Source organism: Haliotis cracherodii, unplaced genomic scaffold (assembly GCF_022045235.1).
Source record: "Haliotis cracherodii isolate W230 unplaced genomic scaffold, xgHalCrac1.p SCAF_13, whole genome shotgun sequence".
NCBI lineage: Eukaryota > Metazoa > Mollusca > Gastropoda > Lepetellida > Haliotidae > Haliotis > Haliotis cracherodii.
Window position 1 is genome coordinate 20,932,029 of NW_027266268.1, and position 113,653 is coordinate 21,045,681.

Sequence of the window (113,653 nt, forward strand, 5' to 3'; positions counted from 1 at the left end):
CTACATCCATCTTCCCTAGGCAAGGGAGTTAACTGACTATAAAAGTCCAGTTTCCACCCATGCCGAACTAGGCTGGTATTTTGGAGTAACATTTTGGCTGGACTAACGAGTCTATGCATAGTCCAATCAAAATCTCGCAGTGAAATCGAAATCTGACTGAGCGCCGCCATTTGGTTACGAGAGGTGGGATCTGATTGGTCCAAAGGAGATGATTAAAAGGGACATAACTGATAATAGCCACTGGTGGCGCTACAATCACGAAAATCGAGCCCAGAAATTCCAGCCTAGTTCGGCAAGGGTGGAAACTTGACTTTTACAGTCAGTTACTCCCTTGCCCGTGAAGATGATATCTGAAAGAGCTACCCTATATACATGATATAAACACAGTACACATCCACTGCATCAGTGCATCTGGATAAGTTGTTTGACAGTTCATGTTTAAGTTTGGATCAGTATTATCAAAAAATGTCTTTGGTTCAGATTTGAAACTGCTCTCGGACTGAATCTGACCAACTCTCTAAAGGAGTGAGTGAGTGAGTGAGTTGGGTTTAACGCCGCTTTTAACAGTATTGCAGTTATGTCACGGTGTGTCAGCGTGGGAGGAAAGCCCAAATGTGATGCAGGTCTCAGACGTGCACTTGGCACTTGATCAAAGTCAAGTTGTATCCCTGCATGATGCGGGTGATATCACATAGCCCTGGTATTTTCCAACACTGCTTACCATTGAGCGTATGTGCTGAATGACTGTGTCCGTGTGTCCACCCTCTCCGCCTCATCCATTTCTATGATCAGCTCACACATGCCGGTGTCGTCACTCGTGATGAAGGAGTTTCGAATGTGTGAGATGAGGAAATCAACATCATCCATCATTGCCATGGTGATCTGCAAAATCAGATTTCATGATTGTCACAATATGAAAGACGCCAACTCAATCAATTGGATTTTAATTTTATTTTTTAAGCTGCAAAGTCAACATATAAGTTATTTTAACATGTCGATTTCAATAATTGAATACAAAGGTACTTTTTTTAAAATAAGTGCATTTATTAATCAAATTAGCATTATGTTCATCTCTTTGGATGCACATGGGAGCAATCTCATCAAAACTGATACCTCAGTATCTTAATATCTGAGGACATCTGAGTGAGTGAGTTGGGTTTAACCTGCTTTTAACAGTATTCGACCCGTTAAGATTCCGGGGTAGAACAGATCTTCAGCAACCCATGCTTGTCATAAAAGGCGCCTAACAGGATCGGATGGTCAGGATCGCTGACTTGGTTGATGCATGTCATCAATCCCAATTACATGGATCGCTGCTCATGATATTAATCACTGGAATGTCTGGTCCACACTCGATTATTTACAGACCGCCGTCATATCGCTGAGTGCGGTGTTAAACAACAAACCAACCAATTTAACAGTATTCCAGGTATTGCGGCGTGTCAGCTTCGTGTGGGAGGAAAGCCTGAAGTAATGCCCGATGTAAGTTGGAAATAAATAGTAATTTTATAGATATTTCAGATATATCTACCCCTTTCTGCCGGTAGCCGACACCACAAGTATCCCCGCGTTTCATACCATCAGTTACTGGTTACCGCACCCACTAGAAAACTCATACAAAACATCCAGGACAAACATTCAAGGGTCCAGGTAGTACAAATCAGCTACTAGTCTAACACACTCCTTCTGTTTAGCAGCTGAACAGAGACGTAGATACAGCTTTCTAAACTGTAAACACCCGATCCGTCAGTCGGACACTCGGACAGCTGATGTGATGGAAATTAACTGGTTCATAAATAACGGTACTATTAAATCAGTTTAGCTCCAGCTTTAAGCTGATTAAAGGATAGCAGTTAACAAATCGTCAACTTGAATTGTGAAACTGAACTTACGCAAACCTGTATTTGATTAAACAAGCAAATTTAATGTCGTTCACTTCCAGCCGTCCTCCTCGCCGCCATCTTGAAATAGTCCGCTTCCGGGTCACAGATCTATAAATAGCACTACACGTGGGGTTTATTTACAGTCGGGTGCAACAGTGGAGATGATTTCTGAATGGTTGAGAAAGTGACAATTTCTTGCAGAGCAATTGAACAGTCTGGCATGTGGGTGTTTGCAAACATTATTAGAAATTTCGGTCTTAGACGTTGATCACCTTGGTGAGACCCACGAACAAGGGTATGATGCTGTCAAACTTATAGAAGTTGGATATGTGTGAGATTGCCGTTTCACAAAAATTAAACCTCTTTGCGCTACGACCTCCTATGGCATCGCATTAAAGGCCGTTTCACAACGCCCTCTTAGTTTACATGACGTCGTAAAATCACCCTAAATCTACGACAGCAGTAGTATAGGTAATGATGGTTCTGGACCACTTCCACTGGAGCTTGATTCATATACCTATACCACCACTACAGGAGGAATTTTTTATGCCAAAATGACTATGCGATTCAACGATAGTCATGAGATTAAGTTAAAGACCACCACCTGGAGTCTATGATATAAATTTTTATAGGTAATGGGGGTTCTGGACCACTTCCACTGGAGCAGGATTCATATACCTATACTGCTACTACAGGTAGCATTTTTTATGTGTAAATGACTATGCGATTCAACGATAGTCATGATTTGTATTAAACGAAACATCAATATTAATTAATAATGAATAAAATTTACTATAGCCCACGAGGATATTGGAAAGGTGTAGGAGCAATAAAAAAATTAGCCACCGCGGCTAAGGTATCTAAAGATGTGGCCAAGGATTGGTTAAAGAAACAAGCGTTGTGGCAAATATATTTACCGGCACCGCGTTATATACCGAGGAAGAAGTTTGATATTTCTACGACGAATGAAGTTCATCAGGCTGACCTCTTGTTTCTTCCCCACGATAAGGTAAAACGCAAAACGTATAAATACGCTTTAACAGTAGTGGATGTGGCTAGTCGATACAAAGAGGCTGAGCCATTAACCTCGAAAGATTCAACAGAAGTAGCTAATGCACTGAGCCGCATATATAAACGCGGACTGCTAAAATGGCCTAAGCTATTTCAAGTAGATCCCGGTCGCGAGTTTATGGGATCGGTAACTAAACTGTTAACAAAGCACGACGTCAAAATCGTCCGTGGTGAAAGAGAGGCCCACCGCAGTCAAGCCATTGTTGAAAGATTTAACAGGACTCTAGCGGAACGTTTGTTTGGCTATCAGTATGGGATCGAAATGAAATCCGAGCGATTGAGATCAACCGAATGGGTGACACGATTACCAGCCGTTGTATCAGCGCTGAATAATGAAGTAACAAGATTAATAGGGAAGAAACCATCCGATGCGATTAAAATGAAATCCGTGACTTCCGAATCTTCAGCACCGAGGAGAGGCAAAGAACAAAAACTTCCGGATAGAGTAAGGGTAAGATATTTATACCAGGCAGGTGAACTCGAAGGAGGCCTACGTCGCGCAACCGATCCCATATGGTCCCTTAAGACGTATAACATTAGTCGATTGGTTACGAAAGAAGGAGAGCCTATTCTTTATTATCTTCAAGATGGACCGGGTAGGGCATTTGTACGAGAAGAGTTGTTCATAGTTCCCGACGGTACGGTATTACCACCATAACCATAAGCATAGGTAGTTACACCATCATTATCAATCCATCTCTTTGTATCCAAGGGGGATAATGATGTCTTGTTCATTCTTAATCCATATATCCTATGATCATAACTTCTTAAAGAGTTCATCTCGTGTTTGAACGTTCTACCATTGAATAATGATTCTTTATACTGTTCGTGTTTGATATGCTTTTTTACAACATACTTCTTAACACCCTTAGCTTTTCTTATCTCTCCATTATCGGACTTTTTTATAGAATATATCTTAGGTCTTAATCCTACATACTCCGCTATAGGAGTCCCAGCACATTCATCCTTCATCTTACCTAATACCTTTTTATTTACTACGCTGTGCAGTGGATTATCTTTAGGGTAATCGCTCGTGTCGTACATATCTATTTTTTCTGCCATATCTTTATACACATCCTCGGTTTTTATTTCCATCAACAAAGAATCTGTGTCGGTATATAACACCTCGCATCTATCGCCGTATTGCTTCTTAAGTTCGTTGTAATAAAAGTCATACATTAAGTGTTTTGACAAGTCGAGAATACTCATACCGACGTACACCGGTCTGTTAAATTTTATATTACTCTTCTGCATATGCAACGCGGCTAAGTCGTTATCAAATATCTTGCTTCTGTTAAAAGCCGGACTGGCTATAAGTTTCCTGAGTCTTTCTTCCTCATTAGATCTGACTAATTTAACATCAACACGCTTCCTTAGATTCTCCATAGTTTTACCGAATACCGAGTTATTCATGAGCTTATACAGATTCTTTTCGAAATCGCTGGTGGCTATCTTTCTTAAATCTGTGTTCAGCCTTATATAGGGCTCCATCCAAGGGCTTTGATCAAACTTTAGAATTCTGTGTATTTTCTTAAGTTTCATACCTAACGATAGATACAACTGGAGATTTCTGTAGTGAACTATATATTTTGTCTTATCCATCAAATTTGGTACGAGTTTTTCTACGTTAGCTAACCTACTATTACCCATCAAGGAGCGTTGATATTCTGACATCCAATCTTTATTAACCATTAATCTTTCGGGAGCTAGCGGGTAACTGTTATGATCTTTATGTAACGAACTTGGATATTCTAGGTCAACTTCTAGTATGTACCCTTTATTCTCATCATTATTATTGATATCATTCACATTGACCCATTCAAAACCACCCGTGGGTAAAGGTTGACTCATAGCCCATCCGTACAAATTGTTAGCGTCGAGATATAATATATGCGTGTCGGGTTTACTCGGATCGTATCCTTCCACTAATTTATTATTAGCCTTGGAATACCTTTTCGCTGCCATCGATATACCACCTCTTAATCCTTTCTCAATAAACAAGTGCATATCGTAATCTGTGAGTAGTTTTAGTTCTACGCCAGTCTTCTTCAACAATGCATCCCACGATAGTCCGGGACTGGAATAGTACCATGCCGGGTCCAAGCCGTATTGTTTTAAACACGTCTTTCTAAATATCTCGAATATATCAGCTAGTAACAGTACATCGGTTTTTAAGTACAGATCGTGATAATCGCCTAAATTCTTACAACCTAATTTATCCCAGACCGTCAGAGCGTGTTCATAATCGGCATCTGTTATTCTAGATTCCGTTAAGTTACTATAGAATGATTCGAGGGGTGGTAATTCAGTTTCTTCGAATCTAGACCAATCATCCATATATTCGTAAGGATATACACCTTTTCTCAGCAACAAATGACGAGTTATCTTATCGGTATATTGATTTGTTATGGCGAAGTCATCGGGATTGTTCGCTTTAGCTAAATTGTCCAGGGAAGATAACAGAAACTGTACGGAGTCTATGAATCTAAGCCCATTACTTTGCTTTATTCTAGATTTCCCATCCTTGTCCCTATAATGTATAGGTTTAGTCAACGAGAACGATATGTATTTTTCCATGTTGTTAGGAATGCATGTTAAACCGCCGTCGGTCTTTGAGATAGCTTGCATAATGAGATGTGAATCGTATCCTCTAAGGTTATGAAATACAACGGGGATGGGTATTGTTTGAGCATTCATTTTTAGTTTCAAGTTACACTCGTTATGAGCGGCTCCCCGATAATTACCCGTGACGTGACAATGATCTCTTACGGAATCCCCATCCAGAGGTTTATTACAAACGTGACAACTCGTTGACTTCTTGTGGGCCCTCCAATCATCTATCGTCATACGCATGGGTTTCTTACACGATAATTCTTCCCTGATTATTCTCTCTTCATTTTGTAGATAGTCTAGGAACTTTCCCGCTGCATCGGGACCTCTGTAAATCACGGGAGTGTTTGTTTTCCCATCATACCTTACAACTATATATCCAAACCCACAAGGAATATGTTCTTGAGTTTTGTACGTAAAACTACTCTCTTGATTATTGCGTTCGGTATTTTCTATGGGTTTGATAAGCGCTTCGAAGTCGGCGTAAATTACGTACGGTACTGGCATTTGATTACAATAATGTTCAAATTTTAATATATTTTTCCCCTCTTTAGGCATATCGATCCTGATAGCGGTCTGTCCAACACCTCTACAGTCTTCTTTATGCGCTTCTAATAGATCTTGTCTGCTGTACCCATGCAGGCATCTTTCGCAGAAATATTTCTTTCTAGCATGTTTTGTTTGATCGTATAATAGCCTGTTTAAACTCTTTATCCACGTATAATGATATTTTTTCCATCTTTTTCGATCAGAAATGAATTGATTCTGGGAATATGTTCCGGAGCGGAGCTTATCCTGTGTACAACAATTCCTTTAGAATGTCCGAAAACATTTATAGCTAAATTATTTTGCTTTTCCACCTTATCAATTTGTGATATTGGTGTAGGTTCGTCTATACCATCGAAGTTGAGTCCATCGTTTTGGGGATAGCTAGAAGGTCTATCCGGATGCTTGTCTACGGGGAACAATGCAGATCTTATCATCATTCTTAAACAGTCATCGGATTTATTTTTTACGTTAATTATGGCTTTTTTCTTCTTATAATACGGGGGTAAATCTATATAAGATCCACCTTTGAAGGGCATATAATTCGCTATATCTAAATATAAACTATCGATTCTATCCACACCCCAACCCGAACCTCTATTAGTCCAGCGTTCTAAAGTTTCCTGTATCCTCTGAATTGATGTATCTAATGATGCGTTTATAGTATCGGATTCGGTTATAACTTCTTGATTGCTTCGGAAATATGGTTCGGTATATTCGGTACTATCGTCTGCGTTACTTTTACTCAATGTCATTTTAATCGTCAGCTGGTATTTTATACTTTGTAAATCATCTAATTCCTCGTTAATTTTACTCGATATGATGGGCTTAATATCGTTAACATCCATGTTGGAATTAATATCCATCTTCCAACCTCTTAGATATTTACCAACGCCGGCGGATGTGGGTACAAATATTAATTCTTGTTGTTGTTGATTATCATTATCATCATCCTCGTCTTGTTGATTATTATCTAGTAAAGCAATCAATTCAGCTCTTCTCATTCGAGAATAACCTCTCAGCCCACTGTTTCTCGCTCGAACTCTGAGTTCTCTAACAGTCTGGGGTGGTTCCAAACCGAGTAAGGTAATCAATTCAGCTTTTCTCATTCGAGAATATCCACGTAGACCACGTTGCTTTGCCATAGCTTTTAACTCTCTGACAAAAACCATTGTGGTTGAATGGTATATGCAAAATGATTCATTTGTCTAATTGGTTGTTTTCATATATCTAAATACGTATCCTCCCCAACCTATTCCTCTCATTGATGTAATCTCTCTTCCTAGCATAAATAATCTGATTCCTGACCCTATCAGCACCATGTTTCTTACATAAACAATAATGACCTTTAACCCCTATCCCGCATTCAGAACACTTATAGTTTATGTGTCCACGCTTGATGTAATAATTGTGTTAACCGCAGTAAACATCAACACAGCGGCGGTTACATAGAGTCGTCTTCCCCATGAGTGTAAACTTGCAGTTATTCATGGTATATACATCTATCATATCATTTGTCTAAATGCAAATCACATCTACACTAGTGAATAGCTGAAAATCAATACAGCGGATAACCCAATAATAACAAATGCGACCTCTCGGTCTTTCTGAGCCTCTGACGGTGTATAAAACTGACTCATTGTTGGTCTAGGTATTGGGTCGAGTTTTTTCCCATAAACGAGGTAGTATTCGTGCATGGCGGATTCGACATCCTTAAACGTTTGAATTGAATGTCCTTCCTTAATCAGTTTTTCATGAATAAAGTCTAATCTCTTCATTCTCTGCTGCGTATATTGTAACTGGGCTGCTTGGTATTGTTCTAAAGCTTCGTTATGTCGTTTACGCTCCTCTTCAACTTCTTTAGCGTTTGATTCCCTCATACTGGAAAATAAATAATTACTCCCCGAAAAAGCTAGAGCATTAACAACAGCTCCACCGACCATCATCGCAATTGATGCCATATGAATATAAATATTCAAATGTTTAATTACTTCATTATGTCTTCCGGGATAAGTCCTTGTTTGATGAGCATATCCTTCGTTGCCATAGCTAATCCTATATCCAGAACCATCATACCTATATCAAATCCATTAAAATCTAGCTTGGGAGGTGTGGCTTTAGTAATCATTTTAGCCATACGGGCATAGCCAATGGCCAAGCCGGTGACCACCGCTGAATGATACGTCGCGTTTACCAACATTTTACCGTCTGTAACTGGAGTAGTCATGCTTATTATAGCATTATATGAGGACTAACCTCTAATTGAACTTGTTGTTGCGGCGGGGGTGACGTTTTCTCTTCTCCGGTCTTATAAAAGAACCATACAGCCGCTATACCAGCAACTCCTACTAGTGCCCATGTTTTAATCGGATTTGAATTATTTATTAATTTTGCTTTGCGCGCCAGCCCTCCCTTTCTTCCTGCAGCTATTTTTTTGGGGTTCTTAGTAACTCTAGCTTGTTTTTGTGTTTGTGGTGCATTCACATTCTCATTCACTGGTGGTTCCTCATTCACTTGTGGTGCATCCTCATTCACTTGTGGTTCCGTTTCCGCAATCTGTTGTGGTTGCGCAATCTGTTGTGGTGTCACCTGTTGTGTCTCCATTATTATTAAGTGGGCACGTATGTTTAAATTGACAATACCTAGCCGTTATTAAAGCTGTGGTGAACGGAGCTAAGAACATTCCGAATCTATGATAAAACTCACAGCTCACTGAGCTTATAGCGTGTTCGATGAATGGGTCTTTCTCTAGAGATTCGCATAAATACATGCGATGTTCTGCCGGGATGGGGAGAAACGTACTAGCTACGACTGTGTATAGTTGTAATATAGACGACCCTATAGTTTTAGTCATGGTAGCTCCCAGTCTAGACTCGTAATGCGCGTACAGTTTTTTAATCTCTTCGTCGGTCATGTTATCAATTTTTTCGATGGTATAATTTTCTCCCAAATATTGGGAACATTTTCCACCGGCTACCAAAGCCGCGAGTCTTTCTCTATGTTTATCTAAAGATTTATCTACATCAGATTCTTTGAGCATTTGTTCGATGAGTTCGTCGCATTCCATAATGTAATACCTAAGGAGATATTTAAGTCTAACATAATATAATATGACATATCCAATACATCCCGTAATAATGAACTGTTGCGAAAGAATGAGGATTTCGAACCACATTTTATGTAATATTAACCGCTAATGTTCAATTTGCTATATTTTGCTACATTTTGCTATAATTTTGCTATATTTTTGCTACATTTTGCTAAGCAATTGCATAAGCAGCTGGTTGATCGGTTTTTAATACGAGTTTACAGTGCTTCGTTGCAGCTAACACTTTTCTGACTTTGTCACGTTCATTCTTGGTATAAATGACGTCATTTTCGCGTAAACATTCCTCGAATGAATCTCGATCTTTGCAATGAAACAGCGCTACCCATTTGGTCTGCTCTCTGAGATCTTTCAGGACAGAGTTGTATTTTTGAGTAAGTACCCAAACGCTATGTTGAGTATGCCGTCCGGAGAATGCTAAATACGAAAGCATATCTTTCTTTTTTGTTAATTCTTTACTCGCGCTGCAGTCGTCTATTACGAAAAGGTTTGATTCTCCTTTGTATTTTTCGTGACATACTCGGAGACAGTCTTGTAAACGATCGCCCGGATCGACTCTGTGTATTCCGTCGTCATTCATTACCCAATCTCTCGATAAGTATGTTTTATTAACGCTTATAGTCGGGCACAGAATAATAATATGATCGAAAACGTCCCGATAATGACTTTCTAAAATATCTAGAATAAAGGCTGTTTTTCCGCAGCCCGTTTGCCCGCATATGATAGCGCAGTGCGGATCTTTAGGTAAAAGATTATCAATAGATTGCTTGCACGAATCTCCCATTTTGTATATTAAGTTGCGCATCCATAATCACGTACAAATATATGTTTAATTTACCAGCTGATTCGAAGAGCTTCGTTATCTGTATGGTGACACCCTCGCTAGCATTTTCTATTCTCCTCCCACTGCCGTGTAATTGGTCATCGTCCGTTGTTCGCATGTCGAGCCATAGCGCGTACTTCGAGGTGAGGTATTCACCCATCGATACACTCCCGAGAGACAGATCTTTCACGACCGCGTTAACTTCCGGAGAGCGTTTTATAGAAGGAAGTTTTTTAATCTCATCCCACTGGTGATACGATAGCATTCCTTGGCTATATAGTTGATTAGGAACGCCCTCGATAGTCAATTCTACTTTTGTAATCTTGGGATTGTAGAACTTCTCGGTATTTCTTTTAAACGCATCGGAGGGGTCCTCGAACAACATTAAAATACCCTTCAACGACCTCGTGGGGACGTTTAGATTGATATTCCACATCGTATCTTTTTTGTCCCTCGTGATCTTTCGGTGTCGCAGCACGCGATCGTACAAAATGGCTAAACTTCCCGAATACTGGTTACGAATTTGTCTTGCTAATTCGGGATCCGTTATCATATCGTACTCGAGCGAGATATTGTCAATGGAATAGCTAGCTTCTTCGGCAGATCTGATTACTCTACCGTAGTCGTTAAAAGTGAGTTCGTATTCTAACCTATCGCCTAGGGATGCTTGATAAAAGGGCATGTGGGAATCTAGTAATTCAAAGTCTAGGGGAATATAGAATCTGTTACCTAATGCGTCGGCAACGGCCTTATCTTTTTCGTTGGTACCATCACCATTAGAAGCATCTACGCGCAGTCTCAATGTGTTCTTATTACAAATACCTTGGTACTGTAAGTTTTCCCGCTCTTTATCCGTTCTCCAGAGATCCATGTAACAATAGTATACATCGCTATCGTCGATACTCAAAACCTCATTACCGCTAATTTTAATGGCGATTTTCTTAACAATAGCACGACCTAAGTTCTGAACCGGCTCCCTGTTAACGTCGGTAGAATTCAAAACAATCGTAAATGCTAGTCGGACAGTTCCCGGAACTAACACATCGTGTGCGCCGAGATTAGGAAAGCGAACCAGAAGCGTTTGATTCTGATCGATGGTACTAGGGTTATTAGTTATAGTAACAGACTGACGAATTGCTTTGACCCCTAATGGATCTCGAAGTCTGCGTTGTGGGTTTAACTTGCGTCCGTATTGCGAAGACATTGTTATATTGAAAACATGTACCCTATGTTTAATATAAAAATGACTAATTTTGAACATAATGACTTTGATCTAGATAACATAACTGATACTAGTACCATCGAAGAGGGTACTGATGAAACCAGCTTTATGATCCCAACTGTAAATGATGAACTTTTACAATCAGCCGTTGATGATTATTACGATGCATTAAAAGAAGATAAAAATTATGTTATCCCAATAGGTCGGGACTATTCAAAGTTTATGCTAGATAGTAAAGGAACATTGCGAGTGCGTGACTCTCCGCATATTGAGCTTATGCATTATAGTACTCGTAAGCCCCTAGCCTTGTCTACTATAGCCGGCAGACATAGCCGCGAGTTTGTTCGCGATAAATTAGGTTTTGTAGAATATGGACGACTTCCCGCGAAGACTACTAAGGCTCTTCAGACTATGAGGAAAGAACTCGTTAATACAGATGATTTGGAAGCAGCCTCGATGGTGGCCTCGAACGGACTCGGAGAAATCTTAGATACCTACTACGATAATTCAACATTACAGGTACCACATTCGGAGTTCAGTATTAGGGAATTACGAGGTCTTGACAAGGCAATGCAAACTATGCGGGGAGAACTCATCAATAATATAGCCAAGCTATCCGAAATCGACAAACATATAGCTCAAGAGAAAACAAAACTCGAACAGGCGGGCGATGAATTCAGTAGACGTCGCGTTGCTGAAAGATTGCGTAACCTAGAAGAGGAAAGATTGGCCCGCCTCGAAGCAGCTTCCAGTAATAGAAAGGCACTTCGTTCGCAAATCAGTCGTATTCGAGAAACTATCGATCAAGTCCTCAACGATGATACTACACTGACCGATAAAATTAAAACATTGTTCAGAGAACAGGGAATAACAATTGCCAGTATTTTAACCGCGTTGGGATTTATCATATCGACTTTGACTCTCTCGTTAACAGGTGGTAGTGCAGGTGGAGGCGGATCACCGCCTAACGATAAAAACGGTATAAGAGAGTGGATAAAAAAGCATTTAAAAGCATTAGGTTCAGCACTGGGAAAGCTAGCTGAGAAAGCCGCGGCCGCACTTCCCGGTATAATAGGGAGTGTTGTTTTCTGGCTATTGAATTTATTAGCTAAGACCACCACTTGGCTTAGTCAAAACTTGTGGGGGTTGATCGTAGCAATTGCAGGGCTGTTGTACGTATTCGCTAAAGACTATTTAACCACCAAATCATGAGTAAGCCAACCGAGACTCCACCCACTACCAGCGCTGTTTTTTCATCGATATGTTGTTGATTTTTAGCCGTAATATGCGGTGACACTTGTGCATCAGTAGATGTTTGTGCATTAAAAGATGTTTGCGGTTTGACTATTCCCTTTTCGCCCGTGATCGTTTGCGTTATTAATTCGACATTCATATCTGAATTTATACCTGGTTTTTGTTGATCGGTAGCGATAACAATTTTATTATTATAGCCTATCACTTGACCGATCTTAAGTTCCATATTACTCGGAGACATGTATAGTCCCGGCGCATAAACAAAGTCCACTTTGGATTGAGCGTACTGTAATGCATCTTGAAAACGCTTTATACACGATGGTATGTCAACTGGTGAATTAATGGCGTCCTCCACGTTTGAGACAAACTGTTTTTGCGCATCGAGCGCTGTCCCAGAACCGATAATGGACGTTCGTGTTTGCGATTGCGCTCCGAGAATTGCCCATACATAAGTTCTTATCGATTCATTAACTCTTACAAATCCTGGATTAGTAAAATTATTTTCCGTTTTATCATTAAGAAATTCATTCCAAGCGTTTGCGGTATCGTTCATTTGTATAAATTTTGTAACAATGTAAATTAAACCACTCTTAAAACTCATAATATCCCCTCTCCAATCATTACTATAAAGTTCCCAGCCATGATACCAATGACCGACTTTATACCGATAATCATACATTCTTGAGTAAAGTTTGCTGGCCTGCCGCAACTTATAAAAATTAAGACCAGGTTTATGAAGTTCTCTATATACATAATCGCTTTCTTCTTTGACGGATTTATTTTCCTCTGTGTAAGGAACACCTAGACCATGGTTTGCTCCTTTAATACGCCAATCTTTACTCGTAGAAACATTAAATTCCTGACAAATACGCTCATACGCGGACCTATCATAATTATTATTTGTGGAATTCCACGCTCGATCCTGCGGTAATGGAGCACTAATTTCTTTAAGTATACGTCTAATCTGATAGTACACATGAAATGACATAACAGACTTATTCAGTTCAAATCCTGGAGCGTAAAGAGATACGCCACATCCCGTTGTGGCACACCATATGGCAAAGTTTAACTGATTCTGCCAAAATTGCATCGGATTGTGAAACCAATCGTGCACCATTTTATCGCTAATTGCCGTGACTCTGTATTTTTCAAAGATATCGGGGAATTTAACTAAAAATTCAGCACCAGAGGCAGTTACTATAATCGATTGATTAGTAATGTAAGTTGATTTCATATTTAAGTTATGATATAGTATCATTGTATATTTAATATGTATGTTACACTCCCGGGAATAACAAATGGTCAGTCTATTGAACTGCTTCATACAATTGATAACTCGGATGGACAACTCGAAGTAGCTCTATGCGATGTAACATATTACCCGCGGTGGACCAATATAAATGCTACGAGAGGAAATAATAAGATAAGGTTAATTGAAAACAAAAATGTTGTTAGAGGCAACACTATTATACCTGATGGGTATTACAGCTTAAGCTCACTCAATGATGAAATTTTTAAGCCTAATTCCATTAGGCTCACACAAAATGAGGCGAATGGGATAATGAATATATACACTGAAGAAATAGGTATGATTATTGGTGAGAACTTAGGAATTACACTTGGATTTGGAGGGTCAGAAACATTACCACAAAACGCAAAAATTACTATATATGCATTACCCGATTTAGTCCCCTATAAAGAGTTGTGCATCCATCTTGATCAAATATGCACGACGGATAATATTCAACTAGAAAGTCCTTCAACTCTGCTCAGATCTGTTCCAGTGAAAAATGAAAAATACAATAGCGGTAGAACGGAATCTTTCTCGTCATTACAATATAAAAAATTAAAGCGGGGTATTATTTCAGACCTCAAAATTTCTGTATTAGATGTAAAACACCAACCTGTGCATGTAGGATACTTAAGTGTAACACTCCATATTATAAATAATGGCTGATTCCATATTTAAGTTATGATATAGTATCATTGTATATTTGATATGTATGTTACACTCCTGGGAATAACAAATGGCCAGTCTATTGAACTGCTTCATACAATCGATAACTCGGATGGACAACTCGAAGTAGCTCTATGCGATGTAACGTATTACCCGCGGTGGACCAATATAAGTGCTGCGAGAGGAAATAATGAGATAATATTAACACATGAAAGAGATAGAATTATTACTATACCTGATGGGTATTACAGCGTATGCTCACTCAATGATGAATTTTTTAAGCCTTATGGAGCTAGTCTAACACAAAATGAGGCGACTGGGAGACTGAAATTATCCCCTGGAGGAATGGGTGTAATTCCTTACAGGAACTTAAGAATTACAATTGGATTTGCAACCAATTATACTATAATAGTCGATTCATCAAATGAGGGAAATACATTACCCGATTTAGCTCCCTATAAAGAGCTGTGCATCCATCTTGATCAAATCAGCACGACGGATAATATTCAACAAGAAAGTCCTTCAACTCTACTCAGAAGTGTTCCAGTGAAAAATGAAAAATACAATAGCGGTAGAACGGAATCTTTCTCATCATTACAATATAAAAAATTAAAGCGGGGTATTATTTCAGACCTTAAAATTTCTGTATTAGATGTAAAACACCAACCTGTACATATAGGATACTTAAGTGTAACACTCCATATTAAAAATAATGGTTGATGCATCAGGCCCTGGAACGATAAGACAATGTAATACAATTGCGCTTTCCGATCTAGGAGACACGGAAGGATTCGGTAAACCCGGTACCAATGGTAAGTTATACGCTTTACACTTACACGATAATGTATACAAGCGGAAAGAAGTCACATTCGCGGGTAATCTAGAAGATTTAAGCGATGTCGACGTTAGTAGACTCCTTAAAACCACTCCGTACAATATTATTTACAACAGTGAGAATAAATGGACTATGGTTGAAGCAAACATCAAGTGGCTACTGAATATCGTCATTACCCCACCTTATGCGATGATGGGTAAGGGACATAATTTAACTAAGATAATAAATAGTGGCATCGTACTCGCGGCCTATATCCCGTCAAAACGAAAAAGTGTGTTAGTAACTCCCCTGCCAGAAAAACCAGGTCATATGTTATATAGTCGTCCGGCAATCCAAAATGTTAGTTTAAATTTGGTTACAGAATTCGATAATATTAAAGTTAACTTGAGTACAATACCTAATATTTCTACGCTTATTATTGAAGTCTTGTTCGGAGATGCACCTGTAGATGCCTTCGAAATATTACCAGGTCTATCGATTAAATGGCTCAAGAAACACGAGCGTCAACGTTGCAGTATTATTCATGTCGGTGCATCACCCGTTACATCCCTCGAGGGGGTTCAAATTATTAAAAGTGGTAGTATTTCTCTTTCTAAGATATTCTTGCCGTATAATATACATTTGATAAGGTTGATGTATACTCTCAAAACATTTAAGCAAGACCAATTAAAGACTATTATATATTCGTAATATACACTATGAGTTTATATCCAGCGCTCGATGAAATGAAGGAAACTGTTGATGGATTTCGATTACATCAAATAAGCGACATAAAACATCGAATAGAAAAGGATAGGGAGTTGAGACTTGGATTGTATAAAAAGTATCGCAGAGCCGTGAATGCTCTGGACGGAGTTGACACCGCTCTTGTAGTAGCTGGCATGGGACTCGGTGTAGCCGGTGTCGGTTTACTATCAACTATAATCGCCGCGCCTATCGTGCTCGGCATGGAAATAACCGCCGGAGTCTCGGGACTGGCAGGAATAGCCATAAAATTTATTTCTCGTAGGTTGCAAAAGAAAGCATTAAAACACGATAGTATTCGGATACTCGCAGAAGCAAAGTTGAACAGCATCGAGGATCATATTTCGACAGCAATGGCCGATTGTAAGATATCCGAGGATGAGTTTCGTTTAGTGCTGTCGGAACTCTCAAAATACAACGAAATGAAGCAGGAGATTCGATCAAAATCTCGTAAGACCAATGGTATTAGCGAAGACGATAAAAAAAAGTTCATAGAACAGGGGAGGCAACAAGCGCGTCAATTATTCCGTGCCAAAACCAAAGAACTGGTTGGAGATTAAAAATAAATTGCTTACTATCGTGTGATTACATTTAGACAAATGCTTACATAAATATATAATAATGGAAAAAACTATTAAATGGAGAGAATTACCACAAGGGTTTTATTATATCAGTGATGTCAAACCAACCAAATACGGTAATCAATTGTTTCTTATCAATTTACAAAAAGAGTGTAGTTATATAGTCTGGTCTCCTAGTAAAATGAACGAAGAACTTAATAAAAATGTTGAATATCACTTTATCGATAAAAATAATGAAGAATATTTTTATTACCATTTAGACTCATCTAAAGCAATGATTGGGCCCAGGTATTGGTGAGCTGGAGTCATGACTATCGTTGAATCGCATAGTCATTTTGACATAAAAAAATTCCACCTGTAGTAGCAGTATAGGTATATGAATCCTGCTCCAGTGGAAGTGGTCCAGAACCCCCATTACCTATAAAAATTTATATCATAGACTCCAGGTGGTGGTCTTTAACTTAATCTCATGACTATCGTTGAATCGCATAGTCATTTTGGCATAAAAAAATCCTCCTGTAGTGGTGGTATAGGTATATGAATCAAGCTCCAGTGGAAGTGGTCCAGAACCATCATTACCTATACTACTACAGCCCAAGGGCTCTCCTAAAGTAGTTACGGCCTCCCAAATTCAAACCATCATTATAAACAGAAATTGTATCAGGGGAGAACGTGTTTTCAGGGACAGAAGTCGGGCATTAGATGTTTTAGATGATATTGATTAGATTTCGCGATATCGATTCCTGAGACATGTCATCATTGAACTGGTGAATCGAGTTGATGAACAGCTGGCTCGACCGACTCAGTGTTCACGTTCACTATCTAGAGAGGTCAAAGTGTTGTGTACCTTGTGATACTTGGCTAAAGGGAGATCCCTTTGCAGCGACATGGGCGGCATTCACGGAGTTAGCAAGTTAAGCTAAGAAGCTTTGTGAACCGGCACCCAGATTATTGTCTGATAATAGATTATGAACATTTTCAGGAGACTGGGTAGATGTATTACCATCCTGTAATATCCGTAATTGAAAGGCAGTGATTTTAAACTACCTAGTGTATTATATTATGACAGGCCAACAGATGTCCGCTCTTGTAATGTGATTAGTTGCAGGTAAGCGCAATCACGTGCTCTTATGTAACATGCGACAGTCTGAATAAACAGCCGGTCAAGTGGCAGGCTCGTCTCCCTACTCCCGCGTTTGTCGTTCCTCCCTGAGAACCCAACACATCCGACCCCAGTCAACTGCCGCATCCTCACGGGCTTGTAACGCAGATATTAGCATAGATATGTACTGTCCTTAACGGGGTCATATAGCACTATATAAATGGATAGTACTATGACCCCGTTAGTGACCGTATATATCAAACTGCTAATATTTGCGTAACCAGCCTCTGTCAAGTCGCTACAAGGTAATGCTATATACAGTATTTCAGTTACATCACGCTGTGTCAGCTCTGTGAGAGAGAAAACGCCCCTATGTGACGTAGGTCGTGGAGCAACAACCACGTGTATGTGTCTTGGAATCAGCCGATCCTGGCAGTGCTAAGGGACTGTACTCTCTATGTACAGGGTACTGTCAAAATTGCCTCCTCTAAATAATGTACGATTGAAGGACAGATGCATCCAAAATTTACTTGCGTTAATCTATTTTAGCGTCTCCAAAGGAGTGTCTTGTTTTTCAATAGACTTGCTCTATTAGATACCCTGAACCAAATAACAACCGACTATAAAAACAACAACACCGATAACGCATTTATATCACCATGGCAATCAAAGATGTTTTGTTTTTATATGTGAAAACCCATGTCGGGATTTTGGGTTAGAATAAGTCCCCAAACACCTATGATGACCGTGGATCGTTGCTCACAATATCGATCACTGGGTTGTCTGGTTCAGGCCAGTTATTTCCGGTTATTTACAGGCCGCGGTCGTACAGCTGGAATATTGCTTGAGTGCGGCGTTAAACAACAAAACACGAAAACGTTACCGGTAAGGTGAGTGAGTGAGTTAATGAGTGAATGTTGATTTATGCGTCAGTCAGCAGCATTAAAGCGACACCTGCGCATGTTAGTAATCGATCCCAAATAGACAAGCAGTGGATCTTATATAGAATTTAACAGATTTCAATCTACCTATGCTGGTCATCATACCTGACGGCGTGGGTCGTTATATGCAATATGAATCACTGGATTGTCTGGTCCAGACTCGATTATACAGACCATCGTCAAATAGCTGGGATGTTGTTGAATGCGGTCTTAAACAATAATTCTACCATGGTTTTCGAAAATATACTATTCTGACTGTCCCATCAGAGGTTTCAAATTTCAATAACTAACTCACATGCTGTAATATATGTGAATAAAATGTAATGTTGTCAAAACCAACAAGTACAACAATGCAAACAGATAGTTTGTTTACAAGCTATTATCGGTATTTCCCTTATTCAGATCGGTAACCTAATCAAGACTGGACCAATGCCGCTTCACTCAGTGTCTTCGCGAATGATTTTGTTAAGGCAGAATGAAGAAAAAAAGTAATGTGTTTTCAATTTAGAGAAAAGTTACCTTTGCTTAACCGAGCTCAAATTAATAGTCTACCGGGTATACTATTTATAAACATACCATTAGAACTCAAAAGTCTTTGTGCAAGCTTCGTTATCGTTTTGAAAACAGAAAAGAGTTGCACCCTTTCTAATAACTATCGGGCGGTCGGGTAGCCTAGTGGTTAAAGCGTTCGCTCGTCACGCAGAAGACCCGGGTTCGATTCCCGACATGGGTACAATGTGTGAAGCCCATTTCTGGTGTCCCCCGCCTTGATATTGCTGGAATATTGCTAAAAGCGGCGTAAAACCATACTCACTAACTCTAATAACTGTCTCTCGGTATTTCGACAATAATGTAAGGTATTTATACTTTGGGGAGTATTGGATAGATTTTAGATTTAGTAAGTCAACAAATAGTCAGGAAGAGTAATCATAATTCGTTTCCTTAGTTCCATGTTGTGTCTCTTGATGGTCTGACGTTTTAGTACGACATTACTGATGATAGAAATGCCCATCTCTGAATAGGTTTTAAAACAATATATTATCATTATATATATGTTATCCTATTCAGAGTTATTTTCACAAAACGTACGGATAATAGCAACCTCACTCTGTCGGCCAAAACATTGAGCGTAAAAGGCAAAATAGTGGTGAACATTATAAGAAGGGATCACTGAAAATCAGTGATGACACCAGGTGTTCGCGAAAAGAAACACCATGCATATGTCTCGCACTACCAGTAGCTACGACCACTTACACAGTTTGCATAAAAAAGTAAGTGTTTGTTTGTTGTATGACGTAAGACTGATTTCAGACACAGTAAAGAACAATGTTTCTTTCTTAAACCTGTAGAAACATCAACTGAAGATTCTGAAAGTCGATCGTTATCATGCTTTCACGCGTTTGCCGTTATTGAATGTCACCAATTTTCATGTTTGTTTGTTGTTTAACGCCGCACACCCGCATAGAACAAAGGTTTGTGTTGGAATATCAGGCTCGGTGACTTGCGTGTCTCGTAATCTTTATTTGTTTGTTTGTTGTTTAACGCCGCACTCAGCAATATTCCAGCTATATGAAGGCGAACTGTAAGTAATTGAGTCAGGACCAGACAATCCTGTGATTGACACCATGAGCACCCATCCACACGATTGGGATACGATGACATGCATTAAACAAGTCAGTGAGCCTGACCACCCGATCCCGTTAGTCGCCTCTTACGACACGCATAGTCGCCTTCTACGGCAAGCCAGGGTTGCTGAAGACCCATTCTACCCCGGATCTTCACGGGTCACAACAGTATTAAATCAGTGACATTGGCCAGCACAATAATACAACACAAGCCGTGGCCACTCTATCATTGTCTATTATCAGAAACAGTATTCCGAAACTGTCCGACCGTCACAGCTGAAGAGCTTATCAGGGTAGCATTCTGGCGGCAGAAACTACTGATGATAACATTGTCTATAATGAAAAATTAACGTTAAGCTGAATTTTGACTGTTCTTCAATGTGTATCGAAAAGGAGCTATGGCAAGGTATGGTGAGCTGTTCTAGCTATAATTATTTCTATTTCATGTGTTTACAATGCTATCATTTATCATATTACAATGAAGCAGGAGATGGTGCGCTTGAAATGTTACCTCAAGTGACCACTGTTCCCCACTGCGCCAGTCAGCAACATTTTTAAACTACATCTGCGTATGATAGTAATCGATCCAACACAGATTAGCAGTGGATCTTTTATAGACATTAATAGATCATGAAAACAAACGTGTAAATGTGTATTTAATCGTTATTTCCGAGAAATCCCAGTCTGTTCACAGCTCTCCTGTAAACTATCACACGATTTCCCAGTGCTGATGTATCATTGTGATCTGTGTGTACCATGTCTGATTATATCAAAGTCAGTTGTATCACATGTTTGTTCTTCCCGTAGATAACCAAAATATTTATTCAATGCTTACCATGCCAAACATTCCCGTCCACACTTCATCCTCAGTGTTTGTAAATGTTTGTAAACATAACCATAGCGACGCCACGGTAAGATGTATCCTCATTTTAGTTAGTGAGTGAGTGAGTTGGGTTTAACGCCGCTTTTAACATTATTACAGTTATACCACGGCAGGTCAGCTTAATGAGGGAGGAAAGCCCGAAGTGAGGCAGGTCTCTGACGTTTACCACTTCGGTGAAACCCACGAGCACGGGTATGGTGCTGACAAACCTAGAAACATAATTAGGGCGAACCGGGATTCGAACCCACAATCATAGGTTCTGGCGTGCCCAAGTGACGCAACTCTGCACAGCGAATCGCGGCATTTTAGTTAGACAGTAAGCATGTATACACATATGGTAAGCCACGTGAACAGTGGACAAAGTCACGAACAATGTCAAAAACAATTTTATTCAATAAAGGTATTAGAGGTAATGTGAATTTTAGTCGGCCCTAACTGGTGTTCAGGGAAACTTGAATAATCTGTACATGGAGTAGAGGGTAGACAGGCTAAGATTGGATAAAGAGCTGATTGTAAATTCATTGGATAAACATCCATCCATCCATCCACCCACCCACCAACCCATCCATCCATCCATCCATCCACCCAACCATCCATCCATCCATCCGCCTCTAAACCCATCCATTTTAATGCTTTCTCTATAAGGCTAATAAGTTCAGAGAGTTTGGAGGTCAACTTGGCACGTTCTAAAAGCAAGGTGCTGTCGGCAGTGACGTCAGCAGGTAACCGTACAGTGTCACATGACATCACTGAACTGACACACCTGACACCTATTTTATGGCACACTTCATCAACAATATGTGAGTTACATCAATGCTCCAAACTGATTTTGATCTAAGTTTAAACAGGCTTTAGATAGCGAGTTAAAGATTGAAGCTACGAAACGCAATTGCAGGGGAAAGATGAAAAACGTGTATGCAATGGTATTTTAACAGACCTGCAAGATTTGAGAAATATAACAGACCGCTCGGTTCCAGGCAGAATTAGGGGATCGAACAATACGCTATCTATCTATCTATCTATCCATCCATCCATCCATCCATCCATCCATCCATCCATCCATCTATCTATCTATCTATCGTCTCATAATGATCGATTGTCCAAATGCACATCCTGTTTAATAGTATGTAACTTTAAGGATTAAAATGTATCATTTCTTTGTTGTCTGCAAACAGTTGGATTACATTATTTGACACTCAACTAACGCTATGCCTTTTTCATATTTCGAACTGTGCGGGAAGATTCAGAGAGACAAATCCTATCTACAAGACTGTGATAAGAGGGATGACTTCAACTTTCTAATAGACAACTTTGCCTTGATGCCAATAGGCGAGACAAAACCCTTTCCATAGTAATAAGAAATGTTTGCTCGATTGTTCTCCATAAGTTCAGAAACTTAGAAGCTAGCTAAAGCCTGGAGCTGCTGGAGTATTGTTTGTAAAAGTGACCGTGAATAAAAGGGATTCTTAAACACACGTCTATGATATAGTCCAATTGGTCTTTTGGAATCGTGTAATGAACTCTTCTCGTGATCATGGAAAGGGTTTTGTCGTTTTCATTTATTTCTTCACACACACGACTCCACTCCCACACACTCCACTTTGACCACAGTGACACAGTCAATACAACAGGGCCCATATACCGTCAAGCCAGCAGATGGACCGTGTCATATAAATACACTCGTATATATTCTTTGTCAGACATCTGGGTTAGAGTTTGTCATCAGCATCATATTCTGGTGGTAAGAGGCAAATTAGTATATCTGGTGGTCAGATTCGGTGCCAAGGTTTACTGGTTTACTGCTTGTCGCCGACGGCGTGGAACATTGCCCACAACACAAGATTACAGGCTGCCGTCATAACAAACAAACAAGTTTCCTGCAACACACAGTTCTTCCATCCCCCACAGAAGGTGAGTTGATATCCTAGTGGCAGAGTCGAACTCACTCAGGTGTGTTTGCTCCAACGTTACAGGCATATATCCCACGATGTTGAACAATACAGATGCATGTGACCTTCATAATAACCTTCACGTGTATCCCCATGAAGACAACAATCTGACGACATCGTCTTGCTGGAACCTCCGTGCCACCTGTACAGGAGTCTGGCCGTGGATGTTTGTACTGGACACGTCCACTGATGACTCTACGAGAAGCTGGCGAACTATGTCTACTCTACCCCATGAGCAGGAAAGATGTAGGATGTTGTTACCATCATTATCCACTACTGACAGGTTACACCCTTTACTCACCAGAAGATCGAAAACCTTCTGATGACCTTTAGCTGCTGCCTTCATGACAGCAGTTCTCCCATACTGACCTCTGCTCTCTATGTCAGCTATGTCATGTGAGATGAGATAGTCAACAATCTGTACATTGTCACTGAGACATGCAGAATGTAGGATGTTGTCACCATCATCATCCACTACTGACAGGTTACACCCTTTACTCACCAGAAGATCAAAAGCCTTCTTCTTACCTTCAGCTGCTGCCACCATGACAGCAGTTCTCCCATACTGACCTCTGCTCTCTATGTCAGCTATGTCATGTGAGATGAGATAGTCAACAATCTGTACATTGTCACTGAGACATGCAACATGTAGGATGTTGTCACCATCATCATCCACTACTGACAGGATACACCCTTTACTCACCAGAAGATCCAAAACCTTCTGATGACCATTAGCTGCTGCCACCATGACAGCAGTTCTCCCATACTGACCTCTGCTCTCTATGTCAGCTATGTCATGTGAGATGAGATAGTCAACAATCTGTACATTGTCACTGAGACATGCAGCATGTAGGATGTTGTCACCATTATCATCCACTACTGACAGGTTACACCCTTTACTCACCAGCAGATCAAAAGCCTTCTTACCTAGGGCTGCTGCCACCATGACAGCAGTTCTCCCATACTGACCTCTGCTCTCTATGTTAGCTATGTCATGTGAGATGAGATAGTCAACAATCTGTACATTGTCACTGATACATGCAACATGTAGGATGTTGTTACCAACGTCATCTACTACTGACAGGTTACACCCTTTACTCACCAGAAGATCCAAAACCTTCTGATGACCATTAGCTGCTGCCGCCATGACAGCAGTTCTCCCATACTGACCTCTGATCTCTATGTTAGCTATGTCATGTGAGATGAGATAGTCAACAATCTGTACATTGTCACTGATACATGCAACATGTAGGATGTTGTTACCAACGTCATCTACTACTGACAGGTTACACCCTTTACTCACCAGAAGATCAAATGCTTTCTTCTGGCCTTTAGTTGCTGCCACCATGACAGCAGTTCTCCCATACTGACCTCTGCTCTCTATGTTAGCTATGTCATGTGAGATGAGATAGTCAACAATCTGTACATTGTCACTGATACATGCAGCATGTAGGATGTTGTTACCAACGTCATCTACTACTGACAGGTTACACCCTTTACTCACCAGAAGATCGAAAACCTTCTTCCTACCTTTAGTTGCTGCCTTCATGACCGCAGTTCTCCCATACTGACCCCTGCTCTCTATGTCAGCTATGTGATGTGAGATGAGATAGACAACAATCTGTACATTGTCACTGAGACATGCAACATGTAGGATGTTGTTACCCTCATTATCCACTACTGACAGGTTACACCCTTTACTCACCAGCAGATCAAATGCTTTCTTCTGGCCTTTAGTTGCTGCCACCATGACAGCAGTTCTCCCATACTGACCTCTGCTCTCTATGTTAGCTATGTCATGTGAGATGAGATAGTCAACAATCTGTACATTGTCACTGATACATGCAACATGTAGGATGTTGTTACCAACGTCATCTACTACTGACAGGTTACACCCTTTACTCACCAGTAGATCAAACACACCTTTGTTTCCTACACTTGCCGCTTTCATCACAGCCGTTCTACCATACATTCCCTTACTCTCCAGACTGACTACACGACGTGAGACCAGATATTGGATGATGTCAGTATTGCCCCCAAAACAAGCGACGTGAAGAATGTTGTTGCCATTGTCTAGTACAGCAGATAAATCACATCCCTCTTTCACCAACACATCAAATATGTTTCTATAACCTCTAACTGCTGCAGTCAACACAGGTGTCCAGCCACCCTCGCTTCTGGTATTAATGTCCACAGACCCCGTAGCAATGATGTTCTTCACTATGTCCAGCTTCCCTTCTCGACAGGCTTTACTCAGCATGTTGTTCCGGTCCACGTAGATCAGCTTCATGTTTCCCTCCTCCACCTCCCACTTGGAAATCAAGTGCGGCGGCTGGCCTGGAAATAGTAACGGCGTGGCTACTTAGAGGATTCATTTAGTGTACCTGTTCCTTTAACTCAAAGTAGTTATTTTCTACGTGTGCACTAATAACATATTCAAGGCATACATGTGTCCCATGTAATGGGACTGAGTTGTAAGGCACCACAATGTACTGTGCAGAGTTGGTGTCCCTTTGTCTCGTGCAAGGTTACGATGATCGGGTTTCAAAACCCAGATTCGACCTGACTTGAATTATCACCACAATGCCCACGCTTTGTTCTTACAGAAACATGTAAACACGTACGACCTGCTCTGACATGGAGCTGAGGTGTCATTCTTTTACTGAAATACTGTAGAAAGTCACTCGCTCACATACCGTTACAGTCAGATGTACTCAGCTTTGTATTGTCATGATTGCTGTTATGGACGTTTTATGTTTTGTAACGGATCAGCTGAACGCTAAAAGATAGCTACCTCGTTCCTCTTGCCAATGTTTTCCCTCTGCACTGGATGTGTCTTCGGAAACTGACTCCTGGATACCAGAATCTGGAGGAAAAATGATGAATCTACAAACTGTCTCGTACTCACTGACGCTCTCGTAATTCATTCTATATCTGCGACCACTAAATACAAATGGAAAGAAGTAATTGACCTGACAATTGCCAGTGGATATGGTTCAACGCCGTTTATTTCCAAGCAATATCACTGCTGGGTTGTAACAGTAATGTGCTTCACACATTGTACCCATGTGTGCAGTAGAACCGGTCATCCGGCGTGAGAAACAACCCCACCCCCGGGCCTCACAGTAAACAAAATAAACGTAACGTGTGTGCTAAATGCAGATGAGTTAAATCATCTAAATAAGTCAACGTGAACTGTTAGAATCTGATGTGATCAATTTCAGGTCATCCTTGAAGTATTAATGATGAATCCATGTACATGCTGATATACCTACATCAATAATTGGGATTGGTGATATCTTTCATCATGGTAATAATTGTGAATTTGCGTTCTACCATGAATTTGGAAATTACTCGATTCTGATTGGTCAATCAGAGGTTATTAAATCACAATAACCCCCCTCTGATAGAAACAGCTGGTTTGACTGCCGCATCACCGAGGAAGCTAATATTCATAGTCATTGTCGGTAAGCATATTTAAATAAGTATACAGGTCACAAAATGCGGCTAAACCAGTTGCGGCTACTACACTATTCAAAGGATGTGTGGCAGTACAGAAAACATGAGAGAAATCGTCAAAGAGAATGTATTTTAACTTTGGAGACAACAGAGAGCTTGAAATGTGGCGTTTCTCTATATTCGACCGTGACGTCATACCTTTTGCGTCACAATGAGCTATATGACGTCATAATGGTGACGCGCGGTGTAGAAAGAAAGCTTTGCAAAGCATGCTTCGTTTTATTTAGGCGTGCCCACCTCATGTTAGCTGATCAAGTTGCCGTGCTTATAAGCTTACAATGCATATCATATGTTCGAAAGACGTATTACCGTGTGAACAAACTGCTTGAGCACACAGAACGCCATATTTTGTTTACAGGTTGGTGTCGGTGATTCCGTAATTCAGATCGACAACCCACTCAAAACACTGGACTCAGCCCATGCGACTTCACTCAATATATTTGCTAACAGTTTTATTTAGTCATGGTAGAATTGAGATTAACATACTTATTTTCAATGTAGAGTTAGGTTACCTGCAAATTTAACTGCGCTAAATTAAAGTTTCCGTTCCAAATTCAATTTAGCGCGGTTAAATCTACAGGTAACCAACCTCTACTTTGAAAATGAATCTCCTAGTTCATCCACAGCATTGTAAGCAAATTGTAACAGCAACTCTGACTAAACAATAATAATTTGTAAGATGAAAAGACATGTGCAAGCTACCTGCAATAAAGTCAGTGACCTTTTTTATCATTTTATCAGTCCTTTACATCCTTTACAGCTTGCATTGCATGACACCAATTATGCCTTATGACTTAATCTCAGCACATTTTATCGCTCAACAAAATATGTTCTAATAATTACACAATGTTCAAGGAATAATGCTGCAGTGTAACTTAGCGGGACAGCCAACAATATTTGAATAGCAAAGATGGCAATTAAACTTTGTTAGGTGGCTGTTTTTGTGAAAATTGAAACTGTTCACTGTTTTCTTGAATGTTTGCAAGTTGCAGATAAGTTAAGAAGCTGAATAATAGCAAAATCAGAAGATGCAGAAAGAGGAGTTTAGCATTTATATGTACATTTCATTTTAACGTGATTGTCATGGCAACCAGAGCTGCCAGAGTGTTAAAGTTAAGGCGATGACATATCATAGACTTATCTATCAGAACTGGTATAATGATAAATGCAAGTTGAACCTTGATCTCAATTTTGGTGGCAAATCTTATCAGGATCGTCATACAAAAAGTAGTAATAGATTCACTCTGTATGTTTGAGTCGTGGATTCAAATGCTCTTTTCAACGTTACTGCTGTGGCCTTCACCTTTAACAATAAGCCCCGTGGGATTTCAGTTCAGGGGGGTTAGAGGTTAAAAGTCAATTTAGAAATTATGCACGAGGTAACATTAATTGTTCTATTTGAATACAACGTCATCTACCACTTATATTAGCAACAATCCTGGAGAATATTTGAGTCTTCATATTCTTTCTGAATAAGTACTAGTTTGATAATGAATTGATTCTATGCCTATATTACTTTTTAAACACAGAGTCGTAATAAATCAACACCCGTCTTGCCAAAGGCTCGGCAAATAGTGACTTGAAAAATGTTTGCCAGTTCACAAAAGTCACTCTTGCTGATTATTTTTAATATAGCTGTATATACCATTATGGTATCTCTAATTTCACATTATGAAAGACATATGCAGGCAGTACACATAATAGAAGCCACTTACAGTGCCCGTCAATATCAGACAATGAAACTGACAATGAAGGAGATGTCGATCTCATCCACAGGGACATCCGAGCTTCTGAAAAGAAAAATCCGTATAAAGAGGTGAGTGAGTTGGGTTTAATGCAGCTTTTAACAGTATTCCAGTTATATCAAAACGGGTCAGCGTAATGTGGGAGAAAAGCCCGAATTGATGCATGTCTCAGACGTTTACCACTTTGCTGAAATCCAAGAGCACAGGCATTGTGCTGAAAAACCTAGAAACATAATCGTGGCGAGTTGGGATTCGAACTCACAATCAAAGGTTTCTAGCGTGCCCAAGGGACGCAACTCTGCACAGCGAATCACGGCGCCTTAGGCAACTAGGCCACCCGTGCATCCCCGTATAAAGGATCACTGTAGTCATCTAAAATGTCTTCATCAGTAAAGCTAGCGAACCATTTCGCAAGCATCTTAACAGCAAACAGACGACGTAAACGCACCCAGAGTTTTCGGACTTGCATTATAATCTGTTGTGCTCGTTTAAGTTCACTGAACTGCATTTGATAGGCGTTTATACGATGTGGCTGAAATATTACCGATGTGACTATAAATCGTAACTCACTAACTCATGTTCGTGATAATATACCAGTAATCAAATCACTGTAGGCGCGTTGGTAAGCGCTTCAGAATTTCCAAGTGGGGTATATGGAATTTGTTATGTTGTCGGTCATATAAGTTCATAGGGAACGATAGTCCATTCAGAAACCATTCAGAAACGGGTATCTTAATGCAGGTATGATAACTTGTTATATCAACCTGCAAGTTGTGCATTTTCCATTTTTTCAAGCTTTTTATTGGTCAAGGCCAGTTCTTGTTCCAGTGTGACTATTCTTTGGTTCAGACTCTCCACATGTTGATCATGCTGAAACACAAGAAGCTTCTGTTATGCGTGTGTATATATCTGATATACCTTTGTATACCTAGTCCGTAAACAGGTAAATAGGTTCATACAGGTCGCTAATTGTGTTGAACAAACACACCGGACGCAACATTTGATAACAAAGAAATAGACATGTAGGGGGTGCATGTTTATGAACTGTTTCCATCAATAAAAGCATGAGCTTCACACGCTGAACCCATTTAGGGAACGTCTGAACTTGAAAAGTTTGACTACTGAGAAGCGCTTTTCTTATTTGTGCTGAATTTTTTCTACTGAGTGGAAGATTACCTGTCGTTTGTTGACACATGCTTGGAATGATTCCAGAGGTGTTTCTTTAAAGGAAAGGAAGTCAGTGAAGTTATATAAAGAATAAAAATATTTAGATATTTTTAGTCGATTACAAATAAATGTTGTTGGTCAGAGGAACACACGCATGAACGCGCGCGCGCGCGCTCGCTCACACCCACACACCCACACCCACACCCACACCCACACCCACACACACACGTACGTTGCTGCACTGGCCTGCACATTCAAATGTGTGTTATAAATGTTTAAACTATTTTTATAGACAGTGACAAGATTAAGTTATGAAGATACAACACATTCTCTAACCAATTTAATATACCCCTAATTCGGCAACATGCATATATGTGCTCACTCGTTATTGATTTGCTTTGAATTATATTCAGTGATAAACTATAGATTCATGATACTCTGATTCTCGAGGTAGACTGATGATTTATGCAGCAGCAAATGTCAGTTACATCTAAATCAAAAACCATTAAATTTTGCCAATGAATTATTCACAAAGATTGTGTCTCACCCATCTTGTATATCATAGCTTAAAATAGTTGCCGTTCATACGTATCCTCTGTCTTATACCTTTATCAAGTAAGTCCTCTGCTGTCTGTTTGAGTGCTTTAATTTGAACATCGCACTCGAGTAGTTCTACACCAGAGTTTATGTGCTGGAGAAACTGTACAATGACATCTGTGACATCCTTCTTGTGTCTCATCATCTCCTCCGCTTCTTCCCAGGTGTCATGCTGGAACACAAATATCAAGCTTCCGGGGCGGGCACCTTGAAACCGACCGTTGAAGCGAGCCACAACGGAGGCGTGTAATGTATACAGTGCTGAACAGAGAGAAGACGTAAAATGAAGTGCATAGTTCACTGGCTTGGTTATGAAGCTCCAAGTTGATTCATAGGCTGGTTTGTCTTTATGTGTTGTGGCAGTTTCCCTAGCTTGAATGTCCTGTAGTTTCCCTGACCCATCCATGTTAATTATAACTGGAAAAAAGAAATGTAGTCAGCATAGATATTACGTGCATATTTGATATTTCCCACGACAGAAAACGAGATTTATTGATTATGATACACAAAATAAAATTAGCACAAACTCACTGCACACTTTCTTGTTATTTTATTCCTTAAATTTGTTTTAGGACATTGTTTACATAGTTTTCGTGACATGTTAAGACAATATGGTACTCACAGCTGATGGGACCAGGTTGATTCCTTTGGGACATACCCTCGCCGGACGCGCCATAAAGATGAACGGTAATATTGTACGTGTTTCCTGAAATACGTACAAAAGAATTGATTGCAACTATATCTGATTCGGTATATACTTAGCTTATTTGTTGTGCTTGACGTCGTAGTCGTCAATATTCAAGCTACATTACGAGGGGGCATGGGTGGCCCAGTCGTCTAAGGCGCCGCGATTCGGTGTGCAGAGTTGCGTCCCTAGGGCATGCCAGAAACCTATGATTGTGGGTTCGAATCCCGGTTCGCCCCAATTATGTTTCTAGGTTTGTCAGCACCATACCCGTGCTCGTGGGTTTCACCGAAGTTGTAAACGTCTGAGACCTGCATCACTTCAGGCTTTCCTCCCACATTAAGCAGACACGCCGTGATATGACTGGAATACTGTTAAAAAGCGGCGTTAAACCCAACTCACTCACTCCCTCACTACATAACGACAGCCATGAAACGATTTACACAACGATGAAATGCAATCGGGTAAGCTACTGAGCCTGACGTGTGAATCCATTAAGTTTAGGAGAAGACACAAAAGGATGGCCAGATGGATGGACTTCCTGACCACATGCCTTACCATAGGCTGCCTTTGAGGTAAAACGAATTGTAATTCTCTAAGAAGAAATATAACACCTTAGTTCAATAGAATTCATAGAAAGTCAGAGAAAGTCTCGAATCCTCTAATCTTAATTGCCTTCTCCCAAGGCTAAAATCACGGCACAGTGTATATCCCTATAGTACATCAACCCTTACAAAGAAGGGTGCATTTCCAAAGCGATTAAGATGTGTGTGGTTTTATAGGGATAGACATACGCCGTAGCAAGCAGGCAAGCAAGTATTACCTTGGGTAATATGCTGTCCATGTACCACCCCAGATGCAACTGATTGGCCAGTCGTCCCTTGGCCGTCTGTTCCTTTCACGCTAATACGGGCTGAAAAATATGAAACAATAACATATTTTATTGGGACCGTTAAACACAAAATAGTCGTGAACATACGAGTATTCATTGTTAAAGATGATTAAAGCTACGAATGACAAATGACAACTGTATTGAGATGCCATTTTCGAGCCTCAGCAACCTAATCCCTGCACGACCGGGGAATATATCATGTGACCCTTATATTTCTTTATTCAAAGTTCATAAAGTCCATTCCGTTACTTCAAAAACACAATAAACTTCTGATTCTCGTTTTGCAATGTCAGTATGCTATACGCACTCATGCAACCTTTCTATTCATACAAGATCTAAGCTTGGAGGATGACCGCCCGGACACACAGGGAGATAGTATTCCGGCTGACCTCCGACTGTGACGTTTCCTAGACTTGCGGCAGGCTTTAGACCGTCGTAGGAAAACCTTCAGGGCCCTAACAGGGCATAATGAAAGCTCCTCAACGTCGTCGGCACCCACAATCGACGAAAGGGGAGGGATGGCGAAGGATCTTTCAGGCTGTCCTGCGAGTTGATTCTTTGCGATGAAGTCCTAGCACAGCCCAAGATGAACGGCGCGGTCAAGGAGCCGCTGCGCAGACGTTAGATTTCAGCGTCGACCATCGGGGGAAGGGGTACAGGGAGGACGATGAGGGACTCCGGATCCTGCTGCCGAATGAAAGGAGCGAGAAACCGTAGAATTGGATGGAGTTGGAGGCGACCCCTTGCAGTCAGGTCTTGAGCCGATGTGAGGAGGCCAAGGAGAAGCTGCCATTGGCGAAGAGTTCGAGCCTGCTGGAGGTCAGGGAAGAGGTGAGTGAGGGTTTTCAAAACCTGTCCCTGGGGACTTGAAGAAGGTCTTGATCCGTGAGAAACAGGCCCGAGATGAACTGCAGACGGAACGATGGGGTCAGTTCCGACTTCGTCTGGTTGACGATCCATCCCATCTGATTGAAGAGCCGCAGGGTAAAATCTCTGTGGCGCAGCAGCAACTTCGAGTCCCAGTTGTTGAGGAGACAGTCGTCGATGTATGGATTGAAGTTGATGTTCCTCAGGTGTAGGAAGGCGGCGACAGGCTTGGTAATCCGTGTGAAAAGCCACGGGGCCGTGAAAATTCCAAATGGTAGGACCGCCCACTGGTAATGGTACCGTTGAAAATGATCCTGAGGAAGCGCCGGTCGTTGGGGTGGATAGGCACATGAAGATAGGCGTCCTGGATGTCGAGGCTGATCAGGGAATCGCCTGCTGAGATTCTCGTCCTGAGCAGGACGTTCCAGGTAGCGCCGGTTGAAAGTGGAGAGATTGTGTATCATACACCAGTTTGTGGTTCCCTTCATGGGAACCAGAAACACTGGGGAGTAAAAACCTGGGTTCCGAGCCGGGTCGTGCACGACCTCTATGGCCTCCTTCCGAAGCAGGGAGTCGATGCTGTCGTGAAGGAGCCGAATTTGGTGTGCCGCATAAGCGCCTGTTGTCGGAGTGGACGTCAGGGGAGGATGTACTGCCAATGGGCCAATGACGGAAGACGTTTGTGACGAACGGGTCCTCCAGTATAGACCAGTTTCTCTTAAACCGGCCTAGTCTCCCTCGGTGACCGGAACGGCTGTGGGTGGGAGGTCCCAGTCGTTGAGGTCCCGTCGGTCAACGCTTGGAGGTGGAATCGGCACCCTTGCCGGGGCGACGATCCCGTCGGAGCTGGTAGGTGCCACGGGATTTGCCACGACCACGCCCTTTCTGGCCACGAAAGAGCGGGGCATGTTTGGAGACGTCCTTGAGAGAGTAGCGGCGAAGTTTGTAGTTGCCTTTGGAGGACTTGGCCGCTGATGGGTGCGTGACATGCTCCAAGGCTCTGAGGGCCGTTTCATCTCTTGCGAAGCTGGAGACCCGGGCGTGTGTAGCGGAAATGGCACCATTAAAAAGGGTAGGACCCGACCAAGGTTGTCATAGTAAGGAACGCTTGAATTCGGAATCCCAGTCCGTAGAAGTCAAGTAACCCATTCGTCGTGTAGCGGTGATCTCCACAAGAGCGGCTCACAAGAGCGGCAAATGGTCGACCTGGCGAAGTTCGAAGTTCATAACAGTGCGTAGGTGGTCGATCCTGTTTGGATTGGACTCCGAGAGATCATGCTCAATGACTCAATGGCATAGGAGGTGAGTGTAGACAGTGGTTTAATTGAACGCCGCAGTTCAGATTCCACGAAAGCGAGTCGGGAGTCTACCGTTCGTACGGTGGCGGACTGGGATGACCTGGTCATTCGATGTAAGTCCTCGTCCAGGATGTGCGCACCGTCAGCCACATCGAAGGAGTGGACAGGGAAATCATCACGCCGGACACGAGGAGCCTTCAACGACGGCGTGAGGGACAACCTTGCGAAGTCCTCATCCAACGTCGTAACAAGATCTGTCAGTATTGGGTCGGGTGGTAGCGAAATCGGGTTAGACCAAATCGTAGATTTTTTTTCGACATCGGGGCCCGGGGAGGGAGCGACGGAAGTCAAACGGTCCGTAGCCAATCAGCAACCTGTGATAGGCCCAAGTGAGTATCAATCTCGGGAGATGGAGGGTCATAATCGAGTCGAAATTATACTTCTGATGAGGCCGAACGAGATGAACGACGTCGAAGTCTATGTATAGGTGAACGACTTCGAGAACGACGACGGGATCCAGAGGACTTGTCAAGAGGCAGTCGGAGGCAACGAGGTGTACGACGATAGAAACCGATGAGCACCCGAAGTAGAGGGGGACGCAGGAATCGGAGTGTCTATAGTCGGGGCCATCAGTGGCGCAGCGTCGCAGGAGGCACTGTCTGCGCCGCTGAGGCGGGAGTAGGTTGCGCAAACAAGGACTGCATCCAAGCTTGCATCCCAGATGGATCCATAAACGATGACAGGAGGGCATGTCCATAAGTAGGAGGCGCCTGAGTAGTCCAGGTTGTCGACGTAGATGGCAGAGATGACGGTGAACCCGTTACGGGCGATGCCGAAGACGATGAGATCGAAGCAGGTGACGGTAAGGGTGGTGTAGGAGACCGTGAACGGTCGTATGTCGTGCCGTGGGAGGCAGACACTACGTTAGATGGCATGTTGGGGTGTTGACGCACACGTTGAGTGAAGCGTTTCCGAGACACTCGTAGGTAGGCGGTGAAGGAGACTGGCGACAGGGGACTACAGTATCTGCACTGCTCTGTGGGGGTACATGGGGTTGTACAGTCCAGGCAGCAGGGGTGGGGGTCCCGTCCAGATTTATTCCCGCGGCAGTTAGAGCAGTGAGGTATTCTGGAATTTAAGCAAAAGCATAACGATGCGCAAACACCCAACGTGACGCATAATGTAACTCAACATAACTTATTTTCTGTTACAAAGTTTATAAGAGCAAACAATTACGCGTAAAGCACGCCAAATACAAACATTTTAATTTAATGTAAACTCCCACCAAAGAGCGAATTCAAAACGCAAAACATGAAAATACATGGACACGTGGTGAATCGCAAAAGGGCGGGAAAACCAAAATGGCGGGAAACAACAATACGGTCGTAAATACAGCGACGAGAGCCACAAAACGAGCGAGAAACGTTACCAATGGACAATAGAATGACGCCAAAGGTAACAAACCATATACAATAAACAACACAGCAGACTTTTGTCGTAGTTAACAACACAAAGTAAGGGTCATAAAAAGCTTTTAATATTTCCACGAGGGATACAGATCCCGTTCCGTGTGGCTGACAAAGCAGTTATGTGTTTAGACGTGACGTCATGACTTCCGGGTCACGTGCCGACTGTGTGGGAGCGGGCGCAGCTTCCTGTACAGATGGAGACAAGGAAACAAAGGAAACGCATGCATAACTATCTGCCATAAAAAGGAATTAGTTACGTTCAGGGGAGCCATGAGCTGTTGTCGGGTCATCTTGGGGCAAGTTAGCCTCGTCCGTTACTGTTTGAGTAGTAGTTGCTGTTGATGGGGCTGAGGCTGAGGCTGTCACTGTTGATTGTGTGGTTGACCCCTTTGCCTCTGTTGATGTTGTTGATCCTGTTGCTGCTGTTGACCCTGATGTTGTTGCTTCATCTTTACGTTGCATTTTGAACGGTTTATCTCAGAAACCATTCCTGCAAAGATCAGAGCAAAAATAACATTTACGATAGAACAGGACCATACCTTTGCGATATAGGTATTAAGGACTAACAAAGACGTATGAACTGAGCCTACAAACGGTATGACAATGTAGCCTAACAAATAATGCATTGTTTCATCGTGAGGAAAACCAGGGTTCGATTCCCACTAGGTACAATATGTGAAACCCATGTACGTGTTCCACACCATAGATTTGCTTGAATTTTGCTACAAGAAGCAAGATAATTCATATACTATTATTCCAAATGCGACTTGTTCAATACTTCATCGGCAACCTCAGTCTTATTTCCATCCAATCGGGTTTTTTTGGTTGGCAAGGAATCTATCAAACGTTCATTTCACCAGTTTCACAGGTCTATTCTATACCTGTTTGTGGTCAATGAAGCGTGATTACATTGCCATGATACTGAAACATTACAATCAAGGGTTAATTGGGTAAAGCTGACAGTTTACAACCTTGGATCAGTAAGGTTAAGGTAAATCATGGTTAAGAACTTTAGAATGTCTACACATACAAAAACACAGGGCAAGCCCTCATTCATTATGCCCACGAGTCACCACAACTTGCTGGAGGTGTCATCGCCTGTCTGCCTGACAATCTCCATGATCTCGTCCTTAATATAAGTTTCACGGTAGTTTGAATGTAAGCGTACCCCGCCGCCATGTTATATGCCCCGGTAAAATACTTCCTGGTTGATGAATACAAACTGAGTGAGCACGGAGTACCCGACGATATTATGCCTACCTGTATTATGCAGGTTTCTAAAGTTTCTACATTTTGTACAATGGACAATCTACTTTGTTTGCAAACTGAAATGACTGAAATCCAATTTTCAGCGGATTTGTGAAATTCGTCAGATTAAATTTCAACCAGGATACGAATAGGAAGGTCATGGAGCTGGTTTCGACAGGTCCATCCGGCCGCCATATTGATTGTAAATACCACCCACTAGGTCAAAGATCGTGGTATGTGACGCTGTCAGTCGGTGGCGGAGCGGACATATCTAACAACTGCAGGAGGATAGAGTAGGACCAGTCGCCTTTACCTTACAGTTGTTTTATAACAACTGCATGTATTAGTCTTTTAAATTGTTGTTGTTGCTTTGTTGTTTAACGCCGCACTAAGCAATATCCCAACTATATGACGGCGGTCTGTAAATAGTCTAGACAAGACAATCCAGTGATTGACATCATGAGCAATTGGGATACAATGACATATTCTTTAAAAGCACAATCAAACACATAACATCACAACATTACTTTTGCTAAAATAACAAGACATATGAAGGCAACACATTTGTAGCTCACCTGAGCGAAAGTAGTGTCATAATCTGCTTGTCCGCCTACCATAGCTTTCCTGAAAACTTCATCCTCCTAACTAGCACAGGGCCAAGAAACTTGACCTTATTGTGCCAATGATGAGACTTGGCTTTGTTAAAGAGGTTCAGATCCTATTTTGAATATGGCCACTACGGCAGCCATATTGGAAACAGAACGCTACTTATGACCATTATTCTATTTTATTTGTTCTTACTTTTTTGAAATTGGGAATCTCTTTACTTGGTAATTGGAATCGATGTTCACGATATTTGACCTTATTTTGACCATTTTGAGTATGCTTAACAGAATACGTTCCCCCTTCTGCTAACGTCTTTTCCCCTCAACTTGCGAAGTTGAGGAAGCTGAACTATGACATGTAAGCTTCTTCTGATGATAGCATCATATTCAAATTTATAAAATATGATGTTATTGTTTTTAGTTTAGGTTATGCATGAACGCTATTTAAATTTCAATGCTGACAGCAACGTTTGTGAAGTGTCTGCCTTTGTTGATATTTTAGATGTGTTGGCTACAAATTCAGGCTAGCAATGGATTCGCTGGACCAATCTTTTCATCATTCATCAACATTAACAATCGAGTGTTTACAATCACTACAATATTTAAAGTTCCCTGTAACGTTTACTGTATTTCCTTTTGTTGTATGTTTGGATCGACGAGCGGATGGCGATAGTGTTATCATAGTCGTGATAGATAATCGATGTGCCTGATGCCTTTGCTCTCCCATGTGAAGGCAGTCATAACTTTCTTGGTTGATCTGGTTGCTCTTACCTTCTTGGCTTTGGGAGACCCGGTTCATGGAATTTGGCTTGTCCTCGGCATCGTGGTGAGTGAGTGAGTTTGGTTTTACGCCGCTTTCAGCAATATCCAAGCAATATCACGGCGGGGGACACCAGAAGTTGGCTTCATATATTGTACCCATGTCGGGAATCGAACCGGGGTCACTGGCGTGACGAGCTAACGCTTAAACCACATGGTTACCCTCTCGTAGTGATGGATTCAGGTCGCACCACCTGTCACAAGTCCAAGGACATAAGATGTGACCTCAGAATCGAAGTCAATTATCAGCAAGTCACCTTACTGAAGAACGCCACCTTGTGACTAAGTCACCACAACACAACAGAATGCTCTACTTGCTGGGGTGTTATTGCCTGCCTGCCTGACAAGTTCCGCCTAGATATAAGTTTCACGGTAGTGGTTTCAATGTAAGCGCACCCCGCCGCCATGTTATATGCCCCGATAAAATACTTCCTGGTTGATGAATACAAACTGAGTGAGCACGAAGACCCTGTCAGCGTGTATTATGCAGGTTTCTAAAATTGGGTCGTTTTGTACAATGGACAATTCACTTTGTTTGCAAACAGTGGAAAGTCTCTTTCTGTTTAAGTTTTTTGTGTGAAATTCATGAGATTAAAATTCAATTTCAACCAGAATACGAATAGGAAGGTCAGTCCACCATTTTCTACTGATCAAACGGGTGCCATGGTTACACTGATATGACACTGAACGTTACAACCTCTGCTCATAACATAATTAATTCGGGAGGTTGTCAGGATGAAATGGGTAACATGAAGGAGACATACTGCAAACGTCGATTTGTAAGGGTGATAGTGTGACTCATGTGCATCATCGCCATACAAAATGTTGAACACAATTAATCTGAATCTCTGCCACCAGAGTGTTACCATAATATATACAGAAGTTACCACTACACAATGTAATAGTTACAAGAGTTGCATACCTCACCCTCTCAAGATCAGCTTCATGGAGCTGGTTTCGACAGGTCCATCCGGCCGCCATATTGATTGTAAATACCACCCACTAGGTCAAAGATCGTGGTATGTGACGCTGTCAGTCGGTGGCGGAGCGGACATATCTAACAACTGCAGGAGGATAGAGTAGGACCAGTCGCCTTTACCTTACAGTTGTTTTATAACAACTGCATGTATTAGTCTTTTAAATTGTTGTTGTTGCTTTGTTGTTTAACGCCGCACTAAGCAATATCCCAACTATATGACGGCGGTCTGTAAATAGTCTAGACAAGACAATCCAGTGATTGACATCATGAGCAATTGGGATACAATGACATATTCTTTAAAAGCACAATCAAACACATAACATCACAACATTACTTTTGCTAAAATAACAAGACATATGAAGGCAACACATTAGTAGCTCACCTGAGCGAAAGTAGTGTCATAATCTGCTTGTCCGCCTACCATAGCTTTCCTGAAAACTCCACCCACCTAACCAGCACAGGGCCAAGAAACTGACCTTCACATGCTTATTGTGCCAATGATGAGACTTGGCTTTGTTAAAGAGGTTCAGATCCTATTTTGAATATGGCCACTACGGCAGCCATATTGGAAACAGAACGCTACTTATGACCATTATTCTATTTTATTTGTTCTTACTTTTTTGAAATTGGGAATCTCTTTACTTGGTAATTGGAATCGATGTTCACGATATTTGACCTTATTTTGACCATTTTGAGTATGCTTAACAGAATACGTTCCCCCTTCTGCAAACGTCTTTTCCCCTCAACTTGCGAAGTTGAGGAAGCTGAACTATGACATGTAAGCTTCTTCTGATGATAGCATCATATTCAAATTTATAAAATATGATGTTATTGTTTTTAGTTTAGGTTATGCATGAACGCTATTTAAATTTCAATGCTGACAGCAACGTTTGTGAAGTGTCTGCCTTTGTTGATATTTTAGATGTGTTGGCTACAAATTCTGGCTAGCGATTGAATGGATTCGCTGGCACAATCTTTTCATCATTCATCAGCATTAACAATCGAGTGTTTACAATCACTACAATATTTAAAGTTCCCTGTAACGTTTACTGTATTTCCTTTGTTGTATGCTTGGATCGACGAGCGGATGGCGATACATAAGCCTGTCATTCATATTACAGAATGATTACCATGAGCTTTAGTTACTTTTGAAGATAGTCTCCTTGCAGTTGAATATACTAGCTCCATCTCTTCTTCAAGTTGGCATACTATTCGCCATTCATAGTCGTGATAGATAATCGATGTGCCTGATGCCTTTGCTCTCCCATGTGAAGGCGGTCATAACTTTCTTGGTTGATCTGGTTGCTCTTACCTTCTTGGCTTTGGGAGACCCGGTTCATGGAATTTGGTTTGCTCTCGGGATTGTAGTGAGTGAGTGAGTGAGTGAGTGAGTGGGTGGCTGCGTGGGTGGGTGAGTGAGTGAGTGAGTGAGTGAGCAAGCATGGTTTTACGCCGCTTTCAGCAATATTCCAGCAATATCACGGCTTATGCTCTAACCACAAGGCTACCCTATTGTAGTGAAGGCTACACTCTCGTAGTGTGGATTCAGGTCGCACCACCTGTCTCAAGTCCAAGGGCATAAGATGTGACCTCAGATATATGCCACACTAAGCTAACAACAACACTCTAGACAAGCCAGTCTAAAAGAATGCTGCTATCCCCTCGAAGATGTAGAGAAGCGAGGATCGTTTCACTACAACTTTATGATGGTGCTAAATTTTATTCATTACATGTTAATCACACTACTTGTTTTAAGACGCCATGTACCGTTTTAGCGATTATGATATTGCATCAAAAAGACAAGATGATATTGTTGAAATTTGCATAATTGCACACAATGCACAGTTAATGTGCCTTTGTGTCAGTAGAGAACTAAGGTGGTTGTAATGCTATTTTAATAGCACATGTGGCAGTATAGGAACGACCCAAAAAATGAGACATTTACAAATATCACAAGACATGAAAACATGGGCATTTGGAGTAGAACACTGAGATTGAGATAATCTGAGTACATGCACAGACACAGACACACGCACACACGCACATCCACACATCCACACATCCACACACACACACACACACACACACATCCATCCACACACACACACACACACACACACACACACACACACACACACACACACACACACACACACACACACACACACACACACACACACACACATTTCTTCAAATGACACCATCCGTGCATATGTTTGGATATATAGTGGCTGTCTGCCAAGTTCACCGTTTTTCATATATGATTGAGTGCTGTTTTGCAAAGGAAGGGGTTTGCGTAAAAATCCAAATGAACCTTCTCAATACATTTTCAAACTTTGCAAATCCCCATATTTCACATCATCCAGTAAAATCGGCACAACCATTGACACGTTTTTCTAAAACAATTGGCCCCTGTTGCCTGGTCTACTTGCTATGTTGAATTTATTTAATCTATGAAAAAAGATACCAAGATACTTATATTTATCAACTGTTTCACAATCTACTTGCAAAGATTCTTCTCTGTCATAAAACAAAATGAATGATATTTGGTGCTAAGAATACCACCAAATATAATTAATTTCGCATTAGACGCCTTTACACCCAACCTGATATGTCTTTGCGAGTGATATGGTGTCGTCTGCGTAGAGTAACAATATTAGTACACTATATACATCTGTTAAAATATTCATTGATTTTGCACTTAATTCTGTTCCTTTACAATGTGGAAATGAAAATAGTTCCATATCATTCAAAAATAGGAAAAAGGTTTATTCCCCTTGTCTTAGTTCTGTATTACAAAGGAAAACATCTGAGTACATATTTGCGCTCTTAACAAACGATTTTATACCTTGAAACATATTATACATGAAGGGAAAGAAATTTCTATTTACCCCAAACTTTAATAATTTACTACACAATCCTAATCTACATATGGGGGCGGTCGGGTAGCCTAGTGGTTAAAGTGTTTGCTCGTCACGCCGAAGACCCGGGTTCGATTCCCGACATGGGTACAATGTGTGAAGCCCATTTCTGGTGTCCCCCGCCGTGATATTGCTGAAATAGTGCTAAAAGCGGCGTAAAACCATACTCACTCACTCACTCACTAATCTACATATGGGGCGGTCGGGTAGCCTAGTGGTTAAAGCGTTCGCTCGTCGCATAAAAGACCCTGGTTCGAATCCCGACATGGGTAGAATGTGTGAAGCCCATTTAGGGTGTCCCCCCGCCGTGATTTTGCTGGAATATTGCTAAAAGCGGCGTAAAACCATACTCACTCTCGAATCTATATATATCATCAAATTCTTTCTTAAAATCTATAAATTTACAAAACCGCTTTGTCATTCATATAACATATTTTTGCAGCACAGAAACCTTTTCTTAAACCAGCTTGGGCTTTCGCTTAAACAGTACTCTTTCCACAATATTCGGACAACCGCAACCTTTAAGAGAAGTGAACAATTTGTAGCACAACTCATCTGGATTATCCCCCCTTAGCCAACCCATAACCACATAATTACGTGATGTGTGTGCAGTGAATTACAGAAAATTACTTGTGGATGTTGTGCAAATATATGCCAGGATCTCAACCCAGAGACGATATAGATTTGACGACAGATTAACAACTGAAATGCAAACCGGACAAAATGTGATGTCCAGAAGTCCAGGCTTGTGGAAGGATGTGAGTCCAGGCTTGTGGAAGAATGTGAGTCAAGGCTCGTGGAAGGATGTGAGTCCAGGCTCGTGGAAGGATGTGAGTCCAGACTCGTGGAAGGATGTGAGTCCAGGCTCGTGGAAGGATGTGAGTCCAGGCTTGTGGAAGGATGTGAGTCCAGGCTCGTGGAAGGATGTGAGTCCAGACTCGTGGAAGGATGTGAGTCAAGGCTCGTGGAAGGATGTGAGTCCAGACTTGTGGAAGGATGTGAGTCCAGGCTCGTGGAAGGATGTGAGTCCAGGCTTGTGGAAGGATGTGAGTCAGGGCTCGTGGAAGGATGTGAGTCCAGGCTTGTGGGAGGATGTGAGTCCAGGCTCGTGGAAGGACATGAGTCCAGACTTGTGGAAGGGTGTGAGTCCAGGCTCGTGGAAGGATGTGAGTCCAGGCTTCTGAAAGGATGTGAGTCCAGGAGCTTGTGGAAGGATGTGACTCCAGGCTCTTGGAAGGATGTGAGTCCAGACTTGTGGAAGGGTGTGAGGCCAGGCTCGTGGAAGGGTATGAGTCCAGGCTTGTGGGAGGATGTGAGTCCAGGAGCTCGTGGAAGGATGTGAGTCCAGGCTCGTGGAAGGATGTCAAGTATAGAATGGTGACGATGTATATGTGGAATGACGTTGTGGATCAAAGACTAACATCGATGTGCTTTTGCAATGTAGAGTTGTATGGCTTTATATGCAAATTGAAATTTACCCTCCCTGTTACCCCGTTACAGAACTGCATATGTAAACACTGCAATTTAAACATTGTTAAAGACGAATGTCATTTAAAATCTCTTCTGTAAAAATTCTCTTCGAGACACTGTTTCTATCAATGGAACTATTGATAAATTATGTTATGTAATGGTAAATGACAATCTCTGCCGCAACTCTGTACAAACGCAGAAGTCATTCTTCCAAAGTGCTACTGTCCCTTCTATTACTATATAATATATTCCTTCGTGTATCTCAATTATTACTCATGCTCTAGTTCAATCATTTTGTGTGTAATATTCTACACAAGTATATACATTACATTAATAGTAATACTGTTTATGTACATTTGAGTCTCGTAAGCCTCACGAGGCTGGACTTTGCTTGATTCACCAATTATCGTTTATACATTGTAAGTGCAACACATTAATAGGATACTTTTCTTCTTCAAATCCCTCTCAATCTGTCACAGATTGGACAGGTATCACTATGTCATAGGTATGTGGTACAGCTGTTGAGAACAAAGGACGTGGCTGAGTCGAACCGAATTGTTCTCGAAGCTACACCTTTTTATTCAGGTAACGACTGTTACGAGTTCTCTATTTATCTAGACACAAAACCAAATACTCGAGCTCCACGAATAGAAAAAACAAAAAATCAAGCAGACAACACTTGTGATTGACATTCGAAGTCAAACCACGAGACAAGCGTCCTTATACATGCTGCTCGAGCATAACTGTTGACCTCAATGACAAACACGCATCCACATCAATGTTGCATGCCTCATCTCTAAACTCCATCTCTGTCATCACTTTGTTGTCACCCTTGTCTAGTTGCTGTTTTTGTTAATCTCTGTATGTGTAATTTTTAGCTATACAACCATGTTTTACTCAGGTGTTTATCACTTGCTTCATAAAGGTAACCGAATCGTCGCATTGAAATAAAAAAGGGTTCAAATCCGTCTTTATTGTTACTGTAGCTTCTGAAATGCATCTTAAATATTTTGACAAACACCCACTGAAGATGAGCAAGTACCTTGTTCACCTGATGATGAGCAAGTACAAAGTTCACCGTAAGATGAGCAAGTACCTTGTTCACCCGAAGATGAGCAAGTACCTTGTTCACCTGAAGATGAGCAAGTACAAAGTTCACCTGATGATGAGCAAGTACAAAGTTCATTTGAAAATGAAGCCAGTTCTAAGTTCATCTGAAAATGAAGCCAGTTCTAAGTTCACCTGAAGATGAATTCAGTACTAAGATGACCTGAAAATGAGCAAGTACACGGTTCACCTTAAGATGAGTAAGTACTAATCAACTTCACCTGAAGATGAGTAAGTACTAATCAACTTCACCTGAAGATAAATAAGTACTTATCAACTTCACCTGCAGATGAGTAAGTACTAATCAACTTCACCTGAAGATGAATAAGTACTAATCAACTTCACCTGAAGATGAATAAGTACTAATCATCTTCACCTGAAGATGAGTAAGTACTAATCAACTTCACCTGAAGATGAGTAAGTACTAATCAACTTCACCTGAAGATGAGTAAGTACTAATCAACTTCACCTGAAGATAAATAAGTACTAATCAACTTCACCTGAAGATGAGTAAGCACTAATCAACTTCACCTGAAGATGAGTAAGTACTAATCAACTTCACCTGAAGATGAGTAAGTACTAATCAACTTCACCTGAAGATGAGTAAGTACATATCAACTTCACCTGAAGATGAGTAAGTACTAATAAACTTCACCTACAGATGAGTAAGTACTAATCAACTTCACCTGAAGATGAGTAAGTACTAATCAACTTCACCTGAAGATGAGTAAGTACTTATCAACTTCACCTGAAGATGAGTAAGTACTAATCAACTTCACCTGCAGATGAGTAAGTACTTATCAACTTCACCTGCAGATGAGTAAGTACTGAACCTACCAAGCAGCATTGTTCCACTGTAAGTTTCAAGTTGGTTAAAATGTTCGCTCGTCACGAAGACCAAGGTTCGATTATCCTACATGAATACATACAATGTGTTAAGCCCCTTTCTCACGTCATCCTTTGTGAATTTGAATAATATGACGACGGTCTGTACATAATCGAATCTGCACCAGATAATCCAGTGATTGACATCATGAGATCGATCTACGCAATTGGTATACGGTGATATGCATCAAGCAAATCTATTGGAAAAAAACACACTTTTAATAACATGTTAAAGAGTCTTACAAAGTCCATATTTACACCAAAAAACATATGTGATTTTATAGTTATTTAAAAAGCAACGAACAACTGCCCTGATCTCACTACAAGAGCGAGTGCATATTGAAATCGTAGCTGTGACGTCATAGTGCAGAGACATCCGCCATTTTGTTTCGTTTACAGTGCATTAATCTCCATGGCGATGAAGTGATTTTCCGTTATTCTCGGCGTATTGAAGACGCACAATTGGGTATTGTGTGGGCATGGGATGTACTGGTTCATCAAACAAAAGTACGAGTGTCTTTTCTTGACATTTCCAAACCAAAAGGACGATTAAGCGAGGAGGAAAGTTTGGATAAAGCGACGTCAGCAAGAAGGAAAATGAAAACCGACTGGACATGCCTTTTTGTGATTCTTGAAGTTTGAGGCATCTGTCTATGATCAATTTAGCATTCATTGTTACATAATATATACTGCATCTACCCGAGGCAAGTGAATTAACTGACAATAAAAGTCCAGTTTCCACCCTTGCCGAACTGGTATTATGGAGATACATTTTGGCTGGGCTAACGAGTCTATGCATCAAAATCGCGCACCGAAATCGAAATCCGGTTTGTAAAATGTCGTGCAGATTTCTGTCGATTGTAGGATTTGCAAAGCATGTGCACCGCCAACTCGTTGTCAACAGATATTTTCCAAGTCTTTTCATGTTTTTAATGAAGGTGCTCACGTGATTTGATGCATTTCGCTATGTTAGACCCGTTTTATCACAATATAGATCTTGATTATTAATTAGATCGTTTTGACTGGGCGCCACCATTTTGTTTGAAACAAATGCAAGTGATACGAGAGGTGGAATCTGATTGGTCCATAGGAGAGCCTTAGAAGGAACATAACTCGTAATAACCACTGGTGGCCCTACGGTCGAGCCCAGGAATTCCAGCCCTTGCCTCGGGAAGATGTATATACTGAGCAAAATTAAAAACTTCACATTTAAAAAAATAATCCCACATATAATGTACAACGGACAAATGTGTCAGAGAAGGTAATTTTTAATCATTTATGTCCAAAGTAGGATTTTAATTAACGGTGGTAACCATAATTTGTTCCAAGCACCTACGGTATTCGGTAATCAACAGTTTAAATCATAAGTCCCAAGCACGAGAATCTCACGGCACACAAGTTTAGTAGCGTGTATTGCCACCATGTGCGTTGACAAATGCCACACAACGCCTCCGCATGGACCTTGTGATGCTTGTGAACACATAATTGGGAAGACGACGCCATTGTTGCTGCAAAATGGTGCCAAGATCTTGCAAATTCTGTGGTTGGTTCTGGAGAGATGCCAAGAGCATCCCAGACGTGTTCGATGGGATTGAGGTCGGGAGACCTTGACGGCCAGGCCATGACGTTGACTCCATCATTCTGAAGGAAATTCCTTGTCAAAATTGCTGTGTGGTGTCTGGCATTGTCGTGTTGGAAGATCAAACCGGGTCCATGTGCTGCCATAAAAGGCAGAAGTTCTGGTGCCAGTACCTGGTCGTGGTAAGCAGCAGCGTTGAGGTTGCCACGGATGACAAGAAGCCTGGAACGTGCATTGCCACAGAAAGCGACCCACACCATGACACTTGACACCATGACACCTCGAAATCTGTCAACTTCCTGTACACAACACTGGGCGTAACGTTCATGACGGCGCCTCCACACCCTCGCCCTACCATCAGCAAATCGAAGATTCAGTCGGGATTCATCACTGAGGACGACTTGATTCCAATTCCTCTGAGTCCATCGTAAGTGTCTCTGTGCCCACAATTGACGTTGACGTCTGTGTTATTGAGTCAGAATCGGCCCGCAGTATGGCCGTCCTGCTTGAAGGTGAGCAGTTCTCAGACGGTTTCGAACAGGTTGCGCACTCAGTCTACCCCTAAACAGTTCATTTCTGGTTGATGTAGCCGTCAAAAATCGGTTACGGAGGTGACGTAAGACAATCTGACGATTTTCTGCTTGTAACGTCACACGTGGTCGACCTGGCCGAGGGCGATCAGCGGTGGTACCCGTTTGCTGTAGACACGTCTGTAAATCATAAACAGTCCGTCGGCGACAACCCATCGTCCTTGCGACTTCAGCTACGGACGTCCCGTCTGCAACATGCTGATGACACGTTCACGTTGCACATTTGAAAGGCGTGACATGAAAATGGCCGTAAAGACTTTTGTTTTCTTGTGTTTTTCTTTTTTTGTTAATGGCTGCTATAAAGTATGGCTGAAAACACGTGCGGTATTATGGCCACGTGACCAGTTGCACGTGAAAAACCACTTTTGCCACTATAGTGCTGTGCACATGATTTTGATCGATTCACCTGCACAAAAACGGGTGTTATCTGAAGACAAAACGTGGCCATTGCTGTTTAAATACACAATATGGGCCCACAACGATAACTGGTCAAAATGTTAAAATTTTAGGATTGTAAAGTCTTTAATTTGGTTCAGTATATAACTCATGACTAACCAAACTCGTACAACAATTACAAGGGACCATGCACATTGATCAGAAAACATGCAAAGGTTTTATATTGGCATAATTCTGGTGTACATAAACGGGGTACGAGTAAATTTTAACGTTTTTTTGTCCTAGATATTTCCTTTAGAATTCTTTCTTTCAAGATACATGTTTCAATATGCTTCATGAATGATTTATTTCCGTATTTATAGTTTACTGTAAATTCCCTTTAAGTGGTAAGCTCATCGCTATATGGCGAGGCGCTCTAATCATATTTCAACTCAAACGTAAGTTGTAACTTATGTTAGAAAATCATAAACCGCTGGTTAAGACCCGTACTTACGATTTAGTACCCTTAACGGTGTTAAAACGTGATCAATATGTACTCTGTGTGTTGTCGCTATGAAAGAAGATACACGCATTCACTGCAGTTTAGTCTGGCGCATGCTGTTTTTTAGCCACTTTGTTAAAGAGAAACATTGAATGAATTTACCTGCTCGGGTTGCCTGCACAATGGTGACGGTGTATCTGGATGTACCGTCAACGTTAGGTGCGTGGGCATAGCAAGGCCCCAGAAGACGTGTCATTGCAGCCCTCCGACCACACACCTAACTAGCACAAAGATGGCAGGATTTAAGATTCTGCTGATGTTTATCGGATTTGTCCAGTTGTTTGTTTCGAACGAGGGTATGAAGCACATTTACAGAAATGTCGATGTTGAAGGTATCGTTTTTAACACTCGCTTTCAGTTCTATCCCAATAGTTTGAGATATTCTGTCTGTTTGATTGTTTGATGTTTAACGCCGCACGTCACTAAAGCAATATTGCAGCCACATGACGGTGGCTTGAAAGTTATCGAGTCTCGACCAGTCAATCCAGAGATTGACATTATTAGCAACGTCCCATGTTATATTTGGTTGGTTCTTCATTTTCAATTCTAAATTTTGTGAATTCAAACAAAAGGGGAATTGTACCCATGATACGATACAAGGTACCGGTGAGAATTTGCCCAGCTTGTTTATTTGTAAAGGTCATTGACAATAATAATTGATGGAGATGTTTGTATTAGTCGGGACAGAAGTGTGGATTCAGAACATAAATTAAGGTTCGATCCCAACTATTAGCTGAACATTTACACTTGCAGTGGTGTTGTCATAATATAACCATCCTATGTAGGTCACCCTTTATGAATACATTAACCGCGACAAATAATTGAGATCACTAGAGCGTGTGGTGTATACATTACCATATGCTGTAAAAAACACATTGATCTATATGTTTTTGTAAAATTTCGAATAAACAATAGCAATAACGACAACAATAAAAGAGGAAAAAAAAAAAAACCATTTGCGTTTGCGTTGAATATTGCCTGATATGTTCTTTAAGGATTAGTTTTGTAGATTAGACTACTCTCTAGATACTGAGACCAATTACTCGTTAACCTAACAATGCGTACGAGGATTCATTCATTCATTCATTCATTCATTCAGTCATTCATTCGACCAGTGAAGATCCGGGTTAGAATAGCTCACCCATGCTTGTCGTAAGAGGCGACTAACGGGATCGGGTTGTCAGGCTCGCTGACTTGGTTGATGCATGTCATCGTATCTCAATGGCGTTGATCGATGCTCATGATGTCAATCACTGTATTTTCTGTTCCAGACTCGCTTATTTACAGACCGCCGTCATATAGCTAGAATATTCTTGAGTGCGGCGTTTAACAACAAATAAACAAACAAACCATTCATTCATTCATTCATTTACTACACCTGTATGCCTGATGCAGTGGTTTAGAGTCAGGTTCAACACCCACATCATTATCCCTATTCAATGTTTCATGTTTCACGTTAAATAGATTTTGCCGAGTATTAAAGGAATATCATAACATCCAAGAATTCCTTCTAAACAGTTGACAAATCTGTTAATCTTTTGTCACAGTACATCCCTATACTATTATCATACACTGTGTTACCATTAACTTTCGGTCATGATTCGACATGTTTTGTTCAAATATTACACATTTGTGAAACTAATTTATATAACTCCTCATGCGTACATAGCAAGACAACAGAACCTTTAGATAATTATGCGCTGGGGATTGGTAAAAATAATATACTATATTATTGAAACTATAAAAAAGACTTCAGTAAGCTCTCTAGGAATAGTGATACCGTCACACTGAATGTTGACGGGGAAGGGAGTGGATTGTCACACCTTTGTCGGGTCTTTTGTTTTATCTTTTTATTTATTTAGTGCTCAATGTTACCATTATGTTACTATGTTTCGGTTTATATATACTACAGACATACAACTAAACTAGTCACAACACTTTCACCATCATCTATAGTTAATGTTACAAGTCGGACATTAAGTAGATTTTGCTGTGTCATGATGGAATAGTATGATATATTTGACCCAACAGTCGAGAAATCAGTATACACGCAGAAGGGATATGTAGCCTGGTACAACACTTATAACATCGTCTTATATTTAATGTTACAAGACCTACAGTAAATAAATGTTGCTGTGTTATGATGGAATAGCATAATATGATTTACCCAATTACTCGATTAAGGCGACAAATCCATTTTTTTGTCAGTGTACACGCAGTAAGGTATAGAGCCTGGTACAGCACTATTCACATCATACGTATTTAATGTAACAATTCTTACTGTAAATCTTACTGATTTTGCAGTGTTATGATTAAATTTCATATATGTATTAGACCCACTTAACAGTGGAAAGTTCTGACATGATTAAAATGATATAACACATTTCCTTTTACTTGTAACATTTGGGCCTGATTTGACCTATGACGCGTGTTAAAAAAATAACATGTGTGGGAAAACACCAAATATGACACATAGTGCATACATAGCATCACTACCATCCCCTCTATTTCAGCAAACCACATTGATTTATCGTTTCATATTAGGTTATTGTCTATTCACACACACACACACACACACACACACACACACACACACACACACACACACACACACACACACACACACACATAACAAGACAAAAAAAACCTGCAAACTGTAGGGACCTAACCGACAAGAATATGAGAAAATAGATAATAAATATTTGGCGAACACGGAAGGCAACACTGATATGCCTGCATGACATCCATATTTCTAGCAATGAAGAAACCACTATAAGGAACGAATTGGGATTAAAGAGTATAATTAAAACCACCCCAACGCTAGTCCAACGCTAGATTGGTAGCGATATTATTCTACAATAGTGTTGAAGTGGATATACCTAAATATAAGAAGGATAAAAACTTTATTATTGTCGACATAACTATTGATGGAGCAAGATTGACCTTAGGTAATATATATGGTCCAAATACTGACAACATTACATTTTACAACTTGAGAAAATAGATAACTTGAAAATGAATATATGGTACTATGTTAGGACTGGAATATGGAATCAAACCAAGCTAAGGTTCTTGGAGACCTAAATACATATTAGCAACCCTAAGTTCTGACAACAATTGTTGATGATAAAAATGCAAAAATGGAAAATTTTAATGTAGCTGATGCATGGTGGCAGTAACCAAAGCCAGCACCCACGACTGGTTTCTGGTCTTCATCATTCATCTAACGTTTCAACTGATGCAGAAATTCTTCCCGAATGTACATCAGACCATTTCTTCATCACACTTGCTGCTATTTTCGCTATGATTTTATGAATAATATCATCCTACACAAGTCTACATTTCAAGTATTAAAAGAGTAAACTTCACGAAGATGCATTTTAGAGAATTTTTAGGGATACTACCCAAGAAGAGAATTATGTGGCCATATCATATTGCCGTTCGAGAGAAAATGACAAGGACAACTTCTACGAATTTAACAAAATACAATATATCAAATATGAATTACCTCATATCATACATTCTTTACAATTCAACGTGCTTTTGAAATGTGATTACATAGTATATAACTGATGCATACTGTATACACTTACTAAGTTAAAAAAAAAATGTTTTACAATAAGGACAACCGATGGCTTGCAGCTGTTTGGCTGAAACTCTTCCTTACAGGACGAAGTGATATTGCCTGGTACTTCTGACTTTGGCGCAGGACAACATACACTCAAGTGATCATCATTTTTTTCGAATTGTAGGACTCACGAGTCAGATTAAATTCCTCCATCCCCGGACTACATCGTCAGGCAGCCTTCCAGACGTTATCATAGCGGAGGTGAGAACAGACAGTAACACCACCAGGTTGGTCCTGAGGAAGAACGTAGATGTAGACGAGAACGCCCCCGTGTACGTTCCACGTCGTGCTGAAGATGGGAAGGTTAGGGTTGTCAAGGACGTCGTGCTAGATATTCAAGTGAGTATCTAGATTTGATCGTATATCATACTAAGGATTCAGGGCATTTCAATATTTCATGTAAACCATTAATACAATCTCATTAAAATCAGATCCTAGTTCTCGCTACCGCTAAACAAAAATCTGAAGACATCCAATTAGGGGTCACGACAGAACGACCTTTCATCCGACCAATCAGTGCGTCGCTTACCAGATTATGAACGTGACTGTCGGAATGTGATTTCTAATCATGCAATCTCAAAAACTTTAACATGGGGTATTCCGAACGATAGTTACGGGTTTAGCGACTGAATCCTTACATTCTAGACCATCTATTAGTCATTGTAGAATGTTTTTTGTTCTGGTTTCAAATTTGAAATCGAGAATTTGTCAAAATGTGTTTCGAAGCGTAGTCGCGAATTTGAAATTTGTGCCGTAAAGCACGAGAAAGCTGGTTTCTGATTGGTCATTCCATTGGTCGGTCAAAGTTCGCGCAAGGTCGGTCTGACGTGACCCGTAATGGGGTGTCCTCAGATCTTTGTTTAGCGGTAGCGAGAACTAATGTCTGATTTTAATGAGATTGACCATAAATATGGCGAAACATTAATTGTTGTATTTAATTTATAAAAAAACTCATTATTATGTTGCTCTAACAAAACCCAATTAATTGACGAATACAGCTTACATGTACATATTTTGAGAAACATTAGAAATATATTAAAAGTCTACATAAACCAGTCAATTTCGTACAGAAATCTTTTTTTGCTTTCATGGTGAGTAAAATAGCTTTTCGTCATCATATGAATATTAAATCACGTTGTAAGACGGGGAACGAATTTTAGTTTCGCGGCAAATAACCAAAACTGAATATAACACTCTCCGCGGGATCTTTTTACGAAACTGTATTTCGTTAATTATACTAAAATGTTATTCTACCATCTACCAATACTCAATTCTGAGGTTTCAAATCACAATAACTATCTCTTACTTATACAGCTGATTCGACCAGCGCATCACAATGGAAGTTAATATTTATAGGAAGATTCTTCTCCTCATACAGTATCGTCATGCTTTATGAATTAATCACATGTACAACTGTAGGTTATAAAAATGCAGAGTTGCAGTACTTTAGTACAAAACATTTGGGGTAGAAATAGAGAAAGCTAATATATTTCAGAATGGAGGGGACCCGTGAAGATTCCGGGATAGAATAGGTCTTCAGCAACCCATACTTGCCGTAAAAGGTGATTATGCTTGTCGTAAAAGGCGACTAACGGGACTAATGTTTTAAGGCTATTCTTTCTTATTTATTTTCAGATATTATGTCTAAAACCTGAGGTAAATTTCAGGTATTATATTTATTATACAGACATATGACGGTTTTATAGTTTTAAAGTGCTAGCCTCTTGATATATCATGCCACAGTTTAACATGGATACGAATTCTACAAATGGGCTATTCTGTTATAACAATGATCCATATAATGTCATATCGGCAATACATGTACATGTATGTAAGCCATAAAGCGTAGCGAACCAGTTATACAATACCAAACACACAGTAAAATATAGGGGTAGATAACATAGATTGAAGAAATCAGATGGTTGAAAGAAAATCTTCTCTGGACAAGTCAATGAGCTACATGAACAATGCTCAAAATACATATTTGTAGGTGTTAAGTGAATATGGGATTGTTTTCAGGATTCGGCCGAATATCAGGACGTTTCCAACAAGGCCTCTGTGGAAATATCACAATGGTTGAATGACAGAAACGAACCTCGTTATAAGATGGTGAGTATGCAACGTTTGCAAACAATTGGAGAGGGTCTACCGCTATGAGCAAATCTTTTGTCCACTGGCTATATATTTTACCCGTTTTCGCTCCCTGTCTTCTAACCCGTGACTATTCGGATGGAAGAGATCACAAATAAAACACACATGTCCAAACGTCCCGTTGGGATTCAGGATAACATTATAGGTCCCCATCTTGTCGTGAGAAGCGACTAAATAGGTCTGGTGGTCAGGCTCAGTGACAAAGTCGCCTGCATCAAAATGACGTGGATAGATGCTCATGTTGTCAGTCACCAGATTACCTGGTTATTATTTACTGACCGCCGTCATATATTTGGAATAACCTCAATGAGCCTGATACGACCAACAAACAACATGGCGTAGGTGCCAACTAATGAATCGGGTGAATCGGCCACCGTGTCCGAATGTTTGCTCATTCTGCCAACCACATGTATGCCTAGTCCAGACTCGATTATTCAGAGGCCGTCGTGGTATGGCTAAAATATGAGGATGACGTAAAACAACATTCACATCCTAGCAGAGGGTCCCAGCTGGAAGTTTGTTTGTTTGTTGTTTTACTCCGCACTCAGCAATATTCCAGCTATATAATAGTGTCTGGACCAGGTGATCCAGTGATTGGCACCATGAGATATATGCATGCCATTTCATATGCGGGTAATATCAATTCTTCTTCTTATACTAAACAAGATGGTAATTGCATCTAACGTTGTAGTGATTATCTGCAGGATGGATTAGTCACATTATCAGATGAGAAACTGTACTCCGTCCAGTTGGTTTCACGGTCTGGTCGGAATGTTGGAAAATTTCAACCCGGAGACATATACCAACTGAGGCTGGCACAAGTATCGCCTGAACTGGAAGCGATGGGAATGACAGGTAATATACTATCATCCAACTAATGAGATATTCACAGTTTCTCTCTGTAATAGTTTCGTCTTATCTCTCTCCCGTCAGCTCAGTAATACTCTCTTAGATAGACATTATGAGTACATCGTCACTTCCTGTCTATTCTGATTATGAACATATCATCACTTCCGGTATATTGACTTTATAACGTATCGTCACTTCCTCTTAATTGTCATTATGAACATATCGTCACTTCCTTTTTTTGTCATTATGAACATATCGTCACTGCCGCTATTTTGTCATTATGAACATATCGTCACTTCCCCTATGTTGACATCAATAAGATATCGTATCTTCTCCTATATTGACATGGAGACATTTTCACTTTCGCTGTACTGTTATTATGAACATTTCTTCACGTACGCTTTATTGACATTATGAACATGTCGTCATTTCCGCTATTTTGTCATTAAGAACATATCGTCACTTCCGCTCTTTTGTCATTATGAACATATCGTCACTTCTCCTATGTTGACATCATGAAGATATCGTCACTTCTGCTATATTGGCAATACAGATAATTGTCATTTCCGCTATATTTACATCATAAGCTTCTTCACTTTGCATATATTTATAGATAAGAACATATCGTCACTTCCGCTATATTGACATCATAATCATGTTGTCTCACCCGATTTCTCGAGTTTTCGGTCATTTCATGTGAAATCCGCTATCTCGAATTAACGCTAATCATTAGAAAATAAATGCGAAAAGAAACTTTCCATATTCACTCGAAATCTTGCTGCCTGTCACACCCGCTCTTATTATGACCTTGACACTATCGCAATCTCGAAGTCTTGTGTATTTTCTACATTCCTGCCAATTCATGATATGTAAGTTTCCTTTTTCTTTCCTTCAACGCCGATGTCGAGAAGGTACTACGTTTTATTGAGAGTTGTGTTCCTTTATAAAAGCGACAAAACCCTTTCCATATTCATAATCATTCTCTACCAACTGTATCATTTGTATGATTCCGACGTTATCATGAACATGTGTTTATGAATCACAATAAAAAAGTGATAATACTAGGTGTTCGTGAAAAGGTGAGCGTATCCAGTCCCACCGGTGGCACCCGTCACAAACACATGCAATGGCAGGTCATGTTGAAAAACAAACATAAAAAAGTTTCAACAGCTTCACTGAGGCCTAGAATGTTGTAACTTTGATCAAACAACTTTTGAGCACGTGTCGTAAAACGCTCTTTGATATTTTAGTAGAAAGAGCATTGTATCTCAAAAGTTGTGAAATATAGAGCCTGAAGCTGCAGGAATATTGCTCGACATAAGGGAAAGTTTATTTATTTGAAAGTTGAAGTCATTCCTCTTGTCACACAGTCTTGTGGGGAGTGTTTTGTCACTCTGGATCTGTATGTAAAAAAAACGACTCCGAGGTCTTGACTAAGAATGTAAGCCTGTGGCAGAGGGATATTGGAGAAGGCCGAAGTGTTTCCTTAAGTTTTTTTTATGTGGAATAATTTTGGTTTGGTTTGTGGCTTTACACCGCACTCAGTAATATTCCAGCTATATGACGGCGGTCTTTAAATAATCGAGTCTAGACCAGACAATCCAGTGATTGACATCATGAACATCGATCCTAGCAATTGGGATCGATGACATGCAACAACCAAGTCAGCGAGCCTGACCACCCGATCCCGTTAGTCGACTTTTACGACAAGCATAGTGTACAAAGTTACAAAATAACTGAAACGCCAAGCAATCCTTTGAGATTGTGAGAACCCACATTGCATTAATTCCCCCTGTCTCAAATACGTTCTGTGAAAATATAGAAAGTCCTTCCTTGATTGTATTAACTCTCGAACTTACTTTCGTTTCAGATGAAGACTTTGAGCCTGCCGACTATGACGTTCCATTTCAGAATAAAACGTCCAGACGCACCAAACGCCAGATTAAGCCTATTTACATTGATGTCGTAACTTTGATAGATCATTCTATTTACCAGAGGCAAGTATAATTGACATTGAAAGAAAGCTGTGGCAATCTGGTAATTGAGCCAATGAATAATCAACACCGTAGTGATACCATTGTTATTGTTATTTTTCACTGCGAACCTTCAAAATAGAGAGGAGCTTTTATAATTGATGAACCGCTTATAACTTCTTTATAACAATACACCGCCTCCGTGGTCTTGTGGTAGAGCGTCCGCCCGGAGAGCGGAAGGTCCGGGGTTCGATCCCCGGCCGCGTCATACCAAAAGATGTTAAAATATGGTACTTGTTGTTACCCTGACTGGCGCTCGGCATTAAGGGGTTAAAGCAAGGACTGGTCGACTCAGATTCAGTATACTGTGTCTGAGTGGGGTATTCATGATAAACTGCGGCATGGTATCTCAGTGAGCTAGCACTAGTTATATAAGCGCAATAATCTTGGACGCGACGTTAAACCCAATTTCACCTTCACCTCTATAACAATACAATCACAGCAGTTGTTCGCAAGATCGTGTTGCAGCTGTAAGCCATTCTCGACTGCGAAATCATTATCATTATGCTATCATCCTGGTGATGGGTCCCGTGAAGAACCGGGGTAGAATAGGTCTTCAGCAACCCATGCTTGCCGTAAAAGGCGACTATGCTTGTCGTAAGGTGAAGGCGACTAACGGGATCTGGTGGTCAGGCTCGCTGACTTGGTTGATGCATGTCATCGATCCCAATGGCGTGGATCGATGCTCATGTTGTCAATCACTGGATTGTCAGGTCCAGACTCGATTACTTTCAGCTGCACATATAGCTGGAATATTGCTGAGTGCGGCGTAAAACAACAAACACGCATCCTGGTGATGAACGGTAAACTGTTGACTCAAAACGTCTTTCACACACAATGAAGAAATTACTATCCAGAAATACATGTCATCTTCCTAAATGTCTCTCAGTGCCAATGAGAACCTGCTACCATTCTGCGTGGTTATCGGTGAATATTGTGTCACCGCCAACCTCATTTTGATCGTGTTGGATCTCAAAAATCTTTTCACTTTTAAAGAATATACCAATTTTTTTCAGATGGCTTCAACAAGCGTCTTTGATGAGAGACTTGGACACCAAGCAGAACATACGACGTCATTTTGCTCATCTTGTTAATGGCGTAAGGTTCTACGCACTATGTATTAACCCTAATCTTTCGAGGAAAGTACATACAGCAGTATGCAGTATAACTTTCTGGTTCGAGAAATTATCTCCACCAACCCCCTCTCTCTCTCCTGCACAATATCTTCCTCCTCAACCCACCATCTTTCTCTCTTTCTCCCCCCCCCCTCCGTCTCTCTCTTTTAATATTCATACATATATTAATAATAAGATTCCAATATGTCGATTATTGAAAAACGTAAGATTAACACCCAAGTAAATAGTAAAATATCAGTTTATTAATTTGGTGGTGCCTTTTGACGGAGTGTCTTTTAATGGTTGTTTCGTTATTATAACGAGGCCTTAAACATATTTGTATGTGTAATGTATATTAACTAGGTATTTTTATTCATGTACTGCATTAATTTATTTGACTTATTTGAGGTCTAAGTCTCATGTAAGTCATCAAATGTCATTTTGCCAGATAAATCTGCGATTCAAAACAGCATCTACGAGATACAACATTAGATTGGTCGGATACTTCATTCAGGTAATATCACACATCGTTCTTTCCATCAACAGGAAACCTATCATAACATAATTATTAAATATATACCGTTTTTTAATATTTTGTGAGGGGCGGTCGGGTAGGCTAGTGGTTAAAGCGTTCGTTCGTCACGCCGAAGACCCGGGTTCGATTCCCGACATGGGTACAATGTGTGAAGCCCATTTCTGGTGTCCCCCGCCGTGATATTAGTGGAATATTGCTAAAAGCGGCGTAAAACCATACTCACTCACTAATATTTGTGTTCATCAAAGTAACATTTATGCGATGTAAACCTGGCACTTACTACTCTTTAATGACAAATTATAATGTTCTTATTCAATCCCTTTAATAAATTTGTCCAAATTCCATGCCAGGACAAAGAGGACGGTGAATGGTTCACGCGGGTCCTGAAGAAAGAGTCCAGATTGAACAGAAACAACGACTTAATTAATGGATACCGTCTACTAGACAGTGTGAGGAACTGGACAAACTCGGATTCCGGATTTCCGCAAAATGACTATATCATAGCATATACAGGGTAAGTATTCCAGAGCCGCAGTAACTGTCTGCCGCTCAGGTTATACCGTACGAACAATGACTCATAGTATTTTTGCTCCAGATATTGTTTGTTTGTTTGTTGTTTAACGTACTCTGCAATATTCCAGCTATATGACGTCAGTCTGTAAATAATCGAGTCTAGACCAGACAATCCAGTGATTGACATCATGAACATCGATCCACGCAATTGGCGAGCCTGACTACACGATCCCGTTAGTCGCCTTTTACGACCATCATAGTCGCCTTTTACGGCAAGCATTAGTTGCTGAAAATCTATTTTATCCCGGATTTTCACGGGTCGCTCTACATACTGAGTTGGATCAACGTGTTGAATGTTCTTCTATTTTACTCGCAGGCATGATATATACAGTCCAAGAACTGGAAGAAAGCTGCTTGGTGAGACTGTTCTCCTTCATCAATAACTAGGACATTCTCAATTATCATACACTCAATACACGTGGTTCTAAGCAAATATCTGACATGAGAAAGTAACTTGATTATATAACTGCTGATTATGTAGCAAATGTTATATTTGGGATAACCCTTTCTTTTTTTTGTTGACATTTTTTATTCCTTTCGAAGAGTTGTACATCAGGTTCAGAGGTTACACAGTAGGTTTAGTCAATTGTAGTGACAATACGTTACATAGATGTATATTTCTTGTGATATAAATATAGCATGCATAATTGAAACACACCCACGCACACGCACACACACACACACACACACACACACACACACACACATGATATGCCTCAAGAAGAGCGTGAAAAGTTGTATCGATAGCCTGATATAACTAAAACAATTATGGTAGTATTGCTATTTGAGGCATAGCTGATCTATAGCCTTATTGTACAAGGCATAATTATTATATTAATTTGTGTAGGATTTTCCCCCATTTTCGTTCAAATTGTAATAGGCCATTGCTTTTGGTGGCAATGAATTTTTCAATCATCGCTGTCTCTTTTAGTATTTTCCTAAAATTATCAAAAATTGGTTTCTCACCCTTAATACTTGATATATATATATATATCTTTTACTGGATATTATAATATGATTGAGTAAAAGTTTATTTTTGTCGAATCCAGAAATAACTGAGTATTTGGTAAGTGAGATCCTAGTATTTGTGTCAAGGTTTAAAAAGGTTTCCAGTTTGCTCCAAAAGTGTTTAACATATTCACATTCCCAATATACATGTATAAGGTTTTCGCCATTTAAGTCACAAAAGGAGCAAATATCATTATCAACTAGTTTCATTCTTAATAATTCCTTTTTGGTGTAAATTATTCCGTGGATAAACTTAAACTGAAAGTCAATCAATTTAGTATCTTTAGTACATTTTCTGAAATTTGAATAACCCTTTCTTAGTAAAGTACAGATTCTCGTACTTTTGGGGGGGGGGCCTGAGTCCCGTCCGGGGTTCAAACCCACACTGGCCAGAGTGAGGCACCTAAACGCCAGCACACAGAGTCATCTTCACTACTGATGATGATTTAACATTTTGTTTATCACGTTTTTGTCAAAGCGATGTATATGTAGAATGTGCTTCTATATAGGATCATAATGTGAATGACTTCGTTGAACTTGTTGCAGGGTATGCTAAAGATATTGGAAGCATTTGCAAAAACTTTAGTGCAAGCAGTTCACTTGTGGAATACAGCGGCCGTATGATTGACGATATGCTGCTATCCGTGCATGAAGTTGCACATAGGTATGCATGTACTTGATAGTGTCTCAGATCTTTCTCTTAAATTAATGCTGAAGTGATAAGCTGGTCACACGTCTGACCCCTGTACAAGTACTGAGGCTGGTTGCCATAGAAACAGTCTGCTGCAATACCAATAAAGTAGCATGACAGATTAATGATTTAAAATGTAAATAACACTGTATGGTTTTTGGTTTGGTTTGGTTTGTTGTTTAACGCCGCACTAGCAATATTCCAGCTATATGACGACGGTCTGTAAAATAGTCGAGTCTGGACCAGAAAATCCAGTGATTGACATCATGAGCATCGATCCACGCAATTGGGATCGATCACATGCATCAACCAAGTCAGCGAGCCTGACCACCCGATCCCGTTAGTCCTTTTTTACGACAAGCAAAGTCGCCTTTTACGGCAAGCATGGGTTGCTGAAGACCTATTCTACCCCGGAATCTTCATGGGTCGATTGATGTTATGAACAACGCCCCATACTGTCTGGGTACGATGACACGCAATCATTCAAGTCACCGAGCCTGATCATCTTATTGCTGGGGCCCAGAAGCCTCACAGGGAAACCATGCAAGGTTGCATCTGTCCCTATGTTACAACATTCATTGCCTTGGTGAAGCGGCTGTCGGGTAGCCTTGTGGTTAAAGCGTTCGCACTTCACGCCGAAGACCCGGGTTCGATTCCCGACATGGGTACAATGTGTGAAGCCCATTTCTGGTGTCCCCCGCCGGGATATTGCTGGAATGTTGCTATATGTGGCGTTAAACCATACACAATCACTCACTAGTAAAGTTTTCAAAAGGTGTTCATGCAGAGGGCATTCCAAATTTGACGCATCAGTGACAAAAATGCCTAAAGATGCAAGTCCCTATTTTGACCTACCATGTGTTCCATTGCATGTGTTTGTGACGGGTGCTACCCGTGGGGCAAGATACGTCCACCTTTTCGCGTACAACTGGTATCATCAGTATTTGATAGTAATTCATAAACACACGCTCAAGATATAGTCGGATTGAGTACAATGAGCTCTGCTTTTGGTAGAAACTGCTTATGAATATGGAAAGACTTTTGTCGATTTTACCCCCTTCATATTGTATCTCAAGTTACATAAAACTCGTTAAACGGACAGTCTGTACTTGCCTGTTCCTGTTGCGATGTGTTCATTCAAATGATTCTATGTTTGTTTCAGTTTTGGAGCACGGCACGACGCGGACAAGAACTTGTGTTCTCGTTCCAGGCACAACATCATGTCTCCTTCATATAGCAAAAGCCATTCCCTCGTCACTAACAACGAGTATCGCTTTTCTTCGTGTTCGGTAAGGTACTTCCAGGAACATGTCGACGGCATTCTTGAAGAAGGGTAAGATTATGTTTCTTTTGGTTTTTTTTCATGTTGTTTAACGCCGCACTCCGCAATATTCCAGCGGTCTGTAAATAATCGAGACAAACCAGTGATTGACATCATGAGCATCGATCCTCACAATTGGGATACGATGACATGCATCAACCAAGTCTATGTACTGTAGCACAATTTGAGTTACATATAGAATTCTTGCAAAGATCATGTCGGCGAGTTCGGGTTATCATGATATCATACACTGGTTTGTCTGGTCAAGATTCAGTATTTATTTGGCGACAAATATCTTAACACACAGTTATCAATGACAGACACAGCCACCTTCCTAATCATATAGAGGGTAGAAATGTGTGTTTCTGATCAATATACTTAGGTTTCAATAAACACTGTTTCATTGTGTCTGCTGGAAAAATCTTTCTGCATTTGTTTCTTTGTTTGTTTGTGTTGTTCAGTTTATTTAGTTGTGTATCAATTCCAGGGCCCACTTGCACAAAGCGATCTTAGCGCTACGACTCTTGTAAGCCTATGTTAAAGCATAGGAGTTACGATCATCTTAGCGCTAAGATCGCTTTGTGCAACTAGGCCCTGGAGTGCTAAATCTAAAAAGTGTCTCCTAGAGAAACTACAGCCGTCGTCAGTCCCAGACATAAGCGGCGAGATGCCAGGGCAGCTTTATGATCCAGACATTCAGTGTAAAATGGCCCTCGGAACTGCGTCATACTTTCTCAGTGTAAGCATCATAAAAAACTTACGTCATACTTTAAAAGTGTGAGTACACTCTGTCTCAGCAAGACATGGGAAAAGCAAGGAAAGGTGATATGTTTCGATTTGATATAACGTGAATATAGTATAATGCGCATGAACATTATAGATTTCTACAAGCGCAAATCATTCTAGGTTTAAGACGGCTGTAACAACTTTTTTATGTTTGAATCACGAGAAATGCTTTGGTGCTGAAACCAGATTTAATCAGGGTGTATCTGAGATTCGAACCAACAACACGGCTGCTTTATACGTATACTTTATAAGTCATGGAGACCCGTGTACATCGAATGGGTTTCCTTACAAATTATTCATACGGTGGTCCTAACCAAGCATCTGAGAAGGGTTTTGAGTTTTGTTGCGGGGGTGGCCGGTGCTGATAAAAGAGTCACAACGTAGTAAAATAAACCAATTTCCCCCAATATATCTCCACCATAAAATACTCTCGAGGTTTTTTACCAAAGTGATTAACGTCTAAGGTCTGCAGCACCAAGCTGAAACGCCGTGGTATAACTGTAATACTGTTCAAAGTGACGTTAAACTCACTCACTCACCCACTCACTCCCTGTTCTAGGGTGAAACTTACTTACCACGAATCTGCAAGAGAATGTACTGTTTTGACCGGCAGTCGTCCTTCAGCCGGAAACCGATGAATGCTGCTGAAGGGACATCCTGTGGCGACAGACAAGTAATTATAATACACAGATGAGATAAGAGGTCCCGTTGTATTTGTTAGAATACAGGGTAGGTTCCCAGTAAGGGTGGTCGTAAGAGGCGAATACAAGGATCGGGTTCAGGCGGCTCAGTGAGTTGACTGCGTGTCACCATCTCGACGGCGTGGGACGTTGCCTATGATATCAACCACGTGTGTATCTGCACCACACTCTATCAGCTGTTACACACCGTCGTCATGTAACTGGATTGTTGCTGAGTGCGACGTTTGACAAAAATCTAAACAGATACTGTGGCATTTTACTTTGAAAGAATTGTTTACTTCACAAAACATATAACGGCACCCTGTAGACGTGCATCTGTACCGCCAAATGATCAATCTTGGCTGATACCGTTACAATGTACTGTGAAGCGCAGTTACCTTTTTTCCGCTATTTTTTTAATGCAATTAATATGGATTACAAGATTTGATTGTAATTGTTCCTTCTTATTGTGACCAAAGTGCTATTAAATGTTTAGAAAGAATGTTCAGAAGATTGCCATTATATTTTACAGAGTGAACTTATTGAAAATGCTCTGAAATACCGGCATGTATATAAAATATCTAATTTTGGCAAGGAAATATCACTATACAGACAGCTTTATCAATGATGGTCAAACTTAAGCCATGACTTTGGTAACAAATATCAGGAAAGTACTAGTTCCTTACTGGTGTAAATATGTCAGTCTTGTGTATGTGTTTTCAGTGGTGTGTGGCAGGGACCTGTACACGATCCGGAAGTGCTCCCTCAGGAAACCGTAAGAATGTCACTCTATTAGTGTTTCTTCATTTTAGCAAATGGTTAAAACGTGCGCATTTACATATTTCCCTTTATCTCTAACTTGCAGCGATATTCCATTCATGACGTCATACAGTGTTAGGCCCGTGAAGGTCCGGGGTAGAATAGGTCTTCAGCAACCCATGCTTGTCGTAAAAGGCGACTATGCTTGTCGTACAAGGCGACTAACGGGATCGGGTGGTCAGGCTCGCTGACTTGGTTGATGCATGTCATCGATCCCAATTGCGTGGATCCATGGTCATGTTGTCAATCACTGGATTGTCAGGTCCAGACTCGATTATTTACAGACCGCCGTCATATAGCTGGAATATTGCTGAGTGCGGCGTTAAACAACAAACCAAACCAAACCAAAAACCATACAGTGTTATTTACATTTTAAAAAATTAATCTGTCGTCCTACTTTATTGGTATTGCAGCAGACTGTTTCTATGGCAACCAGCCTCAGTACTTGTACAGGGGTCAGACGTGTGACCAGCTTATCACTTCAGCTGATAGCACTTCGTGCACCAGGAGCCTAATTCGGAAATATTGTTGTGCTACCTGTCTGAAATACTACAGAAACGGGACAGGTGAAATTCAATTTAAGTAATGCTAAACCTCCAAAATGGTTCTTATGTAGTAGAGGAAACACACAGACCCATAGAATGTACATACGTCAGCGTTAATTAGAGTGAGTGAATGAGTGTGATTTTCCAGCAATATCACGGTGGGGGACACCAGAAATGGGCTTCACACATTTTACTCATGTCGGGAATCGAACCCGGGTCTTAACCACTAGGCTACCCGATCGCCCCAGCGTTAATTAGATCTGAAAGGACGAAGCGCTATAAACATGTTTTGTTTTACGAAAAAGACCAAATGTATGGATGAACAATAACACTTGTAAACCATATCATATATTTATACCAGATACGTCAGGAAGGATCTCAGCCCGAGTAAACGCACTTGCAAAATGGATAGGATATGATATTCGCAGTTAATGCACGGCAGCGCAATATGCTACATGGTGACATATAAATTAAAAAAAACATTTTTTGTGAATGAATAATTATATTTAAAAAACATTTTTTAATGTTGTCTGCAGAGTCAACATCAGTAGTTCCATCTGCAGCTTCGCCAACGCCAGTGACCAGCGGTCAATCACAAACACCAACCGCACTTTCTGAACCCTCAACCTTGAACGCTACTGCAAGGACACCAAATACATCTGCGACTCCTCTAACGACTTCATCAACGTCAGGTAATGTTTCTATTAATTGTATGCAATCAAAACCATTGGTGCCTAAAATATGCTGTTTCCGGTAAGATATGCAATACACACACATGTATATATGTTTATGTTCATATATATAATAACAATGAACATCAACATATACATATACAAGTCCTGTTGAAATGGGACCCTTTACCCATAAGGGTAAATTTTTAGAATACAGTTGGTGAGCGAGACGGATTTGTACCACTGCAAGTTCGTTTCATATGTAAATGAAAAGCCAAACTTATAACGACAGTATACTGTTATCATTTAGTTAAATACACCTGCATCATGGGTATCAATCGGGGCCAAGATGAAAGAATAGAAGTTTAATTTGTCCTCCAGTTCTTCCCCCAAAAAATATAGATATAAGTACGGAGTTTGGCTCCTCGTTTCACAGAAGAACTGAGTGTTTTATAGCAATTACCAAAAATGTATTCGCTGTTACCGTGCTTGTGCTTTCAATAACAGTCTATTGCTGTATTCGTTCAGGTGGCCCAAACAAGATGGCGGTCGTTGGGGGCGTTATAAGTGCGTTGGTCGTCACATGTGTGCTCGGGGTGGCTATTGTCTTCATCGTGTAAGTAATTTGTGTAATAATAGTTACCTTATGCTGTGTCTTTGGAAAGACATATACTGAAACTCTGTAATTAGGGGGCACGGGTGGCCCAGTCGTCTAAGGCGCCGCGAGTTTCGTCCCTTGGGCACGCCAGAAACCTATGATTGTTGGTTCGAATCCCGGTTCGCCTCAATTATGTTTCTAGGTTTGTCAGCACCATACCCGTGCTCGTGGGGTTCATTGAAGTGGTAAACGTCTGAGACCTGCATCACTTCGGGCTTTCCTCCCACATTAAGCTGACACGCCGCGATATAACTGGAACAATGTTAAAAGCGGGGTTAAACCCAACTCACTCACTCTGTTATAACCTAAAGGTAACCATTTATTATGTATTTCTGTAATGACAAACTCGGCTTCTCTGTACTGATCTAGGGGCGATCGGGTAGCCTAGTGGTTAAAGCGTTCGCTCGTCACGCCGAAGACCCGGGTTCGATTCCCGACATGGGTACAATGTGTGAAGCCCATTTCTGGTGTCCCCCGCCGTGATATTGCTTGAATATTGCTAAAAGCGGCGTAAAACCATACTCACTCACTCACTCACTCACTCACTGTATTGATCTATTGTGTGTCTCTGTACTCACTATACTTTTTATCTGCAATGACCTACATGTATGATGCACCTCTGTAATGAGCCATACCGCATCTCTGCAATCGCCTTCATGAACATTGTTCTCTGTAATGACCTATACAAAATGTCTGTAATTTGCTATGCCTCTGCCACCGCCTCCGTGGTCTAGTGGTAGAGCGTCCGGCCGGCGAGCGGAAGGTCGTGGGTTCGATTCCCGGCTGCATCATACCAAAAGACGTTAAAAGATGGTACTTGTTATTACCCTCTCTGGCGATCGGCGTTTAGGGGGCTAAAGCAAGGGCTGGTCGGCTCGGAGTCAGATTACTGTGTCTGAGTGGAATATTCCTGCTAATATGATGCATGGTATCTCAGTGTGCTAGCACTATAAACCGACATTCGGCATAAATCAGTCCGGACGAGTAAAAACAGACACACACACGTGAATGCACGTCGTTATATAAGTGCAATAATCTTGGACGCGACGTTAAACCCCATTTCACCTCACCTCACCAGCTGTACTTCTTTTCTATTATGACCTAGACAGAGGCTCAATCATCACCATAATACTAATCGCTAAATACTGAATTATCTTAAAAATGTTCAATATGTCAGTATATTTAAGAAATGATTTTCACATTGTGGTGGTTAACTCGAATATGAATCTATGAACCGTGCAAGTTAAACTCGTGTACACTCCGGAGCTTGCGATGGCGTGTAAACAAGATATTAACTCGCAAGGTTGAAAGCGTTCATTCTCCAGTAAACCACCACAATGTGAAATAATTCATTTCTTATACATTCGTAGTTTGAAGTTTAAGGGATGCCAATTGTACTGTGACGCACATTTGAGACAATATACGTTACTGGTTACATTGGAATACAGTGACCCACTGGCAGATAAAATCTTCGAGTCATTTACCTTTGTCAAAAATGAAATTGGATGATATTCCAGAACAGGGAATTTCCAACAGAATTGAAAACCTTGAGGAGTTTTGTTTTGTGCGTCATGTATTTTAAATTGTATTCGACTTCAAAATGAGGGGAGAAGAGGAGGGACATATTTGTCCCTGTGGCATCCAGGGGCTATGCAAATATGTAAATGACTGTTTAATGAAACCTTGAGTTAAGATTGGTTGGTTGGTTGTTTAACGCCGCACTCAGCAATATGACGGCGGTCTGTAAATAATCGAGTCTGGACCAGACAATCCAGTGACTAATATCATGAGCATCGAACCACGCAATTGGGATCGATGACATGCATCAACCAAGTCAGCGGGCCTGACCACCCGATCCCGTTAGTCGCCTTTTACGGCAAGTATGGGTTGCTGAAGACCTATTCTACCCCGGAATCTTCACGGGTCCTTGAGTGAAGTAGAAATGTTAATTTCTTGTCCGACATTACGGAGCCTCAAGATCATGGGAGGCAGGGGAAAGGATAGAGAATTGATCCACTCGGCGTTCCTTAACGCTGAAAAGTGAAGTTTATACTTCGTAAACGTCACTTTTTGAAGTTTGATGAAAAATGAACTTGTGATGTGATCAGCAAATAAACCAATCAAATCATCAAAAATCCCTTAAATTTCAAAATTTATTTCAGTTAATTTAATAACTTACATCAGTTATGACAAGCACTATCCCACTGTAAACATCTTCTTTCGCTAAATGAATAACTACTTCGTTATAACATTCTTGTGCCGTAACAGCCGAAGACGTACGTTGGGAAAGTCATCAACTCAAGTGACGTCTTCATCCAACAACGGTTTGACTTTCCATAACCATGGCGGGTTCCCCACTGAAGCCGTCAGCAACTTCAACATATCCTCCATGAGTGTTCGCTTCAACTCCGACACTGACAGAATAGTAGATAATTACATATGAGACGTTTTGACACGAAATATATCAGTTGTTTGTCGTACAATAAAACACTGCAGTTTTTACTTACGATAAACAACTCCCACTCGTCGTTTATTTCTTAATAAAAAAATCCGATGTTTGCACATGTGCTTCTTGACGATTATCGATGCTGATTGAAGCCATATGACGTCATCGAGCTTCATTGTTGAGAAAATACGATAAGACGTCATCCATTGTTCATGACGTCACAAACAATATTAAACCTATCAAACAATTGGTTGCCTTCAGACGTTTTTCTTCTTTTTCTGTTTAAATGTCAATGAGTAGTATAGAGAATAATCCGCTCAAAATATGGAATAACGGATTATAGGATACTCCTCGTAATATGGTTTTGTTTGTTGCTGACAATGGCTCCTAACGAGTAGAACATCGTAAACCCGTGCAGTAAAACGTCACTGCTTATCATAGGGCAATAGTTCCCAGGAAAGGATCTTCTTTTCTTCTTTGAGTAAGATTATCAGTAGTAGATTAGTGGTTGGTTGGTTGTTTTACGCCGCGCTCAGCAATATTCCAGCTATATGACGGCGGTCTGTAAATAATCGAGTCTGGACCAGACAATCCAGTGATTGACCTCACGAGCATTGCTCCACGCAGTTGGGATCGGTGACATGCTTCAACCAAGTCAGCGAGCCTGACCACCCGATCACGTTTGTCGCCTCTTGCGACAAGCATAGTCGCATCTTCACGGCGCAGTAGTCGAGAAACATTGCCGGTGCTCTGCCAGTAGCACCCGCCTCTCACCCAATTCCAACTTAAAAGAAAACATCATGTAAAGGACAAAACATGAGTCAGCAGCGCGCACTATGTTCATTCCTTGTGTCTAGAATGATTTAACCAGTCCTCTGATGGCGAAATCTCGATCGAAAAGCTTGGTTGTAAGCAAAATGTGTGTTCCTGTGAAATATAAATAAAAGTGCCTGAACAATTTAGAAATGTAGACTCAATGCGGAGGAGCTGATAAAACATTACCCAACATGAAGGGGAAATTCTCGATTTGGAAAATGGAATTTTTCTTTTGTTTTGTTGAATGCAACCAAGTTAGTAATATGTCTAAGGAACAAAATGTCCATCAGTGCGAAAGCCTATTGAGGTCAAAATTGAAATGTGAAAAAGGACACGAAAAGAAATTCGTTATAACGGAAAAAAACCTCGTTATTACGGACAAATGATTCGTTATTACGAACGAATATTAAGAACGAATCCTTTTTCCGTTATAACGAATGTATTTTGTTCGTTCAACATTTGTTTTGTTAGATGCAACCAAGTTAGTGATATGTCTTGGGGACAAAGTGTCCACCACCAGACAAATGGACTTGGTTCATGTGTATTGTTTGTGAAATAATCCCTCTTGTCGTACTGTCCACAGATCAAGATAAGACACTGAATATTATTTCTCTGTTTTTCTTTGCTTTCCAGACGGCAAATAAGTCGATATTGTGCATGTGATAAAGCGAATTAAAGTAATGTACCCACGTAATAATCAGGGAATTTTAAATTATTCATGCTTCTCAGAGTGAGTGAGTGAGTGAGTGAGTGAGTTGGGTTTAACGCAGGTTTTAACAATATTGCAGTTATTTTACGGCGTGTCAGTTTGATGTGGGAGGCAAGCACGAAGTGATGCTGGCTTTTGATGTTTACCCCTTTGGTGAAACCCACAAGCACGGGTATGGTGCTGATAAACCTAAAACCATAATCGGAGCGAACCGGGATTGGAACCCACACTTATAGGTATTTGGTGTGCCGGAGGAATGCAACGGACAGCGAATTGCGGCGCCCTAGACCAATGGTTCTCTGAGAACAAATGCTTGACATCAGCAAATCGTCATGTTGTAACATAGTTGTAAATAAAATTGATCATGACTAAAACACAACCACAAAACAACTTATGGTAGCAGTCTGACGTGATAAGCAGCACCCACACAGTCAAACAGTTACATTTGGTCTAATCGTGTATTTCGTTTGTATATAGTGTCAAGCACTGTAGTAAGCGTGTGTTTGCTGTTTTACGCCGCACACTGTACTGTGCTGCGTCCTTTCTGGGCCAGTCTGGTGTGAGACCCGTCTATATGTACTGTGTTGCATCCATTCTTTGCCAGTCTGGTGTGAGACCCGTCTATCTGTACTGTGTTGCGTCCTTTCTTGGCCAGTCTGGTGTGAGACCCGTCTATCTGTACTGTGTTGCGTCCTTTTCTTGGCCAGTCTGGTGTGAGACCCGTCTATCTGTACTGCGTTGCGTCCTCTCTGGGCCAGTCTGGTGTGAGACCCGTCTATCTGTACTGTGTTGCGTCCTTTCTTGGCCAGTCTGGTGTGAGACCCGTCTATCTGTACTGTGTTGCGTCCTTTCTTGGCCAGTCTGGTGTGAGACCCGTCTATCTGTACTGTGTTGCGTCCTTTCTTGGCCAGTCTGGTGTGAGACCCGTCTATCTGTACTGTGTTGCGTCCTTTCTGGGCCAGTCTGGTGTGAGACCCGTCTATATGTACTGTGTTGCATCCATTCTTTGCCAGTCTGGTGTGAGACCCGTCTATCTGTACTGTGTTGCGTCCTTTCTTGGCCAGTCTGGTGTGAGACCCGTCTATCTGTACTGTGTTGCGTCCTTTCTTGGCCAGTCTGGTGTGAGACCCGTCTATATGTACTGTGTTGCATCCATTCTTTGCCAGTCTGGTGTGAGACCCGTCTATCTGTACTGTGTTGCGTCCTTTTCTTGGCCAGTCTGGTGTGAAACCCGTCTATCTGTACTGTGTTGCGTCCTTTTCTTGGCCAGTCTGGTGTGAAACCCGTCTATCTGTACTGTGTTGCGTCCTTTCTTGGCCAGTCTGGTGTGAGACCCGTCCATCTGTACTGTGTTGCGTCCTTTCTTGGTCAGTCTGGTGTGAGACCCGTCTATCTGTACTGTGTTGCGTCCTCTCTGGGCCAGTCTGGTGTGAGACCCGTCTATCTGTACTGTGTTGCGTCCTTTCTTGGCCAGTCTGGTGTGAGACCCGTCTATCTGTACTGTGTTGCGTCCTTTCTTGGCCAGTCTGGTGTGAGACCCGTCTATCTGTACTGTGTTGCGTCCTTTCTTGGCCAGTCTGGAGTGAGACCCGTCTATCTGTACTGTGTTGCGTCCTTTCTTGGCCAGTCTGGAGTGAGACCCGTCTATCTGTACTGTGTTGCGTCCTTTCTTGGCCAGTCTGGTGTGAGACCCGTCTATCTGTACTGTGTTGCGTCCTTTCTTGGCCAGTCTGGTGTGAGACCCGTCTATCTGTACTGTGTTGCGTCCTTTCTTGGCCAGTCTGGTGTGAGACCCGTCTATCTGTACTGTGTTGCGTCCTTTCTTGGCCAGTCTGGTGTTAGACCCGTCTATCTGTACTGTTGCGTCCATTCTTGGCCAGTCTGGTGTGAGACCCGTCTCTCTCTCTCTCTCTCTCTCTCTCTCTCTCTCTCTCTCTCTCTCTCTCTCTCTCTCGTATGCAATTGTTGTTATTGTTAATCCTCCACCTACTATATATATACTATTTACATTAAATAAAGAAGTTGTTTCATCCATACATTGTCTCTATTTTTTCAACGTCTAAGTGGGCGAGTCGAATGTGACGTCGCACCGGCATTATTTCCACCATATAGCGACCTCTAGTTAAAGCTCACTGGGCCACAAAACACGTCAAACAGGAAAAGCAATTTCCGAAATTCTAGGTTCCAAGGTTGTAACAGCACCTGATAAACTCGATTTTGTGAGACTATTAGACATGTCAGGGAATATGCAATACTTGATGGTACCCACTAGGTGAAACCACAGTCAATCCTTCTCTTCACACTCTTACAGACTCACGCTAGACTTTTGCATTCGAAGGTCTTTTGTTTGGGAACAAACATACAAGTATGCATGTGCCTGAAAAACAGGCCAGAGCCAGAGCTAAGCTACGGATCTAGAATTTGAGAAAATGTTTAGGATTGTTTTGTTTGTTTGTTTATTTGTTGTTAAACTCCACATTCAGCATTATTTTAGCTGTATGAAGCCGGCCTGTAAATAAATAATCTTGTCTCGACCTGACAATTCAGTGATCGATGTCGCTAACCCGGAATAGCAATCATAACGCAGTCATTTTTTTCAGCAAGACTGTCATAGACCCATAATACATCAGTTATAGAACTACATCAGCTCATACTTATTAATCAACAAAAAACATTTAATGCAAACATCTGATGTGCCAGTTTCTAAAAATTAGAGAGAAGTATGCAAAATTTAGTGTATTTGCTTGATGTAATCATTGACATTTATTAAATCTTAGACATCTGGTGCCAGATCCCTACTTTACAAACACGCCTGATCATGATGACAAAAACACGACACTAGAAATAACCGTTCATCAAATTACAAGTTTGAGCAAGATGAAACGTCGGTGATGAGAAAGATTTTGATGGTAAAACGAAACGAAACTTTGCTAATACTTTTATCGATAGTCAGTTTTCGCCCAGGAAATTATAGAAAATGAATTATAGAAATGAAAGTTATAAAACAGAAATCCCAGATTTCAGAGAAATCACAGAGAACACAATATTTATGAAACGCATATTGGTACTCAAGTTCCCCTTTCACGGAAATTCTACATAGAAAAATACAAGAAGAAGTTATGTTCGCTCTGAAAGATTTTGTTTTGGTTTGTTTGTTGTTTAGCGCCGCACTCAGCAATATTCCAGTGATATGACGGCTGTCCGTACATAATCGGGTCTGGACCGGACAATTCAGTGATTGAAGTCATTCGCATTTGGGATACGATGACATGCATCAACGAAGTTAGCGAGCCTGACCACCCGATCCCGTGAGTCGCCTCTCGCGACGCTTGAGTTTGAAGTGAAACTTTTGCTGCAAAGTCAAGCTGTAAGACTGCGTTCTGTAAATAATCGAGTCTGGGCTGGATGCACGTGATTGACATTATTAGCATCGCATTATGCAATTGGGATACGATGGCATGCATCAACCAAGTCAGCGAGCGTCTTACGACATGCATAGTCGCCTTTTACGACCTGCATAGGGTGGGTGAGTGAGTGAGTATGGTTTTACGCTTTTAGCAACATTCCAGCAATATCACGGCGGGGGATACCAGAAATGGGCTTCACATATTGTACCCATGTCGGGAATCGAACCCGGGTCGTCGGCGTGACGAGCGAACGCTTTAACCACTAGGCTACCCGACCGCCCCAAGACCAGCATGGGTTGCTGAAGACCTGGAGTGTAGAAATGTCCGAAGCCAATATCTTTCAGCCCAGTTCTTTCACATGGTTAAAAACGCGATAGCTCATGCCTCTTTGCCTAGATTATAGACTCCGTCCAATGCAGTTACCACGCCTATATTCTTTCCCTCTCCCACGTTTTGAAGATGTCGTCGATGCCGTAGGAGTGCAGAGTTAAGATACAAAGAAACAAACAATTTGCTAGTTATTCATAGATCTATGTATCAAGAGCAATGGAGAGGGAAAATAAATTTGCCTGGTCTACTATTTTTGTGACAAAATGATGGGCGTCTCCTGCCTCACCGGTAGCACCCGACATAAACACATGCAAAGGCAAGTCTATATTCGCCTGATAATACATTAAAACATGAGGCACAGTAAAAGTCAAATAAGGGAATTGCATCAGACATTTTCTTTGTTATTGATGCATCAAACTTGGAAATGGCTTCACATGTCTACCATAAAAATACGTTTTGAAAGCTTTACAAAAATACAAAACGTCAACGCCTGAGAATAACCAGACGAAACAGATTCTTTTAGGCGTAAAAGGCAAAATAGCAGTGTCAATGAAATGAATGAATCACTGAAATCAGTGATGACACCAGGTGTTCGCGGAGCAAGTTGGTGAGTTGGGTTTAACACCGCTTTGAGTGAGTGATTGAGTTGGGTTTAACGCTGTTTTTAACAGTATTCCAGTTATATCACGGCGTGTCAGCTTAATGTGGGAGGAAAGCCCAAATTGATGCAGGTCTCAGACGTTTACCACTTTGGTGATGCGTACCTAGAAACATATTCAGGATCGGGATTCGAACCCACAATCATAGGTTTCTGGCGTGCCCAAGGTACGAAACTCTGTACAGCGAATCACGGAGCCTCAGACGACTGGGCCACCCGTGCTCCCAACACCGCTTTGAACAGTAATCCAGTTATATCACAGCACGTCCGCTTAATTCGGGAGGAAAGCCCAAGGTTATACGCATACGACAGTTAAGTGTAGATAAGTCGTCTCCGCCATTGTAGCTATAGGTTGATGAATGAGAGCCCGTTCCCCATGTTCTCGCGAAAAGGTTATACAGTTTAAGGGTAGGACCTCTCCAAACAACTTTTGAGTGGTTACCGAGGTAACTTGTTATTCAGTAGAAGCTTCAGCAAGGATTTTTTTCCGTAAACTTGCTGATTCATTACATCCTGCTTTACAACGCAGTGTACAGCATGTACTTGGATCCTTTGATTGCAACACGATACGGGAAAACTAGAGCATTAGGAAAACTGTATCACAATACAGTATCAGCCTTGCAGCAACATGGGCGGATTACAATTTCAACTACTGGTCTTGCTTTGGACTTTTACTTTGATACCTTCAATCAGATCAGAGGGTATGTAGATGTATATTGAAACCTCGTTGATCCAAATTACGTCGGTATTAAGATGACAATGCAGCTGTTTTCCTATCAAAATTGAAGTGGCCGTTTGTGGGCACTTGCTGTAGAGAAGGACTTTGTAGTGTTGGTTGGTTGGTTGGTTGTTTTGCGCCACTCCCAGCTATATGACGGCGGTCTGTAAATAATCGAGTCTGGACAAGACAATCCAGTGATCGATATCATTAGCATCGATCCAGGCAATTGGGATCGATGACATGCATCACACCAAGTCAGCGAGCCTGACCATCCGATCCCGTGAGTCGCCTCTTACGGCAAGCATGGGTTGCTGAAGACCTAGTTAGGCAACAAACTCTATTCGTAATGAAAATTGTGAGTGGCGGGTGCTATAAGAACAGGAGATGTTTACCATTTTTGCGAATACCTGGTGTAATCACGGAATTTCGGTGATCCATTCATATAATTGCAATCACTACTTTGCCTTTACGCCCTGCCGAATCTGTTTCCGCAGAAAATGATTGATTATTTTCTGACGTTGAAGTTCACATTGTTATGGTCCCAATTTTAGGACTAACGGCTCACATCGAGTTCCTCGACCCCCAGGCCACGTCGTCCGTCGGTCTTCCAGATGTTATCGTAGCGGAGGTGAGGACAGACACTAATACCACCAGGTTGGTCCTGAGGAAGAACATTGATGTAGATGAGAACGCCCCCGTGTATGTTCCACGTCGTGGTGAAGATGGAAATGATCAAGTTGTCAAGGACGACGTGCCAGACATCAGGGTAAGGGCAATTATTGTACATCCAGGTACACTTGTGCAAATGAATTTAGATAAAAGTTAACATAAAGTAAATTATGTTTAAACAGAAATCCATTGAAAGAAGGCGGTTCTTGTGCCCCCAAAAATGCTACTTTGGGAAAAGTTGATATCAATGAGAGGCACGGAAACAATCAGGTTGGTGCCGTTCCCACTGAAATCTTCTGAATTAGACTTGTGTGGTTCATTAGACTTGAATTAGACTTGTGTGTACAACGCCGCACGATGCTTTGGTTTGGTTTGTTGTTTAACGCCGCACTCAGCAATATTCCAGCTATATGACGGCGGTCTGTAAATAATCGAGTCTGGACAAGACAATCCGGTGATTGATATCATGAGCATCGATCCAAGCAATTGGGATCGATTACATGCATCAACCAAGTCAACGAGCCTGACCACCCGATCCCGTTAGTCACCTATTACGGCAAGCATGGGTTGCTGAAGATCAATTCTACCCCGGAATCTTCACGGGTCCCTGCAATATTTCATCTATATGACAACGGTCTGTACATTGTGTTTGTTGTTTAACGCCGCTCGCAGCACTATTCCATCTATATGACGGCGGTGTGTAAAAAAAATCTAGTCTGGATCAGACAACCCAGTCATTGACATCATGAGCATCGATCCACGCATTTGGGATACGTTGACATGAATCAACCAAGTCAGCAAGACTGACCACAACATTAGTCGCCTGTTAGTCGGTATTTAAAGACCGCCATCATATAGCTGTAATAATATTGCTGAGTGCGGCTTTAAAAAACAAACAAACATCTGGAAAAGATAGACCTATTATCACATAGTCAATATCTTGAACGAAATTGATCAGATTCTGTATAATAAAGTTTATATATGTATATAAGGTACAAGAGTTTATTGAACTTACTTTACATTGGTAAACAAGGATACCCCAGTTTTTCACTACGCATGCTGTTTTATAAATCTAAAGTTAAAACGTCAGCACCAACGATTTTCAGCCGAAGGAAACTCCAAATTTGTGGTAAACATGATGTGAATGTATCAGTGAAAATGAGTGATGACGCCATGTTTTCGCGAAAAGGGTAAACGTGTTTAAACAGAATCTCATCGCTGTAAAATTGTAAAACACACTCAGCTCCACCCTGGTCTCAATTCCTGTGTTGCGATTGGCTGAAAGTTACCCATTCACTGGTGAGTATGCTCCAGTTGGCTGAGAAGGGAGATCCCCCTTCAGACACATAACTTCCTAAAAGCTGTCGAACCGTTTGGGGCCGGGAATGTACACAGTATTCGGTACTCATGCTATTGTACTACGCTTCAGCTATGTATAAATCATTACATCTTCATCCTAAGCAAAGAAAGTGTATTGACAAACTGACGCTATTTGAGCTTTCTTTTTTTGTGAGAGAAGTGAAGATCAACATTGTACTCATTCAGTTGATACATTCACTGAGCGGTGTGCGTTCCCGTCTCCATGATCTTATCATGAACTCACTGCAGAGGGACATCTGTTTATGACCTCTTGACCTCAACACATTTTTCTTGCCTTTCTCTCCTACATTTTACAGCATCTAAGTGTTTAAGAGTAATAAGTTGGTTGGTTTGTTGTTTAACGCCGCACTCAGAAATATTCCAGCTATATGACGGCGTGTTACGACGTAAATTGTAATGAAAAGGTAAATTGTAATACTTGCAGCAAATTGTAATAATTTTGACGTACATTGTAATAACAACGTAAATTGTAATAAAATTTGACGTAAATTGTAATACGCAAATTGTAATAAAAATTGACGTAAATTGTAATAATCTCAACTTGCGGTAAAATGTAATAACTTTTTACGTAAATTGTAATAACCTTATAAGTTTAGTGTCAAAGGCGTTAAATGACTAGAACCTATCCTTGTCAGGGTTGGTACAGGGTTTATCGTACAATCGTCATTCAAGTATGGGTGTGGGGGAGGATTGAGGTCGTAATCGTACATTGTTGTATAATTATATGTATATATAAACGCATTGGAATTTCATTTCTATGGGTGTCCAGAAGAGGATTAATTACTACAATGAACTTAGTTTTCTTATTTATTTGAGAAATACTCTGTGTGTTTTGTATTATATTTTGACGAAGAATTCAAATACAACTATTGAGTGACAGATATCCTGTGTGCAATGTCAAATGAAAAAGAAAAAGGGTAGTCAGCAAATGCAGCATAGATTTTCCATGCATGGGAAAGGAGAATACTTAATACATAACATTATATACAATGTTTTTATTGATATCAAAAGAGGGGCGAGGATATTCTTTACCTACATTGCATATACTATTAGATATTGTGTATTCTCGATCTCTGTGAACTTCTCACAGATAAAGAAATAATTAATAAATAAATGCAAACCATGTTAACTTATGCAATGTTTGTAGCAATGTATGATTAACATATGGATCATTAATAAAACATAAAATATTTCCTTTCATAGGAAGAAGTATATTTAATGAAATAAATGAATAAATGTTACTGTCTGGATTCCTTTCATATGTCATGAAGAACTAACATCAACTTACTGACAACTTATGCTGGGAAAATAACTCCTTGCCCCAACAACAAAAACAGAATCCATCATGATAACGGCACGAAATCATAATTCACAAGCATACACAAATTTAATCCGGTATCTTCGGGCATGTCTTGTTGAGTTTCAAAGAGCATCAGAATGTATAATCAATTTGTTGCAATCAATTATTGCTGAAATATAACTGTTTTGATCAAAATTGAAAGGATGGAACATCTATAATGAAAAGGGTTTTGTCACTAACGTAAATATTCTCTTTGACCTTATACGAAGAGTATTCTAAGATCACTAAACTCGGCAATCGTTGGTGGATTGCGCCAAGCAACATTGATACCAAATTTGGTACCTCACGTATAATGTGGTACATAATTTTCGAAACAGATAATTACGTTTTTCATAAGTTATCACTAATTTGTGACCTATACACGGACAAAAATTACCTCAGAGGATAATCTTCTCTGGGGGTTTAAGAGGATTAAAATAATTCCAGCTAACATCAAGCACTGTAATTAAATATTGAAATTATAGCATACCTTCTTAACATTCGAATGAAAAGAATAGTGACTAACTAAGAAACCAAAATATATTTATCTCCGATACTATTTCCTCATCAGTATGGACACACACACATACATACACACATACACACAAACACACATATACACACCAACACACACACATACATACAAACACATACACACATAGGTATGTATGTATGTATGTATGTATGTATGTATGTATGTATGTATGTATGTATGTATGTATTTATGTATGCACGTAGGTGTGTATGTAATGACAGTTAATGTGAGCTCTATGTCATTGGTATCACATATATGACTGCACTTCTACATACTCTAGATGACAGTATCATGTACGTAGATGAAAGTATGTACGTGGATGATAGTATCTAGATGGCATACTATCATCTACGTAGAAGATACTATCATATACGTAGATGAAAGTATCTTCTACGTAGATGGTAGTATCTTCTACGTAGATGATAGTATCTTCTACGTAGATGATAGTATCTTCTACGTAGATAAGGGGCACTGGTGGCCCAGTCGTCTAAGCCGCCGCGATTCGCTGTGCAGAGTTGCGTCCCCTGGACACGCCAGAAACCTATGATTGTGGGTTCGAATCCCGGTTCGCCCCAATTATGTTTCTAGGTTTGTCAGCACCATACCCGTGCTCGTAAGTTTCACCGAAGTGGAAAACGTCTGAGACCTGCATCACTTCGGGCTTTCCTCCCACATTAAGCTGACACGCCGTGATATAACTGGAATAATGTTAAAAGCGTCGTTAAACCCAACTCACTCACTCACTCACTCAATTCTACGTAGATGATAGTATTTTCTACGCAGATGGTAGTATCTTCTACGTAGATGATACCATGCCACAAACATCACATCACTTCCAATAAATGTCTTTCACTATGTTGACACCACCCTTTAATGACGATTGTACGATAAAGCCTATACCAACCATCCCTAACTTAACAGTTTTCTACGTTTGTCATCATACACAGTATTTCTCGAATTGTACATGTGAAACGCAAGCTCAACTGACAAAGATCATTTCTAGTCAATTGGCGTCTTGGACACTACGGTAGTAAGGTTATTACAATTTACGTAAGAATTTATTACATTTTAACGCAAGTAGAGATTATTACAATTTACGTCAATTTTTATTACAATTTGCGTATTACAATTTACGTCAAATATTATTACAATTTACGTTGTTATTACAATTTACGTCAAAATTATTACATTTGCTGCAAGTATTACAATTTACCTCTTTATTACAATTTACGTCGTAACACGTCGTAACACGCCGGTCTGTAAATAATCGAGTCTGGACCAGACATGAACATCGATCAAAGGAATTGGGATACGATGACATGCACCAACCAAGTGAGCGAGCCTGACCACACGTTCCCGTTTGTCGCCTTTTACGACAAGCATGGTCAGATTTTACGGCACGCTTTGGTTGCTGAAGACCTATTCTACCCCGGATCTTCACGGGTTGTATAAAATCAGTACACCACCACTGCTGAGTGTGGCGTGAAACAACAAACCAACAACCAAATATTTTCAGATATGACATAAAAAAAATCCAATATGGCCGCTACCGAGGAATGATATTCTAGTACACCTCAAGTGAACATGACCCACAAACTAAATATATAATGAAAAGGGAAAATTTTGGAATGAATTTACCCTACACTACACCTGTGAAGTAGTGTACCCCAAGACTAGTAGCAAGGCATTAGAGAGTCAGCTTTAGATACTTTGAACCCGTGAAGATCCGGGATAGATGAGGTCTTCAGCAACCCATGCTTGCCATAAAAGGTGACTACGCTTGTCGTAAAAGGCACCTAACGGGATCGGGTGGTCAGGCTCGCTGACTAGGTTGATGAATGTCACCGTATCCGAATTGCGATGTTCGATGCTCATGATGTCAATCACAGGGTTGTCTCGTCAGGACTCTATTATTTACAGACCGCCGTCATATAGCTTGAATATTGTTGAGTGCGGCGTTAAACAACAAAAACTGAACAAGGAAACTACCAACCACGCCGTCGGGGTATGATGACACACGATCAACCAAGCCGACCAGCCTCAACACCCGATCCATTTAGCCGCTTCGCACAGATAGGTTGTTTGGGACCAACTCGAACCCGGAATCCCCACAAGGAGATGCTAGGTTCCTGTATTTTTTACCAGGTACACCGATTGGGGTTATTTCATCTTGAACCAATATTTGCTAGTAATAGTCCTCTTTGGAACTAATCAAATAAATGTCACATGTAATTTATTTGTTCCAGACGACTGCAGAATATCAGGATTTGTCCAATATGGCGTCTGTCGAAATATCCCGTGTTATGGGTACCGTTGGCACAAGTCGATACCAAATAGTGAGTACTTTTAGATCAGTCAGGATCTATGATCGATAGAGATAGTCCCGGGCATGAAAATTTAATCTTAGTTCAATATAGACAAGTTGTGCTCTGTCAGAGTCGAATAAGTCTTCACAAACACCTGCTTGCCGTAAAAGGCGACAATGCTCGTCGTAAGAGGCGACTAACGGGATCGGGTGGTCATCATACAGCTGGAATATTGCCGAGAGCGGCGTTAAACAAAAAACAAAAAACAAACTGTCAGGATCAAACAGTCGTTGGTTGGAATTATAGATTTGGCCCGATTATGGAATATGGCTTATCATACGAGGGCAGGTCAAAAATTAAGATCTATTTATTGTCTTTGATGGTAATTGATACAGAAATAAAGATTTTTTTTCCAAATAAAAAGGAGGGGTGCGCACCCCCGCATCCCCCCCAGATGTGTGTATTACATAAACTGTGACATTGAATAAGATTTAATGCAAAGTTATGTTTTTTACCAAATCTGAAACAATTTCGGTTTGCAACAGATAAAAGACTCTATAAGGGTTCAAATGGTTAGATTTGCCATAATGACTTCAGAAAATGCGGGATTTCATAAAAAACATGAACATGCCAAAATGTCAATTTACAAATCAATAGCGTGTGTATCCACACATCTTCGTCTCATGGAATGGACCAGGCGTCGCACAAAGGCCTGTGGGATATCTACTGGAGCATGTTTCGAAGTTCCTGGAGTGTCTGTGGAACACGTGGTTGACGTCGAAGGCGCCGATCCATCTCATCCCACATGTGTTCGAATGGTGAGAGATCAGGGGAGCGAGCCGGCCAGGGGATGTCATTCACGTTATTTTGTTGAAGAGAATCATGAACAAGTCGAGCAATATGAGGTCGGGCGTTGTCATGTTGAAAGGTAGTGCCTGGGCCATGACGACGCAAAAACGGTAGAACAACACGGCCGATGAGCTCGTCGCAGTAGCGCTGTCCATTGAGATGTCCTCTACCACTATCTACCACTTGCTGTAATCCCACCCCATACCATAACGCTGCCGCCCCCGAACCGATCTTCTTCCATGACACAACGATTGACGTAACGTTCACCTCGACGTCGGTACACTCGAATCCGTCCATCGCTGTGGCTGAGGTGAAAACGAGACTCAGTGAATAGAACTCGTCCCCACTGCATGGACGTCCAGCGCAGACGCTGTCTGCACCACGGTAGACGTGCTTGACGGTGGTTTCCTGTCGAAATGGGACGTCTTGCGGGTCTTCTGGCGACAATCCCTCCACATCTGAGGCGACGACGTACGGTTTGTGAAGATATTCGTCGAAGGCCAGAGATGCTTCTTGCAGTCACTGTTGCTGCTGGAATCGATTTCGTAGGTGTTTTGTTCGAATCCAGATTCCATTCGTGGCATTTTGTAATGTTGAATAATTGCGTAATTTTGTTGTTTTTCTGAGTGGTTGTTGCCAGCACGATGCTAAACAATGCGTATGGAATCCCGTTAACGCACATGTTTTTATACCCATTCTTGGGTAGTGAAATGCATGGGGCTTGCATAAAAGTCAACTTTTGCATGGAATGCATGCTTTTCTGTAGCACCTGCGTTTCTGTGACTTGATTCCAAACATGTCCTACAATATTGAAAACCAAACTTTACTTGTTTGAAAAATACACTAAAATATTGGCGTTTCGGGAATTTTTGTTCTGGAGTTTATGTAGAGTCACATAATTACAGAATAGTGTTATTATGTACAAGAGTTTAAAGATTATTCAACATAGTCATCATCATTATCATCATCAACATTATCTTGTTCATCATCAGATTGGTTGATCAGTTCTAAATTATCAGCCAGTGACAAGTCCACACGAGAGAGGATATCTTTGACCACTAGTTTCATCCACTGAGTGATTTTACGATCCATTTCATCCAGTTCAGTATCTTGATCCAGAGTCCTCACTTTTTCCAGAATAGGTTTCAAGAATGGACCATTTCCAAAGTAACTGATATAACGTGTAGCACGAACAAGTCTTTCAAGGAAAGTAGCTTTCCAGCACTCTTCAATTCCCTCTCAATCAATCTCTCACTCTTCTTTCTTCTTCCAGATTTCTTCCTTGCAAGTTTTTAGTGTTTGATCCCACATGTATTCTACAGACTGGTCCTTTTACTTCCCTCTCTTTATCAGTTTCATTGGGTTTATGTGTCTCTACTGGTCTCACAATATGATCATAGTTTGCATATTCTATATTATCCACTTTCTAAGAGGGTTCTCCTCTATACTCTGGGCACCAGGTTCTCACATGACGTTGAAGGTCATGATTGTTTTCGAACATGATACCACGCTCGTCACAGGATTGCTTAGTTGGTTGGTTTGTTGTTTAACTCCGCACTCATCAATAATATTGCTGAGTTGGGCGTTAAACAACAAACAAACAAGCATTCTTTGAAACATTGATACACTAAAAGTCCATTTCTATAGTTCCCCGTCGTGGAATATTGCTACAGGCGTAAAACCGTATTGATTAACATCTCTCACTGAAACATAACATCTCTGTGCCAGACTGGCTTCCTGTCGCTCAATGGGAAGCTGTATAATGTGGAACCGGGGACTAGATCCAAGCGTAGTTCAGGAGGAGCTCAATCTGGAGATGCATATGAACTAACACCAGCTGTTGTGTCACCGGATATAGACATAATAGGATTTAGAGGTTGGTGTCTTCTTAATCCTAACACCGTAATCAAATCTGTCACAATTCTGTTGAATTGTTTTCTTTCTTCGTATCTCAGTCTGTAGTCAGCAACATTCCTGCTATAACATAGTTGCCTGTAAATATTCGAAAGTCATAAAAGTGTAAATATAGGTTGATGGAATGAGCAAAGACGTTTATAAACAAGACTGATTACGAGACAGAGCCGTGAAGATCCGGGGTAGATTAGGTCTTCAGCAACCCATGCTTGCCGTAAAAAGGCGACTATGCTTGTCGTAAGAGGCGACCAACAGGATCGGGTGATCTGGCTCGCTGACTTGGTCGATGCATGTCATCGTATTCCAATTGCGTGGATCTATGCTCATGATGTCAATCACTGGATTGTCTGGTCCAGACTGCCGTCATATAGCTGGAATATTGCTGAGCTCGGCGTTAAACAACAAACAAACAAATAAAGATTACGAGAAACGCAATCAACCAAGTCACCGAGCCTGATATTCGAATACAAACCTTTGTTCAATGCAGGTGAAGGGTTAGACTCCGATCAGGATGAAAGTGAATTCCTCCAGGATGAGGGATTGCTGGAGGATACTGCTGCTGATCGCAGGAAACGCCAGGCTCAGCCTGTGTACATTGACGTCATAACACTGATAGATCATGCAGTATATCAAAGGTAAACAGTTAAGGTCATTAAGAAAACATACAACTTCCGGTTTGTGGCATTTAGCGACGTTTTGATGTAGCTTCTTACGCCATTATCAAGCCTGAGTGCTTATATGCAATAAACCAAAAGTTGTTATCCATGAGTATGCTTGTCGTAAAAGGCAACTAACGGGATCGAGTGGTCAGGCTCGCCATGATATTGCTGGAATATTGCTAAAAGCGGCGTGAAACCATACTCACTCACTCACTCATAGTTGATGATATACATTTGCAGGTGGCTCCGGCGATCCAAAGTCCATGTCAGTCTTCAAGCCATTGACACGAAGCAAAAAATTCGCCGTCATTTTGCGCTGATTGTCAATGCGGTAAGTTTGATTATTTTTGAGAGAGTTTGTTCTCTGTAAGAACATTTATGATGGTAATACTTTACCATACGTGGTCATGTGCACAGCGCACAGGTCACAAATCGGGTGCAGTTTAGCAACGTAGGTCGCGGATAATAGTTGGATGGGTGACCGCGTTCGGCAGCTTGACCCCTGTGAGTTTCTAGGCCTTCGATCCTGCCCCAAAGCGCATACAGGACTTAGTGACATTGTTCCAGATGTGCCTCTGTTCAACCAGCAGTGAATGGGTACCCGGTAGGGTCATATGTAGTATGGATGTTAACCGACTCACCGACAGCTTTGGTTCTATACTCCCATAGGGAACTGGCAATGAAAACATGGACTGATTCACTGACAGGGGAACTAATGTTAGCGCTTTGAGCAGAATAAATATAAAGAGTTTACCACACAAAAATAAAACAAACAAACATTATTTATTATTGTAAGAATACAAGCATTACGCAAAACCTCTTCCATAAAAGTTGGGGCTTCAATCGTTGCAATGTGAAAGAACAAAGTTTTCATGGAGCTATTTCAACAAGAATTGTCTGATAGAAGAACTAATATCTACAGGAATCAAGGTGTTCGTCGTACCAGTATAACTCTCAATAAGTAGGGACATAGTGGGAACATATCTCGCACTGGTGGCGCTACGACCAACCAAGAAATCCCAGCCAAGTTCGGAAAGGGTGGAAACTGGGCTTTTACAGTCAGTTATTAACTCCCTTGCTTCGGGAGGATCCACATTAATTACAATGATGACGGACCCGTGAAGATCCGGGTAGAATAGGTCTTCAGCAACCAATGCTTGCCGTAAAAGCTGACTATGCTTGTTGTAAAAGGCGACTAACGGGATCGGGTGGTCAGTTTCGCTGACTTCGTTGAAGCATGTCATCGATCCCAATTGCGTGGGACCTGTGAAGATTCCGGGGTAGAATTGGTCTCCAGCAACCCATGCCTTGCCGTAATAGGTGACTATGCTTGTCGTAAAAGGCGACTAACGTGATCGGGTGGTCAGGCTCGCTGACTTGGTTGATGCATGTCATCGATCCCAATTGCGAGGATCGATGCTCACGATATTAATCACTGGATTGTCTGGTCCGGACTGGACTATTTACAGACCGCCGTCATATAACTGGAATATCTCTGTGTGCGGCGTAAAACAACAAACCAACCAACCAGCAATGATGACGATTTTCCTAACGCTAATCATTCAACAACAAAATCATTCGATTCAATTGTCATAATTTTGCTTTTCTACACAAGATTACGTTTCGCTAACACCTGGGCCCCGTTCCTCAAAGCGATCTTAGCGCTACGATGATCGTAAACATATGTTAGGGTATGGGACTTACGATCACCTTAGTGCTAAGATCGCTTTGTGGAACGGGGTCCTGGTGCCATTACACATTTTCAGTGATCCATTCACATGAAGGTCTTTTACCCCAATGGAGTTAAACGTAAACGTCTTATATTGTATGATAAGATTTCGTTTCTCTTGTCATTGTTACAGATCAACTTGCGATTCAAATCAGCCTCAGAAAAGTACCACATACGACTGGTTGGATACTACATTGAGGTAAAACAATTTTATTAAGATGTTTTATGTTACATTTTACAAGGAAATATATATATAAATCACTCACTCACTCACAATCTGGACTCAATAACAAGAAACGGCAATGAACAATTCATACCCGTTCATCACGACAACGTCCTGATCCGCAGGACACCGCCCAGACAACACAGGACACTGTTACGATTGTGATCCGATACATTGTATGCAGAATCTGTCACGACATAGTAATCCGACTAATCAGCTAAGTTCCCGAATGTTACACAAAACTGTCGGGAGTGCTTTGCCGACCTCTCTGGACCTATCCCGATCCGTAAGACTCTGTTACGAAGGTATACGACTACGTTCAGACAATGTTAGAACATTCCATTCCATTCCCATCTTCCCGAGGCAAGAGAGTTAACTGACATTAAAAGTCCAGTTTCCACCCTTGCCGAACTAGGCTGGAATTCCGGGGCTATTACGAGTTATGTCCTTTCTATACCTCTCCTATTTACCAATCAGATTCAACCTCTCGTATCACTTGCATTTGCTTCAAACAAAACGGTGGCGCCCAGTCAAGACTATCTGATCGATAATCAAGATCAATATTGTGATAAAACGAGTCTTACACCGCGAAGTGCATCAAATCACGTGAGCACCTTGATTAAAAGCATGAAAAGATTTAGAAAATATCTGTTGACAACGAGTTAGCGGTGCACATATTTTTGCAAATCCTGCCATCGACCGAAATCTGCATGACACTTTACGAACCGGATTTCGATTTCAGTGCGCCATTTTGATTGGACTATGCATAGACTCGTTAGTCCAGCCAAAATGTAACTCCATAATACCAGCCTAGTTCGGCAAGGGTAGAAACTGGACTTTTATAGGCAGTTAACTCACTTGCCTCGGGAAGATGTTCCATTCCAATAAAACCAAAATTCACTCGCTCCTACATGTATGTCTCATATTAGAACTGCCTCTGTGGTCTGAAGGTAGTGCGTCTGCCGGGACAGTGGAAGGTCGGGGGTTCGATCCCCGGCCGCGTCATACCGTAAGACGTTAAAGTTAGTACTTGTTGTTTCTTATTGGTATTCAGTGAGCTAGCACCATGAAAGCGGCGTTATTCCGGACGAGGACAAGCAGCCACACCCACATACACGCACGTATCTATATAAGTGCGATAATCTTGAACGCCACAAGTTAGTGCAAGGTTGGAACGTAAATACATTCCTCCCCGAGGCGTGCCATGGTCCTCTGGTAATGGTCTCTGGCCAAAACCATATCGAGTGACTGAGTGAGTGAGTGAGTGAGTGAGCACACTCGATTACCCCTGACGTCACAGGACATTGTTTCGCCGGTGTGACTTGCAACAAAATACTACAAATTACGTCATAGGGTATTGTCACGTGTTTGAAAAGTTTGTGGTACTGTATTCTACCAAATATTGTCACAAGAGGCATTACACTCCCTTAAAAATCTGTTCAGGGATACAGAGTCACATTCCGTAATTGCCAGGATCAGCTGGTACTGGAATAGCACATCATCTGTTTCATAACAATTAAACCATGTTTTTACAGTCTTGCGACACGAGCCTATGAATATTACATCCGTGTTATCCCTTGTGTTTGTTTTGATCGTTGCAATATTTATATTTTTCTTTCAAGGACGTCACGCCAGGGGAATGGTTCACCCGGGTCCAGATCCTTGACCAGGAATTTCCCCCGAGTGACCACGTCTTAACCTTTACTGGGTACTGGTACATTGTTAAAGCTTCTTTATCAGAAGACTACGCTTTCACAAATGACATGTTACTTCTTACATTCCGTCCACATCTAATTAATTTGGTTGGTTGGTTGGTTGGTTTGTTGTTTTACTACGCACTCAGCAATATTACAGCTATATGACGGCGGTCTGTAAAATAATCGAGTCTGGACCTGACAATTCAGTGATTGATATCATGAGCATCGATCCACGCAATTGGGATCGATGACCTGCTTCAACCAAGTCAGCGTGCCTGACCACCCGATCCCGTTAGTTGCCTTTTACGACAAGCAGTCACCTTTTATGGCAAGCATGGGTCGCTGAAGACCTATTCTACCCTGGATCTTCACGGGTAATTAATATGGAGTGGTGTGAATTAATTTGGAGTGGTGTGACTGAAACTCGGCATAAACTGTGGGGAGTTCGAGCTAAATTATAGGTCCCCAGCAACCCGTGCTTGTTTTACGCCGCACGCAGCAATATTCCAACTATATGACGGCGGTCTGTAAATAATCGCATCTGGACCAGACAATCCAGTGATTGATATCATGATCGTCGATCCACGAAATTGGGATCGATGACATTAATCAACCAAGTCAGTGAGCCTGACCACCCGATCCCGTTAGTCGCCTTTTACGACAAGCATAGGTTCTGAAGACCTATTCTATCCCGGGTCTTCACGGGTCACCTATGCTTGTAAGGCGACTAACGGGATTGGGTGGTCTGACTTGCTGACTTGGTTGATGCATGTCATCTATCCCAATTGCGTGGATCGATGCTGATGATGTCAATCACTGGATTGTCTGGTCCAGATTCGATTATTTACAGACCGCGGCGTTAAACAACAAATCAACCAACATATGTCCAGGAAAAAAGTATCTTCTGTTTACTTCAGAAACAACCTATACAGTGCTGATGCTGGGAGCGCCCTGCTTGGTAAGAGTGAGTGAGTGATTTGGGTTTGACGCCGCTTTTAACAGTATTCCACTTATATCGCGGCGTGTCAGCTTAATGTGGGAGGAAAGTCAGAAGTGATGCAGGCCTCAGGCGTTTACCACTTCGGTGAAACCCACGAGCATGGGTATGGTGCTGACAAACCTTGAAACATAATCGGGGCGAACCGGGATTCGAACCCACAATCATAGGTTTCTGGCGTGCCCAAGGGACGCAACTCTGCACAGCGAATCGCGGCGCCTTAGACGACTGGGCCACCTGTGCCCCCTGCTTAGTAAGAACCTATTCAACACCAAATTACCCTTCTGTAAGGTGTTGGGTTAACGCCGCTTTCAACAGTAATTCAGTTATATCACGGTGTGGAAAGACTCTGAACGATTTAATTCTCGTTAAATAGAGTTACAATTTGCGAGGCTTATGTGAATATCTATACACCGAAAGTGTTTAGAAAGTTGTTTCAACTTTTCACATATATTCCAGGACGGGCGGACGGATTCGGCTCCATTTGTAAGGTTGTACATTAAAGGTTGTATGTGTGTGGGTGTGCCAAGTGCCATTTGTGCGACACTTGTGTTGCGAATTCCGTCAACGAATCGCGTTCTTTCCGCCATCGTACCGCCAACGCGGCACACTTCCGGAACTGTAACCCAGAAAAGGTTGGTTGGCTGGTTTGTCAGCGAGCCTGACCATCCGATCCCGTTAGTCGCCTTTTACGACAAGCATAGGTTCTGAAGACCTATTCTATCCCGGGTCTTCACGGGTCACCTATGCTTGTAAGGGTTGCTGAAAACCTATTCTGGCCCGGATCTTCACGGGTCTCACGCAATTGGGATCGATGACATGCTTCAACCAAGTCAACGAGCCACAGGAACTTGTTATTGGTCAGTCTTTACATACATATAGAGGGGGTACATATTTTTATTTACTGACCAATAACGAGTTCCTATGCAACGAGCCTGTCCACACTCGATCCCGTTAGTCGCCTTTTACGACAAGCATGGGTTGCTTAAAACCTATTCTAGCCCGGATCGTCACGGGTCTCACGCAATTGGGATCGATGACATGCTTCAACCAAGTCAACGAGCCTGACCACCCGATCCCGTTAGTCGCCTTTTACGGCAAACATGGGTTGCTGAAGACCTATTCTACTCCGGATCTTCTCGGGTAGTAGGTGAGGTGAGGTGAAATTGGGTTTAACGTCGCGTCCAAGATTATTACACTTATACAGCGACATGCATGTACGTGTATGTGTTTGTGTGGCTGCTTGTACTAGTCCGGACTGATGCTGATTTATAGTGCTAGCTCACTGAGATACCATGCCGCAGTTTAACATGGATACCCCACTCAGACACAGTATACTGACTCCGAGCCAACCAGTCCTTGTTTTAGCCCCTTAATGCCGAGCGCCAGACAGGGTAACCACAAGTACCATCTTTTAACGTCTTTTGGTATGACGCGGCAGGGGATCGAACCCCGGACCTTCCGCTCTCCGGGCGGACGCTCTTCCACTAGACCACGGAGGCGGTCTCTCGGGTAGTAACCCAGAAAAGGAAATGTAGCTATGAGCGGTTGTGTGGATTTGCAAGAGCTGTAGCGCTACGATCGCTTTATCGGACAGGACATAGTCCTAATTCAGATGAGGCCTGACTTCACTGTGTAAAGGCTTGTGGCACAATCGCTGTGGGTAAACTCAACATTCGCCCAGATTATGATCGTTGGACTTCAGCTCCAAACCCGTGCGTGTTGGTTTCTAGGTTTCGAGGTTCCAAGCTTGTAGGTAGGGCTGGGACGAGTCCAAATTTACTTCCCTGGGTACCCAACCCCTATTACCCGATCCAACCCGGGTACCCACTGTAGGTCTCAGGAGATTTTCTCAAAATGTCCGAAAGGGAACATTTTTAGGATAGCCCTGGCCAAACGTATTTAGATATATGTAAATGTATTATTAGTAGTATACAATCTGGTCACTCATACATTGAAGTTGAATTTAGTTATATCTTTATTCAACCATATGAAAAGTCAGAAGGAATGGGTGCATTTATACACTGAATGGATACATAGTCAGAACGAAATGCGAACATTAGTGACTTGAAGTGTAACCATAGAGTTCTAGATAATTTTTGTCATCAAACAATATATCACGTGACTAACCACGGGTCCGGGTAGTCCTGTGGGTACCCGGGTCCTACTCACTAACCACCCGACCCGGGTACCCGAGTTACCCGTCCAAGCCCTAACGGCCGGTGCCACTTTGGTAATTCCTTACACATGAAATAAAAGAACTACTAGGGATTCAAGGCAGCGTTTACCTCACACATGATCTAGTTGTCACTGAAACGTCTGTTTAATACGTCATGGGGTATAGTATTTAATATAAGCCATGAATACATGTAATATAAAGTCGTTTATCATGGTCAAAGACCGCCTCCCTGGTGTAGTGGATAGATTGGTTGGTTGGTTGGTTTGTTGTTTAACGCCGCACTCAGCAATATTCCAGATATATGACGGAGTTCTGTAAAAAAATCGAGTCTGGACCAGACAATCCAGTGATTGATATCATGAGCATCGATCCACTCAATTGAGATCGATGACATGCATCAACCAAGTCAGCGAGCCTGACCTCCCGATCCCGTTAGTCGCCTTTTACGACAAGTATAGTCGCCTTTTACGGCAAGCATGGGTTACTGAAGACCTATTCTACCCCGGATCACGGGTCACCTTCATTGAAGGTCACGTACATTGGATTGAAGGTCACGTCCATGGGAATGGCCATTCGTGAGGATGTTCAGCCTCTTTTATGAAACAACTGCCTGTTTTGTATGGCATGTTTGTAAGAGCTAGCACCCACGTTTTCAACTGGACTTTCAGTTTTTAAGTTTAGTGCATAAAGCACATTTTTTCCCCAATTCTGAAGGGGAGTTGTTAAACTGAAAATGTTTATAACTTTCTTATCAAGGTATCCACAGACAAATGACGTTATATAGTATTGTTCTGACCATGTTTCAGTATGGGAGCACATCATGATGGCGAAGGCAACTTCTGCTTCACATTCGACGGTGACAACTTCATCATGAACAGCGGCTATGATGAGCACCACCCTCTATTTAACAACGACGAGTTTATGTTCTCTACATGTTCAGCCAAATACTTCAAGAACCATGTTGATAATCTTCTAAATACTGGGTATGTCCAGCATATGATCTAGTTAGGAGACACATGTGATATGTTTTCTGATTTGCGGATGTTGAGTATTTGATAGCGAGGTGTGAGTGAGTATGGTTTTACGCCGCTTTTGGCAATGTTTCAGCGATTTCAGGGCGGGGGACAACAGAAATGGCCTTCACACATTGTATCCATGTCGGGAATCAAACCCGGGTCTTCAGCATGACGAGCGAACGCTTTGACCACTAAGTTACCCGACCGCCCCTTGATACCGAGGAATTTCATTTGGAGCTGAACCTGGAAGATCCCGGGTAGAATAGGTCGTCAGCAACCCATGCTTGTTGTAAAAGCGGCTACTAACGGGATCGGGTGGTCAGGCTTGGTGACATGGTTGATGCATATCGTCGTATCCTATTTGCGTGGATCGATGCGCATGTCAATCACTGGATTGTCTGGACCAGACTCGATTTTTTTACAGACCGCCGTCATATTATAGCTGGAATATTGCTGAGTGCGGCGTGAAAAAACAAACAAACAAACAAACACTTGCAGCTGCAACAACCTTAGGATACTTTAAGTCAGTTCCATTTTAGTGTATTTGTAACCTATGTTATGGAGTCAGTTTCTTTTTAGTGTATTTGTAACCTATTTCATCCACCCAACCTTGTGAGAGAAGACTTAAAAGAATCGGGTGGTTAGTTTTGCTGACTTGGTTGATGCAAGCCATCGTATCCCAAATGCGTGGATCGATGCTCGTGATGTCATAACCCGTGAAGATCAGAGTTTGAAAAGGTCATCAGCAACCCATGCTTGCGGTAAAAGGCGACTAACGGGATCCTGGGGGAGGCGGGGTGGGGGGTCAGGCTCGCTGATTTGGTTGATGCATGCCATCGATCCCAATTGCGTGGATCGATACTTATGATATCAATCACTGGATTGTCTGGTCCGGACTCGATTATTTGCAGACTCCCGTTATAAAGCTGGAATATTGCCGAGTGCGGCGTTAAACAACAAACAAAACCAGGTTTCTCATCTTGCAACAGCAGTGACCATAACCTCTTACATTTATTATAAACACAGGTCTGCTGAATCTAAAAAGTGTCTCCTGGACAAACTACAGCCGTCGTCAGTGCCAGACATCAGCGGGGAGATGCCAGGCCAGCTGTATGACCCAGACACTCAATGTAAAATGGCCTTTGGGGAAAAGTCATACTTTCTCACAGTAAGCACCATAAAAGCTATGGGTTGTTTAGTTTTGAGCACAGGTACTCTAAATTGATCAAACACTTCTGTATACCATACAGAATCATAAAACGTGTTTTCGCAAACACCTGGGCCCATTGCACAAAGTAATCTTAGCGCTAAGACTATTGTAGGCCTATGTTAAAGTATGGGAGTTACAATCATCTTAGCGCTAAGATCGCTTTGTGCAAGTAGGCCCAGGTGTCATCACTGATTTTTCAGTGATCCATTCACATAATTATAATTTTCACCTCTAATTTTACTTTCACGCCAAGTAGAATTCGTTTTGGCAGATACTCGAGGCTGCTTATTCTCTGGCGTTCATAACAGCGGTGATCACATGTGTATGGAATAAATTCAAAACTTTCATTTTACTCATATGTTTTGACTCACTTACAGGTATATACGTTTTGCAACTTCAACATAGACCAAGTCGCAGAATATATTTTGCACTTTTATTTTTCAATATAATATCCATTCACCTCAATACACTTATTCCATTTGTCCTTCAAGCTTTAATACCACTTTTATTAAAAAATCTGCAGATTGGCCCACTAACTACGCCTGTGGCAACCTTTATGTCCTCGTCATCCTGGAAGCGTCTTCCACGTAGGGCAGATTTCATTCGGATCGATGTTCATGATATTAATCACTGGATCGTCGGGTCCAGACTCGATTATTTACAGACCGTCGTCATATAGCTGAAATATTGCTGAGTGCTGCGTTAAACAACAAAACAACCAACCAACCCACATGTTCTTCTCAACCAATGATATTTGTTGCAGGGGAAAAGTGTATTGAGCTTGATATGCAACAGAATGTACTGCCATGATGATACTCAGCTGTCCTCACAATCATTGCTCAACGCTGTTGATGGAACGTCGTGTGGAAACAAAACGGTATATCTTAGTTGTAAAGTAACTTTATTTGACTGGGGTACGGGGGCGGTCGCGGAGCCTAGTGGTTTAAGCGTTTGCTCGTCATGCCGAAGACCCGGGTTCGATTCCCGACATGGGTACAATGTGTGAAGCCCATTTCCGGTGCCCCCCGCCGTGATATTGCTAAAAGTGGCGTAAACCCATACTCACTCACTCACTAATTCTGGGGTACGGGTACAGAAAGTTTCCTATTGAGGTTTCAGCTCTTGAGGGATTTTAGTGGTGACACGGGTGGCTCTGTCGTCTAAGGTGCCGCAATTCGCTGTGCAGAGTTTAGCACACCAGACATCTGTGATTGTGGGTTCGAATCCCGGTTTGCCCAGATTATGTTTTCATGTTTGTCAACACCATACCCGTGCCTGTTGGTTTCACGAAAGTCGTTAAAGCTTGAGACATGCATCACTTCTGGTTTTCCTCTAAAATTAAACAGAAACACTGTTATATATAACTGGAATAACGTTCACCGCAGCATTAAAACCAACTCACTCACTCATGGTTTGTATAATGTCTATTTCACAGTCGTTTGTCGTTGATGTCATCATCTACTCCAATTTAATAAGCATTTAAAAAAGATGAACATTTTATATACTTATATAACTTCGCTGTATACACATAAACAGTTATCGATATTGAGTAAATAATACATTTAGCTCGGGGGGCTAACTTGTTCGCTCGTCCGTGTAGAACCGTATTAGAATTGTTTTTGTTTGTTTGTTTGTTGACTAACGCCGCACTCAGCAATATACGAGCTATATGACGGCGGTCTGTAAATAATCGAGTCTGGACCAGACAATCCAGTGATTGACAGCATGAACATCGATCCACGCAATTGGGATCGATGACATGTATCAACCAAGTCAGCGAGCCTGACTACCCAATCCCGTTAGTCGCCTTTTACGACAAGCATAGTCCCCTTTAAACGAAGAATTGTTCTTTAGCAACCCATGGTTGTCGCAAGAGGCGACTAACGGGATCGGGTGGTCAGCCTCGTTGACGTGATTGATACATGTCATCGTATCCCGATCGCGTGGACCCGACTCGATAATTAACAGACGGACGTTAAATAGCTGGAATATTGCTGAGTGCGTCGTTAAACAACTAACAAACAAACAAACTTGTTCTTTGGATGTCTAAGTTAAAGGTCGGCGCCTTCCTTCAGAGAACCCGAATAGGTAGAATAGGTCTCCAGCAACACATGCTTGCCGTAAAAGGCGACTATGCCTGTCGTAAAAGGCGACTAACGGGATCGGGTGGTCAGGGATCGCTGACTTGGTTGATGCATGTCATTGATCCCAAATGCGTGGATCGATGGTCATGATATTAATCACTGGATTGTCTGGTCCAGTCTCGATTATTTCCAGACCGCCGTCATATAGCTGGAATATTGCCGAGGGCGGCGTTAAGCAACCAACCAACCAAAAAATCCTTCAGAGAACCAACTTCTATATCTTGAAGTAGGGACCGAATTAATCGTAATACTCACTCTCGCATTACATGTTTTTGCAGTGGTGTGTCGCCGGACAATGCGTTTCATCGGACCAATCACACGAGGGAAACGGTAGGTCAACTACCCACAACCCCTTTGTTGGATACATTTTGTTTCAAAACAAACACCAAACACTTTCAAAACTTGTTAAATTATCAATTCGTTCTTCCCAGTTTATCTTGAATGAATCATCATTTTCAAAGTAATAATGTCCGTCACAAACTGATGCTATGATCACGCAGTGTCTCAGAATATTCTTTAAAAACTATGCTTCTGACTGTTGATTTATTTTGTTAGGTCCCTCATGTTGTATCATGGCAGTATCGCAAATAGCAGTTACTGTCGCATGCTTGTCGTAAAAGGCGACTAACGGGATCGGGTGGTCAGGCTCGCTGGTTGATGCATATCATTGACCTGAATTGCGTGGATCGATGGTTATGATGTAAATCATTAGATTGTCCGGTCCAGACTCGATTATTTACAGAACGCCGTCATATAGCTGGAATATTGCTGAGTGCGGCGTAAAACAACAAACCAAAACAAGCCAGGTACTGTAGCACCATCCTGGCATTTGGTACTTGTAAGATCTTCAGAAGTTATCTTGATTAAGGTCAAAATCTGGATGTACTGGTATTTTAAGGGGCAAGTTTGTTTGTTGGTTGGTTGGTTTGTTGCTTAACGCCGCACCGACCGCGGTCTGTAAAATAATCGAGTCTGGACCGGACAATCAAGTGATTGAAATGTGCATCGATCCACGCAATGGGAATACGATGCCGTATTTTCATTGCAATAGACATGAGAATACGATGATCACCACGGGTCACCTAGGCTTATAAGGCGCGACTAAATGGATTGGGTGGTAAGGTTCGTTAGTTGGTAAGTTTGTTGTTTAACGCGGCACTCAGCAATATTCCAGCTACATGTATATGACGGCGGTCTGTAAATAATCGAATCTGGACCAGACAATCCAGTGATTAATATCATGAGCATCGATCCACGCAATTGGGATCGATGACATGTATCAACCAAGTCAGCGAGCCTGACCACCCGATCCCGTTAGTCGCCTTTTGTGACAAGTATAGTCACCTTTTACGGCAACCATGGGTTGCTGAAGACCTATTCTACACCTGAATCTTCACGGGGTAAGGTTCGGTGGCTTTGTTGATTACCCTGAAGTTGTTCATAATATTATCAATCACTGGTTTGTATGATTACATAACACTGTCACACTTCAATACTTCATGCACTTTGGTTCTGGAATGCAGCGGTTGAGCAACACTGCCTTGGCGCTATTCTAATGTTTTCAGAAGCTCCATCGACAACGCCAGCAATGAACCCAGTAGCGACAACAGTCGTCCATATCTCCCCGAAGTTGCGGTCAGCAGACGGACCAAACAAACCAGGTAATTTCTGTGATTGGAAGTTACATATTTTAGGAAAACCTGTAACTCAGGTGCATGTAGCAAGTTCGTGAAGGACAATCAAATAATGATCACTTCTACGTTTTGACTTGGTGAAGTGTGATCTTAACGCTGTAGTTTGACGCATCCAGGATGCTGGTGACTTGCTGGTGATCTGGTGCTAACACTGTTTTCAGTGTATCCAGCAAAGCTACCCTTGAAGTCAACAATGAAACTAGAAGCGACCACACTGTTTCCCATCTAGTCGGGGTGCAGTCAGAGTAGGAATTATGGCAGTCGGGTAGCCTAGTGGATAAAGCGTTCGCTCGTCCTGCTGAAGCCCCGGGTTCGAATCCCGACATGGGTATGTTGTGTCAAGCCCATTTCTGGTGTCCCCCGTCGTGATATTGCTGGAATATTGCTTAAAGAGGCGTAAAGCCGTACTCTCTCACTCACACATTACACATTTACGCGTTCTGTTTTCTGTGCTTCCAGGGAAATTATTTGTACTACAAAATGTGTATTCTGGATAAGATTAGGTCCCAGTAACTTCCGCATGTCATTCGAGTCGACTATAGTGTGGACCTATTATAAATAAATATAACAGTCTGTATGTTCGCTTTTCCTTTAAAACAGGATTCATTGTGATAATTGGTTCCACTGTTGGTGCAGTAGTCACATTCCTCGTGGTGGCGCTGATTCTCTTGTCTGTGAAGTGAGTATCTTGGCTCTTCAGTGGGATCGAAACCACCTGGTCATGAGTTTTGGTTTTGTGGAGACAATCCGTTTTGTTTTGTTTGTTTGTTTGTTTTGTTGTTGTTGTTGTTGTTGTTGTTGGGTTTTTTGGTTGTTTTTTAAAAAAAAATTTTATTGGTGTGTGTGTGTGTGTGTGTGTGTGTGTGTGTGTGTGTTGGGGGGGGGGGGGGGGGGGACGAATCGGTATATCAATATAGACCGGAACAACTCAGGACTAAATTATGTTAATTTCTAGATAATTTAGATTGTCATTACCAGTGTTTGCTTCTTTCCAGACAACGCAGACGGCGGGAAATTGTCTACAATCAGGAAGAGGCCCCTACATGGACAGTCGCAAGCAGTGTCTACGCTGACAGGAACAGACTATTACACATTTAGAGATAAATCTTTCAAAATGAAAACAAAATTAAAAATAGTGTTGTTTAATGTTGTTCAAGTACAGAGATGGATTTACTGAAATAAGTTAATTTTTTTACACCATTTTTGAAATAAAGCTCCTCATAGATTCATAGTCAGTACTTCACGGCTTTGTTCTTGGTTGTTTAACGCCGCAGTATTCCAGCTATACGACGACGTTCTGTACATAATCGACAATCCAGTAATTGACATCATGAGCATCGATCCAAGCAGTTAGGATCGATGACATGCATCAACCAAAGTCAGTATAGATTCGGCGGTAGAATAGGTCTTCAGCAACCCATTCGTGCCGTAAAAGGTGACTATGCTTGTCGTAAAGGGCCGGGCGACTAACGGAATCGGGTGGTCAGGCTCGCTGACTTGGTTGATGCATGTCATTGATCCCAATTGCGTGGATCGATGCTCATGATATCAATCACTGGATTGTCTGGACTCGATCATTTACAGACCGCCGTCGTATAGCTGGAATATTGCTGAGTTTTATGAAAGTCCTTTGTGACCGACCATTTGATATTCTTTGGGTGCCTTGGATATGTTAAGGTAATTTGTGCCCAGACCATTTCCTCCCCAATAAAATCGAAGCAAGTTCATTCATGCAGTAACTCGAATGCCATTTCAGTGAGGTTGGAGGATTCATCCTGGTCCCCGTCGTTCCCTGTAGGCTTCTTCTGTCCCCTTCTGCAAATAGGAAGGTTAGCTGTACCCACACATTGTCAAATGCTTCCTTTTCGTCTTTAAATCTTTGACAAGACACTTGTCCAAAATGTTGACATCTATTGTTAACTTTCCTGTCATCACTTTACGACTCAAAGATTGAAAATGCATCACTTATGTAGAATGATAGAGTCAAATCCTATTCCGTTTTATTACGAAGTCATTTCGGAAACAAATTCATACTGATTTCTGTATGCACCAGCCATTACAGCACATGGTAGTTGTCTGTACACCATATCACTGAGTAAAGCTGTATGCCCATTAACAACTCACGCGATGCTCATGGTGTAATCTCACTGTGACCTGTGGTCCAGGTGAGCTTCAAATGGATAGTTTTACTTACTTCCTGATGCGACCCGTGAAGATTCCGGGGTAGAATAGGTCTTCAGCAACCCATGGTTGCCGTAAAAGGTGACTATACTTGTCGTAAAAGGCGACTAACGGGATCGGGTGGTCAGGCTCGCTGACTTGGTTGATGTATGTGATCGATCCCAATTGCGTGGATCGATCTCATGATATCAATCACTGGATTGTCTGGTCCAGACTCGATTATTTACAGACCGCCGTCATATAGCTGGAATATTGCTGAGTGCGGCGTTAAACAACAAACCAAACCAAAACTTCCTGATGCAGATCGTTCCGAGACCAACAAGGAGGATCACCCCGCATAGAACACTGGCAACCAGTACTGCGTGTTCGCCTTAAAGATCATAACATGTGTATTAAATATCATTGAAGGGGCTACAATTTAGAGTCACTTCAGCATTATTTCAGCTTTATTGGATACGAGTGTTACTTTTTTTCTGAATAACGCCGTATTCAGCACTATTCCAGATACATGCTTGCGGTCTGTAGATGATCAAGTCTGGAAAAAAAATACAGTGATTGACATAATCCGCAACTGGAATAGGATGACGTACATCAACCAAGTCATCGAGCCTGATCACTATATCCCGTGTGTCGCCTCATAAGACAAGAATGGGTTGCTGAAGACCAATTCTAGCCCGGATCTTCGCGAAGAGCAATGAATAGTTGTTTTAGGCACTGTTATGTGACGCAGTTTCCACGTAATGATTGTGATGTAAACTATCTAACCTATATGTTGCTTCCTAGGGGGCGTCGATTTTTATATTATAGGGCCTGTGAAAAACCCTATTTATTATCATAAGACATCTCTGCTGAAGGCATGATAGATTTCGACGATTCCGATTATAACATCATTTTTTAAAAGATCACAATTAGGATGTGATGATACCAAATGAAAAGGTGGTTGACTTTGGTCCATCCTGTTCTGATGCAACCGGGGGGCATGGGTGGCCCAGTCGTCTAAGGCGCCGCGATTCGCTGTGCAGAGTTGCGTCCCTTGGACACGCCAGAAACCTATGATTGTGGGTTCGAATCCCGGTTCGCCCCAATTATGTTTCTAGGTTTGTCTGCACCATACCCGTGCTCGTGGGTTTCACCGAAGTGGTAAACGTTTTAGACTTGCATCACTTCGGGCTTTACTCCCACATTAAGCTGACCCGCCGTGATATAACTGGAATAATGTTAAAAGCGGCGTTAAACCCAACTCACTCACTCACTCACTCTGATGCAGCCCGTGGCGACATCTCTCGGTTCACTTGAACTGTTGTGGCTACAGTTGGTTTCAATGTGGTGGATGTGCAAGTCGAGGGGTAGTTTGAGGTTGAGGTCCGCTCCGAAAGTGATGGCAAATGTTCACCTGAAGAAAGAGGGAAATTTGGGGAATTGCACAAGACGTCACTGTTTGGTCACATTTGCTTCCACGGTTAAAACGTCCTCCACATATCTACCATAAGACTTATTGAAAACTTTACTAAGGCTTTGGCTGTTGTAACAAGTTTTGTGATAAACTTCAAATGATCCAACATCACTTGTAAAAGGATGTTGTGATTAAGGAGATTCAAAAATCATTAAATACATTCCTTAGGGCATTTGATGAGGCAAGGGGAGATATTCTGGACTATAGTAGACGGTTGTTAAACACAAATTATCACCTGTTTCGTATCTCCGGCAGGTAGCACATACAACAACTTCTACGAATAATGCTATTATTACACATGGAAGTGTTGCGGAATGTGATCAGTTGTCCACATGTTCTGTATATATATCCGTAGCTGTACCTGACGTATCTGACGTGTGGCTGGCCTCCGAAGAAACATCCACCTGACGAAATAATTGAAACGTAAAGATATATGCAAATCCCAATGTATAGAATGAAAATAGATGTCAACACTGCGTCTCCCCTTTTGAAGGTTAACAAAGATATAACGGGATACATGCTAGGTAACAAAGGTACAACGGGATACATGCTTTGTTAACAAAGGTACAACGGGATACATGCTTTGTTAACAAAGGTATAACGGGATACATGCTTGGTAACAAAGGTGTTGTGACATACATGCCTAGCCAACAAAGGTATAATGACACACATGCCTAGTTAACAAAGGTATAATGACATACATGCCTAGCCAACAAAGGTATAATGACATACAAGTCTAGTTAACAAAGGTATAATGACATACAGATCTAGTTAACAAAGGTATAATGACATACATGCCTAGCCAACAAAGGTATAATGACATACAAGTCTAGTTAACAAAGGTATAATGACATACAAGTCTAGCCAACAAAGGTATAATGACATACAAGTCTAGTTAACAAAGGTATAATAACATACATGCCTAGCCAACAAAGGTATAATGACATACAAGTCTAGTTAACAAAGGTATAATGACATACATGCCTAGCCAACAAAGGTATAATGACATACAAGTCTAGTTAACAAAGGTATAATGACATACATGCCTAGCCAACAAAGGTATAATGACATACAAGTCTAGTTAACGAAGGTATAATGACATACAAGTCTAGTTAACAAAGGTATAATGACATACAAGTCTAGCCAACAAAGGTATAATGACATACAAGTCTAGTTAACAAAGGCATAATGCCATACATGCTAGGTAACACAGGTACAACGGGATGCATGCTTTGTTAACAAAGGTACAACAGGATACATGCTTTGTTAACAAAGGTACAACAGGATACATGCTAGGTAACCAAGGTATAATGACATACATGCCTAGCCAACAAAGGTATAATGACACACATGCCTATCCAACAAAGGTATAATGACATACATGCCTATCCAACAAAGGTATAATGACATACATGCCTAGTTAACAAAGGTATAATGACATACATGCCTACATGTAGTTAACAAAAGTATAATGACATACATGCCTAGTTAACAAAGGTATTATGACATACATGCCTACATGTAGTTAACAAAAGTATAATGACATACATGCCTAGTTAATAAAGGTATAATGACATACATGCCTACATGTAGTTAATAAAAGTATAATGACATACATGCCTCTTTAATAAAGGTATAATGACATACATGCCTAGCCAACAAAGGTATAATGACATACATGCCTAGTTAACAAAGGTATAATGACATACATGCCTAGTTAAAAAAGGTATAATGACATACATGCTTACATGTAGTTAACAAAGGTATAATGACATACATGCCTCTTTAATAAAGGTATAATGACATGCATGCCGTCATGTAGTTAACAAAGGTATAATGACATATATGCCTAGTTAATAAAGGTATGATGACATACATGCCTACATGTGGTTAACAAAGGTATAATGACATACATGCCTAGTTAATAAAGGTATAATGACATGCATGCCTACATGTAGTTAACAAAGGTATAATGACATACATGCCTAGTTAATAAAGGTATAATGACATACATGCCAAGTTAACAAAGGTATAATGACATACATGCCTCTTTAATAAAGGTATAATGACATACATGCCTACATGTAGTTAACAAAAGTATTATGACATACATGCCTACATTTAGTTAACAAAAGAATAATGACACACATGCCTACATGTAGTTAACAAAAGTATAATGACATACATGCCTACATGTAGTTAACAAAAGTATAATGACATACATGCCTACATGTAGTTAACAAAAGTATAATGACATACATGCTTACATGTAGTTAACAAAAGTATAATGACATACATGCCTACATGTAGTTAACAAAAGTATAATGACACATATGCCTAGTTAATAAAGGTATAACGGGATATTTACATGCCTAGTTAAGAAAGGAATTCAGTTTTGACCTATCAATATTAGTGTAGGGGCCTAGTATTCCACCCAGCATGTTAATTGGACATTTGTAAACCTTCCTTATCTTCCATCTCGGTGGCAACACTATAATCAAGGGCTATGTTTTATTGTTCGCAAAGAACCCTCAAATGTCGAGTTTACAGTGTTTGGAGTAATTATGAAGAACATCTCACCTGTGCCTCACTTCATGGGCGTCAATCATACAGTCACGATACTCCACGACGGATACACTGCTTGATATCTTCTTACAAATGGAGCCGAATCCGTCCGTCCTGGAAGTAGAATACACAAAGAATAGCAGGATAGTTCATTCCAGTTAGTTGGCTCGCTGACTTGGTTGATGCATATCCTCGCAATTCAATTGCGTATATCTTTGCTCATGATATCAATCATATGATTTTCCAGACTCGAATATTGATAGACTGCTGTCATATATCTGGAATACTGTCGAGTGCAGCTTTAAACAACAAACAAACAAACATCATAGGCATACTATGAAATCTATTTATCAAAGTCACCCAGTCTGAGTAGTCCGCACACATACCGATTTTATAATGCTAGCCCACTGACATACCATGCGGCAGTTTAACATGAATACCCCACTCAGGCACACTGCACTGACTCCGAGCCGACCAGTCCTTGTTTTAGCCCTTTAATGCCGAGCGCCAGACAGGGTAACAACAAGTACCATCTTTCAACGTCTTTTGGTATGACGCGGCCGGGGATCGAGCCCCGGACCTTCCGCTCTCCGGGGGAATACTCTACCACTTGACCACGGAGGCGGTCGCATTGGTTGAAAGCAAGACCAGCGACCTACGCCAAATGTCCCACGTGATTTACCTCTATTTTGCATGCGAACTGAAACACACATGCAAAGTAGTGCTGTTTATGATTCAATGCACTCTGTTGATAGAAGAAATAGCACCCTTTCCGATTATTGAAATAGCATTGAATATACACACATTTCATCTTTTCCCATCCTTGCTAAACCAACAGTTTGTATCTCCTTTAAATACTGAACCGCAAAAGAAACGTCACCAAAGATAGATATATGAGAAACCTTTTGTTGTCCTAAATTTGAAAACAGAGAACATTGCTCTACTGGCCTGATCCCTAAGTGACTTAATTGCTTTACAAGATCTCCCATTCTCTGAAAATAGAACTCCTAGGTACACATATTCTTTCACTATTTCCATCTCTTTTCCGTTTAATGTAAAATTTAAGTGTTTCCTGAGATATCCCTTTGAACATATTACTATCTTTGTTTTATAGCTACAATGGATAGAATTATCATTAAACCGCCCGCATGTTATCAGAAATGAGCGGGCCACTGTAACTTGATAATGCCCTCATATTACTTGACGACGGGCCATTATCACGCCTGTTGTTAGGTGACGTCATAGGATAGGATAGGTGACGTCGCGTTCAATAGTGACGTCATCTGATTTGTTCTATAACGTTTCCATATTTGTAAAAGTGGGTCAGTGACATTCGTGTTGATTGCAGTAAATGTTTCAAACACGATATTGTTGTTTCTTTTTATTTGATAAAAATTCCATTCATTTTAGCTATAATAACGGTAACGCTATATTTCTGGGCATTATCATTTGCAGAAGCCCTCGGTCTTTTCAACTGCCCTCCTTCGTCGGGCAGTAAATGGAAGACCTCGGGCTTCTGCAAATGATAATGCCCTGAAAAATAGCGTTACCCTTATATTATTCAGGTTAACGTTGCGTTTCCATGTGTTACAATAATCTCCAAATACGTTCAGGGCGTTCTGCAAATCTACGTCAGTTTCTGACAACAGAACTGTATGGTCCGCATACAAAATTGATGAAAGCTTCAAGTAAACACCAATCTTGTTTTCTGCATAGTCATTTACAAAATCCATGCCTTTTATATCATTTTCACACACATATGATTCTAGATCATTTATGTATAGTGCAAATAAGAAAGGTGAGAAGTTTTCTCCTTGACGGACGCCTGTGTTACATTGAAAAATGGGGTAATATGATTATTATACTTCGCACGACTTGATATTTTGGTACATGTTATGATCAATCTGAAACACCTTCCAGTAACATTACTTTCAATCATTTTAAACAAAAGTCCATTTCTCCAAACAGTATCAAAAGCTTAACTGAAATCAATAAATGCACAAAATATCCTTTTGCCGGATGCTTGGTAGATATCAATTAGCGATTTTAGTATATAGATAGGATCTAATGTGCAGTGGTTAAAGTAGGCTACGTCATGGCACAGACTTAACCCACGCTGTAAGACAGGTTCCTATTCTCTTTTGGCCAATTATTTGGCAGAAGCTTCTACAATATCCAAAATGATTCGAAAGTTGTGATCCATGTTGGCAGGAGGCCGCTCAAGATTTTTTTATTCCATATTTGAATAACTAACGAAGGTTGTTATTGTCGATATGTCAATAGAAAAGTAAAAGCCGACTAACGGGATCGGGTGGTCAGGCTCGCTGATGCATGTCATCGATCCCAATTGCGTGGATCGATGCTCATGATATTAATCACTGGATTGTCTGGTCCAGACTGGATTATTTACTGACCGCCGTCATATAGCTGGAATATTGCTGAGTGCGGCGTAAACAACAAACCAACCAACCAACCAATAGAAAAGTCACGTGTCATTATTTGACCAACAGCAGTATGATGAGTCATCGGCAGTCTTGAAATAGAGGTTTTTTTTGGAAACTGACTTTTGTACGAAAATTTTGTAAACGGCTTCTAAGGTAGTGATGACTCGGGGTCAAAATGACCTACAAAAGTCAAATCAAGCTGCTTCACGTATATAAAAGAAACAAAACCCTTTCCATATTCAGAATAAAATGTGTGCTAAAAATCTATTGAAAAATTCCGACTTCACGCATTTCTGCTGTCAACACAGCGATCGTTGCTAGTACCTATTGATACCTATTGCCCGACAATTTGGTCGTCAACAGGTGATTCACAGTCTTAGCATGTGCATTCATTACTGGGCTTTATGGATAACGTTGTCATTCAGGTTCAGTGTAGAGTGGGACAAATTGTCCATGGACGAACTGTGTCTCCTTTTGCACTTTTCTTAAGAATTTGACAAACGTTTACAGCGTGCGTTTAGCCTGTTTTAGCCACCTTGCAGTATATTACTCATTGCTTGAGTAAAAAGGAGCAATTTCACATTTTTTATTTTTCTTGTCAGTGTGCGAGCCATTGCTGGTAAGCAAGGATAAGTTGTACTGTGACCTTACAATTAACCCCGTACTGGCCCGTACCATGGTGAAGAAAGGGGTAGCGGGTGGTCCACGACAAGTAGTATGATGGATATGTCTGTGTCCAGTCCCGACTGACAGTTTTGGATCATGCCATAGATACTCTCTTGAGTTGACAGTTGTTTCCGAACTACATACATATATGAATTGTGTACAAACGACAATTAGAGAATTCTGGTATCGACTTTTCACACCGACCTCTTAAAAATCTTATGAGCCGCATGTCCACGTGAGCGTATTCAATTGTATCATTATGACCTACACGTGCACGAAATGCGTACACCCTCTCTACCTATAACAAACCAAATCATGTGCACCGGCTAGTTGTCTCAAACTAGTTTTGTGAGTTCACCATGCTTGACAACTCGTAATCTTTATCTTAATATGACTCTCCTCAAAATCGACCCCTGTGCATGGATACAAATTGATACAAATTATACTTTCAGTTTATATATTCCTAAGTAAACACGCACAAGTTGGCTCAGAAGGAAACTGACATTGCATGGCAAGGCAGCTGTCAAACCTCCTCCACCCACCCCACGACAAGGAAGCTATCATACCTCCCCCAAAACACCCCACCCCACCCCACCCCACCACACATCACACATACCATATAAATGTTTCCGAGATAAAGAAGGGCATTCATATCATTTCAGTTCAAGCAAGACCTGTAGCTAGCCGTCGCCGGTATCTTCTCGTGACGAACTGTCATCCAAAAGGTGAGATTTTTTTCTCAGGATGAGAGTGATTTGCTTTGTTGGGTAGTCAGCACACTGTAAAAGGTCAGATATATGACGGCGAACTGTAAATAAATCGAGTCTAGGACAGAAAATAGCGATTAATATTATGATCAACGATCCACGCCGTCGGAGTACGATGACATGTGATATTAAATGTCAGACAGATCCAAAATAGCATTAACGTAAGTGTTGAAACATATATTATTATGTACATCGTGCGAAAAGAAATTGTTAAATGAACACGTGTAGGTCACAACGCACGTGACAAATTCAAGTACCATTGAACTAATTTCTAAGGGCGAGCGCCAACAATTGGTAGAACGTTTTGTAAAATGTCACAAAATGTCGGTAAAACTTTGCAGCAGTTTAGAAACATTCCCATCGCTAACAGGTCTTCACCAACCCAAGCTGACCGGAACAGGCGACTATGCTTGTCGTAAAAGGCGACTAACGAGATAGGGTCGCTGACTTGGTTGATGTCATCGATCCCAATTGCGTGTATCGATGCTCATGATATTAATCACTGGATTGTGTGGTCCAGACTCGATTATTTACAGACCGCTGGAATATTGCTGAGTGCGGCGTTAAACAACAAACCAACCAAACAATCAATTGTGAAGCTGTCTAGTGTATATATCAGTGTCTATTATATCTAAGAGTAATAACTTGTACATTCGTTTCTGTCGAAGTTGAATGCCTTTCAACATGAAACTGACAAGCAGCTAATCCTTTTTCCAATTAGATAACCTCCCAGCCCAAGCCCAAACACCAACCTTTTTCCAATAAGTTAACCTCCCAGCCCAAGCCAAACCCCAACCTTTTCCCAATAAGTTGAAACATATATTATTATGTACATCGTGCGAAAAGAAATTGTTAAATGAACACATGTAGGTCACAAGGCACGTGACAAATTCAAGTACCATTGAACTAATTTCTAAGGGCGAGCGCCAACAATGGGTAGAAAGTTTAGTAAAATGTCACACAAACATCAAAATCCTAGTGTTCGGTAAAACTTTGCAGCATTTTAGAAACATTTCAATCGCTAACAGGTTTTCACCAACCCAAGCTGGCCGGGACAGGCGACTATGCTTGTCGTAAAAGGCGACTAACGAGATAGGGTCGCTGACTTGGTTGATGTCATCGATCCCAATTGCGTGTATCGATGCTCATGATATTAATCACTGGATTGTGTGGTCCAGACTCGATTATTTACAGACCGCTGGAATATTGCTGAGTGCGGCGTTAAACAACAAACCAACCAAACAATCAATTGTGAAGCTGTCTAGTGTATATATCAGTGTCTATTATATCTAAGAGTAATAACTTGTACATTCGTTTCTGTCGAAGTTGAATGCCTTTCAACATGAAACTGACAAGCAGCTAATCCTTTTTCCAATTAGATAACCTCCCAGCCCAAGCCCAAACACCAACCTTTTTCCAATAAGTTAACCTCCCAGCCCAAGCCAAACCCCAACCTTTTTCCAATAAGTTGAAACATATATTATTATGTACATCGTGCGAAAAGAAATTGTTAAATGAACACATGTAGGTCACAACGCACGTGACAAATTCAAGTACCATTGAACTAATTTCTAAGGGCGAGCGCCAACAATGGGTAGAAAGTTTAGTAAAATGTCACACAAACATCAAAATCCTAGTGTTCGGTAAAACTTTGCAGCATTTTAGAAACATTTCAATCGCTAACAGGTCTTCACCAACCCAAGCTGGCCGGGACAGGCGACTATGCTTGTCGTAAAAGGCGACTAGCGAGATAGGGTCGCTGACTTGGTTGATGTCATCGATCCCAATTGCGTGTATCGATGCTCATGATATTAATCACTGGATTGTGTGGTCCAGACTCGATTATTTACAGACCGCTGGAATATTGCTGAGTGCGGCGTTAAACAACAAACCAACCAAACAATCAATTGTGAAGCTGTCTAGTGTATATATCAGTGTCTATTATATCTAAGAGTAATAACTTGTACATTCGTTTCTGTCGAAGTTGAATGCCTTTCAACATGAAACTGACAAGCAGCTAATCCTTTTTCCAATTAGATAATCTCCCAGCCCAAGCCCAAACACCAACCTTTTTCCAATAAGTTAACCTCCCAGCCCAAACCATAACCCCAACCTTTTTCCAATAAGTTAACCTCCCAGCCCAAACCATAACCCCAACCTTTTTCCAATAAGTTAACCTCCCAGCCCAAACCATTACCCCAACCTTTTTCCAATAAGTTAATCTCACAGCCCAAGCCCCACCCCCAACCTTTTTCCAATAAGTTAACCTCCCAGCCCAAGCCCCAGCGCCAACCTTTTTCCAATAAGTTAACCTCCAAGGCCAAGCCCAAACCCCAGCCTTTTTCCAATAAGTTAACCTCCCAGCCCATGCCCCAACTCCAACCTTTTCCAATAAGTTAACCTCCCAGCTCAAGCCCCATCCCAAACCTTTTCCAATAAGTTAACCTCCCAGCCCAAGCCCAAACCCCAGCCTTTTTCCAATAAGAAAGTTAACCTCCCAGCCCAAGCCCCAGCCCCAACCTTTTTCCAATAAGTTAATCTCCCAGCCCAAGCCCCATTCCCAACCTTTTTCCAATAAGTTAACCTCCCAGCCCAAGCCCCATCCCCAACCTTTTTCCAATAAGTTAATCTCACAGCCCAAGCCCCAGCCCCAACCTTTTTCCAATAAGTTAACCTCCCAGCCCAAGCCCTATCCCCAACCTTTTTCCAATAAGTTAACCTCCCAGCCCATGCCCCAACCCCAACCTTTCTCCAATAAGTTAACCTCCCAGCCGAAGCCCCATCTCCAACCTTTTTTCGAGTTGCCCCAAAATATCCCACCATACTCTCGTCCATCCATTCAATTTATGTAACACATTCACGTGACAGACTAACAGATGTTCACGATGTGGCATTTCGTAGTGTTTGATATCATTGGAAGGTGAACGATGCTGATATCAATAGACAGCCTCCTCGGAGAAGCTGTAACAATACCGTTTATCCGGACACTACCCTTCACTGTGAAATCCTTGGAATAAACTGAATTCCGGATTAACGAATCATTCTATCATTAAATAGTAACGTTCGCTATAGTTATCATCCAGATTATCACTTTTCAACATTGTTTGGTGGTGTGTTAAGCCACAAGATCTTCCTTAAAGGCTAGATTGACCCTATTCGTGAGTACGTTAAAATATCGATCTTTGAGCAAGGAAAGTCATAATCACAACATTAACTATATCACTTTCACAATTCCCGACACTTTTGTTTCGCAACAAGGAAGTTGAACATTAATTGATTAATTATTTAATTAGCTATAATCAGTAAGGAAACTGATGATCAAAACATGATATAAATCACTTACTCAAATAAGTTCACGTTTGTTTCACTGCAAGGAAGTTAGATGCACGTGTTTCGGTTAAAGTAGGATCATGTATTAAGAGATGAGTAATGTAGAAACAGCCATTTTTACTACTAACTTCCAGTTACTGGTTCCGTTGGACTGACGATTCCCCAGGCGGGGGAAAACGCTTATTAGAAAATCAAGATGGCTGATCGAATACATTTGGTCATACAGATTTTGAGATATCCACATTTGGATGCGAGGTATTAGTGGCGCTGACGATTCAGATTTGTTTGTTTGTGATATTAAAAAGGGCCACATTTGAAGTGTCACTGAGAGTAAATTTTTAATGTATAGGTTTTCAAATGGTCCACTTTGTGTTGCACACCTAAAAGAGACATTCATGTTAGATGACAGAAGGTTCATGCGTCTCTTTTGCTATTAATGTTGAATGAAAGTTTGAAAGTTTGTCCTTTGTAAGACGTCCACTCCTCTCACCCTAAGCCGTTTAGCTTGTTGTCACGCTTGAGCACAGCGGTCATCTTCGATATGGGAACGGGATTTGATTCAATGTCTCCAGTGAGTGAGTGAGTATGGTTTAACGCCGCTTTTAGCAATATTCCAGCGATATCACAGCGAGGGACACCTTAAATGGGCTTCACACATTGTACCCTTGTCGGAATCGAACCCGGGTCTTCTGCGTGACGAGCGAACGCTTTAACCACTAGGCTACCCGACCGCCCCCAATGTCTCCAGGGAGGCTTAAACGTTCGTATCTTATGTACAGGTGCAGTATTCCTTCGACTTCAATTCATTTCGTCTTCAGTCAGTTCGACTACAGTAATTGTGGTTACGTGGGATGATTCGACAACACTCCGTTAATCCCATCCCTCACTTCTTAATGAACAGGTCCAAGGTCAAACAGGCAAGAAAACAACCTTAATACAAACAGAAATAAATAAATAAATACAGGCGAATAATTTAAAATATCCTGGTCAGGAGTAGCTTAGTAGTAAACAAAGAGAAGCATTATTTTTATTAAAACAACAATTATTAAGAAACTTAGCTGCCCCTTCTCCTGAGTTGTCTCTTAGTTCAGTTATTTTGGTAAAGAAACATTAAGCCACTGATCATGCATGAGACGTGGCTCACCAATAACAATAAACAGGTCAGTATTTACATTTCTGGTCAAGGATTAACTAACTTCTTCCCTTTGAGTAAACAGATTTCTCGAAAAAACACTGGTGACTCATCTAATTATCAGGAGATGTGTCGGAAGTAACTTACAGGCATCTTAGCGTTCCTATAATGCCTCTTAATCCTATATTTATAAACGTCTCCAATATTTCCCTATAATTTACATTACATCCCTAAAAATCCTATATGTGTATGCCACTACAGGCTTTCGAGAAATCAGGGCACGGGTGGCCCAGGCGTCTAAGGCGCCGCGATTCGCCCTGCAGAGTGGCGTCCCTTGGGCACGCCAGAAACCTGTGATTGTGGGTTCGAATCCCGGTTCGCCCCGAATAGGTTTTTAGGTTTGTCAGCTCATGGGTTTCGCCGAAGAGACCTGCATCACTTCGGGCTTTCCTCCCACATTAAGCTGACGAAATTACTATAAAACCCGTATGTTTTTCACAATTTCCCCTATATTGTTCTTTTCTGCTTTTTTTTATCTATTTTTTTGGGAAAGGTAGCTTCTGTAACTGAAGAGAACACAGATCATTATCAATGCCTTTAGATAGAGAAAAAATAATACGCGACTTGCATGTGTCCACTGGAGATGTGTAGATGTAAGATGTTCTGGTAAATGTACAACAGTTTGTTAAATAAATGAAAATCAAACAAGACAGTCCTGAGGGTTCACCCCAATTTCTTTGCCCTTATGCGCGTGCTAGAAAACTTTGAAAAAGCTGAAAATTGTTGTTGTTGTTGGTTTTTGATGAACGCCGCAATATTCCAGCTGTAAATAATCGAGTCTGGACCAGACAATCCAGTGATTGACATCATGAGAATCGATCCACGCAATAGGGATATGATGACATGCACCAAAC

The 113,653-nt window shown here is 41.2% G+C and overlaps 6 protein-coding genes and 1 long non-coding RNA gene across 7 annotated transcripts in view; 4 read left to right on the forward strand and 3 right to left on the reverse strand.

Annotated features, from left to right (window-relative positions):
• LOC139459726 (target of rapamycin complex 2 subunit MAPKAP1-like) overlaps positions 1 to 1,973 on the reverse strand; it is a 20,285-nt gene extending 18,312 nt beyond the window's left edge. The window contains exons 1-2 of the mRNA XM_071241369.1: positions 1,893 to 1,973; positions 722 to 882 (exon numbers count right to left, since the gene is read on the reverse strand). Coding sequence (XP_071097470.1) covers positions 722 to 876 — 155 coding nt within the window. The 5' untranslated portion in view covers positions 877 to 882; positions 1,893 to 1,973. The remainder of the gene's footprint in view (positions 1 to 721; positions 883 to 1,892) is intronic.
• Positions 1,974 to 22,602: 20,629 nt separating this feature from the next.
• On the reverse strand, positions 22,603 to 29,595 carry LOC139459715 (serine/threonine-protein phosphatase 6 regulatory ankyrin repeat subunit A-like). Its single transcript, XM_071241361.1, has 5 exons — positions 29,573 to 29,595; positions 29,161 to 29,266; positions 28,367 to 28,441; positions 25,927 to 25,998; positions 22,603 to 25,469 (listed from the first exon to the last, which is right to left on the reverse strand). The coding sequence occupies exons 2-5, from the start codon at positions 29,180 to 29,182 to the stop codon at positions 23,212 to 23,214; spliced, it is 2,427 nt and encodes an 808-aa protein (XP_071097462.1). The 5' UTR covers positions 29,183 to 29,266; positions 29,573 to 29,595; the 3' UTR covers positions 22,603 to 23,211.
• Positions 29,596 to 30,122: 527 nt separating this feature from the next.
• Positions 30,123 to 39,006, reverse strand: LOC139458515 (uncharacterized). The gene is made up of 6 exons (XM_071239951.1): positions 38,966 to 39,006; positions 37,996 to 38,237; positions 35,629 to 35,861; positions 31,669 to 31,758; positions 30,783 to 30,866; positions 30,123 to 30,577 (listed from the first exon to the last, which is right to left on the reverse strand). The coding sequence occupies exons 3-6, from the start codon at positions 35,831 to 35,833 to the stop codon at positions 30,123 to 30,125; spliced, it is 834 nt and encodes a 277-aa protein (XP_071096052.1). The 5' UTR covers positions 35,834 to 35,861; positions 37,996 to 38,237; positions 38,966 to 39,006.
• A 3,644-nt stretch (positions 39,007 to 42,650) lies between these two features.
• LOC139458516 (chromosome alignment-maintaining phosphoprotein 1-like) lies at positions 42,651 to 43,127 on the forward strand. The gene has a single exon (XM_071239952.1). The coding sequence runs from the start codon at positions 42,651 to 42,653 to the stop codon at positions 43,125 to 43,127; it is 477 nt and encodes a 158-aa protein (XP_071096053.1).
• Positions 43,128 to 48,725: 5,598 nt separating this feature from the next.
• Positions 48,726 to 69,232, forward strand: LOC139459717 (uncharacterized). Its single transcript, XM_071241362.1, has 18 exons — positions 48,726 to 48,843; positions 52,264 to 52,478; positions 54,159 to 54,248; positions 54,995 to 55,145; positions 57,010 to 57,136; positions 58,189 to 58,270; positions 58,736 to 58,801; positions 59,173 to 59,336; positions 59,712 to 59,752; positions 60,950 to 61,067; positions 62,257 to 62,427; positions 63,007 to 63,154; positions 63,761 to 63,874; positions 64,605 to 64,656; positions 65,114 to 65,266; positions 65,782 to 65,937; positions 66,445 to 66,532; positions 68,843 to 69,232. The coding sequence occupies exons 1-18, from the start codon at positions 48,744 to 48,746 to the stop codon at positions 69,015 to 69,017; spliced, it is 2,211 nt and encodes a 736-aa protein (XP_071097463.1). The 5' UTR covers positions 48,726 to 48,743; the 3' UTR covers positions 69,018 to 69,232.
• Positions 69,233 to 88,936: 19,704 nt separating this feature from the next.
• On the forward strand, positions 88,937 to 90,449 carry LOC139459761 (uncharacterized). Its single transcript, XR_011652697.1, has 3 exons — positions 88,937 to 88,972; positions 89,879 to 89,919; positions 90,418 to 90,449. It is a non-coding gene; the product is annotated as an uncharacterized lncRNA (long non-coding RNA).
• A 2,495-nt stretch (positions 90,450 to 92,944) lies between these two features.
• LOC139459746 (A disintegrin and metalloproteinase with thrombospondin motifs 18-like) lies at positions 92,945 to 99,403 on the forward strand. The gene is made up of 6 exons (XM_071241406.1): positions 92,945 to 93,120; positions 94,180 to 94,321; positions 95,127 to 95,240; positions 96,786 to 96,837; positions 98,073 to 98,168; positions 99,197 to 99,403. Exons 1-6 carry the CDS (start codon positions 92,945 to 92,947, stop codon positions 99,376 to 99,378), a joined length of 762 nt encoding a protein of 253 aa, XP_071097507.1. The 3' UTR covers positions 99,379 to 99,403.
• Positions 99,404 to 113,653: the final 14,250 nt, after the last annotated feature.

Coding starts and splice junctions, on each gene's coding strand:
- LOC139459715 (XM_071241361.1), bottom strand. CDS start 29,182: ATGGAAAATGCACAACTTGCAG. Junction 28,442..29,160: donor GGAAAATGCACAACTTGCAG/GTTGATATAACA, acceptor TTTTCTTTTCAG/AAGCTCGGATGTCCCTGTGG. Junction 25,999..28,366: donor GTCTGATATTGACGGGCACT/GTAAGTGGCTTC, acceptor TTTTTCCTCCAG/ATTCTGGTATCCAGGAGTCA.
- LOC139458515 (XM_071239951.1), bottom strand. CDS start 35,833: ATGCAACGTAAAGATGAAGCAACAACATCAGGGTCAACAGCAGCAACA. Junction 30,867..31,668: donor TGGACAGCATATTACCCAAG/GTAATACTTGCT, acceptor TACGTATTTCAG/GAAACACGTACAATATTACC. Junction 30,578..30,782: donor TCAACCTGGTCCCATCAGCT/GTGAGTACCATA, acceptor TCTTTTTTCCAG/TTATAATTAACATGGATGGG.
- LOC139458516 (XM_071239952.1), top strand. CDS start 42,651: ATGCAAACCGGACAAAATGTGATGTCCAGAAGTCCAGGCTTGTGGAAG.
- LOC139459717 (XM_071241362.1), top strand. CDS start 48,744: ATGGCAGGATTTAAGATTCTGCTGATGTTTATCGGATTTGTCCAGTTG. Junction 54,249..54,994: donor ACGAACCTCGTTATAAGATG/GTGAGTATGCAA, acceptor GATTATCTGCAG/GATGGATTAGTCACATTATC. Junction 61,068..62,256: donor GTGCATGAAGTTGCACATAG/GTATGCATGTAC, acceptor TGTTTGTTTCAG/TTTTGGAGCACGGCACGACG.
- LOC139459746 (XM_071241406.1), top strand. CDS start 92,945: ATGGGAGCACATCATGATGGCGAAGGCAACTTCTGCTTCACATTCGAC. Junction 93,121..94,179: donor GATAATCTTCTAAATACTGG/GTATGTCCAGCA, acceptor TTATAAACACAG/GTCTGCTGAATCTAAAAAGT. Junction 95,241..96,785: donor CGTCGTGTGGAAACAAAACG/GTATATCTTAGT, acceptor ATGTTTTTGCAG/TGGTGTGTCGCCGGACAATG.